At 40.2% G+C, this 144179-nt stretch overlaps 2 protein-coding genes and 1 pseudogene across 10 annotated transcripts; all 3 read right to left on the reverse strand.

Moving 5' to 3' along the window:
- Nucleotides 1–814: 814 nt before the first annotated feature.
- NEK3 (NIMA related kinase 3) lies at nt 815–63809 on the reverse strand. Of its 9 annotated transcripts, none has more exons than XM_063714920.1 (24): nt 63223–63808; nt 59458–59733; nt 56516–56656; nt 50398–50470; nt 45468–45608; nt 41343–41452; nt 39394–39484; nt 38221–38333; nt 27774–27917; nt 24300–24473; nt 22315–22408; nt 22130–22227; nt 20834–20917; nt 19548–19615; nt 19369–19455; nt 16636–16690; nt 12921–13121; nt 12144–12216; nt 9203–9252; nt 5002–5104; nt 4304–4447; nt 3918–4052; nt 1869–1995; nt 815–1394 (listed from the first exon to the last, which is right to left on the reverse strand). In XM_063714920.1, the coding sequence occupies exons 10-24, from the start codon at nt 24414–24416 to the stop codon at nt 1310–1312; spliced, it is 1521 nt and encodes a 506-aa protein (XP_063570990.1). In that variant the 5' UTR covers nt 24417–24473; nt 27774–27917; nt 38221–38333; nt 39394–39484; nt 41343–41452; nt 45468–45608; nt 50398–50470; nt 56516–56656; nt 59458–59733; nt 63223–63808; the 3' UTR covers nt 815–1309. The 9 variants fall into 9 exon arrangements, with proteins under 9 accessions (XP_063570990.1, XP_063570989.1, XP_063570988.1 ...); XM_063714919.1 differs by having other exon boundaries at nt 41338–41452; XM_063714918.1 differs by lacking the exon at nt 41343–41452 and having other exon boundaries at nt 63279–63808.
- Nucleotides 63810–90960: 27151 nt separating this feature from the next.
- Nucleotides 90961–125996, reverse strand: LOC134759867 (phosphatidylinositol 3,4,5-trisphosphate 3-phosphatase TPTE2-like). Its single transcript, XM_063714829.1, has 12 exons — nt 125722–125996; nt 125305–125439; nt 121862–121915; nt 120896–120949; nt 110365–110427; nt 104101–104151; nt 102283–102444; nt 95677–95796; nt 93599–93698; nt 93389–93452; nt 92578–92642; nt 90961–92476 (listed from the first exon to the last, which is right to left on the reverse strand). The coding sequence occupies exons 1-12, from the start codon at nt 125994–125996 to the stop codon at nt 92450–92452; spliced, it is 1170 nt and encodes a 389-aa protein (XP_063570899.1). The 3' UTR covers nt 90961–92449.
- On the reverse strand, nt 95241–95360 carry LOC129049713 (U2 spliceosomal RNA; annotated as a pseudogene).
- Nucleotides 125997–144179: the final 18183 nt, after the last annotated feature.

Genomic DNA, 144179 nt, shown 5'->3' on the forward strand with positions numbered 1-144179 from the left:
GAAGAAGTCATGCTGATGCTGTCTACTCCCTGAAATGATGTGATGAGAAGGGCACTTCACCTTTGTGGTTTTCCCCAAAATCCCTAAGCTTAGTCCTGTGAGACAAACCCAAATTGAGCAACAGTCTACAAAATACCTAAGCAGTAATAAAAAATGTCAAGGTCCCGAAAAACCAAGAAAGATTTAGAGACTGCCAGAGACCACTGGAGATGAAAGATATCTAAATGTAAATACAGCGTATGTGTGAGGTGGGGGGGGGGTTGGTTCTATACCACAGGTTTTCCATGTTAAGATTTAAAAACTGTTAAATCTTTAAAAGATGTATATATTCCAGATTTCAGCAACTGCTTGTTAATGACCCTAAATGTATTTTCCCCCTACTCTTCACTTTAGCACTGTTCCCTGTATTTGTCTGGCTCATGTCTCTTTGAGAGGTGTTGAGCGAAGCCTGTTTCTTTAGTGAAATATTCTCATCTCACTAAAGTGCACACCATTAGATGAGGTTAACACACGACAGGACCCAGCACATGTGTGCCATGCCTCCTCCTATTTCTTCCACATCACTCTCTAGTTTCTGATACTTACCATTAACTGCCCCTCACCTCTGGCCTCTCCCTTCCTCATCTACAGGACTGCCATCTTCTGACAAGATCTGCAGACCACCCCAAGCTTCCCAGGGCTGACCCTCCAACCCAGGCTCTTTTGTGCATCCTATGAGGGACTGTATTTAAGGACAGCTGGTAGTTGGTGAAGATCATTGGAATGATCTTCAAACTACTCAGAATCAGGTCATATTGAAAAATTGCACACATTATTATATCATAATTAAATATATTCTCAAACCTTTAGGAAATGTAAAAAGAGTCACATAATAATAAACACAAACCATAATGTGAATAATAACATACGGGCTGCTATAAAGGTCTGTGGTCAGCATCCCTCTGAGGTAGGCATTATTATCTTCATTTTATGGTAGAGGAAATTGGGACTTGAAGAGGTTAAGTAATTTCCCACAATCACACAAGTAGGTAGTGGCAGGCTAGCATCCCATTTCTGTTCTATGGGACTGCAAAGCCTGATGCTCACACTCATTCCACTATACCTTCTCCCTTGAGTTCAAAAACTTACAGGAGTTCTAGACTTTTCAAACTCATGATATTAATCAAGAACAATTTTAAGTATTAAGAGTTTCCTCTGCTTCATTCTGTTTCCAAAGGAAAATATACGTCGCATGAACTCATGATCATCTCAACATGAACTCCTGAGTGAAGCCTCTCCTCAGCGTGACTCAGGAACATTTCCTCAGGCATTATCCGTCGCACAGGCCTTGCCATCCAGCTCGCTTCTTCAGCTCTGACACCCAGTCGGGGTTGTCATCTTCCTCCTCAAAGTCCCTGTGAAAAAACAATTTGGACCATAAACCTCTACATTAGGGGCACAGTATCTGTTGATGAGTTCAAAGCAGAATACCACCACAACAATACTTAAGCTTTTGAAAATTGAGTTCCATAAGGCAACTGAAGGGAAAAAATGGCCAGTTCTTCCAAAAGATCACTTCTTTGACTGTTTCTAAAACTTTTAAAAATATAAAACCTAATATATTAAAAAATAACAAGTCGAAGCTGAAAGGCTATAGGTGTAGGGCTCAATCAGGAATTTTATAATCATATTGTAAGGCATTACCCATCCCAGACAAAAGATCAGGATATAAATATCCATTTATGATGAAAAGTAATATAAGAGGTCCCTACTAAACCTGAAATTATCATGGTCTAATTTAAATCACATACACACACACACACACACAGACACATACACACCCCCACACCCCACCCCAGCTAAAGCTTTCTACACTTATCACAACGTACGTGTCCTCCTCATCTAGCTCAGGCTCAAGTCGCTGTGGATCCAAAACGACAGAATCGTGACCTCCATCAACACTGTCCGATGCTTCTGTTTCTTCAGACAGGGGGCCTTTCAAGAACCCTTCTGAACCTTCAGGAGATATTAACAGAAAATATACCAATTTAAACAGTATTTACTTATTTCATGCAGTTTGACTAAAATCCTCCATAAGCTTGCTGGCTGAGGACAATGCCATGTCCCATAACTCTTTTGTAGTGTCTCCCCACATTACCCAACATGACTGTGGGCATAAAACAGGCCCCTGAAGCAGAAGCACCAGGATGTGGATTAAATTTATAAACAGTACTTTCTTTATTCTTTTTTTTTTTGAGTCAGGGTCTCACTCTGTCACCCAGGCTGGAGTGCAGTGGCATGATCATAGCTCAATGCAGCCTCGAACTCCCAGGCTCAAGAGCTCCTCCTACCTCAGTCTCCCAAGTTGCTGGGACTAGAGGCGTCCAGAACCATGCCTGGCTAATTTTTTTAGTAGCGGCGAGATCTCGCTATGTTGTCCAGGCTTGTCTTGAACTCCTGAGCTCAAGCAATCCTCCTGCTTCAGCCTCCCAGAGTGCTGGGATTACAGGCGTGAGCCACCACACCTAGCCTACAAACAGGATTTTCTTTAAGAGAAAAAAAAAAAAACTCGGAAAATTACCATAAAACCCTCCCAATATAAGAATGTATATTAAGGCATTAAAAGTTACCTTTGGAAGTTGGGTTATAGTAATTTCTTTTTTCCTTTCAACTTTCTTCTCCCAAGTTTTCACAATGGGGAGGAAGAAAAGTAGGGAACTGAAGGAAGACCACATGCATGCTTAAAAAAATTTTCCAGGTGTAATTACTTTTAGATTTTTCACAAACAGCATGAAAACCTAACCTAAAAACATGGGCCGAATCTTCTAAAAGGCATTTCAAAATAGAACAATGACATATTTTTTAAACAGGGACTTCCCTAAAATGACAAAGACTTCATCACTGGACCAGACACAAAATCCAGGACCTAAAATTGCAAAATTGAAATTCATAACTATTAACCTTCCTTAACATTTTCCTCCCATGCGTTAGCCTCTCCTTAGGGCTTCCATGATCTTTTGTGCACAGCTCTATCTGAATGCATGTATCACAGGGCACTATAATTCTTTATCAGTGTGCTGACCTCCCACGTAAAGAACTCCTTCATCCTTAGGGCAGGAATTGTGTTTTACTCCTTTTTTAATCTTAACCTATGTTAGGCATTCGATAAATATTGACCAGATAAACAAATACAACTAAATCGTTGCAATAAATATGGTCAGACTTGCCATACCATTACGTGCTCCACTTGGTATAATTTATCTTAGATCTTAACCTAGCAAGGTGGCTTAGTAATTAAATTATCATAATTATAATATACATACACATATACATATCTAATACAGACCACTGTCCTAGATTCCTAAGGAGAGCATTATAAAAAAATTATTTTATACAATGTTAGTAAAAATACCTGTAAAAAAATTTAAAAATCAAATCATAATTGTTCATCCTTTTTGAGCTCTATTCAATGTAACAGAGTTCAGGTATACAGCAAAAGAAATCTTGAGTTGTTGCTAAAGCAATGGCATATTTGCATGATAAAAATGGGCTCCTCTTCAAAGAAAGTAGTAGCAGGATTATGAAAATAAGGAAACAAATGAGCAAACAGAAGTAATGTAGCTCCATGAAAAATTTTAATTGTAGCTTAAGACTGGCTAGAAAAGATTAAAAAACACCTAAAAATACAGTGCTATGAATTATTTTATAACTTTGAAATCAAAGCGTTTCTGGGAGGAGGGAAATCCTTTGAATTGAGTTTTAGAAGATGAGAACATTTCTGTGGATGGATACTGGTGATGGCTGTACAACGTGACGTACTTAGTGCCACTGAACTGTACACTTTAAAATGGTTCAAATGTAAATTTTATGTTATATATATTTGCCAAAATTTTCAAAAAGTCAAAGGGTTTCCAAGGTCACATACAGACATGAATTACCTGGTCTATATATTGTGTATGTTTGAAAGGCCAAGCTGAGATCAGCATTCTTAAGGATGTTCAACAAAGTGTCAGGGGTCTCTTTGAGCCACTGCTTACGAGCAGTATTTTTGCTGTACTTTATTACAGAACCACCTAGTTGCAAAAAGACAAAAATTAGTGCCGAATAAAAAAAGATTTTTCAGCATGTACTTTCCGGATCATATTTTCAAGCAAAGTTAATTATATTTGACTGTTAACTAAAATCTGCTTCATTCACCTGTATGAGCAATGCTCTGATGTGTGACGCCAAATACCCTTCACTGACATTAAAAGCCTCTAGTGCACTGAGTAACTATTAGAAAAAGTTCTCTAATAAAATAATAGTATTCAATCTGACTACTAACCTCTATCGTCCTCTGCCGTTAAACTGGAGGTGAGCATGGATGCATTTTCCAAAGCTGTAAGAGCTGTATTGGGTACATTTTTCTCCCACTGTCGTCTGTGAAGATTTGGTGAACTGGCTTTCCTCAGATGGACTGACTTATTACCTGATTTTAAAGTGTGAAAAAGGAATGCCAAGCCTGTTATTTTATGTATCCATCTCTGTCCACACATAGACTCTAACAACAAATATGGAAGTGTTTCTTTTCTCTTTCAAACTCAGATCTATGTTTGAAGGATCAATGTTCTTTCAAATCTCAGTAGCATAGGAAATTTTCTTAAAAATCCAAAATGAAAAGTTAAAATGAATCATTACAGTGATTGAGTTAAAAAAATAATATGTATATAGTTACATATTATACATTGTACAAGAATGAAGCCCTGGGAGGACTTATATACACACAGTATGCTATGCTTTTTATGGTGAATAGCACAATAAATACTACTCTTTCTAATAGCTCTTACTGATAAGTGCTATTCTCTCTTTTGTTGTAGGTAAATAAAATATTCCTAAAACATTAACTAAGTTACTAGATAAGCAAACAAATATCAGCTTGTACTCTTGTTTATGATACCTGAGACCTAGTAACATAAAAATTGGTATTCCCTCTGTGTTCCCCAACTCCTCACCTAAGAAATGATTAGAATTTGAATAACTTACCTTTTTCTTCTCTGTTTACTCTTCTCAATGCTCTTTCAACTAAATTTTCATTAATGCTTTCCAAATCAGTATGGCTACCCTTTCTATCTTGTTCTTCCTCTTGCTTTAAAAGAGATTAACAACACAGATTAAATAATGCTTGAATTGCTACAAAAAGGTAAACAAATATGCAAAGTCAGTCATTTTAATTTCAAATAAAAACTAATGGATTAAAATACATGAATAATCATAGAACCCCAAGGACATGTATATTAATAGCCATATATATCTATATGTATTTAATAACATATATGTACATTAACCATAAACCTACATACATGTATATATTAATAGACATACACATTAATAGCCATTAATATCAATTATTATAAATATGAAGAGGATATATTAAAATGACACCTATTTGATAGGTCTTTACTAAGGAAAAGAGTAATGAAAAATTTCAATATGGTTTGCTGTACTGGGCTTTACAAACTATAATATCAAAATGAGATATTTTATAAAGTTGCCATATAGAATCAAAATGTTCCCACTTAATTCAGTATCTTTCCAAATTATCGAAGCCCTTGATTTATTTCATGAAATATAGTAATACACTATCTAGTTTACTAAATCTGCATATATTTTGAGAAGAAGTACATACTGAGTGCCTCAACAGTCCCAGGCAAACAAGTTCTCAATTATTTATTGAATGAATAAATAAAGAGTAGGCTTGGGTGGCATGGTGGGTTTCCTTATTTCTAAGCAGTGGTTCTGAAACTTCTCTTCCCACACATGTAGGGAACATAAAAATCTGTCACTTAACAGTGGTGGCTCACTTACAGCAGAGATTTCAAAGCCTCCTACACTCAAGAATGACATCAGAATCTTGGAGGAGTAGTGGTGAGGGGCAGCTGTGAAAAGCCCCCCAGGGGATTCCAGGCTTTCCTTCCCATTGAGGATCACTGCTTTCTATGTCTGCAGCAGCCTCCCACATTCCTCTGGGCGCTATTCAACTCTGCCTTCATTGCCATCATCCTTTGCTGGCCTGCACACAAGTTTTCCTACCTCAAGTCCTCCATTCCCTGACTTTTTGGCCTTTTCTCCATTTTGTTTACATGTTTACATGTCGCACCCTTTTCATTTTGTGAACACATATTGCTGTGTTCACTACAGGTGGTATCAAACTATAGCGTGTGGGCACAGATCATCTGCAAAGGGCACAAGGAAACATTTTAGGGGATGGAAATTCTTTTCTTTTTGAGACAGAGTCTTGCTGTGTTGCCCAGGCTGGAGTGCAGAGGTGTGATCATAGCTCACTGCAGCCTCAACTTCCCAGGCGATCCTCCCGCCTCAGCTTCCCAGTAGCTGGGACTACAGGCATGTGCCACCATGCCCACCTAAAATTTTTAATTTTTTGTAGAGATGGGGTCTCACTGTGTTGCCCAGGATGGACTCAAACTCCTGGCCTCAATCAATGCTCCTGCCTCTGCCTCGAGTGTTGGTATTACAGGCGTAAGCCACTCTGCCCCACCTGGAAGTTCTATATGATGACTGTGGCAGGGGTTATATGGATGTTTAAATACCATCACCAAATTTATCAAATTGTGCATAAAAACGGGTAAATTTTGTAGCATGTAAATTATACCTCAAAAAGCTGGAAAAAAACAGACATTACAATGAAAAGAAAAAAATATAGAGGTCTGTATTCCATTTGTAGCAACATAATGGTGGGGTGTTGTTATTTATTTAGAACCTATGGTTCATTCAGAAAATTTACAAGTTTAATTACTAGTACATTCCATGAAGACAGCAATTTATTGTCATACAACATCTTTTCCTTTTTGAATTGAAAGGTTAGCCCAGGCGAAGTGGCTCACACCTATAAATCCCAGCACTTTAGGAGGCCAAGGTGGGAGGATCACTTAAGCCCGAGTTCAACACCAGCCTGGGTAACATAGTGAGACCTCATCTCTATAAAAAAGTTAAAAAATTATCCGGGCATGGTGGCAGGCACCTGTAGTTCTAGCTACTCAAGAGACTGAGGTGGGAAGATCCCTTGAGCCCAGGAGGTTGAGTCTGCAGTGAGTGGTGTTTACGCCACTGCACTCCAGCCTGGGCAACAGAGAGAGAGAGAGAGAGAAGGAGAGAAGGAAAGAAAGAAAGGTTAACTGAAATACTGAGGAAAAAATCAATAGTACACAATTTGCTAAGGGGGGTGTGACAACACTGAAACATGGATCGGCTGTTAATATCCACAGCTTTAGGGAAGCTTCAGTGTAAAAGAATGTCACAGTTGCCCAGGGCTAGAAGAACAGGACTCCGAATGCCAACCTGAAAATTGATTCTTGGGATAACAAGGAGGCACTACAAGGCATTGAACAGAAAAATGTTAAGATCTAAATAGTAATCTAAATGTTATTCAGCACAGCAATAAAAAGGAATGAAATTTTGACACACAGAAGAACTTAAAAACATTATGTAAGTGAAAGAGGCCAGACATAAAAGGATGAATATTGTATGATTCTACTTATATGAAATACTTAGAATAGGCAATTTCACACAAAGATTTGAGCAGCTACCAGGGGCTACCAGATTTGAGATTAGAGGCTGCCAGGGGCTGCAGTGGTGGAAGTGGGAGTTACTGTTTAACAGGTACAGAGTTTCTGTTTGGGATTACAAAAAGTTTTGGAAATAGACAGTAGTGATGGTTGCACAATATTATGAATGTAATTAACACCACTCAGTTGCACACTTAGAATTGGCTAAAATGGCATATTTTATGTTATGTATATTCTACCACCATAAAAAAACAGAAAGCAGGCCAGGCGTGGTGGCTCATGCCTGTAATCCTAGTACTTTGGGAGGCCAAGACAGGCAGATCACATGAGGTCAGGAGTTCAAGACCAGCCTGGCCAACATAGCAAAACCCCATCTCTACAAAAAGACAAAAAATTAGCTGGGCACGGTGGCTCATGCCTGTGGTCTCAGCTAACCAGGAGGCTGAGGCATGAGAATCGCTTGAACCCAGGAGGCAGAGGTTGCAGTGAGCCATGATCACGCCACTGCACTCCAGCCTGGGTGGCAGAGGGAGATGCTGTTTCAAAATAAACGAACCAAAAAGCAGCCAGGCCCAATGGCTCACACCTATAATCCCAGCACTTTAAGAGGCCGAGGCGGGAGGATCACTTGAACACAGGGGTTTGAGACCAGCCCAGGTAACATAGCAAAACCTCATCTCTTAAAAAAAAAAATGCCAAAAAAAAAAAAAAAAGTTAGCTAGGCATGGTGGCACATGCCTGTAGTCCCAGCTACTTGGGAGGCTGAGGTGGGAGGATCACTTGAGCCCAGGAATTCGAAGATGCAGTGAGCCATGTTCACATCATTGCACTCCAGCTTGGATGCCAAAGTAAGACCCTATCTCAAAAAAAAAAAAAAAAAAGTCAGGATAACACAAGATTTTCATGACTGAAAGCAAGACAAAATTCTTTCACATCTGTATTGAAACCACTATCATCAATAATCAAAAATGGAGGCCGGGCGTGGTGGCTCACGCCTGTAATCCCAGCACTTTGGGAGGCTGAGGCGGGTGGATCACGAGGTCAGGAGATCGAGACCATCCTGGCTAAAACAGTGAAACCCCATCTCTACTAAAAACACAAAAAATTAGCCCGGCATGGTAGCGGGTGCCTGCAGTCCCAGCTACTCAGGAGACTGAGGCAGAAGAATGGCATGAACCCAAGAGGCGGGTCTTGCAGTGAGCCAAGATGGTGCCACTGCCCTCCAGTCTGGGTGACAGAGCAAGACTCCATCTCAAATAATAATAAATGGAAAAATAAACAATAAATGGCGACTTAAAGTGGCTCAGCTGACAGTGCAGATGAACAGCTACCAGTTATTTCACATGTCAAAAGATGAAGGAAGAAGTACTTAACTAGAGGGACCAGGTCACAGTCTTCCAAATATCTTACAGCACTTAAGGGTAACCCGGTATCCAGGAGGTAGATATTTCATAACTGTATTTTTTTTTTTTTTGAGATGGAGTCTCGCTCTTGTCGCCCAGGCTGGAGTGCAATGGCGCAATCTCAGCTCACTGCAACCTCCGTCTCCAGGTTCACTTGATTCTCCTGCCTCAACCTCCCGAGTAGCTGGGATTACAGGCGAGTACCACCATGCCCAGCCACCGCGCCTGGCCTCATAAAAGTAATTTTAAAGCACTTACCACTGTGCTTGCTTCATTTCCCAAAGCTATCCTGATTCTGCTGGGATTTGCTTTTAAAAGAGAGAGAGAAGGTAGAAAGATAAAACACATAAAGGATCATCCTATTAAGTTCCTAATATGATCTTCATACAGCTGGAGAAGTGAGTGAGGTTATTAAAGTCAAAGAGCCAAAGCTCTCCGATATCCTGAATGGGAATAACAAGCTTTAATCACCTAATAATACATCTCAGTTGTTGAAAGAGGCTATTTCCACTGTTTCATTCCTAAAGTTAAAATCTAAAAGTTAAAAGACATCTCTATTCACTTATGCCAACCCATTTAAGCACTAAGAGGTAACATACTCTGCATACTTAAGGTTATTATCCCCTTTGGTGCATGCTAGCTAGTGGAGTCCGTGCTTTTCCTGTCAGCTATCACAGCTGGTGGAATAGGTATCCCTAAAAAGAAGTGAGCTGTTTATTAACTCAGAAGAGACCAGCAGGAGGAGTCAGGAGAGAACCCTGGCAATTGATCCCTTTGGTAGGAATGGCTATGCCTCATAGTGGTTCATGTCCCTTATTCATCCAACGTTTTAAAAAATTGCTATTGAACATGGATGATGATGCACTGAGAATACAAGAGTGAGCAAATCAGAAGCGGTCCCTGCCCTGTTCCATTTCATTATTCTGGTCTGTCTACAGATTAAACTGGAGATGCCATCAGACATATGGTCCCAGTCTGGTGGCATTTCTCTAACTACTTTATTCCTCTTTTTAGAAACTGTAACACTATACTTTTTCGGCCGGGTACAGTGGCTCATCCCTGTAATCCCAGCACTTTGGGAGGCCAAGGCAGGTGGATCACCTGAGGTCAGGAGTTTGAGAACAGCCTGCTCAACATGGTGAAACCCTGTCTCTACCAAAAAAAAAAAAAAAGAAAAGAAAAAATTAGCCAGGTATGGTGGCGCATGCCTGTAATCCCAGCCACTCTGGAGGCTGAGGCATGAGAATTGCTTGAACCTGGGAGGCAGAGGTTGCAGTGAGTTGAGACTGCACCACTGCACTCCAGCCTGGGAGACAGAGTGAGACTCTGTCTCAAAAATAAAATAAAATAAAGTTAATTTTTTAAAAACCCTACATTTTTCCAAACTACCTTGAAATTTTTCTTAGTCTCTTTTTTTCTTGCCCAGCATTTTAAAACTAATTTCCCATTACCTTGAGATGTGAACAAAAGCCACAGAATAACACCTATGCTAAAGCAAACTGGTGAAACAAAGGTAACTGGCTCTCTTTTTTTTTTTTTTTTGGAGACGGAGTCTCGCTCTGTCACCCAGGCTGGAGTGCAGTGGCGCAATCTCGGCTCACTGCAACCTCCGCCTTCCGGGTTCATGCCATTCTCCTGCCTCAGCCTCCTGAGTAGCTGGGACTACAGGCACCTGCCACCACGCTCAGCTAATTTTTTGTATTTTTAGTAGAGACGGGGTTTCACCATGTTAGCCAGGATGGTTTCGATCTCCTGACCTCATGATCTACCCGCCTCGGCCTCCCAAAGTGCTGAGATTACAGGCGTGAGCCACCACGCCCAGCTGCTATCTCTTAACTAATGGAGAAAAGGTTGAGTTATAAGACTGAAGGTTTTGCATCCTTCCAAAAACAACACTTAAAAGTTAAGTTTAAGAAAACAATACAGTTCTCAAAATGTTTCTTTTGTAGTATCTGCATATAACATTATGATAAAGAGCACCAGGCAATGGAGGTTTTGCAACATGTCCCAGCAGTGAATGATCTCCTACACTTCTTAATTCTTCTCCTGTATTCCATTCATAGCTATTATCTCTGTTGGATTTCTTCAGAAGGAAATCACTGATGAGAAATGAAAAGGAATAAAAATAGCTTTGAAAAAATTCAGAGATGACAACTTCCAAAGAGACAATAAATCAAATTTGGTATTTTCTCAGGATAGAAATTTCATATGAAATTTCATGTAGCTGTTATGTGGATGATTCACAACTTTGGAAAAGGCTCTGGTTTTTGTTTTTAATTAGGATATTTTACTGTTTAAGAGCAGTTTTAGGCCAGGCACAGTGGCTCAGGCCTGTAATCCCAGCACTTTGGGAGGCCGAGGTGGGTGGATCACCTGAGGTCAGGAGTTCGAGGCCAGCCTGACCAACATGGTGAAACCCCGTCTCTACTAAATTCAAAACATTAGCCAGGCATGGTGGCACTTGCCTGTAATCCTAGCTACTCGGGAGGCTGAGGCAAGAGAATCGCTTGAACCTAGGGGGCAGAGGTTGCAGTGAGCCAAGATTGTGCCATTGCACTCCAGCCTGGGCAACAAGAGTGAAGCTCCATTCCAAAAAAAAAAAAAAAACAAGCAGTTTTAAGTTCACAGCAAAACTGAGTGGTGAATACGGAGAGTCCCATATACCACCTGTCCCCACACACATACCACCTCCCCAATACTAACATGCCGCACCATTACAGTCGATAAACCTACTCTGACACATCACTACCACCCATCACCCAGAGTCCACAGTTTACATTAGAAAAGCTTCTCTTTTTAAAAAGTCTGTTTACACGATGGTTCTTCAGAAATTTAGGATACATTTTCCTACAAGATTAGTGCTATATTTTCATGGGTAGATTCTTAGGTCAGCCCACAGAAGAAGCCTTCTACCTGACCTACACAACAAGCCAGAGAAAATATGTAACTAATAATGACAGCATAATCTTTCCATCACTAAAATATCCAAAACTAGGCTTTTTTAAATCCCAATTTTTTCAGGGATCAAAAAGTAGAATATTCAGTACAGAATTACATCTAAAGTAACAAAAAGAAAATGTTCATTTGAGGAGTATCTCTGATAATCATTTCTAATAACTTAAAAATTATAATTTCTTTTCTGTTATAGTATATTTTTAAAAGAGCACTTAACAAAAAATACTCTGTCCAAAATTCTTACTTTTTTTTCTTGGTGTATTATGCTTCGAATTTTTTATTTCTTCTAATACCTCCTCACCATATTCCATGATGATCTGAAATTTAAAGTTGAGAATTTAGAGATGTGAAAACATACTTTTCTATAGATACTGCCGTGATGTCATTTCATCATCAGCATTCTTTAGCACAATAATATTTCAAGTTGAAAAACAAAAGTACCATTTAAAAAAGTACATACAGGCCGGGCATGGTAGCTCACGCCTGTAATCCCAGCACTTTGGAAAGCCGAGACGGGCAGATTGCCTGAGGTCAGGAGTTTGAGACCAGCCTGGCCAACATGGTGAAACCCCGTCTCTACTAAAAATACAAAAAAATTAGCTGGACGTGGTGGCGTGTGCCTGTAATCCCAGCCACTTGGGAGGCTGAGGCAGGGGAATTGCTTGAACCAGGGAGGTGGAGGTTGCAGTGAGCCAAGATCGTGCCACCGCACTCCAGCCTAGGCAACAGAGCAAGACTCCGTCTCAAGAAAAAAAAGTACATATAATTTAGATAGACAAATGCAGACATTTATATATGTCTACAAAAGGTCTGGAAGGATATACAAACTGTGATTATACTTGGGGAATAGCATTATGGGGGGGAAAGAGAAAGGAAAGGAAGTTTTAACTTTTTATTTTTTAATATACTTCTGTATCATTTGGATTTTGATGAGCACATGTAATGTATAATGTTAAAAGATAACAAACCATTTTACCATACACTTGAAAACTGTTCACAACCAATCCAACACAGATCATACCTCGGGGGGTAAGCACTTCTGGACAAGCCGAGCTACGATGCCTCGAGAGAGAAGCGTTGTAGCCGAGGGGCGATGTGAAGGATTCCTTTTAAACATCTGCTTGACTAGGAACTGAAGTTCACAGGAGTAATGAGACGGCAGTGGACTGATGCACCCTTGACATACTTTGAGGATAAGATTTTTCCAACTATTTGCCTGAAACTGAAAAGGAAAATTGAACTTTACAAGCAGATACAGGGGAAGAAATGGAAATAAGAAACTACCAGTTATGTAAATTATTCTAATTTTATAAACATATCTGCTATCTGGTCATTTTTCTTTCTAGAGGTGTCCTTAAGATACCACTATATAATCTTAAGGTGGCTTAGGAGAAAGTTAAACATGAATGGTAAAAAGCTTCCCCATCTAGAAAAAGTATTTCCATCAATGCCTGCTGTGACTACCTTATTAGTCCTAATGTTTTTGCAGATATACATTATTAATATATATTGAAAATCAAAGTAATATATACACATGGCCTTTCAAAACATCAAATGATACTGAAGGTTTATAATAAGTGTAATATCCCTTTGCTCCAACCCTCCCCAGAAACTGCCAGGCCTGCTCCATAGCAACATGCACTTCAGGCTTCTCCAGTTTTCTACAGGTGGTTTTTTGGCTTGAGTGTGATGGTGCAATCACAGCTCACTGCATCCTTGATCTCCTGGGCTCAAGCGATCCTTCCACCTCAGCCTCCCAAATAGCTGGGACTATAGGCACGTGCCACTGCGCCTGGCTAATTTTTTAATTTTTGTTCTTTTTTTAGATGCAGGGTCTCGCTATGTTGCCCAGGCTGGTCTTGAACTCCTGGGCTCAAACGATCCTCCCAGTTTGGCTTCCCAAAGTGCTGAGATTACACGCATGAGGCACTGCACCTGGCCAGACTTTTCCAATTTTAAACTTCTACCGCAAAATCCTTTTTAACCATTCCTGTCATTAAAGCAGCTATTAAAATTTGATGAGTAACACCGTGGGATATACAATGACAGACTGGAGTAACAAAGTTTTCAATGTATAATAAATATATCGGAACTAACATTAGATGTCAGCCTTGGTAATGCTTATGAAATAATGTGTTAGCATTCTACCTTCAAAGTGTATTGCCATAATACCTACATGAGGGGTTGATAGGTACAGCAAATCACCATGGCACATGTTTACCTATGTAACAAAGCTGCATACTCTGAACATGTACCCCAGAACTTAAAATAAAAATTAAAAAAGATATTTTATTAAATAATTGCTAGTTATGTTTGAAAATGTTTTCTGCTATCTGTATGTTTTTATTTATGGTATCTTTTACTATGCAAAATTTAAAATTTAGTATAGTCAAATTTATTCATCATTTTTCCTTAATAATTTCTGCTTGTTGAACCTTGCTTAAGAAATGATTCTACACCTCAAGGCTATGATAGATGCTAATTACAGTGTGGGGTACATGGAAGGTTTTGTACTATCTTTGTAATTTTTCTGTAAATCTAAAACTGTTTTAAAATTTAAAAGAAGTTTATTTTTTAAAAAGTGTATTGTCCTATGAATAAAAAATGCAAGTGAATATATGAAAAAGAAAAATCAATACATAACAAAGGACAAATTGTGATAATGACAAATATTACTGAATCTGCTTTGCCTCTGGCTTTTTAACCATTACACCAACTATCTGCATTTCCTAAAGGTTTGAGAACAACTTTTGTCTTCGAGCAGACAAGGGATGACAGATCTCATGCCAAATATTCAGGGCACTATAGTCCTTAATACTCATTCTTGCTAGAAAAAAGAAGAATGTGTACATGTAAATTATGAAAAAGATACAATCAGGAAGTAAAGAATTATAAGATGTTGGAATTTTAAAAATAATTTTATTTGTAGACTATGGTGGTTCTCAACTTGGGCTGTACATTGTAATCACCTGTTTTAAAAACATTAATCCCCAGGACATTTTCAGAGATTTTAATTCAATCACTGTGCTGTGGGCCTAGGCATCAGTATTTTAAAGGTTCCCCAAGTTGTTCTAACTGTGTAGCTATCATTATAAACCACTTATATTCAAGGAAGATAACCTCTCATTAATACCAGGTGTCTTCAGTTTGAGTTACTTTCATCTGGTAGTGGTGAAGATTGTTTCTCAACCATTCACCCTCTCCTGAGCTCTATGTGCCCTCAAGTACATCTGTAAAAAAGCTAACTTTCAACCTGTGCCCAAAGAACAGAATTTATTTCTATGCAAAGCTAAGAACTACTAGGAATTAGCCCTGCAGTTGTTGTTCTATGTAATAAACAATGGCTGAACAAGCGGGACAAGTTATTTAACCTTTTTTTGGTTCATATTTTTAAAAATATCTTGAAAAAACATATAATAGGGCAAAGTCTATGTTTTCATGATATTTCAGTTAGAGAGGAAACTCATATGATAAGTGAAATCCAACTACAAAAAGCTGAGGAAAAAAATGATGTGGCCACTCTTGCAAAGTTTGGTGCTTCCTCAAAAAGCTAAATACAATTACCATATGACCCAGCAGTTCCACTGCTAAATGTATACCTCAAAATTTGCAATCAAGGACTCTAACAGATACTTGTACACCATTTGTTCATAACAGCATTATTTACAATAGCCAAAAGACAGAAACGACCCAAGTGTCCCTCAACAGATGAATGGATAAACATGTCTATACACACAACGGAATACTATGCAGCCATAAAAAGGAATGGAATCCTGATAGATGCTACAACATGGATGAACTTTGAAAACACTGTGCTAGTGAAATAAACCAGACACAAAAGGGCAAATGTTCTAAAATTCCAGTTGTATGAAATATCTAGAATATGCAAATTCATGAGGCAGAAATTAGATTGGGGGGCTGCGGAAAGGGAAGAAATGGCGAGTAACTGTTTAATGGATACAGAGTTTCTGGTTGGGGTGATGACAAAAGTTTTACAAAGAGATAGTAGTGGCCGGGTGTAGTGGCTCATGCCTGTAATCCCAGCACTTTGGGAGGCCGAGGTAAGTGGATCACCTGAGGTCAGGAGTTCGAGACCAGCCTGCTCATCATGTGAGAAAATACAAAAAAATGCAAAAATGTCTCTAGTAAAAATACAAAAAAAATTTAGCTGGGCATGGTGGTATGCACCTGTAGTCCCAGCTACTTGGGAGGCTGAGGCAGGAGAATCACTTGAACCCAGGAGGCGGAGGTTGCAGTGAGCTGAGATCGCACCACTGCATTCCAGACTGGGCAACAGAGCAAGATTCCATCTCAAAAACGAAACAAAACAAAACAAAACAAAAAACCCCCAAAGAGATAATAGTGGTGGTTGCACAATATTGTGAATGTAATTAATGACAATGAATTATATACTTAAAAATGGATAAAATGGCAAATTTTATATTTATTTTATCAAAATAAAAAATTAAGAATAGCAAAAAGAAAGAAAAGAGGAAAAGAGAAGGAAAAAGAGAGAGAGAAAGGTTATATATTGCACAGCCAAACTAAATAATGGAAAATTCCTATTAGTATATGCTACAAAACTAACTCAGGGCAGATGACTGCACTGGAAACATATACAAACTTTTATAATGACTTCATCCTAGGGAAGCAAACTGCCAACTAGAATCTGTCACATTATTAGGACTCAGCTAGATATGACAAGCTGCCTTTTCCATTTTGCACGCCATACTTACTGGATGCTTAAGGGTACAGAGTTCATACAGGATGCAACCCAAGGACCAGATGTCACTGAAAGCATAAAGCAATGTAATCACAAGTGGGTTACGTATTTTCTAGTACAAAAAATAATTTCTTACCTTTAATAAGAATAGATATCACAAGTAATTCCTAGGTATTAAAACATATAATTTTGGTCTAACACCTAGATACTTCCTAAGACTAATGTTCACAATAAAACTCTCTGCTCTTCAATCCCCACCCCTTCAAATCGGGGCGGTTGAGATATCACTTCAGTAGCATTTGGGAATTCAGTAGCAAGAGGGAATATTTGCGGACTCAGATGATCACAGCTGGAAGAAGGACTCTGGAACGCATCCAGTGTAGCTTCTACTCCGACCACCCTGGACACAGCACCCAGCCTTTGATTACATCTCCTGCTGGGCAGCTCTCTACTTCCCACACGGTCTGCTGGATGGCTCTAAGGGATAGGGTTCTTCCTTTTCTTTGAGATGGAGTCTCGCTCTGTTGCCCAGGCTGTAGCGCAGTGGCACGATCTCGGCTCACTGCAAGCTCCGCCTCCCGGGTTCACACCATTCTCCTGCCTCAGCCTCTCGAGTATCTGGGACTACAGGCACCCGCCACCACGCCCAGCTAATTTTTTTTTTGTATTTGCTTTAGTAGAGACAGGGTTTCACCGTGTTAGCCAGGATGGTCTCAATCTCCTGACCTCGTGATCCACCCGCCTCGGCCTCCCAAAGTGCTGGGATTACAGGCGTGAGCCACCGCACCTGGCCCACCTTTTCTTTTTTTTTAAGGGATGGGGTCTCACTGTGCTGCCCAGGCTGGAGTGCAGTGGCTATTCACAGGCATGATGTCACCGTACTGCTGCCTTGAACTCCTGGTTCAAGCAATCCTCCTGCCTCAGCCTCCCAGGTAGTTGGGACTATAAGCACGCACCACCAGGCCCAGCTCCTCCGGACTTTTCTAAATGATATTCTTTTTTATTTTAATTAATGGTTTTTACCAACTATTTCCCCGTTTAGTTTTTTTAAATTTCAAATCTACAGAAAAGTTGCAATGTCCACATGCCCTTATCTAGGTCCCCCAATCATTCTCATTGGCCATGTTTGCGTGCTAATCTCCCTCCTCTATATCTATCTGAATCTCTTGAAAAAAGGTTGCCCGCCGGGCGTGGTGGTTCACACCTGTAATCCCAGCACTTTGGGAGGCCGAGGCGGGCGGATCACAAGGTCAGGAGTTCAAGACCAGCCTGGCCAATATGGTGAAACCCCATCTCTACTAAAAAATACAAAAATTAGCTGGGTGTGGCGGCGGGCGCCTGCAGTCCCAGCTGCTCAGGAAGCTGAGGCAGGAGAATCACTTGAACCCATGAGGCGGAGATTGCAGTGAGCCAAGATTGTGCCACTGCACTCAAGCCTGAGCAACAGAGTGAGACTCCGTCTCAAAAAAAAAAAAAAAAAGGTTGCAGATATTGAACACTTCATCCCTACATACATCAGCATGTATCTCCTAAGAACAAAGACCTACACTTTCCCTCATAAACACAATACTGTTATCACATCCAAGGAATTTAATCTCAATTAAGTAACATTATTTAATATTTACTGCATACCCAAATTTCCCCAATTGTCTCAATAAGTCCCTGTAGAGCTGTTTTGTCCCCATTCAGTCAATTCTACTCTTAAAAAAACCTATTTAGTATAGATTATCATACCCTTTTCAGAAAGCAAATCAGCAAAAAGTAACAACAGCCTTTAGGTGTTTCTCCTTCTAGGAATCCATGCCAAGAATGTCATATAAAACAAGGACAAATTTATACAAAAGGTATGTTAATTACAGCACTGTTTATGAGACTGAAATCTAGAAATATAAGGCCAACAACAGAGGAATTACTAAGTAAATTTTGGAAGCGCCATATAGTAAAATATATGTAGCCATTAGAAAATTTATGAAGACTTTAAGTATGTGGGGAAATGACTATAATATAAAACGACAAAAGCAAATTATATATAAAATATATCAACCAGTTTTAGGGGGAAAAGTAGATGAAGAAAAAAACATCAAAATGTTATTGGCAGTTAGGAAAAGCGGGTGATTTCCATGTCCTTTCTTGCAGGTCTATTTCCAATCTTCCCTGCACATCCATCCCCACAATGGGCACATATAACTTATATTCAGAAAAAATACTGCATTTTAAATCATTAAGATCTTCATATTAATCTCCGGCAATCAACTTACCTATCACAAGTGCTTATAATCTAGCCCTGTAAATACCAACTCAATGACACAATCTATTCATTCTCAAATGTTGCTGTACGTTAGAATCACCCAGTGATCTTGAAAAATTACTGATGCCTGCTTCTCACCCTTTGCCATTTTGATTTAATTAGTGTAGACGCAGCCTGGGATTTGGGATTTTTACAAGTGGGAGCAGCAGTTTGGGAACCACTGATATAACTCATACCGTCCCTAGAAATGACTAGCCTTTCTTTCAGCATTTGCTCCTCTCAGCTATAATTAATAGCAATTGGAAAACTATTACTTTTCTCTAGCAGCCTAGCAATATAGATTAGCAATATGGATTCCAGACTGCTTTCAGATATATTTTTTAGAAACCAATACGATCCATGCATCTGTTTTGAAGTGACGTCAGACTCTAGCATCATTTGCAGGCTAAAATGCCTGTCACCAAATGGGCACCCTGGCATCAAATATGCAGCACTCACCTTTTATTGTTATAAGGCAGGTTTTCCCAAATTTCTGGAGGCACATAATAAGGTGTTCCCACATAGGTACAAGCAAATGCCATCGGACTAAAACCATAAAAAGGCAACAAATGATTACAGAACATTCCTGAAAATGGATGTTTTGATTACTGTCACTACCGTAGAACAGACATACATACTTGGAGAGAACACGGGCAGATCCAAAGTCTCCCAATTTCACTTTTCCATTCTGAGTGAGGAAGATATTCTGCATTTAAAAAGAAGAGCTCAGATTATGTCTTCTGTCATTAAACATGAGGCAGATAAGCTGTCTTCCAAAGCCTGCTGATGATGGAGATTAAGGCTAGAAATGCTGACAGCTGAGTCTCAGAGTGGAACACAAAACACCAAGATCCCCTCTTGACCGCCAGACATTCTCCTGCATGGAAACTCAGGATGAGTGCTTCAAAATCTAACAAGCAAGTTTTAGGTTGTATCAGCAGACCCAATCGATCTGGTGAGAACCTGTGTCAGGGTGATGCCACATGGCAGGCCCAGGTGTCAACCGTTTTCCATCTGAGAACACATGGACTTAGTAAGTGGTCACTAAAAGAGAGCTAGGACACAGTAACATATACAGTCACATGCTGCATAACCACATTTCAGTCAACAGCGGATGGCATATATGACAATGGTCCCAGAAGACTATAATACCATATTTTTACTGTACTTTTTCTATGTTTAAATACACAAATACTTACCATTGTATTCCAATTGCCTAAGAAATTCAGTACAGTAACACACTGTACAGGTTTGTAGCCTAGAAGCAATAGGCTACACTATATAGCCTAGGTGTGTAATAGGCTATACCATCTAGTTTTGTGTAAGCACACTCTACGATGCTCACACAACAAAATCACCTTATGATGCATTTCTGAGTACTTATCCCCCTGTCGTTAAGCGATGCATGACTGTACTACTACAGAGATTTCAATAACTTTTTCTCAGGTATTACCTTATTTGGTTAGTATAAATATTAAGTCAAAGGGTACAAAGTTTCAGTTATGACAAGTAAGTTCCAGTGATCTGTTGTACAACATGGTAACTATAGTTAATAATAATGCATAGAATACTTAATAATGCATAGAATACTTAAAAAGTGCTGAGAGTAGATCTTAAATGTCCTCACCACAAAGAAATAATAAGTACGTGAGGTGACAGATATGTTAATTACCTTGATTTAATCATTTTACAATGTGTGTGTATATATATAAAACATGTTGTACGTCATAAATATACATAATTTTTGTCAATTATATTTTAAGAAAGGTGGGGGAATTTAAATTTGAAAAGTAAATAACAAATATTAGGCTGACAAATATTTCTAAACTAAACAAAACTGTCCCAAAATGCATGGGATAATACAGTAAAATGACTGAATTAAGTACTTTTTTTTTTTTTAAATCCAAAAATGTACTCCACTCACCTTGGACTTGATATCTCTGTGTAGTACACGTTTCTTGTGAATGTGATTTACTCCAAGGCACATTTGGGTAAACCAATTAAGAATCTGTAAGAAAAAGGTATGCAAAATCTTCAAGAATGCAGTAACCGGCTCATGTTAACCTACAATTCCAAAGAATCATCTCTAGGCCTTAGTCAACCAGGATTTTACATAATATGAGTACAGAACTCCTATAAATTACATCGTCCAACTAAGATTCAGTGTTACTTGGAGAAATTGAGAAAAGCTCTGACTCCCATATTCCATCATCTTATGCATGATCCAAATAGCAATTTATTTTAGTAAAACTTCCACTTATATTATTCTTATATTCAACCAAATAAAAGTATTCCTTAAATGCTTATATAAAGGGAGTTCACCAATAAGAAATACACTACAGCTTTTCTAGTGTAATCATTATGTTGGATTTTCATTTACTTTTGTAGAATAGCCATACGGTATCATCAAAAGATTCCATTATATTATAAATAATCCTTTGAGGTCAATAGTTCCTGCTTATAAGTCCAAGGTCAACAGTACCCAGAATTTCTAGGTGTCTTGGGGGCCTACAATTAAATGTCAAACTAATTTTTTTTTTCCTTCTTGCTACGGAGATTCTTCCAGTTGAAGCCAAGGTTGACTTCCTTCTACGGAACCCATATTTTTAACAATATAGTTTCTAAATGAATAATATTTATTTACATTTATTTACATACTTTCATAACATGCTATAACCTAAATCAAACTAAGCCTCATTGGAGCAATTTAAATATTTCCCATAGCCAATTCATTAAAAAATATTTAGTATGCAATTTTCCACTAAAAAGGCAGCAAGTCTTAGACTGAAGGGACCACTTCAAGCTTTAGGAGGAAAAAGATTGAGAATAGGTACTCCCAAGAAACAGAAACGGCAAGCTTCATTCTTCTGATGTTTTAGTAATACAAAATAAAATAGACCTCTCTTCTAAAATTTCAGTACGATACAAACCAAGATTTCAAAGATCTAGTACAAAATTTGGGGATACAATCTTGAAATTATTCTAAACATGAAAGTTTTATTTCATAATAATTTATAACCTATAGATTTTACTTCCTAAAACCATTTCAGGCAGCCATATCCTGAGGACACTAAGTGGTAACACCAATACAGAAATCAATCATTTCTATCTACCTTCTCGGGTAATTACAGACATCAATGCTTTTGTTTTAACTTATACAAAGTTTATGAGAAAAGTGGCTTCTAAACCTTGAGAGAAACTATGTAAGTCAATCTCTTACCATGTCTTCAGGAAATAACTTTCCTTTTTGCTGTTTAATCTTTTGCATTAGATCACCTCCATCACAGTATTCCATCACAATATACAAGTGTCCTTCAGCTAAAACAGATATAAGTTCTTTAGAAAAGCTGTAGTGGCTATAAATCAAATTCAGAAATGCACATATCTGGGGGAATTTGTATTTACCTTCAAATGATTCTTTGAAGGCAACAATATTAGGGTGTTTCATTTTGGCTAAAAGAACAGCCTCCTTCCTAGAATTCTGTGTATTAGAGAAAGACTAGAAAAACATTTTAAATAAGCATAAATTTAATACTGCATTTTAAAATACATAACTTTACAATAACATAGTTTATATGACACTTTACTGCTAGATGAAGTTTTATAACACACTTTGGCTCAACTTAAGTTTGTCAAATGACAAGAGAAAATGCATGGTGATTTTTCAACTCTGGCTATATTTTCATGCTTGAGCTGACCCCTTCATTGTATTTTTATTTTCTTTTTTCATTCCTTACACATACAGAATGTAAATAGTTTTAATATCAGCCTAAGTATCACCTGACTTAGCCAGTATACCATCAAAAATAGTGTATCTTTTGCTTGATGACTTGTGATATAGAAAAAAAGAAAAAGAAATGTTTTATCCTAAAAGAAAAAAAAAGGGGTGAGGGATTTCATGTTTTGACTGTCTGCATCACTTAGAGGAGTCCACTGGTCCAGATAAAAAAAGAGTATGCTGGTGTATTACTGCATCAAGGATGAACAAAGATGGCAAGCAAAGTAAGTTTCCAAAACCATTTATCCCTAACTTACTCTATGAGGATGAAATTCTGAATGATTTATCTTACAATCAAGAAATTACCATTGTTAGTTGGGTGTGGTGGCTACCCTCCCCAGTGGCTGGGACTATAGATGTAGTATAGTCCCAGCCACTGGGGAGGGTGAGGTGGGAAGATCGCTTGAGCCCAGGAGTTTGAGCTGCAGTGAGCTACGATCGTGCCACTACACTCCAGCCTGGGCAATAGAGCAAGACCCCATCTATAAATTTTAAAAGAGAAAGAAAAGAAATTGCCATTGATTGTGTAGTAACACAAGGGTTCTCAGACCAGCAACATCAGCACCAAATGGGAACTTGTTAAAAATGCGAATTCACAAGCCCACCTAGACCTACTCAATCAGAAGCCTGGGGGTGGAGCATAGCAATTCATGTTTTAACAAGCCCTCCAGATGATTATGATGCTCACTCAAGTTTGAAAATCACTAAACGAAGTCAAGAATACAGTGGGGAAAAAAATACCTAGCACTCTGAGAACTTTATTAGAATGTATTTTTTAAAAATTGATCCAAAATATTATGACATAGTCTTCATGTAATGAATTCTTTCATAGGACAACTATGACACACAGTAATGGTCTACAAGGAAATAAAACCTATAAACTGATCCACAGAGTAGGTTTACTGGTACCAAAGGTTAGCATTCATTCTTCACTGTATTTTTATGATCCTTTTTCATTAATATTTCACTTGAGTTGCTTTGGCAAAGATTTACTGCACCATTAGGTATACAAAAGTGGAAGTTATTACCAATTATTTGCCGAAATAAAATTAGCAGTAATCATCACCAAAACTTTTACTGTTTTTCTCCCATTGTTAATTACAATATCCTAAGAACCACATATAACGTATCGAGCCCTTGTAAAGCTAATGAATAAACCAATTACATCTTTTGCATGAAGGAGAAATTCCATGTTAAAACTCAAAACCTTATTATTTATTTATTTATTTTTTTGAGACAGAGTCTTATTTTGTCACCAAGGCTGGAGTGCAGCGGCACAATCTCAGCTTACTGCAACCTCTGCCTCCCAGGTTAGGGTGATTCTCCTGCCTCTGCCTCCTGAATAGCTGGGACTACAGGTGCATGCCACCACACTTGTCTAATTTTTTTTTATTATTTTTACTAGAAACGGGTTTTCCCCATGTTGGCCAGGCTGGCCTCAGACTCCTGACCTCAGGCTGGTCTCAAATTCCTGACCTCAGGTGATCTACCCGCCTCCGCCTCCCAAAGTGCTGGGATTACAGGTGTGAGCCACCATGCCCGGCCAAAAACTTATTATTTTATATAAATCGCATGTATACTTTCAAAGTGAGCTAATTTCTTTAGTAGTGACCTTGGGAAGCCTTATTTCTTTCATGGCAAACATCTGATTACTGCTTTCATGCTGAACCAAAAGAGCTCTGCCGAAGGAGCCCTCCCCAATCATTCTCAGGACCATGTAGTCATCCATGCTGGGGCATCCACACAGCTGGGCTCCACTCACGTAGTCACCATGGGCTCTCCCAAACTGCATTCAAAAGCAGAAACATTTGAGAATTAAATGTACCTTCAAAAAGCAAAAATTAATTCAAAGTAGCTCTCATAACCATGATAAGAGAAAAGCAACTTTTTCCTTTTGAACAGGATCAGTGTATGCTACCCCAAAATATGCCACTTTCATGTAAGAATTGTTTTGAGCTGAAACCAATTTGCTCTTTGCCCTCCCTTTTTCGTATAAATGCAGGGCATAAATTTTCCTATGTACAGGTAATAAATATCCATTTGTAAATGTGTCTTCCTTTTCAGTACCAGGAAGAGGAGAGCAACTCTTACCAATGGGGAAGGCACCAACTTGAGTCCACATAACAAACCTTACTGTATAATCCTTATCTTCTGTTAGCTTCCGCCATATATTTACCTTCCTACAATTTACCCAGGAAGCATGCCCCTACTTTTGTCTAGTTACTTCTCCTCAATTTACCACTCTTTGTTAAAATGGCATATGAGCCCCCTGGTCTAACCACTTCTTTACATTTATGCATAAATCTTTCTTCCTGTTAATCTATGTTTCACCAGTTTATTTTGCAGGGCCCAGCTACTGAACCTAAGAGGGTAGACAAAAAATGTTTTTCCTCCCCTATACTACATTACTACATTCAACAGGTAGACACTGAGCACCAACTCTGAGTCAGATGTTATAATCTGAAAAATCTCTCATAGTCCCTGCCAAGGTGGACATCCCATGCAGAGATAACCATAAACCTCAACAAATGTAGGCTATTTAAGCTGAAGCCTGAAGGATGAATGAAACTTGGCTAGACAAAGAGGAGGAAAAGAGTAATCGAGGAAGAGGAAATTGCATATTTAAGAGCTAAAGAAATCACATTCAGTTCAAGAAACTGAAAGAAGAATGTAACAGGCTGCTGAAGCATTTTAACCAAGAAGGCAATATAATCATATTTGCATATTAGAAAAAAACATTCACTCAGATTGCAGATTAAATGGACCAGTGGAAGACGGGCAGGAAGGCCAGCTCAGAGACACAGGCCAGTTAGGAGGCTCCAACAATAGAAAAGGCAGGAAAATAATGAAATGGAATAGAGTGGAGGCAACGGGGTCAGAAAAAAATGGGAAGGAAAGATGTAAGAACGTTGACAGGATTTGTAGTGGCAGATTTATGGGGGGCAAGCAGAGAAGGGGGCAAGGTTGACTCCCAAGTTTCTGGCATGAACCAGATGGTTTCTGGCACTCCCTGAGAGAGGAAAGGCACAATGGTTGTGTGTGCGGTTTTTTGTTTGTGTGATTTTTCTGGAAGTGGGAGTGTTGCAGGGGTTGGGCAAAACATATTGATAGAAGACAGACAGACATGTGTTTCATTTTGGACATGCCGAACTGGAGGTTCCTGGGAGTCAAGAGAGATGTTAAACACACAGTTGGAGTCCTTGACTTCAGTCTCCCATCTGTATTTCCAGGATGAAGCAGCTAGTGGGACTGCTTAGCACATAAGAGGAAATGGATAAAACGTTCCTAACACTGCCTGGTACATACAAGGTCCTGAATAACTGGCAGCTATTATGATTATTAAAACCTTAGAAAAGTGATGCATTCTTTTTCACTGCAGGAAAAACACTGTAATGAATTTACTTGATTTTTCAAAAAGCTTATAGTGTTTGTTTTTTGTTTTTTATTTTGAGACGGAGTTTCACTCCTGTTGCCCAGGCTGGAGTGCAATGGTGCGATCTTGGCTCACCGCAACCTCCACCTCCCAGGTTCAAGCGATTCTCCTGCCTCAGCCTCCCAAGTAGCTGGGATTACAGGCATGCACCACCACGCCCGGCTAATTTTGTATTTTTGGTAGAGACGGGGTTTCTCCATGTTGGTCAGGCTGGTCTCGAACTCCCGACCTCAGATGATCCGCCCGCCTCGGCCTCCCAAAGTGCTGGGATTACAGGCGTGAGCCACCGCGTCTGGCCCTAGTGTTTGTTTTTTAATTACACCACAAAGAATTATAAGGCAGAGAGAGCATGACAGACAAAGCAAAAATCAAACTAAAACCTCTACTATAGTGACCTGTAAAACTTCCAGTTTGTATTCCTGCTTATCACAGAATTAACAGGAAATCCTAGAAATAATTTCTTCATATAACCAAATCAGTCATACACATTGTTTTCGAAACAATGTTTTTCCAAGATCGATGAGGTCTTTGAGTGTATATAGATGTGAAAGAAACAAGTCCTTTACCACTATTCTAACACCCGGTATTACACGGTTTAACATGGAGTTTCCCCATGATCTTATTCTTCGTTTCTTCGGGGCTTTATTCTATGCAATGGAGAGTAACTGAAAATTAAGAGCAACCAGACTTCTTGGCTCAAAACCACATTTGATATTTTCTGCCCACATTTGCCTATTACTCAATATTACACCCATATGGTCATTACAAGACCTGAATACACTCTGGACACGGCAAAAGTATATTGGCCCCTTCGCATGCCTGCAACAATACTTTTAAAAACCTAATAAAGTCATTTGCAAATACCCAGAAGGGGGATCACCAGTGAGATACGGGCTAAGTTCAGAAAGTGCCCTGAGACCACCTTTACAGATGTATAAATAATGAGAGAAATCTAACATGACTGACTCCATCTTGCTTCTAACCTCACGGGCTAAGTTTTCGTGTTGTCGTTTTCTTGTTCTAGCACAGAGGCTAGGATGACTAGGAGAGGGATTTCGTGTAAACTTCAAGACAAGGGAAACTGACCCCACTCCCTTCCTGGGAACCAACGAAGCCGCTCCGAGTTTCAGACGCTCTTGTGATTTCATCCCCAGCCGGTCAATTGTTTCAGTTCTCCAGCCCCCTGCCGCCAAAATACCCTTTAAAACCCACGCCCCCGAATTCTCGGGGAGACAGGTCTGAGACCCTGTTCTGGTTTGGCCAGCCCTGCGCTTATTAACTTCTTTTTTGCTGCAACAGCGGTTCTCACTGGTTCTTTCCGGGCAGCGAGCGAGAAGAATCCGTTCAGCCGGGGCCGGCGCCCGCGCGGCAACTGCACCGCGGGGGAGCCCAGTCGCCCCGCTCACCCATGAGGGCCCTTTCTCCTGGAAAAGCCGCTCCGCCCTGTTGGCCCCCACGGCGCCGCGCGCCCAGACCCCAAGGCGGCGAGGGGCTTGCGGGTTTGCGGCGAGCGGTCCAGCCCGCGGGGCGGAAGTGAGGGGCGCGGCCGCGCGCCGGACCGCGTCTAGCCCTCGCTCCCACTCGGCTCCGCGCCGCGACCACGCGCCGCGCTCCTTGTTCCAGGGGCAGCCCGCCAGGGCAGGGACCACTCACCCGCTTCCCCGGCGAGCCTAGTCCACTCCTTGGCCTGGCAACCGGCGGCTTCCGCGGGGCGGGCCCGGCGGTTCGTCTCTCGGGTTGCGAGTGAAGGAAGCCGCCTGGGTCTGGCGGGAGGCACTGTTCTCGGAGTAGCCGGGCCTACGAAGAGCACGTTTTAAAGCTGTTGTTCCACGTTGCAGTGGAACAGTGCTAATAACATTGAGGGAAAGTGTCCCCCACTAACTGAGTTCTGTCTGCAGGTTAAGTGAAAGCCTATGTAGATAAATTTCACGGGCACAGCACTCAGTGCTAGCTAGAACTTATTAGCTGTGTGACCTTGGGCAATTGTGGAAGGCAGGATAATGCCCCGCCTCAGGATGTCCACATCCTACTCCCTGGAACCTGTGCGTTCGTTCTCTTGCTTGGCAGAGGGGTTAAGATTGCAGATGGAATTAAGGTTGCTAATCAGCGGACTTTAAAATAAGGAGATGATCTTGGAGTATGTGGTTGGGTAATTACAAAGTAATTACAAGGGTTCTCTAAAGTGGAAGGGGCCCGAAAAGAAGGTCAGAATCAGAAAGCTATTTGAAGGTGGAGGAAGGGGCAACAGCCAAGGAATGCAGCTGGCCTCAAGAAGCTGGAAGAGGAGCAGGCACAGTGTCTCATGTTTGCAATCCCAGTGCTTTGGAAGGCAGAGGCAGGAGAGGAACACTCTAGCCCAGGAGTTCGAGATCAGCCTGGGCAACATAGTGAGACCCTCGTCTCGACGAAAAATTAGCTAGACGTAGCGACGGGCATTGTGGTCCCAGCTGCTCGGGGGACTGGGGCAGGAGGATCACTAGAGCTGGAGAGGGCTCATGATCCCACCACTGCAGTCCAGCTTTGGTGACAGAGCAAGAACCTGTCTCAAAAAAAAAAAAGGAGGAGGTGGAAAAGGAGGAGAAGCTAGAAAAGGAGGAAAAAAAAAAATTGTTCTCCAGAGCTTCCAGAAGTAACAGTCCAGCTGACACCTTGATTGTTTTTTTGTTTGTTTTTTGTTTTTTGAAACACGGTCTTGTTATGTTGCCGGGACTGGTTTTGAGCTCCTGGGCTCAAGCGATCCGCCCACCTCAGCCTCCTGAGTGGCTGGGACTACAGGAAAGCACCACCACGCACGCTGACGCCTTGATTTTAACCCAGTGAGCTGTATTTCTGAACTTCAGAACTGTAAGGTAATAAATTCGTGTCGTTTTAGCCACTTAGGTTGTCACAGTTTGTTACAGAAGTCTTAGGAAACTAATACAGCAGAGTAACTGAATCCCTCTGTATAAAAGTATAGAACCTACCTCATAGGATTATTGTGAACAATATCTGGTTACACTTTACTTGTAAGCGCTGAACATGTTCATTATAACATGTGTCAACCAGAGTCAGAGACACCGAAATCCAAGTAAAGAAGTTTATTGGCAGTCTGAGAACTGCAGTTCAAGGAACACAGATTCCGGAAGCATTTAAATTGTGTCCTGACCAGCTATTTTTGGGTAGGGTTTTTAAAGGAAATAAGAAGTCACTTCTCACTAGTTCATCCATAACCTTCGTAACCCACTGTTTTGATTGAAGATAATGCGTTATCATGACAGTTCATTGGTTTCTAGGCAAAAGTCCTTGATTCAGGGGTTTGAGAAAAGTTCAGTCCTCAGCATAAAGTCCTTTTCATAATGGCAGCAATTTTGTCTGCAACACCAGCAAGTACCTTCTGCAGTCAGGCAGTTGTAAAATGGCATTCGGGAACAAAATGGCTTTGATCTGGCCAGCTCCAATTGCCTTCCTTCCACAATGTCAAAGTTAATGTACAACTATTCTGTAGTGTGGTGATGAGAAGGGAAATGCTACAAATCAACATTTACAACATCTGCACTGCTTTCTTTGTACTCTATACAAAGACTAGTTTCAATTAAAAACAAACAAGGCCAGGTACGGTGGCTCAGGCCTGTAATCCCAGCACTTTGGGAGGCGAGGTAGGCGGATCACCTGACGTCAGGAGTTCGTGACCAGCCTGGCCTACATGGTGAAACCCTGTCTCTACTAAAAATACAAAAATTAGCTGGGCGCGGTGGCTGGCGCCTGTAACCCCAACTACTCGGGAGGCTGAGGCATGAGAAGCATTTGAACCTGGGAGGCGGATGTTGCAGTGAACCAAGATCGTGCCACTGCACTCCAGCCTGGGGACAGAGCGAAACTCCGTCTAAAACAAAAACAAAAACAAAAACAAAAAAACAGTACTACCCATGCCTGTACTCAGAATGCTGCTCTTGAGAACTGAGCAAAAGACAGATTTCTATAAGATTAAATTTGTGACAGCTTCAGGGGAGATGACAAAGGTGCTTAATGCTTTTCTTTCCCACCCAATGTTGGCAGTCATGAAAGGGACTCTTTTCCTTGTTCCATCAGTGTATTAGTTTGCCAGGGCTGCTGTAACAAAGTCCCACAAGCTGAATGAATGGTTTAATCAAATTTATTATCTCATACTTCTGGAGGCTAGAGGTCCAAAATAAAGGTGTTGACAGTGTTGGTTTCTTCTGAGGGCTAGAAGGAAAAGATCTGTTCCAGGCTTCTGTACTTAACTTGTAGATGGCCTTCTTCTCCCTCACATTGCCTTTCCTTTATGTGTGCTGTCTCTGAGTCTAAATTTCCCCTTGTATAAGGACGCCAGTCATATCAGATTGAGGGACCACCCTACCCCAGTGTGGCCTCATCTTAACTAATTACATCTGCAACAACCCTATTTCCAAATAAGATCACATTCTGAGGTACTGCACATTAGGACTCCAGCGTATATTTTGTGGGGGATGCAATTCAACCCGTAACTCAGTAAGAATAGACTGGTGAGGGTGAGGGAGAGGGGATGGTGAGAGAAGGTCTGGCCCCCTTTTTACGCAGCTGTTGCCAAGCTGTGGATACCCAGCCAGGAGAGCTTCTGGATATATCGAAATATTTCTGGCAGCAACCAGAAATAATAAACCACCACTTCTCCTGAGATGACTGGGAGTTTTCATTCTGTATTAACTGCTTTGTAGTCTACAGTTACATAGACTTTCTAACTTTGGTTTAAGAGCCACAAGATGACTCACCGAATATATTTCCAGGCATTAAAATAGATGATCTCTGACCCTCACCAGGATTGTTATGTTTGGTTTTTGTTTTGTCAAAGGGAAAAAAAAAAGTTGAGTAGAGGAAGACCTAGAACAAAAAGCAATTGTTCCTTGCTTTTTATCTCCCCAGCCTCAGTCCCACTTCCAAAGGGCAACCACTTTGACCTTTGTGGTTTTAAATTCTCCTGATGATCTTCAACTGTATGAATAGGATTAAGCTGCTATTTTGTGACATTATTGACTCTTGCAAGGACTGATAAAAAGTCAGCTTAATTCACCCCCCTAAGGTGCACATGACAGTTAACATCACCATTTTTAGTCCTATTGTTCACTCTAGTAACTTTGATATCCTTAAACTTTTGTTTTTAGTTCTATTAAATACAGACAGCGCCTCTTGGTTCTCCATTTCATGATAGGAAGAACTCTTACTTCCCTTGAACTCCCCACCTCTGCTTCTACCTCCAAATTTCTTTTTTAGAAATGAGGCCTCCCTCTGTTGCCCAGGCTGGAGTACCTCTGGTGCAATCATAGCTCATTGCAGCCTCGAACCTCTGTACCTCCAAACTTTTCAAAGCTGTACTCTCTTAGATTTCCACGACTGATAACATTTATATTCCCTTCTGTAACTAAGTCTTCTTTTTTTGTGAGATGGAGTCTCGCTTTGTCGCCAGGCTGGAGTGCAGTGGCGCCATCTTGGCTCACTGCAACCTCTGCCTCCGGGGTGCAACCGATTCTCCTGCCTCAGCCTCCCACATAGCTGGGACTGCAGGCGCGCACCACCACGCCCAGATAATTTTTGTATTTTTAATAGAGACGGGGTTTCACCATGTTGGCCAGGATGGTCTCGATCTCCGCCTGCCTCAGCCTCCCAAAGTGCTGGGATTACAGGCGTAAGCCACCACGCTCGGCCTAAGTCTTCTATAAGTTGGTTCTAATAGACAATAACAAATAAGCAGCATTAACATTATGAAAATGTTGGTCCACAGCAGAGCTAAGTAGTATGCTGGGCCTGATTTTCCTCTGTGTAATCACAATGTCTCAACCCTGTGCTGCTCAGTTTCTCAAAATCATGGTTACTTTGTTGTTGTTGCTTTGCCTAGTACTTTTTTGTTGTTGAAAGAAATCTGTGCCATCTTACCCATTCTATTTTCTTGGAATATTTTTTTGAAAGCCCATTGATGACTCAGTTTAATTCATATTTGTATTATGATTTTCTTGTAGAGTCTTTTAGGAAATATAATTTCTAGGTGCTTTTCTTATTTTCATTTTCTTTGCCTTAAGTATATCTTCAAGTTCTTCCAACTGTATGTTCCATGAAATACCTTTGTTTCCTGGATCCCCCACTGTTGCTCAAATATGAACTGGTGGCTTAGTCACCCACAAAACTGACATTCTGGGTCACATCTGCAGCTGCCTGAATCCCACGGCTTCCTCAGGATACTCTGCTCTTTTACTGATGGAGTACATGCTCTAATAACTCCTCAAGAAAAGGTGCCTGGCTGGTAAGCTTTCTGAGTCTTTGCATGTGTAACAATGTCTTTATATTGCCCTCGCAAGTATATTGCCCTCGCAAGTAATTTGACTGGGTAGAGGCGTCTCAAGTTGAAAATCATTTTCCCCCTGAACTTTCAAGCTATTATTCCACCATTTTTAGTGCAGCTGATGCTCAATCTAATGCCAGCATGCCTTTCGTTTCTTGTAGAAGTTTGTGTTCCCCTGTTTCTGGAAAGCTTTTGAATGGCTGGTCATTTATTGAACAAATTTTATTGAGCTCCTACTCTATGGCAGCCACAAGGGCTAGGACCTAGGAACACAATGGTGAAGATTAAATTATTTCTAATGAAGTTTCCCACATATCCACCAAAGACAATGCTTGAGCCATCTTCCTTTTTCTCAGAGGCAGAGACCAAATTAGCTTAACTTTGAAATACAGAGATTTTATTTTTTTAACTTATTTTTTGAGACAGTCTTGCTGTGTCACCCAGGCTGGAGTGCAGTAGCACAATCTTGGCTCACTGCAACCTCCGCCTCCCAGGTTCAAGCAATTCTCCTGCCTCAACCTCCGAAGTAACTGGGATTACAGGCACCAGCCACCAAGCCTGGCTGGTTTTTGTATTCTTAGTAGAGGCCGGGTTTCACCATGTTGGCCAGGCTGGTCTCGAACTCCTGACCTCCCATGATCCACCTGCTTCGGCCTCCCAAAGTGCCAGGATTACAGGCGTGAGCCACCGCGCCTAGCCCAGAGATTTTATTCTTAGAGCTCCAGAAAAGTGGGCTAGGTAGATAAGAGAAAATGTTAGATGCTGGTGTTGGCTCACTGAGATATTAATTTAGATGTGTGATTATAATAGAGAAGAACACAATTTAACAGAAAATCTTTCTGTTCATAGTGTTTTCCTCTACTTTCCACCTTTCCCATATCTGTTTTGGTCTGACACTGTAGGGTACATCATTGTGAAATCAAAAACAAGCAAGCATGCACCCTTTGTCCTCAAAGGTTGGCATGCAGGCCTGTGAACTTGGAAAGAGAACAAAGCTTTCTAGTATGATAAACAAAGAAAATGAAGATTAAAAAGTCTGGTTTCCTCTTCCTGGCATCAGCAAATACCAGCTGTCAGAGAGCTCTGAGTAATCTACCCCTCCTATTCCTAAAAGGTAATTAATATTAAAACATTGCCAAAAGGAGGTATATTTAGATTTTCAATTAAAATGACACAAATGAAGTGGCAATGCAACAAATATGAGAGAAAAATTTTAAATTGTAGTATTTATATTTGTGATGTTTTTCCCATCCAATTCCACTCTCTCCAGTGGTCCCTGAAACATCACCTGCAGGCTGACATCCTGATAAACTCTAAAAGGAAGGAAAACATAATCTAAAAGGCAGGGTGCGTGTGGCAGTTAGAGGTCACCACGAAAAAGAAGGAAAGTGCAGCTGCTCAAGGGATACAGATAAGTCATTAGGGTCAAGGGTTGAAGGGAAGTACATGAGATTGCAGACTGCCCATATGATAACTAATGACAGACTTCTAGTAAAGGAATAAAACCTTTAGGTTCTTTTGTTTAGCCCTTACTGCCAAACAAAGCAAGTTGCAAGACCAGTCCTAACATTTCATCAAGCAGCAGGAAGCTTCCTTCCATTGGGAAAAGCTAATAGAGGTGTCTCTTCATACCTTCTTATTACAAAAAAAAAAAGGGCCAGCTTTCTCCTGATGTTTCTGCTATTAGAGAAGATTTGTAGGCCGGGCGTGGTGGCTCACACCTGTAATCCCAGCACTTTGGGAGGCCAAGGCAGGCAGATCACTTGGGGTCAGGAGTTCAAGACCAGCCTGGCCAACATGGTGAAACTCCATCTCTACTAAAAATACAAAAATTAGTCAGATGTGGTGGCGGGTGCCTACAATTCCAGCTACTCAGGAGGCTGAGGCACGAGAATTGCTTGAACCCGGAAGGCAGAGGTTACAATGAGCCAAGATTGTGCCACTGCACTCCAGCTTGAGTGACAGTGTGAGACCCTGTCTCAAAAAAAAAAAAAAAAAGACTTGTAAAGTTTGTGATGGCAGAGTGGAAAAAGCATATTTAGAATAATGTATCCATGCATGTCCTAGCAAATCCTGTTACTCTCCCTGAACCTCAAATGTCTTGTCTGTGGCCAGGCACGGTGGGTCACGCTTGTAATCCCAGTATTTTGGGAGGCCGAGGTGGGCGGATCACAAGGTCAGGATTTCGAGACCAGCCTGGCCAACACAGTGAAACCCTGTCTCTTCTAAAAATACAAAAATTAGCAGGGCATGATGGTGGGCGCATGTAATCCCAGCTACTTGGGAGGCTGAGGCAGGAGAATCACTTGAACCCGGGAGGCAGAGGTTGCAGTGAGCCAAGATCATGCCACCACACTCCAGCATGGATGACAGAGCTAGACTCCCTTGCATGGGAAAGGAAAAAAAAAAAAAAAAAAGTCTGTCAAGTGTAGAAGACCGAAAACACAAACAAAAGCGATTCTAAATTTCTACAAAGGCTTATTTCCTCTATTTCCTTCTTTAACTCATGCTTTTAATTTAAAAAGCTTCGCCAGGCACTGTAACTAACGCCTGTAATCCCTACACTTTGGGAGGCCAAGGTGGGTGGATCACGAGGTCAGGAGCTCGAGACCATCCTGGCCAATATGGTGAAACCCCATTTCTACTAAAAATACAAAAATTAGCCAGGCATGGTGGGCATGCGCCTGTAGTCCCAGCTACTCGGGAGGCTGAGGCAGAAGAATCTCTTGAACCCAGCAGGTGGAGGTTGCAGTGAGCTGAGATCGTGCCACTGCACTCCAGCCTGGCGACAGAGCGAGACACAGTCTCAAAAAAAAAAAAAAAAGCTTAAACTGTAAAATTGTAAACTGTTCTGTTTTATATATACCTAAAGTTAATTAATGCATTTTCTGAACAACATAATAAAATTATGTTTAAGAACAACATACATGCACCAGTTCCCCCGCTGAGGTCTCTGCTGCCAGTTTGGTCCAGGAACACGTAATCAGCATCCTGGTCCCAGGTAGTGGCATGGTCAGTATCTACTGCCCATTTCCTCAGAAGACAATACTGTCCTTTCCAAAATGTTTACTATTTATTTGCTCAGAACAGATAGGTCTTCATTTGACTCACTACCTAAACCACCAGCTTCTTACATTATCTCTTTAAAGCAGAATTCTTATAATTTTGTCAAGTCACCTGGACTCAACTCTCATCTGAAAGTTCTTCTTGAATATCTGTGGTATCACCATTTCTAAGTAGCTCAGCAGCCTAATGGTCATAGTTAACTTAATCAGCCAAATATGAAACCTGTTTGATGCTGCCATTGTAGGAGTCAAATTCTTAATGTATTTATAACTTAATAAATTGCAATTCAGAATTATGACACCAAGTTAACTTTGCTCCATCCCTTTTTAGTTGAGGTTCCAGATTTCTGCTTCAGGTTGGAAACTGCCAATGCAATGTTCAGAGCATGTCCTACTCAAAAGTCACATCTTAACTTTCATAGCCACATGACAGACCAAGCCCCATTTGCTCTTATTTACATTTTATTATCATTATTAGTAATAAACCAATAAAAATTGAATAACAAAGGAAAAAGCTCAAGATAAATAATTTCTTCCTTGTGAATTCAAGCACATGCATACACACACATCCTCCTCTGTGTGTGTTACTTCCTCCTCACATTCTGTCCTACGGTATAAATAGTTACACAAAAGTCTACAAAACACAAGTAGCAGACCCTAGCTGTGTAAAGCTCAGGCTGATTCTCAAGTCTAGATCACCAGCTTCTCCACGCTAAGTGTACTTGTGGTTTCATCCTCTTCATTTGACCCAAAATATCCTGGGAGGTCCAGCATCCTCTGCTCAGCCTCAGTGAGGCCAAATGACATATTGTCATAGAAGGCAAACTCAGGGTGAGTGGGGAAGCTTTGACACTTGTCTTTTCTACACTGAGAAGGGCTCAGAGGACTGACCCTCTGGTAGCTATCTTTGGGGGATGTGGGAGAAGACTACTTCCTTGAGATACTCTTGTGACTGGGGGACGGTCCCTGATGAGCTCAGTGGTGCTCTGTTCTCTCAATTCCTGCCACTAATCCTGCCTGGTGATCCCCAAGGTCTGGTTTCCTCAAGGGCTGCCCCATGGGCCTTAATAAAAATTTTAAATATACTCTCACACACACACTATATTCTAGAGAAGAACTATTGTATCAAAATCCTAGATTTGAATAACTTATTACTTTAAATAATCAGTAACTAAAACCAAGCAATCCATCACACAAAGAGGGGAAAAGGTAATATTCTGAGTTATAAATTTTTTACCCTGTCTGATAAAAATAGAAGCCTAAAAGTTTAAATTTTTCGTGGATTTAAAGATAAATTTGTTTTTCAGTGAAATATCCTCAATAGCAATTTTACCAAAGAGGCCTTCTTCTGAAGGCCACCTCTGAAATAATTAGAGGATAAATGTCAATGGCATGATATTAAGATATTACTTGGCCAGGCGCGGTGGCTCACGCCTGTAATCCCAACACTTTGGGAGGCCAAGGCGGGTGGATCACGAGGTCAAGAGTTCGAGACAAGCATGGCCAACATGGTGAAACCCCATCTCTACTAAAGATACAAAAAATTAGCCAGGCGTGGTAGCGCACGCCTGTAATCCTAGCTACTCAGGAGGCTGAGGCAGGAGAATCACTTGAACCCGGGAGGTGGAAGGTGCAGTGAGCCGAGATCACGCCATTGCACTCCAGCCTGGGCAACAGGGTGAGACTCCACCTCAAAAAAATAAAAAAAAAGAAAAGAAAGATATTATTCAAGAAAAGAACTTAGGAGTCAGGTGCAGTGGCTCATGTCTGTTATGCCAGTACTTTGGGAGGCCAAGGCAGTAGGATCACTTGAGGCCGGGAGTTCAGAGACCAGTCTGGGCAATGTAGCAAGACTTCATCTCTACAAAAAAAGTGTTTAACAAATTAGCTCAGTATGGTGGCACATGCCTGTAGTCCCACCTACTCAGGAGGCAGAGGCAGAAGGATGGCTTGAGCCCTGGAATTCAAGGCTGCAGTGAACTAAGATGGTGCCATTGCACTCAAGGATGGGTGACAGAGCAAGGCTCCGTGCCGCCAGCCGCCAAAAAAAGAAAAAAAAGAAAGGCATTTAGGCAGTTCTAAATAAAAACATCTTAGTATTTTCTATTGTTGAAAGAAAAAATTTATTTTAAGTATATGTTAGTAAGCCAAGAGACTTTCTAAAAATACTGTTAACATCTAGTACAATTTCCAGTAAAATTCAATTTTAGAACTTGCTTCAGAAGGAATTTCACTTTAATTGTACATACTTGCTTATTCCAAAATATAATTATACAAAGGAATTAAAGAAGTTTCTTACTTAAAGAATAAAGTTACACTTAGAAACAAGATGGGATATAAAGCACACAGATATAGAGCTTTCATAGCATTAAATGCGGCCTATTCAGCTTGGTTGAAGAATAGGATGTTCTCTAGTCAGTTAAATACAGTAAATTCCAAATGATAAACAAAAAAGGAATGTGAAATCCTTCAGTTTCATCTATACCTTGCAGTTATTTCAATCATCACTATTTTAAAATATGTTAAGTAGAGATCTCCTATCACATACTATGGCTAACAAAATAATAGAACTATAACTTTGTATTTAAAATTGAATCATATCTCTGCTATGAAATGTATAAATATAGAATTTTACTACTTATAAAACTTACAATGAATTCATTCAACAAATTAAACATCTACTATTTACAGTCCAAGCTCAACAAAAAGAGTAGCTATTGAATACCCTTTTCTCAGCATAGCAGTGGAATTATTTGGATTGAGTTCGCAAGACTTCTTTGTGTCGGCAACAGCAACTACGTAGAAACAGATGGGTTTTTCGTCAGTTATTTACAGATCCTAGTAAATACAAAAAGAATATGAATCAGTTTTAGATTTCTAAGTTTTCGAGCTGGTAGAAACACCAAATGGTTTTAAATTAGGAAAAGCTAATCCAAGACAGAATTCAAATAAGTAATACTCTTATACCTTCCTTTTGGCTTAACATTTAGCTTCATTCTTAAAGCTCTTCAGTCAATGAATAAAGCTGTGTCACAAAATTCATCTCCTTTTCTCATTAGCATAATCTATGTAATTTGGCCGGGTGCAGTGGCTCACGCCTGTAATCCCAGCATTTTGAGAGGCTGAAGAGGGTGGATCACCTGTGGTCAGGAGTTTGAGACCAGCCTGGCCAACATGGTGAAACCCCGTCTCTGCTAAAAATACAAAATTAGCCAGGCATGGTGGCATGTGCCTGTGGTCCCAGCTACCTGGGAGGCTGAGGCAAGAGAATCTCTTGAACGTGGGAGGTGAAGGCTGCAGTGAGCTGAGATCAAGCCACTACACTCCAGCCTAGGCAACAAGAGCGAAACTCCGTCTAAAAAAAAAAAAGATATTCAGTTTTTCCCTATCCAGATTCTTCATCAGAATAACTTTTTAAAGTTACACAATACAGAAATACATTATTTTTTAATATAGATAGGGTCTTGCTAAGTTGTCCAGGCTGAACTCGAACTCTTGGGCTCATGTGATCCTCTAGCTTTGGTCTCCCAAAGTGCTGGGATTACAGGCATGAGCCACCATGCCTGGCCACATTCATTTTTATAAAAAATACAAAGAAGAGCATTTCATTTTAATACTCTGTCAATAGTAAATATGATACTATTCTCTATCAGCCTACCCAATAACTATGAATGAAATCTATATACATTCTCCACCCACTGAAGGAAAATGAGACATCCATAAATTTTAAATAGGTGTTGCTCAACATGTCTGTCACACTTGAGATACTTTACCTTGTATGAAAGACCAATTTAAAAATCCTCAAAGACAACCTTTATTTTATTTGACTAATTTGTCATGGGTAAAATGTATAAGTAACTTATTAAAAAGGGACAATATACTTCGGAAGAAAAATTACCACAGTAACTCCCAAGAAGAATGTGACAATAAGCTCTTTGACAATAATATTGTGCATCATCTGGTTTCTGTTCCAAAGCCTTAGTCAGCTCCTACAAAAACAAACATGTTGAGTGTCAGTAAAAGTTTGTAAAAAGCCATCAAATTCTAATTAAAACATAATTTTTAATCAAATAACTTATTATCAGAAACTATTTGGAGGAAAGATAACAGGGATGTAATCTTGGAGTTTTTCCTCATAAGAAAATCTCCCCTTCTCCTGTCCCTCCTCCCAAAAGTAGACAATCTAATCTAACATAGTATCTAACATATCTAACAGAATCTAACATAGTATCTAACACATCTAACAGAATCTAACGTAGTATCTAACACATCTAACAGAATCTAACGTAGTACCTAACACATCTAACAGAATCTAACGTAGTACCTAACACATCTAACAGAATCTAACGTAGTACCTAACACATCTAACAGAATCTAACGTAGTACCTAACACATCTAACAGAATCTAACGTAGTACCTAACACATCTAACAGAATCTAACGTAGTACCTAACACATCTAACAGAATCTAACGTAGTATCTAACACATCTAACAGAATCTAACGTAGTATCTAACACATCTAACAGGATCTAACGTAGTATCTAACACATCTAACAGGATCTAACGTAGTATCTAACACATCTAACAGGATCTAACGTAGTATCTAACATATCTAACAGGATCTAACGTAGTATCTAACATATCTAACACGATCTAACGTAGTATCTAACATATCTAACACGATCTAACGTAGTATCTAACATATCTAACACGATCTAACGTAGTATCTAACATATCTAACACGATCTAACGTAGTATCTAACATATCTAACACGATCTAACGTAGTATCTAACATATCTAACACGATCTAACGTAGTATCTAACATATCTAACACGATCTAACGTAGTATCTAACATATCTAACACGATCTAACGTAGTATCTAACATATCTAACACGATCTAACGTAGTATCTAACATATCTAACACGATCTAACGTAGTATCTAACATATCTAACACGATCTAACGTAGTATCTAACATATCTAACACGATCTAACGTAGTATCTAACATATCTAACACGATCTAACGTAGTATCTAACATATCTAACACGATCTAACGTAGTATCTAACATGTCTAACACGATCTAACGTAGTATCTAACATGTCTAACACGATCTAACGTAGTATCTAACATGTCTAACAGGATCTAACGTAGTATCTAACATGTCTAACAGGATCTAACGTAGTATCTAACATGTCTAACAGGATCTAACGTAGTATCTAACATGTCTAACAGGATCTAACGTAGTATCTAACATGTCTAACAGGATCTAACGTAGTATCTAACATGTCTAACAGGATCTAACGTAGTATCTAACATGTCTAACAGGATCTAACGTAGTATCTAACATGTCTAACATCTAACGTAGTATCTAACATGTCTAACACAATCTAACGTAGTATCTAACATGTCTAACACAATCTAACGTAGTATCTAACATGTCTAACACAATCTAACGTAGTATCTAACATGTCTAACACAATCTAACGTAGTATCTAACATGTCTAACACAATCTAACGTAGTATCTAACATGTCTAACACAATCTAACGTAGTATCTAACATGTCTAACACAATCTAACGTAGTATCTAACATGTCTAACACAATCTCACGTAGTATCTAACATGTCTAACATAATCTCACGTAGTATCTAACATGTCTAACATAATCTCACGTAGTATCTAACATGTCTAACATAATCTCACGTAGTATCTAACATGTCTAACATAATCTCACATAGTATCTAACATATCTAACATAATCTAACATAGTATATATATATCTCTGTACCGTAAAGTTCCTGGCCTATAGAGCTCAATAAATGGTCATTATTATCACCTTACATATTCTGAAGAGTTTAACTGATGTACATTGACCATTACAGATTTCCTCCTTCTAATTTGGAGAAGATTCAAACTCCATGTAGAATTTGAGATTCCTAGAAAATGTGAAGCTGTTCAATAAAAAAAGACTAAAAGTTAAATCTAGAGCTCAGGGAGCTTAAGACAATCAATACATACACCATCAAGCTTACCTGGCCCTCTCTTATCCTCTATCAATAGCACACAACTCTAATAAAATGCAATTAAACATTCTGTTCAAAGCCCAGATACAATCTCATAGATGGCTATAGCAACTGATCAAGAGTTAACATTAGAGAGATTAAGACTTTTTTACCCTGTGCAGTCACAACATATAGGTGTGGTAGCTGGAAAAATAATGAGGTAAGAGATTACACAATTAGGGAGATCAAGGGCAAGTACAGGAACACTTTTATTTTCTGCCAACTGCCTACAAACTCTAGGGATCTGGTAGTTTTCTTAAATGGTAAAATTATTTCAGTAACCGCATGTGTCACTGACTTAGCTTTAACCTAGTTTAATTCTCACAAAGCAATGAATACAGATGCCCCTCAACTCACATGGGGTTACAGTCAATCAACAGAAAGTATGGCTCAAACTAAGAGAGCAAAGAAGCTGTAAGATGCTACTTCAAGGACCTCACTTTGTACCTTGCAGGCTGTTACAAGGAATTTGGACCTTAGGTGTGATGGAAAGCCATGGAAAGTTCATTGTTAGTAGGAGACAGACATGGTGCAATTTACTTTTTAAAAATGTCATTCTGGATGCTGTACGGTGAATACATTATAACAAATCAGCACTGGAAACACAGACTTCTTAGGAAACGACTACATTAAATCTAGGCTAGAAAAGGCTGTTAGCCACAGAGGTGATGAAGAGAAATACAATGAGCTGGAATATATTAGAACCAGCAAGACTTGCTAATGGGTGAACATGTGGGATAAGAGAAAGTGAAGATCACTCCATGGTTTGGGGCTTACTTAGATCTCTACCTGGCATGCAGTAAGCAGTCAATGGATGATTTTTCTCCTTGCAGACTTTTTTCAACCTTTTCCCCAATCTCTACTTTGACTGCATCTCCTTTGCCACAAAATATAAAAATATTTGCCTCTCTAGTCTTAATCTTCTCAAAGCCACTAGTAACCCCTTATCAAATCCAACTGATTCCTATCTGACTCGATCTCTCTGTGGCCCCTGACAATAATAACCAGGACTTTCAGCTTACCATTCTGTTGCCTCTTAAAAACTAATGTTTTCTGGGCTGGGCGCAGTGGCTCACGCCTATAATCCCAGCATTTTGGGAGGCCGAGGCAGGTGGATCACCTGAGGTCAGGAGTTCGAGACTAGCCTGGCCAACATGGTGAAACTCTGTCTCTACTAAAAATACAAAAATTAATCGGACATGGTGGTGGGGTGGAACCAAAGAATTTACATCAGCTGGATGCAATGGCTCACACCTGTAATCCCAGAACTTTGGGAGGCCAAGAAGGGGTGGATCCCTTGAGCCCAGGAGTTGGAGACCAGACTGGGCAACATGGCAAAAACCTACAAAAAAATACATAAACCAATTAGCCAGGCATGGTGCAGGCCTGTGGTCCCAGCAACTCGGGAGGGTGAGGTGAGAGGACCGCTTGGGCCCTGGGAGGTGGTAGTTGCAGTGAGCCATGATTGTGCTACTGCACTCCAGACTGGGTGACAGAGCAAGACACTATCCCAAAAAAAAGAGTAACATTAACTCTGAAATAGCTGGCCTAGGAACCCAGTTTGATGGAGGAATCTGAATGCTAAGCTAAGGATTTTGGAGTTTACCCTACAAGTAGCAAGAAAGGCATGAGGGTTTCCATATACGAACATTACATATTCCCAAGGGATATTTTTACTTGATTTTTTTTTGAGACAGAGTCAAAAAGAGAGAGAAGAGAACAGAAAAAACGAGAGAAAAATACAGGAAGGCCACTATAGAACTGTTAACAATTCAGGAGCTGGCAAGCAAAGACACACTCAGAGCACTTCTCTTTGCTTCCTTGCCCTCTGAACTGTTCAATAAATAGTGAAGAACACAAAGCTAACTGCAGTATTTGTTTCAGACCTGCTGCTGCTCTCCGATTTAAAAGCAATACAGGAACATTAAATTTGTCACAGCTGAAATTGGTAAAGGCAGACCTCTACAGGTGCTTCTTCACTTACAATGGGTTTATTGGGAGGGGAAAATATCGTAAGTCAAAATGTCTTTAATACACCTAACCTACTGAGCATCAGAGCTTAGAAACATACTCAGAACACTTACATTAACCTACATTTGGGCAAAATCATCTAACACAAATCCTGTTTTATTATAAAGGGTTGAATAGCTCATGTAATTTATGGGAACAATGTTGCGAACGTGAAAAACAGGATAGGTGTATGGGGACTCAAAGTTCGGTTTCTACTGAATGTGCGTCGTCTATGGAACCATCATAAAGTCAAAAAATTCTGAGTCAAACCTTCCTAAGCCCCAGACCGTCTGTATGTGAAGTGCTCCCTAAGGGGCACTATGCCAGATACTATGCCTAAGTGTTTTCCAACTTTCTGTACCACATTCAAAAGTAGCATCTTCATAAAGATGTTACCGACATCGTGGAAAATATTAGTCCTTCCTTTCCTTTGCAGCTGACAGGATTTTTAAAAGAAGCTCTAAACCACAAGCATATTCCAGCAGCTGTTTGTTCCTCCTAGTATGAGTTACTTCCTCCCTCTGCCACCGTCGCTTGTATTCTAGTTTGAGGAAATATTAAGCAGCACAGTAAATCAGTCTGTTTTCAGAAATTGCTTAGTCCTGGAATTAACATATTTTATAAAACAGGTTTGCTTTAGCTCCTTAAGATTTGGTTACTTAGAATAAAATCTTCCCAGTTTAATAGCCAATTTGCATACATGTATAAATGCATGAACTTTAAAAGCACCTTTAGGATTAAGAGGGTTTTGTTATCTGTATTTACAGAATTTAAAGCTGATTACCTCAGCAAGTTTTACAGCAATTTTAAGAATAGTAATAAGACAAGAATCTTAAGATAATACATTCTTTAGAACCAAGAACTTTAGAACCAAATGTGTAAATGGTTAAATGAAGGATGTTTTAACAACATGGTCTCAACTGTGGAGGTATCATCATCTTTCAAAGCTACCTGCAAAAAAGGGACAATGTCCTCACTGGCTAGTGAAAATTAGAAAAATTTAAGGAATTCTCAGCAAATTTCTTATCTTTTAAAATACCCATGGTCTTCCCTTAAGAGGGTAAATGCACCTGTCATTAATAAGTAAGTGAGTTCATAAGCAATACTACCTCCAGGATTTTTAATTTCTTGGCAGGGATAATAGTGACATTAAAAGCAAGCTTATACGTTCCTATTAGTAAGGAGAAGTAGATTTATTCAAAACCAATTTCTGCTTCAAAACACTTCCAAGCATATAAAAAATGCCATCCTTAAAAGGATTCCCTATTTGACTGTCTCAGTTTATTAGAATATGGATGGTCTTTGCATTCTAGACAACATGCCCTTTGTTTGCTTGTTTTTGTATAGGAATTATCTTGGAATCTGATAATGCTGGGACTCTACTGATGGCTAGGCACTGCATATCTTCGTTATGTGCCCATTTCCATTAATTCCTTAAAATATTATGAAACACTGTTACAAACAAAATACAATGTATAATTATAATATAGCTAACATATAGCATAATATAATATATACAACATATAATAACATAAAAGCATGATGAAATGACCACCTGTGAACCTGCCGTCCAACTTGAGGAACAGAATGATAGTACTGTCAAAGCCCCTGGGTGTCCCTACTCAATTACCCTGCCTTCCTGAAATGTCAATCATTTTCTTTATAGTTTTATCACCTTTAGAGCTAAGAAAGTATATTCAAAATTTGGTTTTTGAATTTTATAAAATTCTATTATATTGCATGCATTCTGCTGCAACTTACTGTCTTTAGGACACCGTGAAGATATCTACACAGTGTTTTGAAATTCATCTAAGTATCTACACTCTAAAAGTGAATATCTGGCAGAAATAATCTCAATCAATGAATTTTATAAACCCCTGAAATTAACACTTACCTGCTTCATTGTTAATTGGGAACTCCCAGTTTCCCCTCTTTCGTCCACTGGATCAGCTCTTCAAACCCATTCTGAAGGGGTGTTCACTTTCTGTGGCTAACTACTTAGCACATTCCACATCCCAAAGTGAAGGTGATGTGTCTGTATAAGGCATTTTAAATAAGAACAAGTCAGTGTAAATATCTTTTTAAAAAATGTTATAACCAATTCTGAATTGTGTATTTTTCATACCTTGACACTCATAATTACAGTATATAATACAAAGTTATATCACTGAGATTTAACTGCAACAAAAATTATGTTAAAGACTATAACTAGACTCACGCCTGTAATCCCAGCACTTTGGGAGGCCAAGGAGGGGAGATCACCTAAGGTCAGGAGTTCAATACCAGCCTGACCAACATGGTGAAACCCCATCTCTACTAAAAATACAAAAAATTAGCTGGGTATGGTGGTGCATGCCTGTAATCATAGCTACTTGGGAGGCTGAGGCAGGAGAATTGCTTGAACCCGGGAGGCGGAGGTTGCAGTGAATGAAGATTAGGCCACTGCACTCCAGCCTGGGTGAAAGAGCGAGACTCCATCTCAAAAAAAAATAAATAAAAATAAATAAATAAAGACTATAACTACAATAATGGCAAGCTTAACTTTGGTTTTACAACAAGGTAATCACTGCCCCTTCTACTGGAAAAAAAAATTAAATTTGTATTTTGTTTAAAGGTATTTTTATGAATACGAATTTTTTTTACAATATGTGACTTTGATTTTTAAAATATAGGCTGTTTATTTTTACTCTATCAAAATTACTCACTAATGTACTACTGTTAACAACCAAAGAAGTTAGATCAACAGATTAACAATAAAACTGCTAATGAACACTGAGTACTTCCTCTGTGCTTAAATGTTTTTTATGCATTAGTACATTTAATCCTCACAACCAACCCTATGAGTTGGCTAATTACCACCATCATATTACATGTTTCAATAACTTTTTTACTTTTGAAATTTCAGATCATCTTTTGAGAATGAGCCATATTCCCACCAGTTACTGCTGCTGGGAACGTAAAATGGTACAAACATCTTGGAAAACAGCTTGATGGCTTCTTAAAAAGTTAAAAATACATCTATTATTCATCATAGCTATTTCATTCCTGGATATTTACCCAAGAGATAATACATGTCCACACAAAGACTTGTACACGAAAGTTCATGGCAGCTTTCTTTGTAATAGCCAAATGTGGGTTGTAATTTGGGAAACAATCCAAATGTCCACTAACAGGTGAATAGGTACAAAAATGTAATACATCAGCCAGGCGTGGTGGCTCGCAGCTGTAATCCCAGCACTTTGGGAGGCCAAAGCAGGCGGATCACGAGGTCAGGAGTTCAAGAACAGCCTGGCCAACATGGTGAAACCCCGTCTTTACTAAAAATACAAAAATTAGATGGGCATGGTGGTGTATGCCTGTAAGCCCAGCTATTCGGGAGGCTGAGGTAGGAAAAATGCTTCAACCAGGACCCAGGAGGTGGAGCTTGCAGTGAGCCGAGATCGCGCCACTGCACTCCAGCCTGAGCTACAGAGCGAGACTCCGTCTCAAAAAAAAAAAAAAAAAAGTAATACAGCCATACAACTGTATACTATTCAGTAATAAAAATGCATTACTAGTACATGGAACAACATGGATGAATCTCAAATCATTAGCTGAGTGAAAGAAGCCAGATGCAAAAGAGTACATACTGTGTGATTTCATTTATGTACAATTCTGAGAGATGCAACTTAATCTATTTTAACAGAAAGCAGATAAAAGGCTGCCTGCATTGTGTGTGTGTGTGTGTGTGTGTGTTGCAAAAGGACATGAAAATGTTCAGATTTGTAAGTGGCAGTTTCATGGGTGTATCTATCTGTCAAAACTAGTCGAGTTATATATTCTAAATGTGTGCAGTTCCTTGCACACAAATTATACCTTAATAAAGTTGTAAAAAGAAAATGAATATCACGATCTATCCCTTGGCTACTTTTTTCCCTAATTTTTGGTCCTTAATTATTGTTTCAAACATTTTTTATCTTTCTGGGCTAGAGGTGTACATTGCATATGATTTATCCTCCACCCTACCTGTTTACACACTTTTGTCAAGCCCCCTAAAGCATGTCAACAAATAGCTCATTTACTCTTCTACCTGGGTAAGCCTTATTTTATCTATTTGCTTTTTCTGAATCGGTTTCTGTGAGCCTTTATGTGCAGAAATGTGTCTAATCACACACTGACTGGCAGATATTAAGTATTTTCACCTAGATCATCTGATACTGGGTAACTATCACAGTTGTTAGGCTTAACTAGCCACATTTACAGAGCAATCACACCAATAAAATAACAACTATCTCAGTTATCTTTTATTTGGCGGACACTGACCAACCTATGTCTTTTCCATCATCATTAGGATCATCATATTTTATATTTGCTAATAGTTGCAAACATTTATTAAATGTGTACTACGTTCCAGGCACTGTGCCTCACACTTTTCTCAGATGACCTCATTTAATCCTGAAGAGTATGTACTAACCCCCATTTTATAGGTGGGGAAAGGTTAGTGCAGCAGAATCGGAATTTGAATCCAGTTCTACACAACACCAACACTCTTTCTGTTGAGCTATACTGCCTGTCGACTCTAGGATAACCAGTAGAGCCTATGACAGTATCCTTTGTAGCAGTGGTAAGAACTTAGTGGGGAACAAGATGTGGGAATCATGGAACAGAATAACTCATTCAATTGGTCAATAAAAAAATTACTGAATGCCAACTATATTTCCAGCATTGTTTGGGATGTAAGATAACAACAATGAACAACTGCTAAATTTAAGTTTCCACATTTTGTTATTCTTGTACTTAACTGGAAACAAAAAACATTCTTTAGACTCATGCAAGTACAGCAGATTCAAACGGTAACTTCATTAAATTATTACATAAATTTGTATGCTACTTTCCTCACTAGAATATAATCATTTGATACTGTTTTATAAAATACATAAAATGTAAATGCCTCCTTGCCAACTAATTTCAGTTTTAGAAATAAGATTTTTTTATTTTAAAAAGTAAGCTGGCTTCTTCCAGAATCTAAGTGTCTCTTTTGGCTGGACAACAGCAGCTGCCCCGACAAAAAATTCCTTTCTGATGCACACTTAATGGATACCATTTGAGCAGGGGAGAGGTGATTCATTGTCCCTATGCATTTTGCATTTTCTTTTTATCATACACAGCAGAATGCAGTTTTTGTAATACAGAGGGTTGTTCTTTTAGCTTCACCTTCAGTTCTAACGAACAAACGTTAATTGAATTCACTACTTTCCTTTATAGATGTATATTTTATACTACAGTTTCTTCAAAAAAAGAATTTAAGATTTAAGATAACTAGTTCCTATGATCTGTAAGCCACATGAGTAGATGCTACGGGGTATACAGACATGAATGAGATCTAGCCTCTAATATAGTTTATTAAATAGGGGGAAAATCAGAAGTTTACATAAGTAACTGGTAGAAAGATTAAATGAGCCATTGAAGGCTGGCCTAGGAACTTATCTATCACTTACATTTTTTTTTTTCCCCTTTGAGAGGGGGTCTCTGTTGCTTAGGCTGGAGTGTTATGGCACAATTGTAGCTCATTGCAGCATCGAATTCTGGGCTCCAGTGATCCTCCCACCTCAACCTCCCAGGCTGCTAGGACTATAGGCATGCACCACTATACCTAGATAATTTTTTTCTATTTTTTTAGATAAAGGATCTCACTATGTTGCCCAGGCTGGTCTTGAACTCCTAATCCCAAGCCATCCTGTCATCTCAGCCTCCTAAGTGCATATACAACATTATTTCTATCAAAATCCAAAAAACTAACTTCTATTCGCTAGAAATGCTCATCACTTACACTCTGGAGACCATCTGTATTGAGTTTCTTCATTTATTTTACTAGTAAGCCAAATTTAATGCCAAGCAAGAGGACACTCATTTCTCCTTTAGACTTAAAATGGTAAATTTCTTACCCAAAGAAAAGGGGAAGAATAGAGAACAAAGACCAACCATGTGTTAAGAAAAAAACACTACAAGTCTCTTAAATATATTCCTTGAATGTTCTTCCCATCTCCTGAACAATCACTAAATCACTTAAATAAGTTATTTTATAAATGCTATCTCCTCTTCTAGACAGCAAGCTGCCTAGGGACAGGAACCAGTATGTCTTTATGTAATAGCATAGAGATACACTGCAAATGGTAGGTGATTAATAATGTTCTAACCCAAATTAGTGGCTAATCTGGACCTCTGGATTCATGTAATCGGTAGTACTTACCTCCCATTATCTCACAGAATGCAACATTTCAAGGGGGAAACTGAACCACAACTAGCAATGTCAACAACTGTAGTGTGGTATGTCCCCCACCAGATTACTTAAGGATATATTTGTGTTGCTTGAACCATGAAGGCTGGGCAGGGAGCCAAGGCCACAGTGCCTAGCTGAGGAGCAGGTGTCCCTGAGAACCCAAACATCCCAGGGCATACCTCAAAACATATCAAGGAAAACAGTCTCATCGTGCATACACAGTAGGCAAACAGCCAGCATATAAGCTTAAAAGCAGCTTAGAGATAAGAGGCAGGGTGACTCTAGAGCTGCCCAGAAATGTCCAGTAGGTAAGTCCTAGTAAACTCATCTATTCATCAAGCTGGACTTGCCCAAATTATTCTTTGGTCACTCGATGCCTTCCCAATTTGGGGGGACGTTATAGTCCTGAGTTTTCCTTCTAACAACCGCCACATTCATCATTCAGATCCAGGCCAATGACAGGAGGGAATATTAAAATATCCAACTATTACACCATCAAAACCTTCAGGACATCTTGAAAAGATGGAATATTTCTCCACCTGAGAAATAGTTATTCTTAACAAACCTGTTCAGGTGCTTCTTTAGTAACTGCCGTAACGTCAAAACTATTACGTCTCTTCCCCATGAATATATTTTTCCTAAGACAAAAAAAAAAAAATTTTAATGAATATATTTTAAACTGTCAACAAAAATTATGAGAAAAAAATTTGTGAAATATTCTATGTAAAAATTCAAAATAATTCCACTGACGTACATCAAACATCTTAGCTAAATTGCCACATTTTTAGGACTGATAGACTAAAAACAGAAATGTGCACTTGAAGTTTTGCTTCATAATACAACAAATCAGTTACAGCAACTTAATTTCCAAAATATCTAATTGAAAAGATTAGCTCAATTAGCATTAATTTTTATTTGTTCCCTTTTATATTAAGTTTTAAAAACTCTATGTTGTGAAAAACTATAAAACTACACTAAAAAGAAGCTGTTAAAGTCAACATTTGTTTTTAAGGGCAGAAAACACTGCAATGATTAATTACAAATTATAATTACAAAGGAATGCATAGGTAAATCACAACATTCCCTTTCATAAAGCATTCTGTAAAATAACTTTCTTTACATGACGATTTTTAATTAACTATTGAAATTAATACCAGAGTTAATAAGTAACATTTTCTTGCAAACTTGATAATCAAGTGCTTTATGCATCAATTTACATATTTACTTGAATAAACTTACTGGCAGATTAAAATCCAGTTTATAAACTGGAGGGTTAATTTTAATAATAATTTCAAATTCTTTTTTTATGGACTAAGTTACTTTTCTCTACTAAATAGAACTGGAAAAAATGCAAATACCATATGAACGTTAAATAATGTGATCTCAAGTCATACAAGTTTTCCTCTAGCAGGTTCCTAAGTTATTTGTAAACAAAGGCTTTTCTGCTCCAGAACTTTCCTCAGTGCCTTGCATTCTTCTCCCTCAACCGAACGTCCGGTGAACAGGATGGTGGATTAAAGCAAGTCACGGCAGAGAGGAAATGCCTTGGTAAAGCACTGAACTTCAAAAGAGGAATGCACAACAAAGAAAGGGAATGGACATTTGCTGAGCACCTACTATGTACCAGAGAGTTTATACGTGTTGCTTTTCTATTCCTCAAGAAAGCCATTTAAGCTAGATTTCACTTTCAGCATTTTATAGCTGGGGAAACAGGCTGATGGAGGCTATAAAAGGTGCCCAGTCACAGAATTAGTCAATGGCAATGCCAACATTCTGAGGCAGGCCAGTGTGAACTGTCAATTTCCAAAAGAAGCAATAAGACCAGGCCTGGGTTGTCTGGGGTTGATACCCCAGACCCTGCCCGAGTCATAGCAGGGTGAACAACTTGGCATCTCACCATTGCTTCCCCTTACTCCCCTTTAGCTGGATTTTTAACACACTGAAGGCACAGGAACCCCTTTCCTACTTGTTTAGCTTCTCCTTTGCCACCTAATTTTTAAAATATTAAATATCATATCTAATATTAAAAATCAAACATGCCATCCCAATGTAGTTGCACAGTATTATATGCAAGCTGAATGATTCAGTTAAATTTTCTCAAGTATTAACTGACTCAGTTAAATATTCTTAAGTAAAACTCCAAGAACACTTTCTACTTTATTCAATAATATGTAACAGATAAGAAATCACTTTAAATTAGTAATTCAAATAATATTCCAAAGTCACCATAAACTCTTGAACTTCGTGTGTTAACTGCTAACCACCTTTTCCAACTTTCCTGTATAAATCAGTAATTTAACACCCAGGAGTTAACTCAAGTGCCTGATTTTACTTAAAACAAATCCACAGAGGCCGGGTGTGGTGGCTCACGCCTGTAATCCCAGCACTTTGGGAGGCTGAGGCAGGCAGATCACGAGGTCAGGAGATCGAGACCATCCTGGCTAACACAGTGAAACCCCATCTCTACTAAAAATACAAAAAATTAGCCGGGCGTGGTGGCGGGCACCTGTAGTCCCAGCTACTCAGGAGGCTGAGGCAGGAGAATGGCGTGAACCTGGGAGGTGGAGCTTGCAGTGAGCCGAGATCCCACCACTGCACTCCAGCCTGGGCGACAGAGCGAGACTCCATCTCAAAAACAAACAAACAAACAACAACAAAAAAAACAAATCCACGGAATACACAATGTATTGAAAACACTCCAATTGTGAGCATATCCTGCTATAAAGACAGGTTAGGCCGGGTGCGGTGGCTCACGCCTGTAATCCCAACACTTTAGGAGGCCGAGGTGGGTGGATCACTTGAGCTCAGGAGTTACCAGCTCGGCCAACATGATGAAACCCCGTCTCTACTAAAAATACAAAAATTAGCTGGGCGTAGTGGTGCACCCCTATAATCCCAGCTACTGGGGTGGCTCTCAGGGGAATCACTAGAACCCAGGAGGCAGAGGTTGCAGTGAGCTGAGATGGCACCACTGCAGTCCAGCCTGGGCGACAGAGTGAGACTCCATGTCAAAAAAAAAAAAAAAAAAAAAGACAAGTTAATTTTTGTCAGGCCATGCCAAATATCTGGCTCCTCCTTCCCAACTACCACTTTCAGGATTTAAAGGAGAGAAACAATAGAAACTTTATGCAAATACAGAACAACTTTAGATTCTAAAATAACTATGTAAGACATGGCTCAGCATCTTTAAGAACTTCAAATGGCCACAAATAATCTACCATTTTAAGGTATAGGGTGCAATGGCACGATCTTGGCTCACTGCAACCTCCACCTCCCAGATTCAAGCAATTCTCTTGCCTCAGTCTCCTGAGTAGCTGGGATTGCAGGCGCCCGTAACCACATCCAGCTAATTTTTATATTTTTAGTAGAGATGGGGTTTCACCATGTTAGCCACGCTGGTCTCAAACTCCTGACCTCGTGATCCGCCTGCCTCGGCCCTTCAAATTGCTGGGATTACAGGTGTGAGCCAACGCGCCCGGCCTACGCCTTTCTTTCTTTTTGTTGATGGTGGGTCATGTCTCTAACGTATAACAAAAGATAAGCATGTATAGAGATATAAAGGGTAAATGAATACACAGTATTAGGCATTTTTATTTATTTATTTATTTATTTATTTATTTATTATTATTATTTTGAGATGGAGTCGCACTCTGTCGCCCAGGCTGGAGTGCAATGGGGCAATCTCGGCTCACTGCAACCTCCACCTCATGGGTTCATGCCATTCTCTTGCCTCAGCCTCCCTAGTATCTGGTACTACAGGCGCCCGCCACCACACCCGGCTAATTTTTTTTTGTATTTTTAGTAGAGACAGGGTTTCACCATGTTAGCCAGGATGGTCTCAATCTCCTGACCTCGTGATCCGCCCACCTTGGCCTCCCAAAGTGCTGGGATTACAGGCATGAGCCACTGCGCCCGGCCGGCATTTATATTTAAAATGAAAAATAATGTTTCTCACAAAATACTCACTTGTTCAGAATTCAGTCAGCTCTATTTATTCTTAATCAAAGGACCCCTATTCATCATGGGTAGATGTGAAGCATGGCCCATTTTGATTTAAGGTATAGAAAAATGCAGGACTGGCTAAATCCAGCACATGGTTCCCTCTCTAGGAAGTGGTATACAGAGAGTAAGAACACAGATGTAAATGCATTCATAATGCTCACATATCCAACAGCAATAATACACACATGCAATAAGGTAAATCTACAGTCAAGGTAAAACCAAACTACACAAACAAAACCCAGCAGACTACAAAGCCTGATATCTGTTTCTAAGATCAGCGGTCTTCTCCTAGCCAGGATAATTGTCATAGCCTTGGTCAAATTGAATCTGATGCTCTGGTCTTATATTAACTCTAGCTGTAGCACATTTGGCAATTTTCATATCTCATATTTTGTTACTGAAACTGAAATAATAAAAAGGTAAAGTGCATTAGAAATCTTAGCTACACCCGGGCACAGTGGCTCACGCCTGTAATCCCAGCACTGTGGGAGGCCAAGGCGGGTGGATCACCTGAGGTAGGGAGTTCGAGATCAGCCTGGCCAAAATGGAGAAACCCCGTCTCTACTAAAAGTACAAAATTAGCCGGGCATTATGGCAGGCACCTGTAATCCCAGCTACTCAAGAGGCTGAGGCCAGAGAATCGCTTGAACACAGGAGGTGGAAGTTGCAGTGAGCCGACATCGTGCCACTGCACTCCAGCCTGGGCAACAAGAGCAAAACGTTGTCTCGAAAAAAAAAAGAACAAAAAAAAAAAACCTTAGCTACAGAACAGTAATAAACTTTCTTAAACAGGAGAGTGATATCACTTAATTCTTATTTCATTGCTATGCACTAATTATACAGCATACAAAGTTATGTTTAAATAAAAAAATCATCTATTAACATTCACAAAACACAGAACATTACGATTTATGTTTACTTCCATCTTTTTTTCTTTTTGAGACAGAGTCTTGCCCATCTTTTAAAGATGTTCTTCAGAAATCTTCACTTCAAACATAAAAGGGTCACATGAAAAATTATTTCAAAAAGGGCTGGGCGCGGTGGCTCACGCCTGTAATCGCAGCACTTTTGGAGGCCGAGACAGGCGGATTGCAAGGTCAGGAGATAAGAGACCATCCTGGCTAACACAGTGAAACCCTGTCCCTACTAAAAATACAAAAAAATTAGCCGGGTGTGGTGGTGGGCGTCTGTAGTCCCAGCTACTGGGGAGGCTGAGGCAGGAGAATGGCGTGAACCCAGGAGGCGGAGCTTGCAGTGAGCCGAGATCATGACACTGCACTCCAGCCTGGGCAACAGAGCGAGACTCCGTTTCAAAAACATAAAAGAAAAATTATTCCGAAAAAAATGAAAGTACAATCAGTATCTGTATACTTATCATCTACATTCAATAACTAAATTAAAACCAAGAGGCAGACATATTTATTTATTGCCTTGTATTTGTTCAAACACAAACAAAATGAGTCACTGAACTGACAGTCCAGATAGCTGTGTTTTCCTTTTTTTTTTTTGAGGTGGAGTCTCGCTCTGTCACCCAGGCTAGAGTGCAGTGGCGCAATCTCAGCTCACTGCAAGCTGCGCCTCCTGGGTTCATGCCATTCTCCTGCCTCAGCCTCCCGAGTAGCTGAGACTACAGGCACCTGCCACCACGCCTGGCTAATTTTTTTGTATTTTTAGTAGAGAAGGGGTTTCACCATGTTAGGATGGTCTCAATCTCCTGACCTCGTGATCCACCCGCCTTGGCCTGCCAAAGTGCTGGGATTACAAGCGTGAGCCACTGCGCCCGGCCTTATCTTTTTCTTTTTTTAAAAATACAATTTCCTTCAGAGATAGGGTCTCTGTCGCTCAGGCTGGAGTGCAGTGGTGCCATCATAACTCAATGCCACCTCAAACTCTGGACTTAAGCCATCCTCCAGCCTCAGCCCTCAAAGTAGCTAGAACTGCCGGCACACGCCACCATGCCCAGCTAATTTTTTTATGGTTTGTAAAAATGGGGTCTTGTTTTGCTGCCCAGACTGGTCTCAAATTCCTGGCCTCAAGTGATCCTCTCACCTAAGCCTCACAAAGTGCTGGGATTACGGGCGTGAGCCATCACACATGACCATTTCTTTTAACTTCCTGAAATACATCTGGTACACATGCTCACTGGGAACAACAGATTTAGATCACTCTCCAAAATGAAGCGGTGTTACCACTTACTACAATGTAGGCCGCAAGGAGTCTAACGTAGCACAAATAATGAGAGATGAAGAGAGTAAGTGGAAAGATATCAGCTTAAACATAAGAATAGGAGGAAAAAGAGAAGGAAACAGACCTGAAGATTGCTACACTGTGCATAAAACCAGCAAGCTATTTAACTGAAAAAAAAATTACTTTTCTCAGAAAAGACTATCTTATTCTGTTATTTTTAATAACATTACTGAATTTATCATTTCTTGTTTCATGGACAAGAAACTGTAACTTCCTAAAAGGAAAGTAACTATTCAATTGGTCTCTTAAAACTATATCTTACTTAAGACATATGTTTTTTAAAAACTTGAATTGCTAAAATTCCACTTATATGGTATATTCTATATGTAAATTCCACTTACGTGGTCTATATTATGTATATTACTTACTAGCCACATGAAAATGGCCTATTTTGAGATATAAACATTACTAACCTAATGGTTTGATTCACTTACCTAATTAGGTCTCTCTCCATGTCTCTGTGCCCCTGACTCTTCCTCATGCTACGGAGCTGCCTGAGCAGTTCTGGCTTGCCTGCTTGTCAAAACAGAGCAGCAGATGTAGCTGCTACCAACTGAGGACTCAGGGGCTCATTTCTGAAAAAGAAAATGAAAACCAAATGAGAAAGAAAAAAGAGAGATTGCTTATTATGCCAGTAGTTTAGTGAAAAGTAAAATGATTTTTTGGGGAAAACTTTCTATTGTTCAAAAAAGTATCATTCAATTCAATTTCTGACAAAAGCAAGAATTCTCAACTATTAGGTATCAGTTTTATATAAACTTTGAAATGTTAACTCAGGACAATATATTAACATGGAGGGATGAGGGATCAGCATCAAACATTATAAATTAGTGGAATGTTCAACTAGATGCTATCGCATTTCAAAAACAATACATGTTGCAAGCAAATATTGAGGCAGCTTAACCTGTTCACAGAAGCTTTACGCATAATAGCCCCAAACTGGAACCAACCTAAGGCCTGTTGTTAGAATGAAAAAACAAATTGTGAGATATCCAAACAATGGAAGAGTACTCAGCTCATGCCAACATGACTGACTCTCACAGACATTCGATCAAGTGAAAGAAGTTGGACACAGAATATATTCTGTATGATTCCATTGCTGTCAAGTGCCAGAACAGGCAAAACTAATCTGAGGTGAAAAAACAAAACAGCAATTGCCTCAGGACAGAAGGTTACTGACTGGGAAGGTGAAAATGGGAAACACAGTGTCTTGGTTAAGTGTGTGGGTTACATGGGCTTATCTATTTATCAAAATCCTCCAGCCACCATGTGGTGAGAAAGCCCAGGCCACAAAGAAAACCACATGTAGGTGTTTCTGCTAACACCCTCAGCTAAGGTCTCAGCTGACAGCCAGCATCAACTGCCAGACCTATGAGTGAGCAAACTGCAGATGATTCCAGCCTCAGATTTCTAAGTCTTCCATCTGAGGCCCCAGACATCAGAGAGCACAGACTGGCCTTCTCCACTGTGTTCCAGCCAAATTGCTAACCCACAGAATCTGTGAGCATAATGAGTGAATGTTTTATGCCACTAAGTTTGGGAGGTAGTGTAACCATATCATTGGGGATTTAATATATAATACAAAGAAAAGCAGGCTATGCATGAAGCTATGAAGACAGTGCCTCATGAAGCAAAGATCATGACTCATCTAATCCCATGCATCCTGGAAGTCCTTGAAAAGCAGGGAGGGGAGGCAAAAATCATTAAAAGACACCTTTTAAAAACTCAAAAAAGATGCACCTCATTCACCAGTCTTTTGATGTAGGACCAAAACCTCTTTTTTAAACACAGGACCACTGATAAAAGGTTCTAAGACATATATTGTATATATATCACACCCATCCTGCAATATTTTCAATTTTGGTTTAAGTGGAAAAGTGGACCAAGAATGTGAGACAGCTTATAAAGCAATCTAAGGGTACGATGCTCCTGCGTATGTATATTTGTCTCACTCATGCCTAATTGGAAAGAAATTGTTTATGTGACCTTTACTGACTCTTTCCAAAGCATTGAACTCACCTTACCATTTCTGCAATAGTCAATTAAATTATAATAAAGGGCATGAGGGGTCATAGACAGGTCTGGTAGCCTTAAAAATGCCATTCTTGATAAGTATTTATATATGTTTGTGTGTGTTATTTACTTCCATATACTTATATAACTGTTTTCTTTCTAAAGGAAGAGGAGGAGGAAGTACCTATTATGGGTACTGATTGTCTGAATTAGCTTACTCTACTACCCAATTATACTTTCCAGAGTTATTTTTGATACCACGTAGAAACCAAGAAGTTCCATTAAAATGTTAAACCATTCTGGGAAACAGAAGCCTATATTATCTGTTTGTTCTGATAAGGGAAGTCAGTGATGGGTATCCTAAGCCACACACCTTACTACTTGAATTAATGACATCACTGAAATACATCATTATGTATCACTAAAAAAAAAAAAAAAACTGCCACTTAACCTACAACACAATGCCAAGATATCACTGATTGCACTTAGAATTAAATATAACACCCTTTTAACAAGCACAAGTAATTATAATGCTCTGAAGAAGCCAAGAAAGCTGAAAGCACGGATAGTTATTGGTCAAAGGAAGTTATATACAGCAGTTGTAATCAACATGCTAAAACTTTATTCCAGAAAAAAAATCTTTAAAATGGAAAATTTCAAATAAACGAGTCCTTTACAGACATGACGCTACCTTCAAATCAAAATGTAAATGATATTGTTAATTAACAGCTTAAAGAGGCAGTTAAGTGTCAGTTAATAACACCGATAAATATGTAAGAGTGTGGAATTTTCAATGAGATCACTTCTCTTTTCCTTTCACTGGATTGTGTGCAGATATCCTCTTGTTATTTAAATATAATACAATAACAGCATTTCTCAAGTAATTATTAGAGTCCCTGTGTTTACAAGCTGATATTTACTCTTCATTAATTCAACATCTCCCAAGTACTTGTATTAAAAATATTTTTGCCAAAAGAAAAAGCTTACTGGAGTTTCAAAAATTAGTTTCAAACGGCCGAGTACAGTGGCTCACGCCTGTAATCCCAGCACTTTGGGAGGCCAAAGCAGGTGGATCACAAGTTCAAAAGATCGAGACCATCTTGGCTAACACGGTGAAACCCCGTCTCTACTAAAAATACAAAAAATTAGCCTGGCGTGGCGGCATGCGCCTGTGGTCCCAGCTACTCAGGAGGCTGAGGGAGGAGAATGGTGTGAACCCGGGAGGCGGAGCTTGCAGTGAGCCGAGACTGCGCCACTGCACTCCAGCTTGGGTGACACAGCGAAACTCTGTCTCAAAAAACAAAAACAAAACAAAACAAAACAAATTAGTTTCAAACAACATTCAAATTACAATTAAATTTACCTCTTCTTTGGAGCATGCTCTGTAGCTCTTTGAGGCCCACCAGTTGTAGCTTTTAAGTGGACTTCTGTTGGGTGGCTTTGTTGTTTGTATATTTACTGTGCTCAATTCAACTTTCGTGCCCTTAATAATGTCTAACAAGTCTTTTTCCCTGTTTTCCTTTACACTGTCTTAGTTCTCTGAAGTCTTCTTGGAAGTCTCAACAGTTCACACTGCTCAACTTTCTTGCTACGGATCATGCTGTTAATGCCAAAATATCTTTGGATATTATTTTTTGTCCTGGAAAGACGCATTAAAAAAATGAAAAATACAATGCAGGCTAATAAAGAAAAAAACTATATGTCTAAATTTTTTTCAATTCAAGCCCTTTCTATTTGCTTTTTATAATTATTGTTAACAACCATAGCAGCAGCAACTTACCATTTATTAGCATACACTACATGCCTCACCTTGTGCAATATGTTTTATGTATGTTTCTCATACCCACATTAACTCCCTAAGGTCTCCATTTTGCAGATAAGGAAACTGAAAATCAGAGAACTTACCTAAGGTCATGCACCTCACAGCTCACTAAGGCCTAAGACACACTGGGGTGCCACAAATAAGTAGAGGTATGCTGAGATATTGATCACCTGCTCCTTGGGGTGGCCAGGAGATGCCTGGGGGTGCTGGTGCTCCCAAATCTGTTCCTTCCCACCATTTACCCCAGAGTTCGGTAGAAAAACTCTGACATGGTTAATAAATGACAATTTATTATTCTCAAACCCGGATCTGACTGACTGCAAGTCCTTGATCTTAACATGATATAACACATCTTTAAAAAGTTATAATTAGGCCGGGCGCGGTGGCTCACTCCTGTGATCCCAACATTCCAGGAGGCTGAGGCGGGTGGATCACGAGGTCAGGAGTTTGAGACCAGCCTGGCCAACATAGTGAAACCCCATCTCTATTCAAAATACAAAAACTGAGCCGAGCGTGGTGGCATGCGCCTGGAATTCCCAGCTACTTGGGAGGCTCAGGCAGGAGAATCGCTTGAATCCGGAAGTCGGAGGTTGCAGTAAGCCTAGATCACACCACTGCACTCCAGCCCAGGCGACAGTGCAAAATTCGTCTCAATTAAAAAAAAAAAGTTATAATTAAATATGAAAATAAATTTCTATCAATCAAAAAGATTACTTTCAAAAACTGAGTGGGTGTTATTTTAATCTGATCATCATTTTCATCGAGCTACATGCCACTTAACCCATAACCACTTGTAAGCTAAGATAAAATGGAACAGAAAAGAGAATAATCAATGGCTAGAAATGTCATTTTTGCTTTCTTCATTAGACACATTTATGAAAGAGAACACCACAAATGATTACATCTATATTAGACTCATGCAAAAGATGTCCTAATTCTAAGTAACCCAAATACCCAATTTTATTCTGTGGGGTTAAAAATCTCTTTTTGTATTTGATTACTGAAGAACTTTAAAAACTCTGAATGTGTTGGTTTCAGTAAGAGGGTATGTTTAAAAAATCATTCATTAAATATAGTGAATATCTACTCTGTGCTGGGCACTATACTAGGTGCCGACAATATATTAGTAAATATGAACTTCATGTTCCCTACCTTTATGAAGCTGATGTGCTACAGCACTGCTTCTCAAACTTTAATATGCATAGAAATCATTATTTTTTTTTGAGACAGGATCTCAGTCTGTCACACAGGCTGGAGTGCAGTGGCGTGATCTTGGCTCACTGCAGCCTCAACCTCCCCGGGCTCCAGTGATCCTCCCACCTCAGCCTCCTGAGTAGTTGGGACTAATTTTCTATAGACACAGGTTTCCCCATGTCACGCAGGAACTCCTGGAATCTGGCCACGTAGAACTCCTATCGCCCACCTAGGCCTCCCTAAGTGCTGGGATTACAGGCCTGGGCCACTGTGCCTGGCCCATAGAAATTATCTATGCTGCTTGCTAAAATACAGATTCTTTGGTCCCACCAAACTACTCTGATTCAGTAGCTTTTTCTAGGAGACACTTGAGAATTTGCATTTCTAACAAACTCCCAGGTGTTGCCAATGCTGCTGGTCAGGGGACCACATTACAGTAGCTATGTTACCTATGTTACTTAATCCTTACAATCTTAAAGGACAGATTTTATTATTTTCGTTTTACAGAACTGCTGCCCACAGACGTTAAGTTCGTGGTTACAAATCTCTAGAGGTTATACAAATCTCATAGGCAGCTGACTTAAAACACAGGATTTCTGAGATTCTTAGTTTGTAAGTTTGAAATGGGGTTCAGGGATCTGCATTTTAAATAAGGCCCAGATGCTTCTGATGCAGGTGAGCTCAAGAGCCATATCAGACCTTAGGCTAAATACTATATCAAGTTCTCAAAGCCAGAAAATGGTAGCCACAGGCTAAGGATAGTTGCATTAAAGAGAAAATGCAATTTCAAAAAATGCTGAAACAAACTATTTGATCTGCTTATGAAAACGTCAGAGGCTGTCAAATCAGGCACTTTTAAATTAGAATGAAAAAACAATTGCAAACGAGTATCCTCATACTAAGTACACAACACACTCTCATAATATTCAATATATGGTACAATCTAGGAAAATAATCTATTATTTTACATTTAAAGTTAATATTGGCTGGGTGCAGTGGCTCACACCTGTAATCCCAACACTTTGGGAGGCTGAGGCGGGTGGAACACCTGAGGTCAGGAGTTCAAGACCAGCCAGGCCAACATAATGAAACCCTGTTTCCACTAAAAATTACAAAATGAGCCCAGCGTGGTGGCATGTGCCTGTCCTTTAAAATTGTAAGGATTAAGTAACATAGGTAACATAGCTACTGTACTCGGGAGGATGAGGTACAAGAACCGCTTGAACCCAGGAGACAGAGGTTGCAGCGAGCCGAGATCATGCCACTGCACTCCAGCCTGGGACACACAGCAAGACTCTGTCTCAAAAATAATTATTAATAATAATAATAATAAATAAAGTTGGCCAGGAGCAGTGGCTTACACCTGTAATCCAAGCACTTTGGGAGGCTGAGGAGGCAGATCACCTGAGGTCGAGAGTTCGAGACCAGTGTGACCAACATGGAGAAACCCCATCTCCACTAAAAATACAAAATTAGCCAGGTGTGGTGGTGCGTGCCTGTAGTCCCATCTATTTGGGAGGCTGACGCAGGAGAATCTCTTGAACATGGGAGGCAGAGGTTGCGGTGAGTCGAGATCAGTCTGGGCAGTAAGAGCGAAACTCCGGCTCTAAATAAATAAATAAAGTTAATATTAAAGGTATTTTAACAGAAAGGTGGTAATCAGGGGAATGAATCTCACATATAATCTTTACTACAATGTTTTCTTTCAAGACTGCTTTCATACCACAGAAAGCAATCTACATTACAGGAAAATCATGTATAAGTAGCTCCATAAAACTAACATAATAAAATTCTAAACCTAACCTCCCGAGTTTGTTTCCACTGACAGCATCGCATCAGTACTTCAAATGCAACACCTTCAAAACGACATTCAAGATGTCCCCTTTCAGACTGACTTTCCATTTTTCACACTTCTATATTAAAATGCCCCTGACATAAACAGATTTTTTTTGTTTTCTAAAAACTATAACATATGTAAAAACCTTTCTCAACCCCGAATCTGCATTCTTCTGCTAACATTAAGGATACCAACTCCAAAGCAGCCAGTTGAAATCTTTGCTCTCTCTGACCACCCTACCATTATCCCATGATGTCACATCCCCTTAATTCTACCTGTGCAATTTTTCTCCTCCATTCAGCTGGTCCTTCCCATCTTCACTGCTACTAACCTGCTTCAGCGCTGTACTTAACCAAACTGGCTTCTGAGTGTTATGCATGGAAGTTACACAGTGGAATTAGGCTTTCATAACAATAAAGTACTCGGAGGATAAACAGCAAAACCAAGTATGCTGCAACATCTTTTCTTTCCTGGCTAACTTCAACCAGTGGTCCTTCAGATTTCATCAGACTTTTCTTCCAGAAAGGATATCCCGAGTCGCCCCTGCAATAGTTAGGTGTCCCTATTTGCTCCTCCGACAATTATTTGTTGGATGAATAGTGTACACTACCTCAGCAATTACTTCACTACACAGCACTTGAATTGTCTACTTGCTGGAACTACACGCTCCGTGATGACAAGACTGTCTTACTTGGGGTTTATGACCAGTACTGGCACGCTGTAAAGTTTTCCAATAATGAACTAAAGAATAAATGAAGGAAAGAGAAATGAGACTATCAAATAAATCTTGGGAAGCAAAAGATAAAACAACTTCGCTTTTGGAGCTTGGATAAACTGACAGGAGTTGATGACAAGACGAATGAGGCACAGAGACCAGCTTGTAATCGCAGCACTGTTTTCCACGCACGTTATGACCTTGGGCAAGTCATCTTATCTTTCTGGGATTTTTCTTTTCTCAGATGTAAAGCAATAGCTTCTAAAACCCAGCAGGTAATAACTTCGACCCCAGGAAGTCGGAGGATAACTGAATGTACAGCACGGGGCACGGGGATGCCCGAGGACCTGCGGGGCCAAGAGCGCTGAACTGCAGTACCTGACCGTTCCATGCCGAGCAGCGAGTAGCAAAACTGCAGTCGCTGATGTCTCCGGGCTTCCAGGGGACAAACGGTGGCAGGAAAGGGTGCTAAGAGGTAGAAACGCCGAGACTCTAGGAAACACCGCGGAGACACAAAGCCAACCAGGAGCGCAACTGTAACAGTGCGTCCCCATGCCAAACACATCCCCCGCGCTCTCTTCCGTTTCCGGTCTGGCTTGTTCCCCTCCCTTTGCTTTCCGGTGTACAACAGCGGTGGGTAACTGTGTTCCGGACTCGCCCGCGGGCCGGGCGGAGCCAGCTACCTCCAGGCGACCCCACCCACCCCGCGATTCTATTCCTAGAGACTGAATCCTCGACAGTGTTCAGCAAGGTTCGCTGGCCTAGGAGGATCGTAGACCGCCGAGACCGCCGAACAAGATAGTGGAGGGCATGATCAGTTGTGCAAAAACTACAGACCCAGTCTATTTTTATGTTGTTGTTTTTTTTCTGAGACGGAGTCTCCCTCTGTCGCCCAGGCTGGAGCGCAGTGGTGCGATCTCAGCTCACTGCAACCTCCGCCTCCCGGGTTCAAGCAATTCTCCTGCCTCAGCCTCCTGAGTAGCTAGGATTACTGGCGTGCGCCACCACGCCCGGCTAATTTTTTTTTTTTTTTTTAATTTTTTTGTACTTTTAGTAGAGACGGGGTTTCACCATGTTGGCCAGGCTGGTCTCGAACTTGTGACTTCGTGATCCGCCTGCCTAAGCCTCCCAAAGTGCTGGTATTACAGGCGTGAGCCACCGCGTCCAGCCGATCAGTCTGTTCTTTAACAGACACTACTGTACGTTGTTTGGAGGGAAAGGGTCTACAGCGTTCATCACATTCTCAAACTAAAGAGGTTTAAAAAAATTACCATAGGACCTGGTGCCCGATGAAATAGGGTTTCTTTTCAGTCTTTATTCTTGATGTAGAGTCAAAATAACACTTAAGTTTCATTTTTCACAAGTGATTTTAGGCCGGGCGCGGTGGCTCACGCCTGTAATTTCAGCACTTTGGAAGGCCGAGACGAGTGGATTACCTGAGGTCGAGTTCCAGACCAGCCTGGTCAACACGAGGAAACCCCGTCTCTACTAAAAATGCAAAAATTAGCCGGGCGTGGTGGCGCACGCCTGTAAATCCAGCTACTCGGATTCTCCGCGGGCGCGCGGGAGGCTGCGAGCCCAGACCCGGGGAGTTCGGCTGTCAGAGGCAGGTGCAGGGAACCGGCTCGGCGGGAGCATGGGAAAAAGCTGACACGCTCTCGCGAGTTCCCACTTAGGGAACTTAAAGGAGAGTTTTAATTTGTCCTCCCTGCCGTTCGGGGGCGCGTGCGCGTGTGCTGCCCGACTAGCCCGCGCTGTGGTGAGCCCCGCGGCTGCCGCTGCCCCCTTAGACCCAATCAGAGGGTGGGTGGGAGGTGACACCGGTCAGCCTTTCGCGCCCCTCTGTCTCCTGCTGCCATCGTGAAGGCAGAAGCCGCGAGGCAGGCCAGTGGTACATGGTGCTCCCGGCTTAACTGCACCCTGCAGGGCTCCAAGGGCTGGCCAGGCTTTCGTGTCGCTAAGTGCAGGATTCAGATCTTACCATGGTTCTTTTTAATAGTGAGGAGTTGTGGCCGCGCGCGGTGGCTCACGCCTGTAATCCCAGCACTTTGAGAGGCCGAGGCGGGCGGATCACGAAGTCAGGAGATTGAGACAGTCCTGGCTAACACGGTGAAACCTCGTCTCTACTAAAAATAAAAAAATTAGCCGGGCGTGGTGGCGGGCGCCTGTAGTCCCAGCTACTAGGGAGGCTGAGGCAGGAGAATGGCGTGAACTCGGGAGGCGGAGCTGGCAGTGAGCCGAGATCGCGCCATTGCACTCCAGCCTGGGGTACAGAGGAAGAAGATTCCGTCTCAAAAAAAAAAAAAAAAAAAAAAAAATAGTGAGGAGTAGCCTCCGTGCTATGTGGAGATTAGGGTGTTGTATTACTCTTATTAATGGAGCTTGTGCTTTCGACCTGTGAGGACTCAAAAGTTACGTTTTAATTTGATCATGAACATACACAAAGTAAAGTCTTATGGATATTAAAGGATTACTTATATATTCTAATTTTCATCATAGTTTAAAAATAGTCATAGAGAGGGCCGGGCACGGTGGCTCACGCCTGTAATCCCAGCACTTTGGGAGGCCGAGGTGGGCGGATCACGAGGTCAGGAGATCGAGACCATCCTGGCTAACACGGTGAAACCCCATCGCTACTAAAAATACCAAAAAAAAAATTAGCCGGGCGTGGTGGCGGGCGCTTGTAGTCCCAGCTACTTGGGAGGCTGAGGCAGGAGAATAGCGTGAACCCGGGAGGCGGAGCTTGCAGTGAGCCGAGATCTTGCCACTGCACTCCAGCCTGGGCGACAGACGGAGACTCAGTCTCAAAAAAAAAAAAAACTGTTATAGAATCTGTTATCAGTGAGGGACTTTAACGAGGAATTTGAAAAGGGAACCAATAAAATCATTGAATTTGGGTGCAGTCTATAAAAATAAATTTGCAAAAAATTCATTCTACACCTATTTTTATGAAAATATTTTTCCCCTAAGGTCAATGGACTCCTATTTGGAAATAGAATTTTTATTAAATGCCTGTGCAGGCCAGGTGTGGTGGCTCAGGCTTTTAGTCACAGCACTTTACAAGGCCAAGGTGGGCAGTTCACTTGAGGCCAGGAGTTGGAGACCAGCCTGGGCAACATGGTGAAACCTCGTCTCTGCTAAAAATACAAAAATTAGCCGGGCGTGGTGGTGCACACCCTTACTCCCAGCTACTCAGGAGGCTGAGGCAGGAGAATCACTTGAACCTGGGAGGCAGAGGTTGCAGTGAGCCAAGATCGTGCCACTGTACTCCAGCCTGGGCAACAGAGCAAGATAACGTCTCAAAGAAAAAAAAAGATAAAAAGATGCAAGAGAGAGACTTGGTTTTTACCTGTCCTTCATGAAAAAAGGAACCGTGACCCAGAAGAGATGTAGAGATGTGGGGTTCCCAAACTTGGAAGGACATGAGAATAAACCCGGCAGGAAACGTTGGCTAATGGGGCACATGGAAACCACTAGCCTGAATTTCCATAAAGGCATTCCAAAGTTTACATCAACATTTTCTCTGTCCTCGCAAAAATTATCAAGGTGGGGAGGTGAGCTTTTGTGATGCTGAAAACACAGCTTACATTGAGCAGATCTTCCTGAGATCCACTCACGCTAACAGAACCTTTGTGACTGAATACTATACACAGTACACTTGGGGATGCTTACTTTATTTGTAAAAAACAAACTTTTTTTAAAAAAATTGAAGTATACCTTTGTCAAAAGACAAAATTATGGTAATTTTAGTTTAATTGGTTTTAATTTGTGATTATAGAATAGGGCAACATCTCCTTCTATAAAGTAGAATGAGTGTTCCAGTGAGTTGAGCAGAGGGGTTTGGCTTTATAGGCACAAAAGGGCTGAAGAAAATAGAAACAGGGAACAAAAATCAGATTGGTCATTTCAAAGTTACCTTCCTTATAGGGTTAAAACAGAGGAGATTTCCTTGTCATGCAGGCTTAGGTAAACTAGGCCCCCTCTGAATGGTGCTGCGAGTCTCCCGCTTTTGGAAAACTGTCCCTGATTTCAAAGTTCAGTTTGATTACTTGGCACTTCTGGTTTGATTACTTCTGGTTTGGTCTGGTGTACTGGGAGCTAGTACAGAAAGCTTGTCCAAAACTATGGCCTCCTATAAACTTTAGCATCTTCCATATGGAAAAGTGCATGAATCATAAATATGTTGATGAAAATTTTTTTGTTTCTTTGTTTTTTTTGAGATGGTGTCTCGCTCTGTCACCCAGGCTGGAGTGCAGTGGTGTGATCTCAGTTCACTACAAGCAATCTCCACATCCTGGGTTCAAGCGATCCTCCTCCCTCAGCCTCCCAAGTAGCTGGGACTGCAGGCATGCACCACTGCACCAGGCTCATTTTTGTATTTTTAGTAGAGACGAGGTTTTGCCATGTTGGCCAGGCTGGTCTCGAACTCCTGACCTCAGGTGATCTGCCCGCCTTGGCCCCCCAAAGTGCTGGTATTACAGGCATGAGCCATCGCGCCCGGCCAAAAATGTGTTTAAGGAATGACCACAGGGTTAATTCACCCAGGTAAACCTCCACCTGGATCAAGAAATAGACTATTAGCAGTAGGGCATACTTTTCTTGATATCATTTGATACCCAGTGGAAAATCCATTCTTGAGTATAATAAGCAGTCCATCCAAATCACATTTAATAGTTACTTCATCTTTTTTCAATTTCTTATAATATCCTTCAAATGGGTTTTTTAAAACCCAAAAAACTCTTGACAAAGGAGATGGAAATTTCCATCTCAATTTCACAGTTTCTCTAGGGGAAGATCTTGTCCCAGTTATCCTGTTCTTAATCTACTCTAAGGCAGTGCAGACACAGTAAATTACCTCCCTGCTGCATGAGGGCAGATAGGCTGTGACTATGTGAAAGTGCTTGGCTGAGAGTCACAAGCAGGAATTGAAATTTTGCCTTCTCTACCAATTGGTTCCTTCAATTATTACTTTCTTACAAAAGAGGCTTTCTTTGATTACCCTGGTTAGTCTCCCGCCCCATCTAGTCGCACTCTCTGGCAGGGATTGCTGTTGTTCACTTACATCCATTCTCTTCTGGAGTTTTAGTCAAACACACGGCCGCAGAAGTAGAGACTACATTGCCCAGCATCCCTTGCAGAAAAATGTGTCATGGACCGGGAGTTCTAATCAATAGAATGTGAACAGAAGCGATGTGCCCTTAAAAAAATGGGCACATATTCCCCACAAACTTTTTCTCCTTTCTGCTAGCTGGAATACAGACCAGATGATAGGAGTTGAAGCAACTAGACAACCAAAAGATGAAAGTTTGCAGAGATGAGGGTGGCAAAGGCATTCTACGTGTGTCTTTCACCACCTCCTCCAGAGAGTTACAGAGGAAAGAGGAGGAATCCACTTCCATCTTGTTTAAATGTATTTGTGAGTCTCTTTGTTACAAGTAACCTAGGCTGTACCTTAACTAGTATATCCTCTATGTCAAAACATTGTTTCATTATACAGAGTATTTTCAATGATCTGAAATTATTTATATGCTAAAATGCTTATTGTCTATCTTGCCATGATAGAGTATGTCCTTCATGAAGGCATGGGCTTTGTCTTATTAGCTGCTGCAATCGTAGTTCTTAGAACTGTAGCTAGATTTAAAAATGGTGCTCAAAAAATATTTGGTGAATAAACTGTTTCCAAGTCAAAAGGAAGAAACAGGTGCAGAGAGGTCTTAAGTAATTTGCCCAACTTCATAAAGCTAGTAAGTGGCAGAACCACATTCAAACTCAAGGCCATCTGACTCTGATATTCTTGTTAATTCTGGAATAGCTGAGGGTCTCTTACTTTAGTCATGTGTAAAAGTCACATGGGGGTGTTTGTTAACATACATTACTGAGTAGTAGCTCAGACATACTGACTCAGTAGATCTTGATCTGAGAATCTAACAAGAATTCCAGGTGATTCTGCAAGAGTTCCTCTGACAGAGCTTTGAGAAACATTGTCATGACCCTACGGCTTATTTAGCTATTCAAAACTGCATGTCCTTAGAATACACATAAAGAGGAAGTTGATAGATTGGTACAGTACTAAAGGTAAAAATCTGAAACAACATGGATGGATCTCAAAGGCATTATGCTAAGTGAAAGAAGCCTGATATAAGAAGACCAATCCTGTGTGATTCCACTTACATGACATTGCAAAGACAAAGCTACAAGGACACAAATCTGCTCACTGGTTACCAGGGGATAGAGATGGAAGGACAGAATTGATGACAAAGAGGCAGGAGGAAACTTTTGGGGGATATTGAAACACTCTATTAAGAGATTGCTAAGACTCTGGTGGGCTTATATGACCGTTTACATTTGCCAAAACTCATAGATATGTACACCTAAAAATTGTGAATTTTACTACATGTAAGTAATAACCCAATAAACTTGACTTTTAGGCTGATCACGGTGGCTCATGCCTGTAATTCCATCACTTTGGGAGGCCAAGACAGAAAGATCTCTTGAGCCCAGGAGTTTGAGACTAGCCTGGGCAATGTAGGGAGGCTCTGTCTCTATAAAAAATAAAAAAATTAGCCAGGCATGGTGCACTTGTGGTCCTAGCTACTTGGGAGGCTAAGGTGGGAGGATTGCTTGAGCCCAGGAGGTCGAGGCTACAATGAGCAGTGATCGAGCCACTGCACTCCAGCCTAGGTGACAGGGTGAAACACTATCTCTAAATAAGTAAATAAATAATTTTCAATTTAATTTAAAAAAATTAATAGGATAGATCTAGTTGGCCATAAATTAAACCATAAAAAGAATTTCAATAAACTCCCCCCAAATTTTAAAAGTCTGTCCTTTGAAAAACTATAATTTGTCCAATGTTTGTCCAGAGCAATCATTTATGAGAGTGACAAAAATAAAGCCAGAAAGTAGAAAATGTTTTTCCTTCTCTAACTTTCTATTATGATATACGATTCACCAGTCATTTCTTCCAGGAACCCCTGGAAATGCACTTTTTAGAAGCAAGTCACCTTTGGCAAGAAATAGAGAATCAGCTGAGATTGGTCCTGATACATTAGAGATCAGTACTTTGCCCTAGATATCTCATGAAATTCTATACTAATTAACTCAACAAACCTTACAGGAAAATGAAGAAACAAAATCATCTTATATTCCAGTTATCCATTGCTGTGCAACAAACCATCCTAACACTTAGTATCTTAAAACAACAATTTATTATCTCTCCTGGCTCTGTGTTAGATGGGCCTCAGCTGGGTGGTCCCTCGTTTGATCCCTCATGTGGTTGCCATCAGATAAGACTGGATGTCCAGGATGGTTTCTTCACCCACACATCTGATGCCTCAGCTGGAGTAACTGGAAGAAACAGGGGTTAGCTGATCTTCTCTTCTCTCCATACCTTTGCCCTGTGACCTTTTTTATTTTTTCTTTTTGAGATGGAGTCTCACTCTGTTGCCCAGGCTGGAGCACAGTGGTGTGATCTCGACTCACTGCAACATCCGCCTCTCAGATTCAAGCTATCCTCCTGCCTCAGCCTCCAGAGTAGCTGGAACTACAGGCATACGCCACCACACCTGGCTAATTTTTGTACTTTTTTAGTAGAAAACGGGTTTCACCATGTTGGCCAAGCTGGTATCAAACTCCTGACCTCAGGTGATCCGCCTGCCTCGGCCTCCCAAAGTGCTGGGATTACAGGCGTGAGACACTGTGCCCAGCTTGCCCCATGACTTTTCTAACTGGCTGGGTTGGGCTTCCTCACAGCATGGCATCTCAGCATATTTGGACTTCTCCGTGTGTGTGTGTGTGTGTGTGTGTGTGTGTGTGTGTGTGTGTGTGTGTGTGTGTGTGTGTGTGTGTGTGTGTGTGTGTGTGTGTGTGTGTGTGTGTGTGTGTGTGTGTGTGTGTGTGTGTGTGTGTGTGTATGTGTCTCACTCTCTCTCCAGGCTGGAGTGCAGTGGTGCAATCTCAGCTCACTGTAACCTCCGCCTCCCAAGTTCAAGCGATTCTCCTGCCCCAGCTTCCCGAGTAGCCGGAACTACGGGTGTGCACCACCATGCCCAGCTAATTTTTGTATTTTTAGTAGAGATGGGGTTTCACCACGTTGGCCAGGATGGTCTTGATCTCTTGACCTTGTGATCGGCCCGCCTCGGCCTCCCAAAGTGCTGGAATTACAGGTGTGAGCCACCGAGCCTGGCCTATATTTGGACTTCTTGCAGAGCAGCTGGCTTGCCTTAGAGTGAATATTCACACCAGACTAAAGCTGCACAGCATTGAAAGTCACATAGCATCACTTTCATCTCATTCTATTGGTGCAAAATGAGTCACAGGGCCAGTCCAGATTCAAAGTGAAGGAACCACACTTCCCTGCGAGTACCAGCAGCAGTGGTCACTGGGGAACCATTTTCAGAGAGTTGCTACCACATCCTAGAAAACTTTTAATTAGTTAATTCCATTCATTTCATCAGTATATTCTTTAAAAAACAGTTTTAAATTATTTTTAAATTTTTTGTGGGTACATAGTAGGTGTATATAGTTATGGAATACATGAGATGTTTTGATATAGGCATGCAATGTGTATTAATCACATCATGGAGAATGGAGTACTCAAGCATTTATCCTTTGAATTACAAACAATTCAATTACATTCTTTAAGTTATTTAAAAATATACAATTAAGTTATTATTGACTACAGTCAACCTATTGTACAATTAAAATAGTATTCATTCTTTCTATATTTTTTGTACCCACTAACCATCTCCACCTCCCCTCCAACTCCCCACTGCCCTTCTCAGCCTCTGGTAACTATCCTTCTACTCTCTATGACCATGAGTTCAATAGTTTTGATTTTTAGATGCCACAAATAAGTGAGAACATGAGATGTTTGTCTTTCTGTTCCTAGCTTATTTCATTTAACATAATGACCTCCAGTTCCATCCATGTTGTTGCAAATGCCTGGATCTCATTCTTTTTCATGGCTGAATAGTACTCCATTGTGTATATAGACCACATTTTCTTTATCCATTCCTTTGTTCATGGGCACTGAGGTTGCTTCCAAATCTTAGCCATTGTAAACAGTGCTGCAACAAACATAGGAGTGCGGATATCTTTTCTATATTCTGATTTCCTTTCTTTTGTGTATATACCTAGGAGTGGGATTGTTGGATGATATGGTAGCTCAATTTTTAGTTTTTTGAGGAACCTCCAAACTGTTCTCCGTAGTGGTTGTACTAATATACATTCCACCAACAGTGTACAAGGGTTCCCTTTTCTCCACATCCTTGCCAGCATTTGTTATTACCTGGCTTTGGATATAAGCCATTTTAACTGGGGTGAAATGATATCTCATTGCAGTTTTGATTTGCATTTCTCTGATGATAATGATGAGCAGCTTTTCATATGTCTGTTTGCCATTTGTTTTCTTTTGAGAAATGCCTATTCAAATCTTTTGCTCATTTTTTGATCACATTATTAGTTTTTTTCCTATAGAGTTGTTTGAACTCCCTATACATTCTAGTTATTAATCTCTTGTCAGATGGGTGGTTTGCAAATATTTTCTTCTATTCTGTGGGTTGTCTCTTCACTTTGTTGATTGTATCCTTTTCTGTGCAGAAGCTTTTTAAACCTGACATGATCCCATATGTTCATTTTTGCTTTGGTTGCCTGTGTTTGCGGAGTATTACTCAAGAAATTTTTGCCCAGGCCAATGTCTACGAGATTTTTCCCAGTATTTTCTTGTAGTAGCTTTATAGTTTGAGGTCTTAAGTCTTTCATCCATTTCGATTTGATTTTTCTATATGGCAAGAGATAGTGGTCTAGTTTCATTCTTTTGCATGTGGATATCCGGTTTTCCCAGCACCATTTATTGAAGAGACTGTCTTTTCCCCAGTGTATGTCTTGGCACCTTTGTTGAAAGTGAGTTCACTGTAGAGTGTGGATTTGTTTTGGGGTTCTCTATTCTGTTTCATTGGTCTATGTTTCTGTTTTTATGCCAGTACCATGCTGTTTTGGTTACTATAGCTCTCTAGTATAATTTGAAGTCAGGTAATGTGATTCCTCCAGTTTTGTGCTTTTTGCTTAAGATCCCTTTGGCTATTCTGGGTCTTTTGTGGTTTCAGATAAATTTTAGGATTTTTTTTTTCTATTTCTGTGAAGAATGTCATTGGTATTTTGATAGGAATTGCATTGAATCTGTAGATTGCTTTGGGCAGAATGGACATTTTAACAATATCAATTCTTCCAATCTATGAACATGGAATGTCTTTCCATTTTTTGGTGTCCTCTTCAATGCCTTCATTGGTGTTTTATCGTTTTCATTATAGAGACTTTTCACATCATTGGTTAATTCTTGAGTATTTAATTTTATGTGTGGCTATTGTAACTGGGAGTACTTTTGAAATTTCTTTTTCACATTGTTCACTGTTGGCATATAGAAATGTTACTGATTTTTTTTTTTTTTTTTTTTTTTGAGATGGTGTCTCACTCTGTCTCCCAGGCTGGCGTGCAGTGGGTGATCTCCGCTCACTACAACCTCCTTCTCCCAGGTTCAAGCCATTCTCCTGCCACAGCCTCCAGAGTAGCTGGGAATACAGGCATGCACCACCACGCCCAGCTAATTTTTGTATTTTAGTAGAGACGGGGTTTCACCATGTTGGCCAGGCTGGTCTCGATCTCCTGACCTTGCAATGCACTCTCCTCGGCCTCCCAAAGTGTTGGGATTACAGGTGTGAGCCACCGCCCGGCCTCCTTAACTCTTTCATCCATGGAGACACTTCTCAGGTAAAGAAGCAAGGCAAGGGCCTGGTACAATTTGTGGATTAAGCTATTGGAAAGATGCCACGTTGCATAGACTGTTCACAAAACGCTCATCACTAGAAGAAGAAAATTGTAATATATCTTCTTAAATGACTTGAAATTTTCTCCCAAGAAATAAAAAGCAGGAGAGGGGCCGGGCACGGCGGCTGAAGCCTGTAATCCCAACACTTTGGGAGGCCAAGGTGGGCGGATCACGAGGTCAGGAGATTGAGACCATCCTGGCTAACACGGTCAAATCCTGTCTCTACTAAAAATACAAAAAAATTAGCCGGGCGTGGTGGCGGGCGCCTGTAGTCCCAGCTACTCAGGAGGCTGTGGCAGGAGAATGGCGTGAACCAGGGAGGCGGAGCTTGCAGTGAGCTGAGATTGCGCCACTGCACTCCAGCCTGGGCAACAGAGCGAGACTCTGTCTCAAAAAAAGAAAAGAAAAGAAAAGAAAAGAAATAAAAAGCAGGAGCATAAAGCAGTCACACTAAGCCTCCACTGCTCAGGTGTTGAGTAGACACAGCAGAGCACCGCTGTGCTGCAGGATGGGCGCAACCAGGCAGCCAGGCTCCGCCCCTTTCTGTGGCACTATGGACAAGTTTTCGCACCCTCTGTGGGTCTCAGTTGCCTTATCTGTGGAAAAGGCAATCGTGTTAGCACCTACCTTGCAGGCATACTCTGAGGATTAAATGGGTTAAATATGGAATAGTGTTTACAGCAGAGTGTAGCACAGTAAATACTATAGAAGTGTTTGTAGCTGTTACAGTCAAAATGGAAATGTGGAATGGAATTTCAAAGTCTATTTCAGGGAAGCTATGCAAAAAAAAAACAATTTTGGGTGAGGTTGCTAAATTATCTAGAAGGTTAGTAAACGCTGTTATTGATTGATTGATTGATTGATTTTTATTTTTATTTATTTATTTTTTTTTGAGACGGAGTCTTGCTCTGTCAGCCTCCCGAATAGCTGGGATTACAGGCGCCCGCAACCGCGTCTGGCTAATTTTCGTACTTTCAGTAGAGACGAGGTTTCACCATCTTGGCCAGGGTGGTCTCGGACTCCTAACCTCGTGATCCACCCGCCTCGATCTCCCAAAGTGCTGGGATTACAGGCGTGAGCCACCGTGCTCGGCGAACAACACCGTTCTTTATAAGGATAGCTTCTGATTTCTAATGTAGCCACTTCTAGAGAACACCAAAGCCATTTTTTTTTTCAGCAATGACTACTTCTGGACCTGAGTGAATTTTCATTAGTCAACCTTATCAAACAGTCCAGGAGAATATATTGTTGTTGTTTATAGAGCGTTAATATATTGCTACATTCAGGAGCTCAAGAAAATGAAAGAATGTTAAGAAATCAGAATATTAAGGCCGGGCGCTGTGGCTAAGTCCTATAATCTCAGCATTTTGGGAGGCCGAGGCAGGCAGATCACCTGAGGTCGGGAGTTCCCAACCAGCCTGACCAACATGGAGAAACCCCGTCTCTGCTAAAAATACAAAATTAGCCGGGCGTGGTGGCGCATGCCTGTAATCCCAGCTACTCCAGAGGCTGAGGCAGGAGAAGCGCTTGAACCCGGGAGGCAGAGGTTGCGGTGAGCCGAGATCGCGTCATTGCACTCCAGCCTGGGCAACAAGAGCAAAACTCTGTCTCAAAAAAAAAAAAGAAAAAGAAATCAGAATATTGTTTCCAGCTATTAATAATTCATGGTGCTGCAGACCTCTTGAATCATCATTAAGTCAGAAATCTAAGCGAAAATAGTGTTGCTCTTGCATTCGGTTGTATTATAAAGCACTTAGCACTGGATATTATGAAAAGTTTTCTGTGTTCCAAAGTATAGCATATCTTTGGAGGAGTCCAGCATGAGAGCTTAGGATCAGTCCTATCCTGAGACACAGATAGGCATTCTTTGTTTTCTGCAGTGGGATGAGCAGATAGGAAGGACCAGCACCAAGAATCTGACTTGCTCTGGGGGTTGCAATGGATGCAGAAGAACCACAGGGAAGGGGTTGGTCCAGTTGCCCGAAAGAAATCTTTGAAGCCCATGCTGACTAGTATCTAGAGTCCAGTACAACAGTTCTATTTATTGCCATATAACACAATAATGCTCACCCAACTTTTATAATCACCACCCTGATTCCAAAACAGTCTATGAATAAATGATCATTTGAAAGTTGATAGCCAACGATTAGAAGTGGGAGTCAATGACTAGTGAAAAGCTGAAAAACTATGTTATGCATGGTATTCATAATAGCATATAAATACTAAGAACAGGTTAACTCTTATAAAGTTACAAAATCACAGCAAAGATATTAAAATAGCACGTTACCTTAATGGTACAAGCAATGTCAATTCACCTTAATGAACTTCTTTCTCATGATATTCAATGTACCCCAGATTCATTTCTAACATTATTTAATTACTACATGAATTCTAAGAAACACTTAGATCTAGTAAATAATACATCTTGGAAAGATCTAAGTGAATAAATAATACATCTACAAAGATTCAGAAAAAATTAGAATATTCTGTCGATCTGCATGAAGTAATCACTTTCACGCTAGTGGATCACACACAAAAAGGTAAACCACGAAGCCACTTCTCCCAAGTGGCAGGATGGCAGAACACAAATGTCATGGCCCAGGTGAGGCTTACAGGCTCTGTCGCTACTTTGCTTGTGCAGCAAAATGTATCCTATTCTGCTGTTTGTTTTATGCCATTTTCCATCATACCCACTTTGTCCTTGTACTTCACAGGCAATCAAATGTAATTTATTTTACTAATTGCTTTTTAGTCACGAGAATTGCCCGTATATGTGACTTCATTTCCCAATAAATATGTCTATAAATCTGTGTCTTTTATGTTCAAAGTAATCCTTTCCCCTAAAATCAACTCTGAATTAACTTTCAATGCCTCTGTGTAAAAAAAGTACATAAGACTGTTTCCAACAAAATCAGGGGGCAGCATAAATAGCTGCGATGTGGTAATGAGATAATAACACCACTGACTGCCCACTGCACACTAAACAATTTACATCCTCATCTCATTTAATTTCCTCAATGACATCAGGATTATCCAACAAGGGCAGTCATGTGTCTCGGCAGGTGTATGAAAACCTGTAACAAGGAGTCCAGGAATGGTCAATATTTGGAAATCCAACTAGCCAGGCCAGCAACGGCCTCAGTTTCCTGAGGTTTGCTCTTTGTGAATAAGCCTGCAGAAAAAACCCAGTTGTCCAGCAGTTTCAGCTACCTACTTCAATTCACTTGTGGCTCTACTAGCAAATGTATTAAGGATTATGGACATCTTTCCAAAGGCAATATACCAGCTAAAGGCACACAAAGAAGGAGAGAATGAGGCTGGATGGGCTCACTGGGGGCATAACTCATCGTGAGGTTTCCTGATCTGGGTGAGGGATTGATGTGTGTGGTATATACTGGATGTGGTATTTCCTTTCTTTTTTCTTAGGTGGATTAAGAGCTGTTTTGTCAGGCTGGACATGATGAAACAGGGATCACGCCTGTAATCCCAGCACTTTGGGAGGCCAAGGCGGGCAGATCACAAGGTCAGAAGATTGAAACCAACCTGGCTAACATGGTGAAACCCCGTCTCTACTAAAAATACAAAAAATTAGCCCTGCGTGGTGGCAGGCGCCTGTAGTCCCAGCTACTCCGGAGGCTGAGGCAGGAGAATGGCGTGAACCCAGGAGGCAGAGCTTGCAGTGAGCCAAGATCACGCCACTGCGCTCCAGCCTGGGTGACAGAGCGAGACTCCGTCTCAAAAAAAAAAAAAGAGCTGTTTTGTCTCTGCATCTTCCAAGTTGGGAAATTTTTATCTTTCTTTCTGGATCTATCTGTCTGTCTATCTATCTATCTATCTATCTATCATCTATCTATCTATCTATCTGGATAGATAGATCTCCAGCTGGCCTATCTTATAAACCAGATCAAACTACAGTATCAAACACAGCCTAAAACAGCACTTTAGGGGGCCAAGGTAGGTGATTACTGGAGCCCAAAAGCTGGAGACCAGCCAGGGCAACATGGCAAAACCTCACCTCCACAAAAAATATAAATAAATAAATAAATTATGTGGGCATGGCGGTGTGTGCTTGCAGTCCCACCTACTCTGGAGGCTGAGGTGGGAGGATTGCTTGAGCCCAGGAGGCAGAGGCTGCAGTGCCACTGCACTTCAGCCTGGGTGACAGAGCAAGAGCCTGTCTCAAAAAAAACAACAACAGCAAAAGATGAACATACGTGCATGTTTATATAATATATAGGTAGATGATATTAGTGTAACTGTATAACACTATGTGAAAAATGAAGCTTTAGTCCCCTCGGAATACATAGGTGAGTATGACTTGTTCCCTGCTTCAAGGGGCTGGTGATCTAGCAGAGATCACAGATGTGGAGCAGGTAAACTAACAAGATAGGCAATGCAACAGGTGCCAGGCCTGTGGAGGCCCAGAGAGGTTGCACCCAGATGGACGAGTCTCCTAGATTTCATTAGCTTCTTCACAAGCGCTTTAGTGCCCAAAACCAAAGGACAAAGTAAGAGGGAGGGGCACGGAGAGCCCCACAGCAGGAGGACTTACAGGAGATGGGATGGAAGACGAAGTGGTTTCGTGCCCTTCAAATTAGATTGTCTAGGTACTTGTCTTTCCCCTCCACGTAAGATGACTCATTCTTTGTATATTCATGTGTAAAACTACTTTGGATTTTAAGTGCGTGGAAGACCAGGATTATGTCACACTAGTGTGTATTGCACAGCATATGACATAGAACTATGTTGAAACAGTGCTTAGCACATGACTTTTGGAGACGACAGAGATATGACCAGGCAGAACTGTCCTCAGGTCAATTTCTAAAGTACAGGAGAGTACTCTGGCTCCCCCAGCCCTTCCTCTTGCCTTCTTGTACTCATTCTCCCCTGTCCCTTGGCCCCTCTCTATGTTGCCTTTTAGCTTCTCAGAGCCTCCTTGCTTTGGGTCTCACCCAGGCCTGACACCCTTGCTGAGACCTCTCTAAATTAGCCTTTCATCCCCTCTCCTACCTGTCAAACTCCTCTCTCATCTATCCACCAAGGGGAGGGCTATATTGTTAAACTAACACTAATGTATGAAAGCCCACATTGCTAGCTTACACTTGTACTATCTCATAAAAGTTAATTTTTAAAAGAGGTGCTTTCAAATTTCAATAAGCAAAGGCTTCAGCTGAGATTATTTTCTTTTTGCTTTCCTGACCTCCGAAGTTATGCTTTCAGGAAACTGCTTCTCTGTCTAAGTGTTAACCCAAGCTGGCCCTTAGATGCATTTGTTATGTTCAAGTGCCCTCTGGAGGCAAAAATAGTCTCCTGTTAGATAAAAGACATGCCTGCCAACGACCCACAAATGACTGGCCCCTGTGCTGTGGGGTCCATTCATTCCTGTCTTTGTGCATTCCCAGCACAGCCCTGCCTCAGTGCTTCAGCTTAGGCATGGAAAATTCTTTGGCCTGGAATAGCTGTCCCAAAGATTGTCCCATGACTGATTCCTTCACACCATCCACTTCAGCTCAGCAGTGCTTTCTCAGCTGTGCACCGCATCTAGCCAAGTCGACCTTCCCACTCTGTCATGTCGCGCTGTTTCCTTGTCTTCCGGCACTCAGCACTATCTGAAATAATCTTCCATTCACTCAACATGTTCATCGAGTGCCTGACCTAGGCTCTGTCGCATGCACTTGGGATAGATCAAGGTACAAATGCAACACGTTCCCTGCCCTGGCGGAATGTACAGGTCTTGGAAATCACATTGTTTCCTTTTTCATCATCAGCCTCCCCACTGGAACGTAAGCTCAGTGAGAGAAGGGACCCCTCATCGAGGGGCAGCCTCATTTACTACCTTATCCCAAGAGCCTAGAACTGTGCCTGGTACATCCTTCATGGTCAATCAACATTTGTGGAATGAATAAACAAATGTTTATATTAGCCAGGCAGAATGGCTGAGGCGAGAGGTTAGCTTGAGGCCAGGAGTTCGAGACCAGCCTAAGCAACATAGTGAGACCTCTGTCTCATGAAGAAATTTTTTTAAGTTTATATTTTCTATCAGGATACACAACTAACCTTTTAAACTTATTTTGCTGTGACAAAGTTCATTCATTCCATTATCACAAGTCTATAAAATGAGACAAACTGTATACCTCATTATTATTCAAATGATCAATAACAATAGTTAGCATTTATTGACCACTAAGTATCAGACACTATAATAGTGCTTTATATGTATTGTCTCATCTTCACAAAATTTCCTGAGGCAAGTAACACCATTTTTCACTTTTAAGATGAGAAATTTGAGGCTTACAGGAGCTTCTCACCATCACAAAGTCATCAGCTGGGAGAACCAGCTTTTGAGGACCAGACAGGACCCAGAGTCCATGCTGTCAGCCTCCTCCACACAGCCACGTTCACATCAGGAAGTCTGTATTACTCAGCGGCTTCCTCTACCATCCTCTAAAGAAACCCCGCACTCTCTTAGCAGGGCCTGTGAGACCCCTCAAGATCAGCCCTGCCTCCTTCGCTAGTCTCCTTCCCATTACCTCTCCTCCTACCCTGACGGGAGCCCCTGCAGCTCCCAGACATGGCCATGCCTTCCCCCACCTCCTTGCAATCTAATGCTGTGTTCCCTTCCTCTTCCCTGCCTAACTCCTACTCCTACTTCAAGGCTCAGCTCTTGCTCCAAGCTCCAGAACCTTTCCTGGTCCTCTGGGCTGGGTTCTGTGCCCATGCTCTACTGCTCCCAGCCCCCTGTGCCTGGCTTTGTGATTCTCAGTGAACGAAATAAGGTGCGGCTTTTCATCTCCAAATTTCTGGTGCTTAATTGGAACAGAGAGATTGACTAAATACTTTGAATGACGGAGCATTTAAGAATTGGCCATGTTTTACAAATTTAGGCACAGTGAGGAAAACAATCCCATTGTAAATAAGGCGGTTAGGGCTGGGCACAGTGGCTCACACCTGTAATCCCAGCACTTTGGGAGGCTTAGATGGGAGGATTCTTTGAGGCCACGAGTTTGAGAACAGCCTGGTCAATACAGTGAGACCTGCTTCTCTACAAACAAACACACAAACAAAATAATTAAAAATTAGCCAGGCATGGTGGCACAGGCCTGTAGTCTCAGCTACTTAGGAGGCTGAGGTGGGAGGATCATTTGAGTGTGGGAGCTCAAGGCTGCAGTGAGCTATGGTCACGCCACAGCACTCCAGCCTGGGTGACAGAGCAAGACCTTGCGTCTTAAAAAAAATTAAAAAAGGTTAGAATGTGGCCCATGGAAGTCCTCAAAGGTACAATCGCATGAAGCTGAGAAGCAGCAGCATGGAGCAGGGGGTACTCAGAGCATCAACTGGTAGAACCAGATCTTTCCTCTCATTCCCACCCCAAGAGACTTTTCCCACTCATCCAGCTGGAAGCAGAGAGGCTAGGATTTCCCCCTCAGGTGTCTGACCCAGAGCCTGCATGCTAATCTCTAAGGCAATGGCATCTCAACTCTGCTGGGCCTTTATTTGTGTGTCCTTTCAATGGTTATATCTGCCTGTGTTTGCCCAGAATAACTAATTTAATGAAAGCATTTTAAAAAGATGTTTATAAATGGCTAAATATCTAGTGATAGGTGCCATACAAATATTTAGATACCAAGGGTCTAAATCCAGATTATTTTTACAAGGGGAACCATTATTAATGTAATTATAAAATAGTACATTGTGGAAATGTACACACAAGAGAGAAGGAGAGAGAGAAGAGAAAGAGAGAGAAGCTGCATACACTTGCTATTTCACAGCAATGATGCAATCCAACAGTTTACAAAGATAATTCCTTCAGACAGATAATGATTAAAACTCACCAGCGGCAGGGCCCTGGGCCCGGCAAGGAGTTAGTCACAGCTCCTGGGCCTCAGCAGGGAACACTGAGTAAGATACAAGTACTTGCCCTTGCTGGGCTTGATAGCTCACAACTGTAATCCCAGTGCTTTGGGAGGCCAAAGCAAGAGGATTGCTTGAGACCAGGAGTTCAAGAGCAGCCTGGGCAACATGGCAAAAACCAATCTCTACAGAAAAATACAAAAATTAGCTGGGGGTGGTGGCGCACACCTGTAGTCCCAGCCATTCAGGACACAAAGATGAGCCTGGGCCCAGGAGTTCGAGGCTGCAGTGAGATGTGATCGTGCCACTGCACTCGGGCCTGGGTAGCACAGCAAGACTCTGTCTCAAAAAAAAAAAAAAAGTATTTTCCCTTGAGGTTGGAGCCACAAGGACCACGAGTTTAGCAGGGGCTCCTGCCGGCTGCACCAAGCATCTCTCCCAGTACTCATTGCTCTCTTCTGCAGAAACAAACTGCTTCCAGTTCCCCAAACGTGCTCTGCCGGTTCACACCTCTGTGCCTTTGCATGTTTCCTCTGACTGGGATGCTCGGTCCGTGCAGAGTGGACATGTGTCATGTTTTTTGGCTGCCTAGCATTGTTTGAAAACCCTGGCTATGTTCTGGGAATTTCCTAACACATGAGTGAGTCCTGCCTCTCCAAGGCAGTTGCCGGAGATCCCACTCGGCCAGGCTTCTATGCAGAGCAGGTTACAGCACATGACCCAGCCTCCCTCCATCAGCTGCATCTACATGAGATACCAACTTAGAGATGAACAATCCAAGGCAGCGGACGCAGTGTGTAAGTGATGTACTGCGCAAAGCTAGTAACGCAGGCACACAGCTTAGGAGGAGCAAACGATCCGGGCTGTGGCCTTGGTATGAGAAGGGGCAGCATCACAAACCATCACATCCAGAGCTCTAGGGGGGCAGCAACAGTGGTTTCCACTGCAGGCCAGGTCTGCGGTGAGCATAGGGCCTTTTTGCAGGAAGTTATTCACGGCATTCCACCTCCCCATCCAGCAAGCAGAAGAGTCACTCTACAACCTTTTAATCCTTTTAATCAATCTCTTTTGTGCTTCTGTTGATTACAACTAAGAGCCTGGCTTAGTTGCAACTCTCCTGGCCCCTGGAGTAGATGACACACCAACTACATTCATCCTCTTAACAAAGGGCCAGATGCCATTTATGTTGGCATGGAGGTCTCCTGTGGGCCTCCCCTGAAACTTCTATTCCATCCCTCATCCATTCCCTCTGGGGATGCCCCCCCACCCACACGCCTCTTGCCGCATACCCCCCTGAATTATAGTTCCTTGTTTCTTCCTCCTCTGCTTGGACAATGATTTCTTTTCTTTTCTTTTCTTTTTTTTTTTTTTTTTTTTTTTTTGAGATGGAGTCTCACTCTGTCACCCAGGCTAGAGTGCAGTGGCACGATCTTGGCTCACTGCAAGCTCTGCCTCCCGGGTTCACGCCATTCTCCTGACTCAGCCTCCCGAGTAGCTGGGACTACAGGTGCCCGCCACCACACCTGGCTAATTTTTTTTGTACTTTTAGTAGAGACAGGGTTTCACTGTGTTAGCCAGGATGGTCTCGATCTCCTGACCTCATGATCCACCTGCCTCGGCCTCCCAAAGTGCTGGGATTACAGTCGTGAGCCACCTTGCCCGGTGACAATCATTTCTTTGAGGCTAGCCATTAGCTATTAAAATAAAACTGCTTTTTTATGCTTTAAAAAAAATTTTAACTGACACATAATACTTGTTCATATTTACAAGGTAGAGAGTGATATCTCAATACCTGTGTACAATGTGTAATGATCAAATCATTACAATGTGTAATCAAATCATTACAATGTGTAATGATCAAATCAGGATAATCAGCATGTCCATCACCTCAAATATTTATCATTCTTTGTGGTGGGAACACTCAAGAGCCTTTCTTTTTAAAAATATACAATAAATTATTGTTAACTGTAGTCACCCTCCACTGCTATAGAATACTAAAACTTATTCCTCTCTGTAAGCTGAAATCTGACATTTCTTTGTTGATTTTCTGACTAGATGATCTGTCCAGTGCTATGAGTGGGGTGTTATGGGGTGTTAAAGACCCCAACTGTTACTAGATTGGAGTCTGTCTTTCCCTTTAGATCTAATCTTTGCCTTGTTTATCTGAGTGCTCTAGCGTTGGGTACATATATATTTGCAATTATTATATCCTGTTGCTAAATTGATCCTTTCATCATTATAAAATGTCTGTCTTTGTCCCCTCATACAGTTTGACTTAAAGTCTGTTCTATCTGATATACGTATGGCTACTCCTGCCCACTTTTGGTTTCTGTTTGCCTGGAATATCTTTTTCTATCCCTTCACTTTCAGTCTGCGTGTACCTTTACAGGTGAAGTTAGTTTCTTCTAGGCAGTATGTAGTTGGGTTTTTTGTTTGTTTGTTTGTTTTATCTTGGCAACCAACTCCATCTCTTTTAATTGGGAATTTGATCTGTTTACATTCAAGGTTACTATTAATAGATGAGGATTTATTCTGTCATTTTATTCATTTTTTTTGGTTGTTTTGTATATCCTTTGTTTTTTTCTTCCTCTTTTTTTTGTTTTTTGTTTTTTTTAATCTTTGTGGTTTGGTGGTTTTCTGTAGAGATAAAGTTTGATTTCTCTCTCTTTCTTATGTATCTGCTCTACCAGTGAGTTTTACAGTTTGGTGTTTTTCATGACGGTAGTCATCCTCTTGCTTTCATTTGTAGAATCCCCCTTAAGCATTCCTTGTAAGGCCAGTCTAGTGGTGATGAATTCCCTAAGGTTTTGCTTGTCTGGGAAATACTTTATTTCTCCCTCATTTCTAGAGGATAGTTCTGCTGGGTATAGTATTCTTAGTTTATAGTTTTTTTGTATTTTTTTCCTTTCAGTACTTTGACTATATCATCCCATTGTCTACTGACCTGTAAAGTTTCCACTGGGAAATCCACTGTTAAACTAAAGGAGTTTCCCTTACATGTGATTTGATGCTTTTTTCTTGCTGTTTTTAATATTTCCTTTTTTTTTTCTTTCCAGACAGTCCCACTCTGTTACCCAGGTTGAAGTGCAATGGTGTGATCTCAGCTCACTGCAACCTCCACCTCCTGGGTTTAAGCATTTCTCATGATTCAGCCTCCCAAGTAGCCAGAACTACAGGTGCACGCCACCACACCTAGCTAAGTTTTTTTTTCTATTATTAGTAGAGATGGGGTTTCTTCATGTTGGCCAGGCTGGTCTTGAACTCCTGGCCTTGTGATCCACCCACCTCAGCCTCCCAAAGTCCTGGGATTACAGGTGTGAGCCACTGCACCTGACCAATATTCCCTCTTTTTGACTTTTGAAAGTTTGACTATTATGCACCTCAGAGAAGACCATCTTGGGTTGATTCTATTTGAGAACCTTTGAGCTTCCTAGATTTCAGCCATATCTCTCCCATGTCTGTTTTTAAAGCTCTTGATTATATATATAATTTTTTTGGAAACAGGGTCCCTCCCTGCCAACCAGGTTGGAGTGCAGTGGCATGATCTCAGCTCACTGCAACCTCCATCTCCTGGGTTCATGCTATTCTCGTGCCTCAGCCTCCCGAGTAGCTGGGATTGCAGGCATGCACCACCACACCTGACTAAATTTTGTGTTTTTTTTAGATATGGGATTTTGCCATGTTAATCACTCTTGTCTTGAACTCCTGGCCTCAAGTGATCCACCTGCCTTGGCCTCCCAAAGTGCTGGGATAACAGGAGTGACCTACTGCATCTGGTCTCTTGATTATTTTTTATTTTATTCCTTAAATTCTTCAGCTCCAAGATCTCTGTTTGGTTTTTAATGACATCTATATCTTTGTTGAATTTCTCATAAGATGATAAATTGTTTTTCTAATTTCATTGATTTGTCTATATGTATTCTCTTGTATCTCATAGAGTTTCCTCAAGATCATTATTTCAAATTCCTTCTTAGCCATTTGATATACTCTTAAAATTTAGGGTCTGTTAATGGGGAATTATTGTGTTTCTTTGGGGATGTGATGTTTCCTTGCTTTTTATGTTTCTTGTGGCCCTAAATTGATTTTTGCACATCTGGTGGAACAGGTGCCTCTTCCAATGTTATGGAGCTTTCACAGAGAAATATTTTTTCCAATACTTGTCTCCTAGTGTTCACTGAGTAGGGCGATTTGACTTTGGTTCTAGATGGGTGCGGTAATATAGTCTTCATGTGACTTCTTTGGCTGTAATCAGCATTTAGAGGTGTCTCTGAGTGCCTCAGTGGCCTAGATGGTGAGTGTTTGTGGAGACAGTGGTATGGCTTTTCTTGGGGTGGGAGCCATCAGTTGGATTCATTCCAAGGCCCTAGAGGTATGCATGCTAGGTGCAGTGGCTTTGCTAGTGGTGGGGTGGTGCCACCAGCAGGGTGGGCACCAGGCAGGCCAGTCCTCAGGCTCTTAGAAGTGCATGCAGCATGTGGCAGCTCTGCTGGTCAAGGGGGTGGGGCTGTTGGCAGCAGTGGGTGCCAGATGGGATGGGCCTTGAGGGGTGCGTGGAGCATGCAGTGGCTCTGTCAGCTGAGGGCAGCCAAGTCATTTTAGACTAGCCAGTCCTCAGATGACTCAGTAGCTGCCCACAGATGCATGAATGAACTCAGCTGAGAGAGGCTATGCTCTCTGTGAGCACAGAATTGAACAGTTAAGCCCATCTCAAATTCACAAACCATAGTATCATGAGCCAAATAAATAGTTGCTGTCATAAGCCAGTAAGTTTGGGGGTGGTTTGTAACCACTGGGACAACTGTAACTGGTATCAATCCATTATGATTGTTTTTTTTTTTTTTTGGTCTTTATTTTTTTATTTTTTATTTTTTATTTTATTATTATTATTATTATTATTATACTTTAGGTTTTATGGTACATGTGCACAATGTGCAGGTAAGTTACATATGTATACATGTGCCATGCTGGTGCGCTGCACCCACCAACTCGTCATCTAGCATTAGGTATATCTCCCAATGCTATCCCTCCCCCCTCCCCCCACCCCACAACAGTCCCCAGAGTGTGATGTTCCCCTTCCTCTGTCCATGTGTTCTCATTGTTCAATTCCCACCTATGAGTGAGAATATGCGGTGTTTGGTTTTTTGTTCTTGCGATAGTTTACTGAGAATGATGATTTCCAATTTCATCCATGTCCCTACAAAGGACGTGAACTCATCATTTTTTATGGCTGCATAGTATTCCATGGTGTATATGTGCCACATTTTCTTAATCCAGTCTATCATTGTTGGACATTTGGGTTGGTTCCAAGTCTTTGCTATTGTGAATAATGCCGCAATAAACATACGTGTGCATGTGTCTTTATAGCAGCATGATTTATAGTCCTTTGGGTATATACCCAGTAATGGGATGGCTGGGTCGAATGGAATTTCTAGTTCTAGATCCCTGAGGAATCGCCACACTGACTTCCACAAGGGTTGAACTAGTTTACAGTCCCACCAACAGTGTAAAAGTGTTCCTATTTCTCCACATCCTCTCCAGCACCTGTTGTTTCCTGACTTTTTAATGATTGCCATCCTAACTGGTGTGAGATGGTATCTCATTGTGGTTTTGATTTGCATTTCTCTGATGGCCAGTGATGGTGAGCATTTTTTCATGTGTTTTTTGGCTGCATAAATGTCTTCTTTTGAGAAGTGTCTGTTCATGTCCTTCACCCACTTTTTGATGGGGTTGTTTGTTTTTTTCTTGTAAATTTGTTGGAGTTCATTGTAGATTCTGGATATTAGCCCTTTGTCAGATGAGTAGGTTGCGAAAATTTTCTCCCATTTTGTAGGTTGCCTGTTCACTCTGATGGTAGTTTCTTTTGCTGTGCAGAAGCTCTTTAGTTTAATTAGATCCCATTTGTCAATTTTGGCTTTTGTTGCCATTGCTTTTGGTGTTTTAGACATGAAATCCTTGCCCATGCCTATGTCCTGAATGGTAATGCCTAGGTTTTCTTCTAGGGTTTTTATGGTTTTAGGTCTAACATTTAAGTCTTTAATCCATCTTGAATTGATTTTTGTATAAGGTGTAAGGAAGGGATCCAGTTTCAGCTTTCTACGTATGGCTAGCCAGTTTTCCCAGCACCATTTCCCAGCACCATTTATTAAATAGGGAATCCTTTCCCCATTTCTTGTTTTTATCAGATTTGTCAAAGATCAGATGGTTGCAGATGTGTGGTATTATTTCTGAGGGCTCTGTTCTGTTCCATATCTCTATGTCTATATCCCTGTTTTGGTACCAGTACCATGCTGTTTTGGTTACTGTAGCTTTGTAGTATAGTTTGAAGTCAGGTAGTGTGATGCCTCCAGCTTTGTTCTTTTGGCTTAGGATTGACTTGGCGATGCGGGCTCTTTTTTGGTTCCATATGAACTTTAAAGTAGTTTTTTCCAATTCTGTGAAGAAAGTCATTGGTAGCTTGATGGGGATGGCATTGAATCTGTAAATTACCTTGGGAAGGATGGCCATTTTCATGATATTGATTCTTCCTACCCATGAGCATGGAATGTTCTTCCATTTGTTTGTATCCTCTTTTATTTCCTTGAGCAGTGGTTTGTAGTTCTCCTTGAAGAGGTCTTTCACATCCCTTGTAAGTTGGATTCCTAGGTATTTTATTCTCTTTCAAGCAATTGTGAATGGGAATTCACTCATGATTTGGCTCTCTGTTTGTCTGTTATTGATGTATAAGAATGCTTGTGATTTTTGCACATTGATTTTGTATCCTGAGACTTTGCTGAAGTTGCTTATCAGCTTAAGGAGATTTTGGGCTGAGACAATGGGGTTTTCTAGATATACTATCATGTCATCTGCAAACAGGGACAATTTGACTTCCTCTTTTCCTAATTGAATACCCTTGATTTCCTTCTCCTGCCTAATTGCCCTGGCCAGAACTTCCAACACTATGTTGAATAGAAGTGGTGAGAGAGGGCATCCCTGTCTTGTGCCAGTTTTCAAAGGGAATGCTTCCAGTTTTTGCCCATTCAGTATGATATTGGCTGTGGGTTTGTCATAAATAGCTCTTATTATTTTGAGATACGTCCCATCAATTCCTAATTTATTGAGAGTTTTTAGCATGAAGGGTTGTTGAATTTTGTCAAAGGCCTTTTCTGCATCTATTGAGATAATCACGTGGTTTTTGTCTTTCATTCTGTTTATATGCTGGATTACATTTATTGATTTGCGTATATTGAACCAGCCTTGCATCTTTCCCTCTACACACTGCTTTGAATGCATCCCAGAGATTCTGGTATGTTGTGTCTTGGTTCTCGTTGGTTTCAAAGAACATCTTTATTTCTGCCTTCATTTCGTTATGTACCCAGTAGTCATTCAGGAGCAGGTTGTTCAGTTTCCACGTAGTTGAGCGGTTTTGAGTGAGATTCTTAATCCTGAGTTCTAGCTTGATTGCACTGTGATCTGAGAGACAGTTTGTTACAATTTCTGTTCTTTTACATTTATTGAGGAGAGCTTTACTTCCAAGGATATGGTCAATTTTGGAATAGGTGTGGTGTGGTGCTGAAAAAAATGTATATTCTGTTGATTTGGGGTGGAGAGTTCTGTAGATGTCTATTAGGTCCGCTTGGTGCAGAGCTGAGTTCAATTCCTGGGTATCCTTGTTGACTTTCTGTCTCGTTGATCTGTCTAATGTTGATAGTGGGGTGTTAAAGTCTCCCATTATTAATGTGTGGGAGTCTAAGTCTCTTTGTAGGTCACTCAGGACTTGCTTTATGAATCTGGGTGCTCCTGTATTGGGTGCATATATATTTAGGATAGTTAGCTCTTCTTGTTGAATTAATCCCTTTACCATTACGTAATGGCCTTCTTTGTCTCTTTTGATCTTTGTTAGTTTAAAGTCTGTTTTATCTGCTTTAGGAATAGTGATCCCTGCCTTTTTTTGTTTTCCATTTGCTTGGTAGATCTTCCTCCATCCTTTTATTTTGAGCCTATGTGTGTCTCTGCACGTGAGATGGGTTTCCTGAATACAGCACACTGATGGGTCTTGAGTCTTTATCCAGTTTTCCAGTCTGTGTCTTTTAATTGGAGCATTTAGTCCATTTACATTTAAAGTTAATATTGTTATGTGTGAATCTGATCCTGTCATTATGATGTTAGCTGGATATTTTGCTCGTTAGTTGATGCAGTCTCTTCCTAGTCTTGATGGTCTTTACATTTCGGTATGATTTTGCAGTGGCTGGTACCGGTTGTGCCTTTCCATGTTTAGCGCTTCCTTCAGGAGCTCTTGTAGGGCAGGCCTGGTGGTGACAAAATCTCTCAGCATTTGCTTGTCTGTAAAGTATTTTATTTCTCCTTCACTTATGAAGCTTAGTTTGGCAGGATATGAAATTCTGGGTTGAAAATTCTTTTCTTTAAGAATGTTGAATATTGGCCCCCACTCTCTTCTGGCTTGTAGGGTTTCTGCCGAGAGATCCGCTGTTAGTCTGATGCGCTTCCCTTTGATGGTAACCCGACCTTTCTCTCTGGCTGCCCTTAACATTTTTTCCTTCATTTCAACTTTGGTGAATCTGCCAATTATGTGTCTTGGAGTTGCTCTTCTCGAGGAGTATCTTTGTGGCGTTCTCTGTATTTCCTGAATCTGAATGTTGGCCTGCCTTGCTAGATTGGGGAAGTTCTCCTGGATAATATCCTGCAGAGTGTTTTCCAACTTGTTTCCATTCTCCCCGTCACTTTCAGGTACACCAATCAGACGTAGATTTGGTCTTTTCACATAGTCCCACATTTCTTGGAGGCTTTGCTCGTTTCTTTTTATTCTTTTTTCTCTAAACTTCCCTTCTCGCTTCATTTCATTCATTTCATCTTCCAGGGCTGATACCCTTTCTTCCATTTGATCGCATCGGCTCCTGAGGCTTCTGCATTCTTCACGTAGTTCTCGAGCCTTGGTTTTCAGCTCCATCAGCTCCTTTAAGCACTTCTCTGTATTGGTTATTCTAGTTATACATTCTTCTAAATTTTTTTCAAAGTTTTCAACTTCTTTGCCTTTGGTTTGAATATCCTCCCGTAGCTCGGAGTAATTTGATCGTCTGAAGCCTTCTTCTCTCAGCTCGTCAAAGTCATTCTCCGTCCAGCTTTGTTCCGTTGCTGGTGAGGAACTGCGTTCCTTTGGAGGAGAAGAGGTACTCTGGTTTTTAGAGTTTCCAGTTTTTCTGCTCTGTTTTTTCCCCATCTTTGTGGTTTTATCTACTTTTGGTCTTTGATGATGGTGATGTACAGATGGGTTTTTGGTGTGGATGTCCTTTCTGTTAGTTTTCCTTCTAACAGACAGAACCCTCAGCTGCAGGTCTGTTGGAGTACCTGGCCGGCCGTGTGAGGTGTCAGTCTGCCCCTGCTGGGGGGTGCCTCCCAGTTAGGCTGCTCGGGGGTCAGGGGTCAGGGACCCACTTGAGGAGGCAGTCAGCTCGTTCTCAGATCTCCAGCTGCGTGCTGGGAGAACCACTGCTCTCCTCACAGCTGTCAGACAGGGACATTTAAGTCTGCAGAGGTTACTGCTGTCTTTTTGTTTGTCTGTGTCCTGCCCCCAGAGGTGGAGCCTACAGAGGCAGGCAGGCCTCTTTGAGCTGTGGTGGGCTCCACCCAGTTCAAGCTTCCAGGCTGCTTTGTTTACCTAAGCGAGCCTGGGCAATGGCGGGCGCCCCTCCCCCAGCCTCGCTGCCGACTTGCTGTTTGATCTCAGACTGCTGTGCTAGCAATCAGCGAGACTCCGTGGGCGTAGGACCCTCTGAGCCAGGTGCGGGCTATACTCTCCTGGGGCACCGTTTCCTAAGCCCGTCGGAAAAGCACAGTATTCGGATGGGAGTGGCCCGATTTTCCAGGTGCCGTCTGTCACCCCTGGAAGGGGAACTCCCTGACCCCTTGCGCTTCCCGAGTGAGGCAATGCCTCGCCCCTGCTTCGGCTGGCGCACAGTGCGCTCACCCACTGACCTGCGCCCACTGTCTGGCACTCCCTAGTGAGATGAACACGGTACCTCAGATGGAAATGCAGAAATCACCCGTCTTCTGCGTCGCTCGCGCTGGGAGCTGTAGACCGGAGCTGTTCCTATTCGGCCATCTTGGCTCCTCCCCATTATGATTGTTTTACTTGAAAGAGTACCTTTTGGAAAGAACATTGACATTTCTGGGTCAATATTAAACTTATGACTACACAGACTACATTCACTGAGAAATGAGTATTTTTAAGATAAACACCCTTACCTTAATTGGATTCTGATAGAAAGACTGGCCTTCAGAAGATGGAAATGACATAGCGATAATACGTTCTGGAAGTCAAAATCATTCCTATTACAAACATTATTATAGATTTAAAATAACATACAAAAATTAATTTTATATGATCAGACTCCATTTTCACAGAAAAATACCTTTTAAGATTGAGGTTGACAGAAAAGAGCTAATACTCAGGATAATCAAGATAACATATTAAATTATCCAACGTAATGACCATTAAGCTGGCATGGTGTTCTTAACATTCCACTGGTTCAAACCATATGCCATGTACTTATGTTGGCCTCAGTCTGAAGTTCTCCCTGTTCTTGGAATTTATTTCTTATCTTAAATAACAAAGAAATTCCAAGAGTTCTGGGCACCAGTGATGGTGGGAACTCCCAACGTGCTTTGTGGCCCTCTGACTCAGAAAACCTGGGATGAACAAAGCTGTGACCTCATTCTCCGGGGTTCTACGAAGAGAAGCGGTCTCTCTGGGATCCTTGGGATTCAGGATAACTACTAGAACTTAATAAATTGAAACTCAAATGGAGTCAGCTGAAAATCCATTCAAGTTCTTGTGCTGCAACCGAGTAGTCCTGAATTGAGATGACGTGGAAATCTTCCCTGCCAGGACTAAACCACAAATATGTCACACTATCACAGTGGCATAGCATATAGCCTCACGAATAAAGAATACTTTGAATGAATGTGGCTTAGACGAGGCAAAAACAAAATAAAAATATAATTACAAGAAAAGGTGAAGTTAATATAAGTAAATCAACAGTTAAGTGTCACAAACCTGTAATATAAGTGAGGTCTAGGTCAACTCCATCCCTTTTGTATCGCCTTTTGTTTCCTGAAACCTGAGAGTTTAAAACCATGATTAGTTGGTGAAACATAAATCAACATAAAAATAAAGAACATTATACAGTATAGATATCAACCCTTGCCAATGGGTCCCAAAACACAAAATATTTTTCTGAATCGTAAGCATGTTTTGCCCACTTACCAGCCTTCTTATCAGCTTTCCAAGTTGTCTTTTTAGATGAGCCAGATGAAAAACTCTTATCAGAATGATAAGTCGTAGAAGTCGAAATAAACGTGTCCATCTAAAAATAAATTTAAAAGATCAATTTTTGCTTCAGAAACAGACAATTTTATGAATATAAATGAAGTTTAGAGCAGCAGTTGTTAACCAGGGACAATTTTCCCTCCTCTCCTCAATCACCTACATGGGGGATATTTGGCAGTGTCTGGAGGCATTTCTGGTTTTCACAACTGGTGTGTGTGTGTGTGTGTGCACGCGCGCGTGCGCTACTTCCATCTAATGGATAGAAGCCAGGAATTCCGCTAAACATCCTGCAATGAATATAACTGCTCACCACCCTCCTATGACAATAATGATCTGCCCCAAAATGTTAGTAATGCTGAGGTTGAAAAATTCTGGTCTAGAGAAATAGTGAAACAATAGAGTCTTAGAATTTGTAAATTTAATTTTGGGATTTGAGACCAGCATTTTCAATTTTTCCACATCAAAACAAATTGAGGATTCTTGTTCACCTTTGTTACTCCCATCTCTAACAGAGGTTCACTACAGCTGCTAATGCACATTAGGCAGGCAACAGATTGAGATACTTCCCAAGTGTGCTAGCTGGTATCTCTCCTACCGTCAGAAACATCAAAGCAGATAACAGATGGTCTGGACTAGTGCTTATCTGGTTTGAGCATGCATAAAGAAGAGTCATCTGGAAAAGCGTGTTAAGCTACAGACTGTTGGGTCCCAGAGATATTGATTCAGTGGGTCCAGGGTGGAGCCTAAGGTATTTTTCTTGTATTTCTAGCAAGCTCTCAAGTGATGCTGAGGTTTCTAGTCAGAGGACCACATTGGCTGAGGTGATTTTCAAACAACTCCAAAAGCCTATCACTTAACATGCTTAGTTGGTGCCTGAGTTGTAGTCCAGGGAAGCTAGAGTACAGAAAGAAACCAGGTATTTGACCCATGAACAAGCTTAGGAAGTCACAAACATCTACATCCCAGTATACATTTGCTCTTCCATTTTCCTCATTGTCACAGTAGAAAAGAAGAAAAAAGAGAGAGTCACCAGGTCCTCATACACCCTTTAGTTTCCTAATCCCTAACAGTTCTAACTTTGCCTTAGCTTTCTTTGTTTCTACCACAACTATATGTGTTGCTATATGTGTCATCTCCCAGTTTTCTGTTCTGTCTTCTATTTTTTAGAACATCATGATTGAGGCTGGGCACAGTAGCTCATGCTTGTAATACAAGTACTTTGGGAGGCCGAGGTGGGCAGATCACTTGAGGTCAGGAGTTCGAGACCAGCCTGACCAACATGGTGAAACTTGTCTCTACTAAAAATACAAAAATTAGCCAGGTATGGTGGTGCGTGCCTGTAATCCCAGCTACTCGGGGGGCTGAGGCAGGAGAATCGCTTTAACTGGCGGGGCAGAAGTTGCAGTGAGGCCGAGATCATGCCACTGAACTCCAGCCTGGGCGACAGAGTGCGACTCCATCTCAAAAGAAAAAAAAAAAAAAGGAAAAGAAAATCGTGATTGAAGTCACTCAAATTTTGCATATGCTCAAATAAATTCCCTCTTGGCTGTGGGAAAAACCCAGACAGAACATGATGTGTAAGGGATTTGTAGTTGAAGCACAGAGGGGAATCGTTTTTAATATCGAATTTTTTTATGTATCAGATATGAAACTAATAAGAATGTCACACTTGATCTTAGCCAAAAGGCCAAAAAATGATACAAATGGGAATTTGATGAGAACTTCAAAATGTAGCGAAGTTAAAGTTAGTACAAGAAGTAAAGTCCTTCTTTGGCTACTCCATCTTTTTAATTCAATTAATGGTACTTGGTGTGTATACTCTTCGCTGGTCCCTAAATATCACAGTCTTTTACTTTCAACCTATGTGGGAATTTACCTACACATTTCATTTTAAAGCAACATATTTGGTATAAAATGAGCCATTTGAAGTTGAAAAGATTATATAGAATAAAAGCCACAGAAAATGCAAAAAGTAAATGAAAAACTTTAAGAGAAGTGAGTCTTATATTTCATACCTAGGAATATCCTTAAGAAACTTAACGTCAAAACAAATGTAAACGACATCAACCAGCAGAATAATCACAGTAATGGCAGTATCTAAAATGTTAAGTAAATCAGAAAAATAATGCTGTCTCCTGTAATATAAAACAGAAAAATATGAGTTCATCTACCCTGCAAGAAGAGATAGGAATATTTAAAGACCACAAACTATTGACTGATCCCCACTAAGAATTCTAGTTTCATAAATTATTTAAAATGCATTTTCTAGAGTAGACTAAGGGAAAAATATAACATTCACGGGAAGTTTTCAAACAATAAATTTATGTTCATCATTTGACACATATATATGACTAAAACACCAATATGGCAATTTAAGTATAGTCAGACATATAACTAAATGCATATTAACCACCATTATCATAGATGATGAGGTATCTATCCCCTCAAGCATTTATCACTGTGTTACAAACAATCCAATTACACTCTTTCAGTCATTTTAAAATGTACAATTATTATTGACTATAGTCACCCTGTTGTGCTAGCAAATAGTAGGTGTCATTCATTTTTTTCTATTTTTTTGTACCTATTAACCATCCCCACCTCCCCACCCCCAACCTCCTACTACCATTCCCAGCCTGTGATGACCATCCTTCTACTCATGTCTATGAGTTCAACTGTTATCCTTTTTAGAGCCCACAAATAAGTGAGAACATGTGGTGTTTGTCTTTCTGTGCCTGGCTTATTTCAGTTAACATAGTGATCTCCAGTTCCATCCATGTTGTTGCAAAAGGCAGGATCTCATTCATTTTTATAGCTAAATAATACTCTCTTGTGTATATGTACTATATTTTCTTTATCTGTTCATCTCTTGATGAACACAGGTTGCTTCCAAACCTTGGCTCTCAGGAACAGTGCTGCAACAAACATGGGAATGCAGGTATATCTCCTCTATGTACTGATTTCCTTTCTTGTGGGTATACACCCAGCAGTGGGATTGCTGGATCATATGGTGGCTTTATTTTTAGATTTTTTGAGGAACCTCCAAACTGTTCCCCATAGTGGTTCTACTAATTTACAGTCGCACAAACAGTGTATGAGGGTTCTCTTATCTCCACGTGTTTGCCTGCATTTGTTATTGCCTTTTGGATATAAGCCATTTTAGCTGGGATGAGATGGTATCTCACTGTAGTTTTCTCTAATGATCAATGTTAAGCACCTCTTCACATGCCTGTTTACCATCTGTATGTTTCCTTTTGAGAAATGTCTATTCAAATCTTATGCTCATTTAAAATAATCATAGTATTAGATTTTTTTCCTATAGAGTTGTTGGAGCTCCTTATATATTCTGGTTATTTATCCCTTGTCAGATGGGTATTTTGCAAATATTTTGTCCCATTCTGTGGGCTGTCTCTTCACTTTGTTAATTGTTTCCTTTGCTATGAAGAACATTTGTAACTTGATGTGATCCCATTTGTCCATTTTTGCTTTGGTTACCTGTGCTTGTGGGGTATTGCTCAAGAAATTTTTGCTCAGACCAATGTCCTGAAGATTCTTCCCAATGTTCTCTTGTTATAGTTTCATAGTTTGAGGTCTTATCTTTAAGTATTTAATCCATTTTGATTTGATTTTTAGATAAGGTGAGAGGTAGAGGTCTAGCTGCATTTTTCTGCATGTGGATATCCAGTTTTCCCAGAACCATTTGTTGAAGGGACTGCCTTTTCCTCAACGTATGTTCTTGGCACATTTGTTGAAAATGAGTTCACTGTAGGTGTGTGGATTTGTTTCTGGGTTCTCTATGCTTTTCCATTGGTCTATGTGTCTGTTTATGCCAGTGCCATGCTGTTTTGGTTACTATAGTTCTGTAGTATAATTTAAAGTCAGGTAATGTGATTCTTCCAGCTTTGTTCTTTGTGCTTAGATTAGCTGCTATTCTGGGTCTTTTATGGCTCCGTATAAATTTTAGGATTGTTGTTTCCATTTCTGTGAAGAATGTCATTGGTATTTTGATAGGGAGTGCATTGAATCTGTAAATTGCTTTGGATAGTATGGTCTTTTGAACAATATTGATTCTTCCAATCTATGAACATGGCATCTCTTTCCATTTTGTGGTGTCCTTTTCAATTTCTTTCATCAGTGTTTTACCGTTTTCATTATAAAGATCTTTCACTTCTTTGGTTAACTCTTAGATTTTTAATTTTATTTCTGGCTATTGTAAATAGGATCACTTTTTAAAACTCTTTTTCAGATGGTTCACTGTTGGCATATAAAAATGCTACTGATTTTTGTATGTTGATTTTGTATCCTGCAACTTTACTGAATTTATCAATTCTAATATTTTTTTGTGGACTCTTTAGTTTTTTCCAAATAAAATATATCATCTGCAAACACAAGGATAATTTTACTTCTTCCTTCCCAATTTGGATTTCTGTTTTTATTCCTTTTATTTCTTTATCTTCTATGATTGCTCTAGCTAGGACTTCCGGTATTATGTTGAATAACACTGGTGAAAGTGGGCATCCTACTTGTGTTCTAGATCTCAGAGGAAAGCTTTTCCATTTTTCCCCACTCAGTATGATACTGACTGGGGGGTCTGTCATACATGGTTTTTATTATATTGAGGTGTGTTATTCTTTACCCAGTTTTTTTAGAGTGCTTATCATGAAGAAATGTTGAATTTTATCCAGCACTTTTTCAGCATTAACTGAAACGATCTTATGGCTTTTATCCTTTATTGTGTTGATATGATGTATCACTTTGGTTGATTTGCATATTTTGAACCATCCTTGCATCCCAGGGATAAATCCCATTTGTCATGATGAATGATCCTTCCAATGTATTGTTACATTCAGTTTTCCTGTATCTTGTTGAGGATTTCTGCATCAATATTCATCAGCTACATTGGCCTGTTGTCTTTTTTTTTTTTGAGACAGAGTTTCACTCTGTCACCCAGGCTGGAGTGCAGTGGCGTGATCTGGGCTCACTGCAACTTTCACCTCCCAGGTTCAAGTGATTCTCATGCCCCAGCCTACAGAGTAGGTGGGATGACAGGCACCTGCTACCATGCCCAGCTAATTTTTGTATTTTTAGTAGAGACAGGGTTTCACCATATTGGCCAGGCTGCTCTTGAACTCCTGACTTCAGGTAATCCACCTGCCTCGGCCTCCCAAAGTGCTGCGATTACAGGTGCGAGCCACTGCTCCCGGCCCGTTTCTTTTTTTTGACGCATCTTTGTCTGCTTTTGATATCAGGGTAATACTGGCCTTGTGGAATGAGTTTGGAAGTATTCCTTCATCTTCTGCTTTTTGGAATAGTTTAAGCAGGAGTGGTATTCGTTCTTCTTTAAATGTTTGGTAGAATTCAGCAGGGAAGCCATCGGGTCTCAGTATATATATTGGCTATATATGTTGGATGAATATATACTTAAAATTGTTATAGCCTCTTGATGAATTGATCCCTTTATCATTATATAGTGACACTCTTTGTCTCTTCTTATCATTTTTGTCTTGCAATCTATTTTATCTGATAGAGGGATAGCTGCTCCTGCTCTTTTTTGATTTCTGGAATCGAATATATTTTTCCATTCCTTTATTTTCAGACTAACGGGAGAAGAGTGTTTCTTGTAGGCAACAGATCAACGGGTCTTTTGTTTTTTGTTTTGTTTTGTTTTTATTTTTATTTTTTTGAGGTGGAGTCTCACTCTGTTACCAGCCTGGAGTGCAGTGGCATGATCTCGGCTCACTGAAACCTCCAACTCCTGGGATCAAGAGATTTCTCTGCCTCAGCCTCCTGAGTAGCTGCGGCTACAGGTGTGCACCACTACGCCCACCTAATTTTTGTATTTTTAGTAGAGACAGGGTTTCACTATGTTGGCCAGGATTGTCTCCATCTCTTGACCCTGTGATCCACCCGCCTCAGCCCTGCAAACTACTGGGATTACAGGTGTCAGCCACTGTGCCTGGCCAGGTCTTGTTTTTTCATCCATTCAGCCATTCTGTCTTTTGATTGAAAAGTTTAGTTTGATGACATTCAATGTTATTATTGATAAGCAAGGACTTACTCCGGCCATTTTGTTAATTGTTTTCTGGTTGTTTTGTAGTCTTCTCTTCCTTCTTTCCTTCCTGTCTTCCATTAATGAAGGTAATTTTCTCTGGTGATATAATTTAGTTTCATGTTTCTTATTTTTTGTGTATCCCTTGTATTTTTTTGGTTTGAAGTTACCATGAGGCTTGCAAATACTATCTTATGACCCATTATTTTAAGCTTATAAAATAACACTGTTTGCATAAACAAGTAATAAGAAAACTAATACAAACTCTACAACTTAGTCTCACTACTTTTTAACTATCTGTTATTTCTATTTATATCTTATTATACCATTTATGTCTTCAAAAGTTGTTGTAGTCAATGTTTTTGATTGGCTCATAGTTGTCTCTCTACTTAGAATGAGTAGTTTATACACCATAGTTACAGTGTCATAACATTCTGTATTTTTCTGGGTATTTACTATTACCAGTGAGGTTTCTACCTTCAGGTAGTTACTTATTGCTCACCAATGTCCTTGTCTTTCTGATTGAAGTACTCCCTTTAGCATTTCTTCTAGGACAGGTCTGGTGTTGATGAAATCCCTCAGTTTTTGTTTGTGTGGAAAAGTCTTTCTTTCTCCTTCACTTTGAAGGATATTTTCACTGAATATATTGTTCTAGGGTAAATGTTTTGTTTCCTTCAGCATTTTCAATATGGCATGTCACTCTCTCCTGGCCTGAAACATTTCCATTAAAAAGTCTGTTGCCAGCTGTATTTTAACTCCATTGTATATTATTGGTTTCTTTTCTCTTGCTGCTTTTAAGATCCTTTCTTGATCCTTGATCTTTGGGAGTGTGATTATTAAATGCCTTGAGGTAGTCTTCTTTGAGTTAAATCTGCTTGGTGTTTTATAACTTTCTTGCACTTGGATATTGATATCTTTCTATAGGTTTGGGAAGTTCTGTTACTATCCCTTTGAATAAACTTTCTAACCCCTCTCTCTCTACACCTCCTCTTTAAGGCCAGTAGTGCTTAGATTTGCCCTTTTGATGCTATTTTCTAGATCATGTAGGCATGCTTCATTGTTTTTTATTCTTTCCTTTGTCTCCTCTATGTATTTTGAAATAGCCTGCCTTCAAGCTCATTAATTCTTTCTTCTGCTTGACCAATTCTGCTATTAAAAGACTCTAATACATTCTTCAGTATGCCAATTACATTTTTTGGCTCCAGAATTTCTGCTTGATTCTTTTTAATTATTTCAATCTCTTTGTTAAACTTCTCTAATAGAATTAGGATTGTTTTTCTCTGTGTTATCTTAAATTTCTTTGCGTTTCCTCAACACAGCTATTTTGATTTCTTTGTCTGAAAGGTCACATATCTCTGCTTCCCCAGGATTGGCCTCTGGTGTCTTACTGAGTTCATTTGGTGAGATCATGTTTTCCTGGATAGTGTTGATGCTAGCAGATGTTCTTTAGTGTCTAGGCGTTGAAGAATTAGGTATTTACTGTAGTTTTCACTGTCAGGGCTTGTTTGTACCTATCTTTCTCGGGAGGGCTTTCCAGATATTGGAAAGAACTTGGAGATTGTGATCGAAGTTGTATCTGCTTTAGGGGGCACCCCAAGCCTCCTAAACTCTGTGGTTCTTGCAGACTCATAGTGGTACTGCCTTAATGGTCTTGGACAACATGCAGGATAATTCTCTGGGTTACCAAAAAGAGAGTCTTGTTCTCTTCCCTTAATTTCTCCCAAACAAACAGAGTCTCTCTCTCTGTTCTGAGCCACCCTGACACAAACACCCCTGTGGCCACTGCTACTATGACGGCATTGGGTCAGATGTGAAGCCAGCACAGCACTGGGTCTTGCCCAAAACCTGCTGTAACCACTCCCTAGCTATTGCATAAGTTTGCTGAAGGCCCTGGGGCTCTACGATCATCACATGGTAAAAGCAGCCAGGCCTGTGTCCTTCCCTTCAGGATGGCAAGTTCTCCCAGGCTCCGGATGGGTCCAAAGATGCTGGGAATCAGGGCCTAGATCAAAAACTTATAATTCTACCTGGTGTTTTATGTGCTATGGCTGAGCTGGTTGAGCTGTCACTCAAACCACAAGATGCAGTCTTTCCCACTCTTTCAACCCCTCTCCAAAAGCAGAGGAGCATCAATCCGTGGCCACCTCACTCAAACACAGACCATGGGGGGTACTGCCAGACTACCACCAAGGTTCTCCTAAGGCCCAAACGCTTTTAAGTCAGCTTGAGTTGAATGCTCCTGTTAATTATTTTAATATGCCTCTCTTTTTTTGGGACGGAGTCTCACCTTGTCACCCAGGCTGGAGTGCAATGGCACAATCTCGGCTCACTGCAACCTCCGCCTCCTGGGTTCAAGCAATTCTCCTGCCTCAGCCTCCCAAGTAGCTGGGATTATAGGCTCCCGCCACCACACCCAGCTAATTTTTGTATTTTTAGTAGAGACAGGGTTTCACCATCTTGGCCAGGCTGGTCTCGAACTCCTGGCCTCGTGATCCACCTGCCTCGGCCTCCCAAAGTGCTTCTTAGAAAAGTACAAAATAGCTTTATGCATTATAAAAATAATCAAACTTACCCTTCTACAAATACTCGAAGAAGAACATCCATGAGAAAAAATAAGGCAATAGCTAGAGAAATAGAACGATACTCCAAAGGAATATAAACTTTGCTATCAGTGAAAATTAGGTCGGCAAAGATCAGAGCCACATCCAACAAGATCAGGAAAACTCCAAATATTCTACAACAAATAAATAAATAAATAAATAAGTAAGTAACAGCAAAGATAAAGGGGCTTTTGTCCCTATAGTTATACCATATTTAGGCCAATGATCGGGTACCAAAATGTTATTATTTAGTATTAAACTGCCCAGTGGCAGGAAAAACTGTAATATCATAGAATCTCAGAAAAATCACTGTTTTCACCCAATAGAAGCAGTTCTTAATAAATAAAATTCCCACCAAACCACTTCACAAGATGTTATCATGCCCTTTTACAGCGGATAGACTAACACCTCAAGAGAGAAAAGTGAAACTGAATTAAAATGACCTGTGTCTGTTTGTAAACTCTTCTTAAAATTTGAGAATTTCATAAGAAGTTTACACCCATTTCTTATAAAAAACAAAATCTTATTAATCTGGATAATTCTTAAGAATTTATTAATAAAAACCAAATGAAAGCATGAGTAACATAAGCTCTTAAAAGACCAAGATTTTTTGTCAGTGACATTTTTAGCAAGTACATGATTACATATTTACGGGCGATTCTAGTACAGTGATGGGTACATGAGAAAGAATTCAATTCCATAAATATTTAATTATTGAACTCTAAAGTACCTCCTGAAACTTGCTGTTACATATTCTAAATACATTCCCCATAAATTGATTATACTGTTTGCTTAATCTATGAAGATGAGTTCATCTTCAAAGTACTTTTCAAAAAGTTGCAGCTCAAGTTAAAATATCATTAATTCAAAAGGAAACAATTATATTGTTCAAATCTATATCATATTGTGTAAATCTATATCATAGTATGAAATCTTACTCTTATGTAGAGAAGAGTCTAAGTAAATTGTTTCCAGAATTAAAGAGTAATTCTAGATGTATAAGGTACTTAATAAAACACTTTACTTATAATTATAGAATTATAACATTCGATTTTCATTAACTTTACTTGTGCAGATGGAAGAAAAATAATATTAATATGTTACTATTAATCTTATACAAAAGCCGTTTCTTTGCAAGTCTTAAAGTCCAGCTTAAACCAAACTTCCAGGATAAATTAGATTACATTAGATGGGGCACATGGCTACTTAGAAACCGGTGGACAGGAAATGCTTTTTGGTTTTGTTTTTTATTTCAGTCTTTCTCATTGAAATATTAAGTCAGATATATATATATTTATATATATATTTATAAATATACATGTATATTTATATATATATAAATATACATGTATATTTATAAATATATATATAAATATATATAAATATATATATATCTATAAATATATATCTATAAATATATATATATATATCTCGCTCTGTCACCCAGGCTGCAGTGCAATAGTGTGATCTCAGCTCACTGCAATCTCCGCCTCCCAGGTTCAGGCGATTCTTCCATCTAGGCCTCCCAAGCAGCTGGGATTGCAGGCACCCGCCATCATGCCCAGCTAATTTTTTTATTTTTAATAGAGACGGGGTTTCACCATGTTAGCCAGGCTGGTCTTGAACTCCTGACCTCAGGTGATCCACCCGCCTTGGCCTCCTAGAGTGCTGTGATTACAGGCGTGAGCTACCGCACCTGGCCAAGTCTCAGATATATTTAATACGTGGTGTTTTTTATGCATTAAGTCTCAGGTATATTTAATACATGGTGTTTTCTATGTCTCACATACCCAACTGCAAAGGATGACACAATTGAATGAACAATTTTCTTAATCTTGCTGCTGCAAAAAGAAGCAAAAATAAAATTAATGAGATTTCTTCTAACTTATAAATTTAACCAAAAAACAAAGGCCTTTATAAATACAATTTTAAAAGAAAATTATTCAGAAGTTGTATAACAAAATGCTTTTTACTAATAACTAAAATTTTATCTTTTCCGCTCCATGAGTATTTTACTTTCCTATCCAGAATATATGTGAATAAGACAGTAAACTTTGGATGTTTAGTAATATTTCCATTGCATGCAAAGCCCCAACTCCAACTTTATGGCAATACTAAGCTTAAACTTCTGGTCATCAACTCAAGGAATATAGCATGAAAAAAGAAAAGAGGGGTAGAAGAGAACTGTATTTTAATGCCAGCCTGGGCAAGTCATCAAACTTTGGCCAGATCTCAGTTTCCACAGCAATAAAATAAGGTATTTCAGGGATGAGCATATGGAGTAAATAATGCTCTTGTCATCTCTTTCAAACTAGACACCTAGTGAACAGATACACATTAGTGACAGTTACATTTGAGGTGGCATATGAACTGCAGAGATAAGACATTTTAGTAAGATACACTTGAAAGGAGAAACACCTGAAAGACTGGGCTCCTTCCATTAATCCAAGAAAGGAGAATCTGTTTGATGGAACCTCCAGTAATGCCTCATTTTACCTTATGGCTGAAGACAAGGTAGCTGATGAGGAACAATTTTTTGTCCTACTGAAGCCTTCAGGAAGTTTCTGTCATACTGAAGCCTCCAACACAGGACTCAAATTTCACCCCGAGAGGCATGAATCCTAAGACAATGCTCACATCACAGCCTGTGCCTAAGATTGGAGAAAAAAGAGGACAGATACTGAGGAGAACTGGGGCACTGCCAAAATTGGCCTTTGACATGAACAGACATTTCTCAAAAGAAGACATACATGTGGCCAAGAAGCATACGAAAAAAAGCTCAATATCACAGATTAGAGGAATGCCAATCAAAACCACAATGAGATGCCATTTCACAACAGACAATAGTCAGAATGGCTATTATTAAAGTGTCAAAAAACAACAGGTGCTGGCAAGGTTGCAGAGAAAAGGGAACACTTACACACTGTTGATGGGAGTGTGAATTAGTTCAACCATTGTAAAAAGCAGTATGGAGACACCTCAAAGAGCTAAAAGTAGAACTACTATTTGACTGAGGAATCCCATTACCTAGTATATACCCAGAGGAATATAAATCATTCTACTGTAAAGACACATGCATGTGAATGTTCACTGCAGCACTATTTACAATAGCAAAGACATGGAATCAACACAAGTACCCATCAATGGCAGATTGGATAAAGAAAATGTGGTACATATACACCATGGAATACTATGCAGCCATAAAAAAGAATGAGATCGGCCGTGCATGGTGGCTCAGGCCTGTAATCCCAGCACTTTCAGAGGCTGAGGCAGGCAGATCATAAGGTCAGGAGATCGAGACCACACTGGCTAACATGATGAAACCTCATCTCCACTAAAAATACAAAAAAAATTTGCTGGGCGTGGTGGCGGGCGCCTGTAGTCCCAGCTCCTCGGGAGGCTGAGGCAGGAGAATGGCGTGAACCCGGGAGGAAGAACTTGCAGTGAACCGAGATTGCACCACTGCACTCCAGCCTGGGCAACAGAGAGAGACTCCGTCTCAAAAAAAAAAAAAAAATGAGATCCTGTCTTTTGTGGGAACGTGGATGGAGCTGGAGGCTATTATCCTTAGCAAACTAGTGCAGAAAGCGAAAATCAAATACTGAATGTTCTCATCTGTAAGTGGTAGCTAAGTGATAAGGACGTAAGAACGCAAAGAGGGAAGCAAACACTGGGGTCTACCTAAGCGGGGAGGGTAGGAGGAAAGAGACAAGCAAAAAGGATCACTATTTGGCTACTGAGCTTAATACCTGGGTGATGAAATAATATGTAAAACAAACCACCTGACACACGTTTACCTATGTAACAAACCTTCACATGTACATCCAAACCTAAAATAAAAGTTAAAAAAAACAAAATTGGCCTTTGATGAATGAGGTTAGGTTAACCTGAGATAAAGGAAATCCCCAATCCTTCTAATCTTCCCCTCATCCACCTGGACCCACCACCTCTACCCAGGCTTAGAAAGTTAAGGCTGATGTAGAAAGAGGATCAGTTGGCCAAAAGAGGCGAATTCTCTCCAGAAGTTGCCATTCTCTTTTTACAAGAACCTCTGATCCCACACAGTCTACTGGACCTCTGGGTATCAAGGAAATGTCATCAATCTGAATTCACTTGACAATATCACCATATAGAACCAAGCCTGACAGATCATGAAGGCATGAAGGAGTGGCTTGGGTGGCTTTAGCCCCTTCAATCTGTTTCAGTGTCCCCTGAAACTGTACCAAGTAAATACACAATTGAGACTTTTTTGGTTAAAAAAGTGTACTATGTAAATGCAGCTTCAAGCAGTTACATGCAGAGTTTGCAGGGAAATAACTATGACTCAGTATATCCATATCCAGGAAAAGTACTGTTCACATTTGAGAGCAACAGACAGACACTCCAACATGCAGCAACTCAAAGCATAGCCTCTATGTTCCTTTCCTAAAAATAATTACTCAAAGTGCTTGAGTCAGCTGAGCGATGAATCAAAATGAAGAACATAGCAATAAGGAACATGACTTATAGAGAAAAGATGGTAAATAATATAAACTCAGAAGTAAGTCTAAATAACAACTGTTAATGTAGCATAAAAATGTAGTAGGTGAAAATGTAAATAAGTGATTCTAAAAGTAAAGATAATATAAAATTATCAATAATAGTATTGATTTAAATTTTAGGCATTCTTACACTAGGATTCAAGATTTGGAAGAAGATAGAAGTAAAGGCAGATTGCATTTCTTATCTTCTGCAGATACAAGTCCAGTTTTATTCTCGATATTGATGGAGAAAAATGGTATAATTATGTTTTCTAAATATTTAAATATAAACTGATGGACTAGAAATGGGCTTCTGACTTGCATATCAGTAAAAAATGAAAGGGATAAAAACAAATCAATTACTAGCAAAATATAGACAAATTTAAAAAGAAAATATCAAAGTATTTTTCATAAAGAAAAAGACAATAAAGCCAAGCATACCAGAAATCATAAATACAAACATATTCCTCTCATATTCCATACTGAGAAATACACTCAGATAACTTTAAAATCAAACGCATTACATGCTATACACAAGAGACAAAAACTAAATTTAAATGACAGTTTAAAAATAAAGAGATAGAGGCCGGGTGCGGTGGCTCACACCTGTAATCCCAGCACTTTGGGAGGCTTAGGCGGGCGGATTACGAGGTCAAGAGACCAAGACCATCCGAGCCGACCTCCCATCTCTACTAAAAATACCAAAAATTAGCTGGGCGTGGTGGTGTACACCTGTAGTCCCAGCTACTCGGGAGGCTGAGTCAGAAGAATGGCTTGAACCCGGGAGGTGGAGGTTGCAGTGAGCCAAGATCATGCCGGCGCACTCCAGCCTGGCCACAGAGTGAGACGCCGTCTCAGAAAAAAAAAAGAGAAAAGAAAAGAGAAAAAGACATCAGATACTAAACCTTAAAACACTAAAAGTTCCAATATTAATATCAAAGTGGAATTCAAAGCACAAATATTAACCATGACCATGACTTATTTTTTATCAATAGAAGGTGGAAGCTACATGACACTAACAAGACCATTTTTAATGAAATGGGATTCGTATCGAGGGCAGGTGCTGTCTCTCCCACTGGACACATTTTTCTCTGGTACAGACTCTGGCGGTAGGGAGATGGTCATGATGCAAAGCAATGAAAACACTGTACTGACTCTCTGGTCTTCCTGCTCTCACTCTAGATCACTAAAACAGGGTAAGGACAATACAGGGGGATGATATTTTGATGCTGTGAAAACTATTAGTCACACAGGAGAAAAGTAAATTTCTACACTTTATGCCTTAAGACAAAGTAAATTCAGGGCAGCGATTTTATTTAAATGAAGAAAATAAGTTCAAAACAGAAATCTTGGTGAATATATTTCAAATCTTGGGGTAGAGAAGGACTTTCTGAGAATAACATTAAAGGCATAAATCACAAAGAAAAGTATAGGTACATTTGATTATACGAAGATTCAACACTTTTATATAGTGAAAAGCAAGACAACCTGGGAGAAATTACTTATATTACATAAAATAGAAAAAGGATCAATAGATTTAACTTTTCAGTCCGAAGACAGAAAAACACCCCAATTTTAATTGGGCAAAGGTAGTTTGGAAATGATGAAATATTAACTGAAAAAAGCATAAATGAAGGTATGTTACTGAATGCGCATTAGAACAAATAGATTTACTAATATCAAAGAAATCAATGACGGCTAGTGTTAAGTATGGGAGAGGAGAAAGGTACACTTTTGCATCTTGATGTTCAAGCACATATCAATATCAACAGCATCACAATCATTCCCTTTGACACAGGATTTCCACTTCTGAGAATTTATAATAAGCAAATAACCAACAATATGCAAAGATTTAGCCTCAAATATATTCATTTTTTATAACAGTAAAAACTTGTAAAAAACTTAATTGTTCAGCAATATCAGACTATTAAATGAATTATGGCACATCTACACCATGCAGTATTACAAAACTATTACAAATAATGTTGTAAGTGCACATGAATATACATTAACAAGAAAATACAGACATGATGTCATTAAGTAATAAGGTTATTTACAAAAGAATATAAGTATGGTCTCGTATCTGTAAACAAAAAATGTATATGCTTAAAGAACTTAGAAGTGCATGTATCAAAGTTTAAGAATGACTACATGTGGGTACATTTGTTGATTGGATTTTCTGATTTTCCTTTAATAAACTTATGTTATTTTCAGTTTTTCGCACAAAATCTATTCACAGAGCTACAGAGTTTTCAAAGTGTTTTTGCATGTTATTTTAGTTTTATTACTAATTTTCTACAATACAATATCCACTACATAGATAGCATTATAACCAGTTCACATTTGAATAATCTAAAACTAAAAGAGGTTTAGTGACTTCCTGAGTATCAGATGAATGAATATATGATGTCAAAGCCAAGCACTGATGCCAGCTTTTACTATAAATCCAAGATCATCCCCCTGGTATGAAACACCAGTGTTTCTCGCAGGGACTACTGCCAATTCCTCCTATATTTATGCAATGAGACTCTGTAACTTAAAAATAAAACAAAACAAAAACATGCTTTCTTTTGTTTGGAGTGGGGAAAGAAAAAGGAAATGTTTGCCTTGCTCAATCAGTCTAATTTTGCCTCAGCCCTGGGCAGCTCCATTACAGAAAATGTATAGCTAGTATGCAGACACACAGTTTAATTAAGTGGTGCCATTAATTCTTCATTGATGGCCCATGATAAAAATTTCTAGAAAGTGAAAACTCAGGGTAATTTGAAGAACTATTTGTATTTGCCCTCTGTTTCCCATGTAATCTTTGTTTAGACACCAACAGCTTATAACCATGATGAGTTAACTTCCTCTATGGCAGTACTTCCTCTCCAACACTGACATAAGCTGGTGAATGGTTATACAACTGGGCAAGAAAGAAGCAGAAGAAAAATCTCCTGAATATGTCTGCAGTTCAGACACAAGCCAGTTTAAGAATGTATTGTTTCGTTACAGTGAGTACATGGTAAAATGCCTTCAGGTCAGTGCAATAGGAAGTACTCAGTACTCTAGTGAGATTAGAAACAAATAATAACAAAATCCCAATGAGCATAAAGAGGTCTTTAGTCAGCAAAACATGTTTGCTTTTGCTATCAATACCACTTGCTCACAGGTGAAATCTACAAAACTGGGAATCACACAATATCCAGTAAAAAGGAGAAAGGTTCACTATTGATGAGTAAGTAGCATTCTGCATTCCTGTTTTCTTTTTAAAAAAACACTTCTAATGAAGTTAATTTCTTCTAAGGATACTTTTTACATTTTCAAGCTAGAAGAACATTTATTCCTGAATGGATGGAATTTTTTTTTCAAAATAATACTTGTCTAAGAATTCAGTTGGAGGAAATATGGTGTACTCTCCCACCCACACACCCATACATTTTGATATCCTCCCGTAGTTTCCCTTTTTCCTTTGTGCCTCAGCGTAAGCCCTGTTCAACTAAAGAAAAGAGATCCATCAATGGCTCCCTCCTTTCAAACTTCAAACTGACTTACTCATATGAAGCGACATATTCAGCATTTTCATAATCTTCAAACCTGGAAAGTCGTTCTGACACACTTTAGCCACCAAAAAAATGCAAAAATATATCATTAGATATTTGCTACACAAAACAGTGATGAAGAATTTATTTGAATAACAAGAATTCCATGAATCTAAAGGATATAGTAAACATGACTTAGCTCACTGGAAGACCTAACATTTAAGAAAGAAAATTACAGTCATTAACCAGAAACTATTCTCACGGATACTCCCAACACTGAATTTTGCATATTTTTCTCTTCTTTTCTCTCTGTCTCTTTCTATATATGTATATAAAGGTAATTAAAAGAATATGTATACAGTTATAGAATACATAAATGTGTATAGACATATCACAAAGACATTGTGGGTTTCATTCCAGACCGCTGCAATAAAGCAAAAACTGCATTAAGTGACTCACACAAATGTTTTGGTTTCCCTGTGCATATAAACGTTATGTTTATACTACACTGTAGTCTGTTAAGTGTGCAACGACATTATGTCAAAAAAAATTATGTACATACCTTAAAGTAAAACTACTTTATTGGTTAAAAAAATGCTAATGATCACTTGAGCCTTTAGCAAGTCATAATCTTTTTGCTGGTGGAGGGCGCTGCCTCCATGTTGATGGCTGCTGACTGATCAGAGCTGTGGTTGCCAACGGTTGGGGTGGCTGAGGCAATTTCTTAAAAGAAGACAACAACGAACTTCACTGTATCAAATGACTCTTCCTTTCACAAGTGATTTCTCTGTAACATGTGATCCCATTTGATAGCATCTTACCCACAGTAGAACTGTTTTCAAAATTGGAGTGAATCCTCTCAAATCCTACCACTACTTTATCAACTATAGTTTACTTATGTAGAATGAGTTAGGAAGACTTTCCTCTGCTTTAATTTTTTGAAATAGTGTAAGAATTGACATTAGTTCATTTTTAAAAGCAGGTAGAGTTAAGTGGTGAAGTCATCAGATCCTGGACTTTGTTGAAGGCCTTTTTGTTACTGATTCAATCTCATTACTTCTTTTTGGTCTGTTCAGGTTTTCTACTTCTTCTTGGTTTAGTCTTGGCAGGTTGTATGGGTCGAGGATTTTATCCACTTCCTCTAGGTTTTCAAATTTATTGTAGAGTTGTTCATAATAGTCTCTAATAATCCTTTTTATTTCTGTCATATCTGTTGTGAGGTCTCATTTTTCTTTCTGATTTTATTTATATGGGTCTTCTCTTCTTCTTAATTAGTCTAGCTAATGGTTTGTTGATATTTTTAAACCTGCTTTTTGTTGTTAACCTTTTGTAAATTTTGCCTCAATTTTGTTTATTTCTGTTTGGTCTTTATTATTCATTTCCTTTTAATAATTTGGGATTCGGTTTGTTCTTACCATACCAGTTTCTTGGGGTAGAATTGTTAGGTGGTTTATTGGAAATTTTTCTAGTTTTTTGATCCAGGCATTTATTGCTATGAACATGCTTCCTAATACTGCTTTTGCTGTGTCCCTTATGTTTTGGTAGGTTGTGTTTCTAGTTACAGTTGTTTCACGGAATTTTTAAATTTCATTCTTAATTCCTTTCTTCACTCCTTGTCACTCAAGAGCATGTTGTTTTATTTCCATATATCTATATAGTTTTGAATGTTCCTCTTGTTATGGATGACTAGTTTTATTCCATTGTGGTAAGATAAGATACCTGATATAATTTCAGTTTTTAAAAATTTGTTGAGACTTGGTTTGTGGCCTAACGTATGGTCTATCTTGGATAATGTTCCATGTGCTGATGAAAAGAATGTATATTCTGCAGCTGTTAGGTGAAACGTTCTGTAAATGTTTGTTATGTCCATTTGGTCTATGGTGCAGTTTAAGTCTGATGTTTCTCTGTTGATTCTCCATCTAGATGATTTGTCCAGTGCTGAGAGTGGGATAATGAAGTGCCCAACTCTTATTGCAATGGGGTCTAGCTCCCTCTTTAGATCTAGTAATATTTGCTATATATATCTGGGTGCTCTAGTGTTGAGTGCATACATATTTACAATTATATTATACACATATTACAATTATGTTCTATTTCTTGCTGAATTGAACCCTTATTACATAATAATCTTGTTTGTCACTTTTTATGGTTTTTAACTTAAAGTCTGTTTTGACTGATGTAAGTATAGCTATTCCTGCTCACTTTTGGCTTCCATTTGCATGGAATATCTTTTTCCATCCCTTCATTATCAGTCTATATGCTTCTTTACAGGTAAGGTGAGTTTCTTTTAGATAAAATACAGTTGGGTCTTATTTTTATTATTATTATTTTTTGAGACAGAGTCTCGCTCTGTCACCCAGGCTGGAGTGCAGTGGCACGATCTCAGCTCACTGCAAGCTCTGCCTCCCGGGTTCATGCCATTCTCTCGCCTCACCCTTCCAAGTAGCTGGGACTACAGGTGCCCACCACCACACCCGGCTAATTTTTTGTATTTTTAGTAGAGATGGGGTTTCACCATATTGGCCCGGCTGGTCTCGAACTCCTGACCTCGTGATCCACCCGCCTCGGCCTCCCAAAGTGCTGGGATTACAGGCGTGAGCCACTGTGCCCGGTCGGGTCTTATTTTTTAATCCACTCAGCAAGTCTATATCCTTCTTGGGGTATTTAATCTATTAACATTCAAAGTTATTATTGGTAGGTGAGGAGTTACTTGTGACATTTTATTGTTTTCTGGTTGGTTTGTATATGTTTTGTTCCTTTCTGCCTCTCTGTTTACTTTTGTAGTTGGGTAGTTTTCTGTAGTGATAAGGTTTCATCCCTTTCTCTTTCTCTTTTATGTATCGACTCTACCAGTGACGTTTAAAGTTTTACATGTTTTTATGATGGTGGTTATCATCTTTTTACTTCCAGAAGTCAGACTGCCTTGGGCATTTCTGGTAAGGCTGATCTAGTGGTGATGAATTATCTTGGTTTTTGTTTATCTGTCACAGATTTTATGTCTTCTTCATTTGTAAAAGATAGCTGCCCTGGGTATAATATTCTTGGTTGAAAGATTTTTTTTTTTTCTTTCAGAACTTTGCATATATCATCCCATTCTTTTCCAGCCTAAGGTTTCTGCCAGGAAATCAGCTGTTCGTCAATTGGGAATTCCATTATAAGCGTTTTCATGCTTGTCTCTTGTTATCTTAAAAAATCTTTGTCTTTGTGTCTCGGTTGAATGTATTTGGGGTTCTTTGATCTTCCTAGAACTAGATGTCTAGCTCTCTCTCTCGAGTTGGGAAGTTTTATGCTATCATTTTATTAAATATGTTTTCCTCACATTTCTCTTCACTTTTCCTTCTGGAATGCTCATACTAGGAATATTTGTTCAAATTAATGGTGTCCAATAAATCCTGTAGGCTTTTTTCATTATTTTTTATTCTTTTTTGTCTGCCTGTGTTATTTCAAAAGACTTCTCTTCAAGTTCAGAAATGACTTCTTCTGCTTGTTCTTGTCTGTAGTCATTGATTGTATTTTTCATTCCTTCTGTTGAACTGTTTAGCTCTTAGGGCTTGTTTGGTTCTTTTTATGATATCTCTATCTTTACTGAATTTCTCATTCAAATCATGTTTTCCTGATTTCATTGACTTGTCTATCTGTATCACCTCTATCTCACTGAGTTTCCTTAAGATTATTCTTTTGAATTCTTTTTCTGGCATTTCATATGTTTATGATTGTGGTCCATTACTAGATAATTATTATTTCCCTTTGTAGGTGACCTGTTTTCTTGCATTTTCATGGTTGATGTGTTTCTATGTTGATTTCTATGCATCTGGTGAAAAAGTCACCTTTTCCAATTTTATGGAGTAGGTTTACTTGTATGAATTTATTTGTATGAATGGGTCTTGGGTGTCAGTTCATCGGGGTATATCGGCCTTGGTTCTACATGGATGCAGTAAAGTGTAGTCTCCATATAGTTTATTCAGCTGTGATCCACACTAGTAACATTTGCAAGTTTCTCAGTGGCCTAGGCTAAGGAAGTTTGTGATGATGGTGGTGCAGCTTTCCCAGGGGTGGGCTCACTGGACCGTTTCTCAGGGTAGGGGTGTGTGTAGGCATACAGTGGGTCAGAAAACTTGGAGTATGGCTTTGTGGGGCTGGCCATGGTGCTGTTACTCTGGCCAGGAGCATGGGGATGCAGTTGCTCAACCAGGGCATGCCGCCAGATGTGGCTTACAGGGCAGTTGCTCAAGCCCAGGATGCAGGCACACAGCTGTTTGCCTGGCCTGAAAGCACACACTCCAGGAGTGGCCTGAAGGGCTGTTTCCCATGCCTGGTATGTGGGTACACAGCTGCTCATCTGGCCCGAGGCCAGTCTGCTGGGGGAAACTCATGGGCCAAATACAGAGCTGCACGGCTGCTAAGCTGGACCAAAGGCATCTTTGCCAGGGCTGGCCAAGAGGGGGTGTTTCTCAGGCCTGGGATACAGTCAAATAACTTCTCAGCTGTCCTGGATGTGTGTCTGCTGGGGGTAGTCCATAGGGCTATTCTAGCTCAGGATGTGGGCACACTGCTGCTCAGCTGGCCTGGGTAGTGCCTGCCAGGGGAAGCCCAGGGGGCTGCTTCTATGACCCAGGATGTGGGCACAAGGCTGCTCAGCTGGCCTAGGGGCATGTCTTCTGGGAGTAGCCCATGGGGCTCTTTCTCAGGTCCAGGACATGGGCATTCATGGCTGACTGGCTGGTCTGGAGGTGCATCTGCTGGGAACGGGTACAGGAATGTTTCTCAGGCTCATGAAAGGTTGCACAGCTGCTTAGCTGGCCTGGGAGTGTTTCTGAGGGGGTGGCCTACAGGGCTGTTCCTCAAGCTGGGACATAGGTATGTGGCTGCTTAGTTGGCTTCAGGGTATGCTGGCCAGAGTAAGCTCCCAGGGTTGTTTCTCAGCCCTGAGACTCAGGCACACACAGCTGCTTGTTTCTCAGGTCTGAGACACAGGTTCGAGGCCCACTCAGTGCTGTGCCTGCTCGCGGCAGCCTGTGGGACTGCTTCTCAGGCCCTTATTAAGGGCAGAGGGCGGCTGGGCAGGTCAGGAGCATGTCTGTGGTGGATGAGGCCTGCAGGGCTGTTTCTCAGGTCCTGAGCATGGACTCATAGTCTGTTGACCTTGGGGTATATCAGCTGCTTAGAGGCTTAGGGGATGTTCCCACTTGAGAGAGGGCATGTAGTGGTTTGGCTAGCTCAAGGGTGAGTTCACCCTGGATGGGGCTGCAGATTATTCCTCTGTCTGGAAGTGTAGTGGTGGGGGTTGATCTCCCTGATCTTCAGGACTTGAGTTACTGTCAATCCTAGGACCAACCTCCACACACCTGGGGTTGTGGCTTTAACCCACCCATGTGGGCTTAGTATACTGAAGGTAAAGCTCCAGTGCTGGAGAGGCACAATGGCTACTGGCCCCCAGAGGAGGGCACACTCAAGAGATGACTCTAGTCTCAAGATGGTGCTGTGTTGCTGCAGCTTAGGTCTCTGGGGGTGGGAAGCCTTCACCTTGTACTCCTAGTCCAGGACATGCAGCTGTGTAAATTCTTGGCAGTACTCCACACTGGCCTCAGGGCTTGCAAATACTGAGAGATTTTCCTTAAGACTCTGTGTTTGTGATGGCAGTGGGGTTGGTGGGGATCTTCTGCTTACCTTCACCCTGCAATGAGAAGTCCTTCCTGTCTCTGGGCCAATTCAACCCAGGTCAGGGAGAAGGGGCTGCAGAGGCTGAGTGCTTCCATGCTGTGGGGCCTTCCAGTCACCACAGGTGTGTCTTCACTCCTTTGCACTCCAGGACTATCCCTTTGATACTCTAATCAGACCTTAGATGTGTATTTGTTGCCTAGGTTTTCTTGTAGGGGAGATGAGCACAAGGCATCTCTAGCTACCCATCTTGCTTGATTTAGCATAACTCGTAAGGGCCCTAGGATTTTCAGAACAGTCAATGATCATTGGCCTCAACGTAAAGTCACCAGCTTCATTAGCCCCTAAAAGAGAATCGGCCTGTGCTTTGAAGCTTTGAAACCATGCATTGACTTCTCTTTAAATATAAAAGTCCTAGATGGCATCTTCTTCCAATAAAAGGCTATCTTGTCTACAGTGAAAATCTGTTGTTTTGTGTGGCCACCTTCATCAACTGTCTCAGCTACATCTTCTGGATAACTTGCTGCTGCTGGATAACAACACTTGCTGTTTCACCTTGTACTTTTATGTTACGGAGATGGCTTCTTTCCTTAAACTTCATGAACCAACCTGTTAGCTTCAAGCTTTTCTTCTGCAACTTACTTACCTCTCTCAGCCATCACTGAATTGTAGAGAGAGGGGGCCTTGTCCTGGATTAGGCTTTGGCTTAAGGAAATGCTATGGCTGCTTTGATCTTCTATCCAGACTGCTAAAACCTTCTCCATATTAGCAATCAGATTGTTTTGCTTCCTCATCATTTGTATGTTCACTGGAGTAGCAGTCTTAATTTTCTTCGAGAATATATACATGTATTTTGCATTCACAACTTCTCTGACTGGTGCAAGAAGTCTAGCCTTCCTCACAATCATTTTTAGCTCTTAGTTTAAAGTGAGAGGCTTGTGACTCTTCCTTTCACTAGGACACTTAGAAACCCTCATAGACTTATTAAATGGCCTACTTTCAATATTGTTGTGTCTTAGGAAATAGGGAGGCCCAAGAAGAGGGAGACAGATGGGGAATGGCTACTCGGTGGAGCAGTCAAAAAACACACGGCATCGATTAAGGTAGTTGTCCTTAATCAGCATGGTTCATGTTCATGTTGCCCCCAAACAATTACAATAGTAACATCAAAGATCACTGATCACAGATCATAAGAGATAGGATAACAACAAAAAAGTTTAAAATAGGCTGGGCTCGGTGGCTCACGCCTGTAATCCCAGCACTTTGGGAGGCCGAGGCGGACGGATCACGAGGTCAGGAGTTTGAGACCAGCCTGACGAACATGGTGAAACCCCGCCTCTACTAAGAATATAAAAATTAGCCGGGCGTGGTGGTAGGTGCCTGTAATCCCAGCTACTCAGGAGGCTGTGGCAGGAGAATCGCTTGAACCCGGGAGGCTGAGGTTGCAGTGAGCTGAGATCGTGCCACTGCATTCCAGCTTGGGTGTCAGAGCGAGAGTCTGTCTCAAAAAAAGAGTTTAAGATATTGCAAGAATTACCAAAATGTGACACAGAGACACAAAGTGAGCACATGCTGTTGGAAAAATGAAACCAAGAGACTTGCTCAATGCAAGGTTGCTACAAACCTTCAGTTTATAAAAAAGTAGTATCTGAGGGGCAATAAAGTAAAGCACAATAAAATAAGGTATACATGTATACACACACACGTGTACATATATACTGTATATGTATACATACATGCTAAAAAATATATCTACATATACGTATCTATACATATACATGCATGTCTATATGCTAAAGTATATATATAAAAAAGACTACTGATGTTAGTAATTGGGGTCAGTGCTATAGAATATATCTATATAGATACATCTATGTACATAGATAAAGATATGTATATATCTATATACGTACATAAAGATATGTATATATCTATATATGCACATATAAATATATGTATATAGATATGTTCATACATATACACACATACATGTATGTAGGTATCTATATATACTAAATATATATATAAAGGATATACCTATATATCTACACACATACATATATTCACGTGTGTGTGTATATGTGTGTGTGTGTGTATATAGATATATTCTTTAGCAATGACCCAGATTAATAACATCAGTTGTCTTCAACGACACCACCATTGAAAGGTGAGTTATAGCAGATATATCAAAGTAGTGAAAGACTACTGATGTCATTTTATCTGGGTCAGTGCTAAGGATTAAAAATGTACATGCCAGATCAAGCGACTTCAGAGACTTGCTTTTCTTGTTGAAGTTATGTACAATTGTTCTACTGCATTTATAAACTGGTTGAACTCTGAAAATGTATATGTCAATTAATTATTTGGAATCTAGTACTAATATATCATTTTTTTCCCTAAAAGAAAGCCTTATATAATGTAAAAAAGCTTTGGGGCCTTAACAAACAGCCTAGTGAAGCAAAATTTAAGTACAGTTCTTTATTACTTCATTTGTGAGTGAATCTTACCAATCTCACTATCTCCCTCTTTTCTTTCTCCCCATATATTGATGACTCTACCACAGATTACTCTTTTTAGTTCAATGGGGTAATAGCTAAATGACTAAAAATGAACACAGGAAGACTCCACATGTCTTCCTAGACTTATTTTTCTGATACAAATGAGTAATAATTACTCTACAATTTATAATCTAGTTACCCTAAAAATTGACATGTTAATCAGTTATTTATTTGAAACCTGGTATTTAACTTTTCTCTAGAAATGAGGTTTCAGATGTTTGTAATGAAATTCTTAGGCCTGTGGAAAAAAAACTTAATGAGTCAAGTTTATATACATTTCTTTACTCCTAACCCTAATCCCCAAGTTATCATTTCTGGCAAAATTTACATAAGTTCAACTTCAGTTTGTAAATACCCACCTTGCTTGCACTTGTAATTTTCTGCCTTCTCAAGTTCAAATACCAATAACTCTTCACCAATCATGGATGTCTTTTCTGCCCCTCAGATACGGTTAAGTAACTGCAGACCTAAGGCAGGGGCTCCATCCAATCTGATGGTGGGTTTGCCTTTGGGACAATAACCTCATGTAGTAATAGAGGAAGAGACCAGGGTTCTACTAGCTTTGTTCTTTTCTGTTGAGAGCTCCTCAGCTCCCTGCCCACTGTTCCCTCCTCCATGCTAAAAATAGGACTGTCTCCTCTCTTGGTTCACTCATATTTTCCTAAGGTTTTTGGCTACTGCTAAATAAGAGTGACCAATGCAACAGGAATAAGAAGCATTGCTCTTATGACCTGTTCCTTTTTTATCCAACTAGATCCAAAAAGGATAGAAAGGTAACTGCAGATACTACAGTAATTAGACTTTAGAAAACAATGTCTAAGACACTCTGTATTCTTATGGATGCTCCAGACAATGAACTTGCCAAATCTGAATCTCTCTTCTGTACATGTATGCTTTCGTGTGTGTGTGTCTATGTGCATATTTACATATATATGTTTACATCTAGCTTTTAATTTATTTAGACCTCACTTTTTGTTGAAGGACGCTACATGAGTTATTGTCATTTCACTGAAGGCAGTACTCATGGAGTAAAAAGGTACACAGTCATATAAACACCACATGATTTTCTCTTCTTTTGACACTATTAGCTAAAACAATTTTTGCACCAAAAGTAGTTTTTCCATAAAAATAAAACATCAAATATACACATATCTAATGGGTGAGGGTATGCAAATCCTACCACGTAAGTTCAGTAAGTAAATTCCAACAATTAACAAAGACTCATTTTTCAATGGCCAATTAATTAAACAATTAAATGACTATATAAAAATTAAACCTATCTACATATTAGAAATACATTTTAATTCACCCATGCCTCCACTGTACTGTAAAATGAATAGAGAAAATTTTTATTTACTGGCTTAAAAAATCAATACTACATATTCAATACTGCTTAATGAGCAATTACAGAATTCACATCCTTGATGTTTCCTTGCAAAAGAAGTAGTAATACGTAGCACAAAGAACCTCTTTAAAAATTGGTCACTGATTAAACACAATCTTTTTATAGCTTCTGTAACATCTAATTAATTTTGTAAATTTTCTTGAGCATTACACTATAATTAACTTGCATCAGGTTTTCCCTATAACTTACATTTTTTATGATTTATTTCCAGTAGAAGTCTGAACATGCCTGTGAAAACCATCTATCATGTCCTTTCTTTCACCAATCATGCTAGTCTTTCCTGTCCATGAGACACAGGCAAGTAGCTGTGGGCCTTAGGAAGGGCTGCATCCAATGAGCTGGTGGGTTTGGGGTTGGGTCTGGACACCAACCTCACATGTTGACAGAGGTCTGGACAGTGAGGGACAAGTCCATGTTCCATTAGCTCCATTCCTTTCTGCCCAGGGCTCCACTGCTCCTTGTCTGCTGCTATCTCCTCCATGTTACAAATAGGATTCTCGCCTCCCTTGGGCCACTCTGGTAGGCTCTCGAACTCAGGAACTCTGAGTCCCTTAAAAAACTGCTTACTAAGAACTAAGGGTGATGAATACACTAACAGGAAGAAGCAACCTTCTATGACTTGCTCCTCTTTATATAACTCCATCAAAAAAGGATGCAAAGTTACCTACAAATGCTACAATGAGAAGAATTGGAAACCCTGTTAAAAAACACCGTATGGCCATGCAGGCTCCTGAGAGAAAATTCTACAAATGTCCATCGTCTCCTTGTTTTAAGATTCAATTGTGTGCATGGGTTTGTTTGTGTACGTGTGTTGAGAGAAGTGTGTATAGATGGATGGATAGGTTTGTTTACGTGCCTGTGTGTGTGTATATACTTCTATGCACACTTACGCATACATGTGTCTTTATCTGTTTATAACTCACCTTTCGTAGATACATGCCTCCTTGGTTCCTCCTGTTAGTTCACTTGTGTGGGGACTAGAGGATGATAAAAGAATACAGTCAGACAGGTGACATAATTCGAAATTTACTTTTTGGGAAAAACTAGCTTTCATTACTCTAAACATAAACTGGTTAATTTCTGACTATTCATGTGTATAGCACTATTTGGACCTGAAATATCATTTTTTTATCAGAAATCAGGATTTATATGATGGCTACCACCATCTTAGGATGGAGAAAATAGTAATGCTTCCAGATTTAAGTAAACCTTTTCATTACAACCTCATCCCAACGTGTGACAGCCTTTGTGGTGGCAGTTATTTCAACCTCAACTCCAATTTTTAGGTAATCAGCCCTCTTAATCCATTGAATGTCCTGCTTCAAAAATCCTCCATTACCTCGTTACTTTCACCCAGCATGGGCGTCTCCCCAGCCCCACAAAATGCATCAAGTAACTAGAGGTCTTTCACAGGGGCACAACCCGATATGATGGTGATATAAGGTCTGGAGCCCCAGCCTCCATGGTGGCAGAGTTCTGGAGGCTGGCGAACACCTCCAAGTCTCTTAGCTCTGTTCCTTTCTGCTGAGGACTTCACCATTCCCCAAGTACTCCTACCTCTTCCTTGCTCCAAATGGGATTTTCTCTTCCCTCAGCCCACTCTAGTATGTCTCATACACAGAAAATCTGACTTTTCAAGGCATTTGGCTGCTACTAACAAATGGTGAAAAGACAGTAAGAGCCGGATACTCTGTTCCTCTTTTATCCAAAACAATTGTAAAAATGTGGATGTTTAACTATAGTTGCTACAGTGAGAAGATGAACTGTGTCCAAGACACTCTGTATTGCCATGGACACTCCTGAGAGCAAATCCCACTAATCTCAATATCTTTCTCTGTCACTGTTTTGTTTTTGTCTGTATGTTTGTGTGTACATCCTTTATAACTCACATGTCATCGGTGTCTGCATCAATGATGACTTCCACCAGGTCAACAGGATGGGGACTACAGGACAAATATGATCAGAGTCAGACAGGACACATAATTCTAACGTTTTGCATCAAACAGCTACACTAACTCTACGAGTGATTCCTTGAGTACACTTATTGAACTGGGATGAAATTTTTTCTTATTAGAAATGAGGTTTTATGTGCCAACAGTGAATATCTTAGGCTGTGAACACAGCGATGCATCCAGATTAAGTAACTGCATCTTCACCTCAATGTGTAACAACCTTTTTCGAGGGCAGTTAATTCCAGTTCAATTTTAGTTTTAAGTCCCCTTCTTATAATTTCATCTGAGTACCTCATTCTCTATCACCTCCAATCATCTCCTCAGTTTTCACCCATCCTAGTTATTGGGGGAACCAGCCCCCAATATGTCAACGTAGATTCTTTTCTATTTTCCCTAAGTGTCAGCTGGTCTGAGAAACAAAGAGAAAGAGTACAAAGAGAGAAATTTTACAGCTGGGCCTCCAGGGGTGACATCACATGTCAGTAGGTTCAGTGATACCCTCTGAGCCGCAAAACCAGCAAGTTTTTAATAGGGATTTCAAAAGGGGAGGGGAGTACGAACAGGGAGTAAGTTACAAGATCAGATGCTTGAAAGGTCAATAAAAGATCACAAGGGCAGAGAGGCAGAGCAAGATCACAAGGCCAGGGCGAAATTAGAATTACTGATGAGGTTCCATGTCCCGCTGGGCACACATTGTCATTGATAAACATCTTAACAGGAAACAGGGTTCCAGAGCAGACAACCGGTCCGACTAGAATTCGCCAGGCTGGAATTTCCTAATCCTAGCAAGCCTGAGGGCACTGCAGGAAACCAGGGCGTATTTCATCCCTTATCTTCAACTGCGTAAGACAGACACTCCCAGAGCGGCCATTTATAGACCTGTCCCTGGGAATGCATTCCTTTCCCAGGGTTACTCCTTGCTGGGAAAAGAATTCAGTGATATTTCTCCTACTTGCTTTCTCCAAGAAGAGAAATAAGACTCTGTTCTGCCTGGCCCCGCAGGCAGTCAGACCTTATAGTTACCTCCTCTGTTGCCCGAAAATTGCTGTTATCCTGTTCTTTTCTAGGATGCCCAGATTTCATATTGTTCAAACACACGTGTTTTACAAACAATTTGCACAGATAACGCAATCATCACAGGATCCTGGGGCGACCTACCTTCTCAGCTTACGAAGATGACGGGATTAAGAGACTAAAGTAAATACAGGCATAGGAAATTATAAGAGTATTGACTGGGGAAGTGATAAATGTCCATGAAATCTTCACAATTTATGTTCAGAGATTGCAGTAAAGACAGGCAGGATAAATTATAAAAGTATCAATTTGGGAAACCAATAAATGTCCATGAAACCTTCATAATTTATGTTCTTCTGCCACAGCTTCAGCCAGTCCCTCCGGTCGGGGTCCCTGATTCCCAGCAACAAGTTGTCTTTCCCGCCCAAGAGTTACGGCTAAGTAGCTGCAGGCCTCAAGCAAGGGCTTCATCCCATGTGATGGTGTGTATGGGCCAAGGGAGTCAGCCTCAAATTATGGCAGAGCTCTGGAGGGTGTGAAACACTTCCAGGGTTATTAGCTCTGTTCTTTTTTTTTGCTGGGGTTTCTCTGCTCTTTGTCCACTCCTATCACCTTCTCACTCCAAGGAGGATTCGCTTCTCCCTTGGTCCACACTACTAGAACAGACTCATTCCCACAGAAAGGAAAGGTGACACACACTCACATAATAAGGCTCCCTCTATGAGATATTCCCCATTTTCCTACCTCCATCCAAAAAGCAAAAGAATATTCCGTACAAAGCTCATCCTGAGAGGACTCTGGAAATAGTTTCAAGGGAACTCCTTGTTCCCATGGATGCTCCTGACAGTGAATAGCCCAAATCACAATCTCTCTAGTGTGTATGAATGCATGGATGTGTGTGTTTTATATGCATAGATACAATTGTATTCATGTCACATGTTGCAGTGGACAGCCTACTAGAAGATACTCTCAGTTCACACATGGTGCAGTGCCAAAGAACTTAAAACGTACATAGTAAGACAACATGTAACTTCCACTTAACGTTTTCAGTTCAATGGAGTTCCAATTAATTTTCTTTTTCTTTATTTTTTTTTCTTTTGAGACAGAGTCTCACTCTGTCACCCACACTGGAGTTCAGTGGCGTGATCTCAACTAACTACAAACTCTGCCTCCCAGGTTCAAGTAATTCTACTGCCTCAGCCTCCCGAGTAGCAGGGACAACGGGAGCATGCCCCATGCCTGGCTAATTTTTGTATTGTTAGTAAAGACAGGATTTCACCATGTTGATCAGGTTAGGCTTGAACTCCTGACCTTGTGATCCACTCGACTTACCCGCCCAAAGCACCGGGACCACAGGAGGGAGGCAATGCACCCAGCCTTCCAATTACTTTTCAGCCTGTAAATTGCTCTACCCTACAGAATTCATGTGTGTATTTGGTTCTTTAGAATCACCCATGCCATTTACCCTACATATCATACTTTCTAAGATTACAGCACACATTTTACACCTATCCAAGACTCACTGACTCAAGAGTTAACCAAAACCCTACCACCGGAGCTGACCAATGCATGACAGCCTTTTGTGGGTGAATTTCTTCTAAATTCAACTCCACTGTGTAGGCAGTCATCCCTCTAATCCCATCTATGGCTCCCTTCCTGGATCTCTCCATCACGTCTTTCCTTTCACCCATCATGCTAGTCTTTCCCGTCCATGAGACACAGGCAAGTAGCAGCAGGCCTAAGGAAGAGCAGCATCCAATGAGGTGGTGTGCCTGTGTTTGTGTTTTAGCACCAACCTCATATGTTGACAGAGCTCAGGAGTGTGAGGGACAAGTCCATGTTCCATTAGCTCCATTCTTTGCCCAGGGCTTCACTGCTCCTTGTTGGCTGCTATCTCCTCCATGTTGCAAATAGGATTCTCTCCTCCCTTGTGTCAACCTGGTAGGCTCTGAAACTCAGGAAATCTGAGTCCTTTAAGAAGCTGCTTAGTAGGAACTAAGTGTGACAAATGCACTAACAACAAGCCGCAGCTCTCCTATGACCAGCTCCTTTTTATACAACTCCATTAGAAAAGGATGCAGTGTTACCTACAAAGGCTACCATGAGAAGAATTGCAAACCCTGTTAAAAACCACTCTCCGTGGCCATGCAGGCTTCTAGAAGAAACTCCACATATGTCCATCCGTCTCCGTATTGTATGTTTCCATTGTGTGCATGGGTTTGTTAGTGGACATGTCTTGAGAGAAGTGGGGATGGATGGATGCATGGATGGATTGATGGATATATTTGTTTCTGTGCCTGTGTGTGTGACTACTTCTATGCACAGTTATGCATACGTGTGTCTTTATTTATCGAAATATAACTCACCTTTCATTGTTACATGCCTCTGGGTTTGCTGTTGTCAATTCATTTGTGGGTGGACTAGAGGATGATAAAAGAATACAGTCAGACAGGAGACACAATTTGAAATGGACTTTTATGGAGAAACTAGCTTTCATTACTCTGCACATAAACCAGTGAAGTTCTGACCATGCATGTGTATAGCACTATTTGGTTCTGAAATGTCACATTTTAATTAGAAAGGAGGATTTATATGATGGCAAGCAACATTTTAGGCTGGGGAAAACAGTAATGCTTCCAGATTTAAATAAACTTCTTTATCATGACCTCAGTCCTAATGCGTGTCAGCCTTTGTGGTGGCAGTTATTTCAAACTCAACTTTTGTTTGGAGGTAGTCAGCCCTCTTATTTCATTCAATGTCCTGTTTCAAAGGCCCTCCATTACCTCCTTACTTTCAACCAGCATGGGTGTCTCCCCAGACCCACAAAAAGAGTCAAGTCACTAGAGGTCTGACACAGGGGCACAATCCAATATGATTGTGATAGGAGGTTTGGAGCACCAGCCTCCATGTGCCAGAGTTCTGGAGGCTGGAGAACACCTCCAAGGCTCTTAGCTTTGTTCCTTTCTACTGGGGGCTTCACGGTTCCCCAAGTACTCGTACCTTCTCCTTGTTCCAAATAGGAGTCTCTATTCCCACAGCCCACTCCAGTATGTCTCATATACAGAAAATCTGAGTTTCCAAGGCATTTGACTGTTACTAAGCAAGGGTGAGAAGACAGTAACAGATGGCAGCCTCTCTCTGTAGTGTGTTTCTCTTTCTTTCTAAACAACTATAAAAATATGGAAGTTGCCTATACGTGATACAGTGAGACGATAAAGAAACGGTGTCAAAGATACATTGTGATACCGTCAACACTCCTGAGAGTGAATCCCAGTAATCTCAGCCTCCTTCTCTGTCACTGATTTGTGTGTGTGTTTGTGTGTACATCTTTTTCTTGTTTTTGAGACAGAGTTTCGCTCCTGCTGCCCAGGCTGGAATGCAGTGGCACGGTCTCGGCTCACTGAAACGTCCACCTCCCAGGTACGGGCAATTCTCCTGCCTCAGCCTCCCGAGTAGCTGGGATTAGAGGCACCCGCCACCACGCCTGGCTAATTGTTGTATTTTTAGTAAAGACATCATGTTTGCCACCCTGGACTTGAACTCCTGACCTCAGGGTATCTGCCCGCCTTGGCCTCCCAAAGTGCTCAGATTCCAGGTGTGAACCACTGCTCCTGGCCATGTGTACATCTTTTATAACGCACCTGTCATCGATGGGTTGATCAATAATGACTCCTGCCAGGTCATTCGGATAGGGACTAAAGGACAAATATGGTCAGAGTCAGACACAATGTGTCATTCTAACGTTTTGCAACAAATAGCTACAGTTAGTCTATGAGTTATTGCCCGGTTACACTTTGATTATTCACATGTATGTATATCACTAAATGGACCTGAGATGGCATTTGTTTTTTTTATTAGAAATGAGGTTTTATATGCCAACAGTGAGTATCTTAGGCTGTGAACATATCGATCCATCCAGACTAAGTAACTGTATCTACACCTCAATGTATAACAGCATTTTTGGAGGGCATTTAATTCCAGTTCCACTTTAGTTTGTAGGTCCCCCTTCTTAAAATCCCATCTGAGTTTCTCCTTCTCTATCACCTCCAATCACCTCCTCAATTTGCACCCATCCTGGTGGTCTTTCCTGCCCAAGAGTTACAGCTAAGTAGCTGCAGGCCTCAAGCCAGGGCTTCATCCCATGTGATGGTGGGTATGGGCCAAGGGAGTCAGCCTCGCATTATGGCAGAGCTCTGGAGGGTGTGAAACACTTCCAGGGTTGTTAGCTCTGTTCTTTTCTTTGCTGGGGTTTCTCTGCTCATTGTACCCTCCTATCTCCTTCTCGCTCCAAGCAGGATTCCCTTCTCCCTTGGTCTCATTCCCACAGAAAGGAAAGGTGACAATCACTCACATAATAAGCCTCCCTCTATGAGTTCTTCCCCATTTTCCTACCTCCATCCAAAAAGCAAAAGAATATTCCGTACAAAGCTCATCCTGAGAAGACTCTAGAAATAGTTTCAAGGAAACTCCTTGTTCCCATGGATGCTCCTGACAGTGAATAGTACAAATCTCTTTCTCTCGTGTGTGTATGCATGCATGGATGTGTTTGTATATTCATATATACATGTATAATCGTATTACTTTATATCACATGTTGCAATGGACAGCCTACTGGAAGATACTTTCAGTTCACACACAGCGCAGTGCCAAAGAACTTAAAATGTACACAGTAAGACAACATGTAACTTCCTAGACTTAATGTTTTCCATTCAAACTAGTTCCAATTACTTTTCTTTCGCTTGCTTTTTTTTTTTTTTTTTCTTTGAGACAGAGTCTCGCTCTGTCGCCCAGGCTGGAGTGCAGTGGCGCGATCTCGGCTCACTGCAACCTCGGCCTCCCAAGTTCAAGTAATTCTCCTGCCTCAGCCTCACAGATAGCAGGGGCTACAGGCACGCACCACCATGCTTGGCTAATTTTTGTATTTTTCATAGAGATGGGGTTTCACCATGTTGGCCAGGCTGGTCTTGAATTACTGACCTCGTGATACACCCGCCCTGGCCTCCCAAAGTGCTGGGACTACAGGCGTCAGCCACCATGCCCAGCCAGGAAAGTCTTTTGACATACACACCAGCATTTCCTTTTGTAGCATCCTTGGGCCATGTTAAAGGCATTGTTAAGCTGGCAATGCATGAAGTGTATAGAATATAACACTAATCTGGGGAGACGTTAATAGTAACAACAGCAGCACTTGTTTTATTTGAAAGTAGAAAATTAATTCAAATACAAAAAAATATTTTTGTGAATATATTTGTAATCTTAGGATAGGAAAGAAGTTTCTGAGTATAACAGAAACAGCATTAGTTATAAAAGTACCAATGATATCTGAACACATGAAGCTTATTATAAAGTTCTACATAAGGGTGCTGTATTTTACTCTAAACACCAAATGTAAAAACATATTACAGATTTGCCACACGGAGTGGAGATATGACCAATGTATTTGAACATCAAAATTCCTTGAATCTGAAAGATATGGTAAATATGACTTAGCTCACTTAAGACCTAACTTTTTAGAAAGAATTTTAGAATCAGTGTCCAGAACACTATTTTCCCATGAATAATTCTGAGACTGATTTTCGCGAACCTGAATTCCTCCCATCTCCAATATATATTATCAATCACTTTTCATTGTTAGCTCCAGCACAGATTTCTGATGTCAGTTCATTGGGATCAGTGCAAAGGATTAAAAGCAAACAGGAAGAAACAACGTAAATTCATACACTACGTGTTTTTTTGTTTTTTTGGGTTTTTTTTGGCTCAAATTGGCTATGACTGTGCTACAAATTGCAATGTGTTGTCTCTAAAAAATTCTCATGTAAATCTGTTACTTGGCACCTGGTACTTCATTTTTCTCCAGAAAGAAGTCTCTATGTGTTAGTAATATAAATTGTTTAGGACTCTCCAGAAAGTTAAATGAATCAAGATTTAAGTACAATTCTTTATTACTGAACCTGATCATCATGTGTGACAGCAAATTGAACTGAAATTTGCTTCAAATTCATGTTCCATTGGAAGGCACACATCGTTCTTGCCCATTTTGATTTCCTAATTCTCAAGTCCCTCCACCATGTGACTCATGTTCTTCATGAGTCACAGATATCTTTGCTTCCCCTCAAATAGCATCAAGTGACTAAACCTGAGGCAGGGGCTCCATCCAATGTGATGATGGCTTTGGGTTTGGGCACCAGCTCTGAAGGGTGAGGGACAGATACAGGGTCTCTTAGCTCTGTTCTTTCTGCTAAGGGCTATTCTGCTGCCTGTCCAATGCTACCACCTTCTTTCTCCAAGTAGGATTCTCTCCTCTCTTGAATTGCTCTTGATAGAGTCTCATACACAGGCATTCTGATAGTCTCCTAAGGCTTTTGGCTGCCAGTTATTAAGAGTCACAAACAACCTTTGAGTACCAAATGTCCCTCTTCTGACCTGATCTTATTTTTTTCACATAGCTTCAAAAACAACGCTACCTAAAGATGCTTATACTCTCTTATGAAAAGCTGTTTTTGCCATTGATGCTGCCAGCATTTTTCACCACTTAGATCAGTCAACTCACCCATTGTGGTCATAGCTGTCAGAGCATATGGTAGACGCTGTTAATGAATCCAGAATTCTACCAAAGAGTAAAAAGCACATACAAAAAATAAAGTCAGATATTTTGGAAGGCAATCAGGATGTTAATCTCGACAGCATTTCAGGACACGAAAAATAAAATCAGAGGAATTTTGACAGGAACTAAACAAACAATTTCAGGGCACAACACTAGTACTTCTGAGACTGTCTGTGTGTGTGTGTGTGTGTGTGTGAAAAGACACAGAAAAAAGAAAGAAAGTGTAAGAATAATGAATGTTTCTCTATCAATGGCTAGTTCCTGGTCATCCTTGGTAGGAAATAAACAAGTAGGTAAGTCAAGGATAGCCTAAATTATGTTTAAAACCTTTTGTGAACTTAAAGTAGATTATACGTTTAGAATGATTTTGTTTTCTTTTTGTCTGGATTCTTGGTTTTTTTTTTAATTATATGGCTATATTTTACAAAATCAAGACTTCCTAGCACCCAAACCACTGGCTTAGCTAATTTAATCTCTCTACAACTTCATTTCCTCATCTGTAAGTTAAGACACATGCAGAATACACTCCACATCTGTCAACTTCATAAAATCATGCTGAATATTCAGCATTTTGCAAATATTGGTTTTTAGACCACCTGTTCTCTATACCATATATTATGCCATAAAAATCAGTATGTGGCAATATAAGCTGATACATATTTTTAGTTTCAAATACACAAACATGCTCATCAAACTAATACACTCCCAAGACTCAAGAATTAATGCTCTTTGCCACAATTTGCTAATTTTTCAAATGTTTAAATAAGTTTAAGAAACTGATTGCACACATTTTTCTTTTTTTTTTTTTGCTGCTGATAAAAACTGGGATTCCCTAAAGTGTGCTGAGGTTTCTGGACTTATTTGACCACAGAACCTTGTTCTCACAGTGGAAATGTGTGAGAAACACATTTTAGAAGCAATATATTAAATGGTATCTTTTTATGTCTTTAAGTAAAAGTTATCCTACACAAACTAATTTTGGACTGTGATCGATAGCTCAAACCTTTAAGCACAGATAGACATTAATATTGTGCTATTCTTTCAGCCTGTGAGGAAAGGAGTGCTGGAGTTCAAATGATCAAATCTCGTTAGCCTGGTCTGAGGGCCATGAAGGGAACCTTTCAAGTTCTAAGTGGGTGTTCTCATGCCCTTGAATGGCTCATGGAAATTCATCCAGGTCTCAGGAAAAACAATATCTTTTACAAAAAGAAAGGCATCTAGAGGTATCCGCTGCTTTTCCGCAGGAAGGACAACTGGGTTGTCTATACAGAATACACTAATAAGTCATAACAGGGGAAAATGTTCAAAACACCAAAAACATAAGAATTTGAGTTTCTGACATAAGCAGCCTTATTGAATGATTACTGGATTTTTCAGATATCTTCTACTGAGGAAGAGAACTGGAAGACACTCAAATTACTCTTCAGATCCAGGTGACAAGCCAGGATTGCTAAGCAAGTTCCTTGGGAAACTAATCTACAAAAAGGACACAAGACATCCATACATGTTACCTGAACTCCTTTCAGGGAGAGTATTGCATGAAGTCTGAAATCATACTTTGATAAGCTGCTTGGGAGCACAGAATGACTTCCCTCATGGGACATGAATAAGTAGCTAGCTAAATTGCCTTCTAAGGAGGGTGAGAATGGCAAACTATCCTAAAATAACGTGATCACATAGAATTCTTAAATGCTTTTTGGTAGATAGGAGAAACCACAGAAGTTTGAGTTAGGTGAAGGTTAGCTACACCTTTATAATCATGCTACCAAGTTATAATAAAAAGTAGGTCTCCAATCAAATCTGCCACACATACAGATATTCATTTAGCAAATGAATTCAGTAGCAAGCAGGCACAGTACATAAGCTTCTGCAAGCTTTCTGTACTTTAGGTGCTCCAAGCATGAAAGGTTCATTCTCAACAGAATCCTAATATTCCAGAGGCCAAAATCTTCCTAAACCTTCCTGGAGACAGGACCATATGAGGATCAAGCCTGGGGTGTCATCTCTAAGTATACACTACAGGCCACACTCATATCCCTTTATCCTGTTTATGCAAGGGTGGGCTGTCTCCAAAACACTTTAGCTGATTCACAGATCTTAAAATGTCATATAATTGTAACATCCTTCATGCTGCTTTGTAAGTCACCAATCTCACTAATAAAAGCCCATTTGTGACCTTCACTGTAATAATTAACAATGTTTCAGGTGTTGAGATGGCACCACTGAAGCCATTTCGGTGGCCATCTCTGTGGAGTGGCTTCCAGAGCTGAGCACTAGGTCACCATCCTGAACAGAGCATCACCATTATGGCAAGCAGCCGCCCCTATAGGAAAGATGAAAGCGACCAGTATATGCATGTTATCACACTGCCTAAAATGTCCTATTTTTAAGGACCTTAACAGGCATAGAATGAGGCTTGTTTTATTTTTAAAATGTTTTTTCTATTTCCATTATTTTTCTATCTAATTGCTTTTCTATTTCTATTTGCTGGGTCACAGACAGCAGCAAATTCCATACCTTTGGGGTTATACCAGCTCATGTGCAATAGAAGTAGAAATATCAAAGCTCTCAGTCTACCACTTTCTGCTCCAGAGATGTGGCCCAAGCACACCCTTGGACGTGAACCAGGGCAACCCAAGGCAGAGCTGGATACCTGGGAGTTTCTCCCTGTAAGCCCCGGACCTGCTTACCTGAAAGCCAGACTGCTTCTGGCGTCACTGCCACTCAGAAGAAGTTGGGGTCGGTTCAACCGCTAAAATGACACAAGTCTCAGTCTTGTGTCTTCAGTACAACTTTCTCTAAGAGGGAGAAATTTATTCAAGATCCTGTTAGCAGTTTTCTCTCCTGTTGCCTTTCAGGATTATAGCTTTTCCTTTTTTCATTTTTTAATTCCCAAAACCAAGCTTGTTAGATCAAATCTTTACCCCATTCCTGGAAAATAACAAGGTTACTACTATTTGGCCCTATACCCACTAGTTGTCCCCCAGTACCCTGAGGATAAGGGGACTCTGTAAGGTCCCTGGGAGGGGAAAGGAATATCAATTAGTGGTCCCCCCAACTGCGTATAAGCAAACTTTCCTGTCTTTGGGCCCCAGAGACCACCACCTAGTTCCCCCACCAAAACTTTACATGATTTTAATTCTCCTGATGAGGATGAGAGGACATTAGCCAACTGAGAGGGCAGAGGATGGGATGGGACTACCTTGGCTCAGAGACCCTCACCTCTAGGTCTTTACCTCGTATCGAGAATAAGCCAGTACTGGATTAAGAACTCTGTGTCCACGGCAACCCCAAACAGAATCCTGGTGCTCTTGAGATTCTCGTAGAGTAGGGAATAAAACGAGCTTGGTCCAAGACTGCAGAGACTTAAAAACGCGCTGTTCTGCCACACATACAGATACTCATTAAAGATGAGGGAAAAGGGCATGGGGTGGGGGAGAATGTACCAAAACCAAAGACCACAGGATAATAACCTTAGAGCAGAGACTATCTCTCTCCAGTTATTTTTTCTTTTGTATGTAATGGAGGGGATTCTTCTTATTTACGCTGATGAACTTTTTATCAAGTGTTCGGCTTCCTTTGTGGGTTAGAGAGAATAACCAGAGGGCTCAGTGTTTTCTAGACCATATTAAATTTCACTAAAGTAAGCAAGGTTGATAAGACTTGCAGGGGAAACTTCATTGACTCAAGCTATCATTTTCTAGGATTGTGATAAAACAAATAGGTGTACATTTAAAATATACCCATATTCTAGCTACAAGAGAGGATTTTGAATGTTCTTACAGCAAAGAAATGGTAAATGTTTAAGGCAATGGATATGCTAATTGCCATGATTTGATCATTATACCATGTAAAATGTACTGAAACATCACATTGTACCTCATAAATATGTACAATTTATTATGTGTCCATTAAAATTTTGATTATAACAAAAAATAAACTTCAAATGTAAGAAAACAACCCAACTTAGGAAGAATCAATATCATGAAAATGGCCATCCTTCCAAGGTAATTTACAGATTCAATGCCATCCCCATCAAGCTACCAATGACTTTCTTCACAGAATTGGAAAAAACTACTTTAAAGTTCATATGGAACCAAAAAAGAGCCCGCATCACCAAGTCAATCCTAAGCCAAAAGAACAAAGCTGGAGGCATCACACTACCTGACTTCAAACTATACTACAAGGCTACAGTAACCAAAACAGCATGGTACTGGTACCAAAACAGAGATATAGATCAATGGAACAGAACAGAGCCGTCAGAAATAATGCCACATATCTACAAGTATCTGATCTTTGACAAACCTGACAAAAACAAGAAATGGGGAAAGGATTCCCTATTTAACAAATGGTGCTGGGAAAACTGGCTAGCCATATGTAGAAAGCTGAAACTGGATCCCTTCCTTACACCTTATACAAAAATCAATTCAAGATGGATTAAAGACTTAAATGTTAGACCTAAAACCATAAAAACCCTAGAAGAAAACCTAGGCATTACCATTCAGGACATAGGCATGGGCGAGGACTTCATGTCTAAAACACCAAAAGCAATGGCAACAAAAGCCAAAATTGACAAATGGGATCTAATTAAACTCAAGAGCTTCTGCACAGCAAAAGAAACTACCATCAGAGTGAACAGGCAACCTACAAAATGGGAGAAAATTTTCGCAACCTACTCATCTGACAAAGGGCTAATATCCAGAATCTACAATGAACTCCAACAAATTTACAAGAAAAAAACAAACAACGCCCATCAAAAAGTGGGCGAAGGACATGAACAGACACTTCTCAAAAGAAGACATTTATGCAGCCAAAAAACACATGAAAAAATGCTCACCATCACTGGCCATCAGAGAAATGCAAATCAAAACCACAATGAGATACCATCTCACACCAGTTAGAATGGCAATCATTAAAAAGTCAGGAAACAACAGGTGCTGGAGAGGATGTGGAGAAATAGGAACACTTTTACACTGTTGGTGGGACTGTAAACTAGTTCAACCCTTGTGGAAGTCAGTGTGGCGATTCCTCAGGGATCTAGAACTAGAAATTCCATTCGACCCAGCCATCCCATTACTGGGTATATACCCAAAGGACTATAAATCATGCTGCTATAAAGACACATGCACACGTATGTTTATTGCGGCATTATTCACAATAGCAAAGACTTGGAACCAACCCAAGTGTCCAACAATGATAGACTGGATTAAGAAAATGTGGCACATATACACCATGGAATACTATGCAGCCATAAAAAATGATGAGTTCACGTCCTTTGTAGGGACATGGATGAAATTGGAAATCATCATTCTCAGTAAACTATCGCAAGAACAAAAAACCAAACACCGCATATTCTCACTCATAGGTGGGAACTGAACAATGAGAACACATGGACACAGGAAGGGGAACATCACACTCTGGGGACTGTTGTGGGGTGGGGGGAGGGGGGAGGGATAGCATTGGGAGATATACCTAATGCTAGATGACGAGTTGGTGGGTGCAGCGCACCAGCATGGCACATGTATACATATGTAACTTACCTGCACATTGCGCACATGTACCATAAAACCTAAAGTATAATAATAATAATAATAATAAAAGAAAAAAAAAAAAAAAGAAATATTTGGTAATGTGCCCAAGGTGTGAGTTTTATTAATGTATGGCTCATATTCCTTGTTATGGAATGATACTAAATCTTCTTTAAATCAGATCCAGATGGATTCTAGTTTTTCATCTGATTGAATGTGGTCTACAAACTCTCCATTGGGATTATCCACAGTAATGTTGATACAGCTGAACATACATCAGGAAGATATGAATAAAGCAGTGTTTCATAAAAAAAAAAAAAAACAAAAAAAACAAAAAAACAACAACAACAAAAAAAAAAACAAAAAAAAAGAAAACAACCCAACTTTTAAAAAATGGGCAAAATATGTGAACAGATACTTCACCAATAAAGATTTGCAACTGACAAGCAAATGAAAAGATGGCCATCATAACTAGCTATTAGAGAAATGCAGATTCAAACTACAATAAGAAACCACTAGATACCTATTAGAATATCTAAAATTAGAAAGATGGCGTGTTGACAAAGATAGAGAGAAACTGAAACTCTCATACAATGCCAGGAAGGTAAAGTGCTAGATCCACTTTGGAAAACAGTTTGGCAGTTTCTTAAGAAGTTAATTAGGTCTTCCGGTTCCCACTCCAACATGCAGAGAACTTGGAAGTCATCACTCCCATCTTCACAACAGGAAAAAAGATAATCAAACTGAAAATCAACAACTTTTCTTAGATCTGTCAGAGAATAGAGGTCACAGGGCAAACCACCTCCTCAAAAACTAGAGAGACAGGTGACTACAGAACATCACAGTTTACCTGAGAGCAGAAGCCACAGGAGCCAGTAATTGGTAGGAACACTTAAATGCGAATCAATAAATTACCGGTGGCTGAGTGTGGACTAGCTTGAGAGTTAAAAACTTGTTGAAGTCCCACCTTGGGAACCCTTTATACTTTCATGAATTTTACTTCCAGAAACCCTACCAGGTTCTCATGATGAAGGCTGAAGAAAATTTCCTCAGGCTCTTTAGGCAAGGAAAAGGGAAAAGCAACCATTTCAAAATATACCCTAGTTGGTGGACAGAGTGAGTGGGTACAGCAACCATTTTGAAATATGCCCAGAGCATTCTATTCTCTGTGTGAAAGCCCTGCCCTAAAGAAAAACTGCTTTATCAGGGCCTTGTCTGACATAGGGGAAAAGCAGTAAGACAACTCTAAACCCCTCTAGTTTTCCTGTCCCACATAAAAGGAGAGGAAAAAAAGAAATCATTACTAAGTCAATATCAGAAAAATTTACACCTATGTTTTTGTCTAAGAGTACAGTTTGGGATCTTACATTTAGATACTTCTTCCATTTGAGGCTGATTTTTTCTGTATGATGTGAGGAAGAGATCTAACTTCATTCATTTGTATGTGGATATCCAGTTGTTCTAGCACCACTTGCTGAAGAGACTGTTCTTTTCCACTGAATGGCCTTGATACCCTTGTGGAAAATCAACCGACCTTAAATGTATGAATTTACTTCTGGACTCTCAATTCTATTCCATTCATCTACATGGCTATCCTTATTCTAGTACCACACAATTTTAACCACTATGGCTTTATAGTAAGTTTTGAAATAATAAAGTGTGGACTCTGCAACTTCATTGTTCTTCTTCAAGATCATTTTGGTTCTTCAGAGTCCCTTGCATTTTCAAATGAACTTTAGGATCAGCAAGTCAATTTCTGCAAAACAGAAGCTAGGATTCTGATAGGAACTGAGTTGAATATGTAGATCAATTTGTGGAGTACTGTCATCTTAACAGTAATGTCTTCCATTCAATAAATCCAGAATGTGAATCCATTTATTTAGATCTTAATCACTTTCAATAAAGTTTTGTAGTCTTACATTTCTTTTGTTTTAGTCTTATTTTTTAATGCTATTGTAAATAAAATTACTTTCTTAATTTCATTTTCAGGTTACTCATTGCTAGTGTTTCTAAATATAACTGATTTTTTGCACATTGATCTTAAATCTTTTGTGAACTCAATTGTTGCTCCAGCAGGTTTGTTGTTGTTGTTGTTGTTGTGGGTTCCTTAGATTTTCTATATACAACATTATTTATCTGCAAAAAATACAGTTTCCCTTTTTCCATTCCAATCTAGATGCTTTTTATCTCTTTTTTGTTGTTGGTTTTGTTTTGGTTTTTTTGGCTAATTATCCTGGCTAGAACCTCCAGTACAATGTTGAATAGAAAAAGCAAGAGCAGCCGTCCTTGGCTTGTTCCTCATCTTAGGAGAAAAGCTTTAAGACATTCACCACTAAGTTTAATGGTAGCTGTTGGTTTTTCATCACCACTCAACCAGGTATATAAGAAATATGTAAGGGAGTCCTACAGCTGGAAGCAAAAGGATGATATCTACCATCACAGAAACACATGAAAGTATAAAACCCACTGGTAGAGCAAGCACACAAATAAGAAAAACAATTCAAAGGTTATCACTAAAGGAAACCACCAATCCACAACGATCAACAAGAAGAGAGAAAGAAAGGGACAAAGGACATATAAAGCAACCAGAAATCAATTAATAAAATGACAGGAATAACCCTCACATATCAAAAATAGTCTTCAATGTAAATGGATTAAAGTTTCCACTGAAAAGACACAGACTGGCTGAATGGATTTAAAAAATAAATATGACCCAAATATATACCACCTACAAGAAACTCACCTCACCTGTGGAGACATACAGACTGAAAGGAAAGGACTGGAAAAAGATATTCTGTGCAAACGGAAACCAAAAGTGATCAGGAATAGCTATACTTATATCAGATAAAACAGACTTTAAGTCAAAAACAGCAAAAAGAGGCCAGGCACAGTGTCTCACGCCTGTAATCCCAACACTTTGGGAGGCTGAGGCGGGTAGATCACAAGGCCAGGAGTTCGAGACCAGCCTGGCCAACATGGTGAAACCCCATCTCTACCAAAAATACAAAAAATTAGCTGGGCGTGGTGGCAGGCACCTGTAATCCCAGTTACTCAGGAGGATGAGGCAGGAAAATCTCTTGAACCCAGGAGGCGGAGGTTGCAGTGAGCCGAGACCACACCACTGCACTCCAGTGTGGGCACCACAACAAGACTCCATCTCAAAAACAAACAAACAAACAAAACAGTAAAAAGAGACAAAGATGGTCATTACAGAATGACATGGAGATACATTAGCAAGAGGATATAACAGTTTTAAACATATATGCACTCAATACTGGGATACCCAGATATATAAAGCAAATGTCATTAGATCTAAAGGGAGACATAGACTGCAATACAATAATAGATGAGGACTTCAACATTCTACTCAGCATTAGACAGATCATCTAAACAGGAAATTAACAAAGAAACACTGATTTTAAACTGTGCTTTAGACCAAATGGTCCTAACAGACATTTATAGAACATTTCATTCAACAGTTACAGAATACACATACTTCTTCAACAGCACATGGAACATTCTCCAAGACAGACCATATGTTAGGACACAGAATAAGTCTCAACAAATTTTCAAAAATCAAAATCATACCAGTATCCTCTCAGACCACAGTGAAATAGGACAGGAAATCAATAACAAAGAAACTTTGGAATCTGTACAAATATGTGGAAATTAAACAACATGCTCCTGAATGACCTTTAGGTCAAGGAAGAAATTAAAGAGGAAATCAAAAAATGTCTTGAAACAGGCTGGGTGTGGTGGCTCATGCCTGTAATCCTAGTACTTTGGGAGGCCAAGGTGGGTGGATTGCTTGAGCCCAGGAGTTTGAGACTGGCCTGGGCAACACAGTGAGATTCTGTCTCTACAAAAAAAAATACAAAAGTTAGCCAGGTATGCTAGTGCGTGCCTGTAATCTCAGCTACTCAGAAGGCTCAGGCAGAAGGATCGCTTGAGCCTAGGAGGTGGAAGTTCCAGTGAGCCAAGATCGCACCATTGCATTCCAGCCTCAGCGATAGAGAGAGAGACCCTGTCTCAAAAAATAAAATGTCTTGAAACAAATGAAAATTGAAAACAACATAACAAAACCTATGGGATACAACAAAAGCAGTGCTAGGAGGGAAGTTTATAGCAATAAACACCTATATTTTAAAAGTAGATTTCAAATAAACAAACTAATGATACACCTTAAAGAACTAGAAAAGCAAGAACAAAGCAAACCTCAAATTAGAAGGACAGACATAATAAAGATCAGAGCAGAACTAAATGAAATAGATTTCAAAAACAATATAAAGAATCAATGAAACAAAAAGTTCCTTTTTCAAAAAGGTAAGCAAAATCGATAAACTGCCAGTTAGACTAAACAAGAATATGAAAAAGATGATCCAAATAAACAAAATCCGAGATGAAAAATAAGACATTGCCAGACACGGTGGCTCATGCCTGTAATCCCAGCATTTCTGAGAGGCTGAGGCAGGTGGATTGCTTGAGCTCAGGAGTATGAGACAAACCTGGGCAACATGGCGAAACTCCGTCTCTAAAAAAAAAATACTAAAATTAGCTGGGCATGGTGGCATATGCTTGTAGTCCCAGCTACTCAGAAGTCTGAGGTGGGAAGATCTCATCGGCCCAGGAGCTTGAGGCTGCAGTGAGTCATGATCACACCACTGCACTCCAGCCTGGGTGACAGAGTGAGACCGTGTGTCAAAAAATAAAGAAATAAATAAATGAATAAACGTAGACATTACAACTGACACCATAGGAATACCAAAAGTCATCAGACACTATTATGAATAACTATATATTAATAAACTAGAAAACTTAGAGGAAATGCATAAATTCCTTGACACATATAACCTACCATGATTGAATCAGGAATAAATAGAAAACCTGAAGAGGCCAATCATGAGTAATTAAATTGAATCCATAATAAAAAAAGAATCCAAACAGTGAAAAGCCCAGGACCCAATGGCTTCACTGCTAATGACTTCACTACCAAATTCTACCAAACTTACAAAGACAAACTAACACCAATTCTCCTCAAACTGGTCCAAAAAACTGAAAAGGACGGAATTCTTCCTCATTCTACTAGGCTAGCAGTACCCTGATACCAAAACCAGATAAGAATGCAACAACAAAAAAAAGACAGTTAAACTCTAATATCCCTGATAAACACAGATGTAAAAATCCTCAACAAAATACTAACCAACTGAATCCAACAGCATATCAACAAGATAACATACCAGGATCAGGTGGGATTTGTCCCAGAAATGCAAAGGTAGTTCAACATACACCAATCAACAAAGATAACACATCACATCAACAGAATGAAGAACAAAACCATATGATCATTTCAAGAGACGTAGAAAAAGGGTTTCATGAAATTCAAAAGATCTTCATGATAAAAACTCTCAACAAGCTAGGCATTGAAGGAGCCTATTAATACGTCGACATAATAAAGGCTACATATGACAAACCCACAGTTAACATCATCCTATCATAGCTTTCAGCTTTTCCTCTAGGAACTGGAACAAGACAAGGATGTCTATTTTTGCCACTCCTATTCAACACAGTACTGGAAGTCTTAGCCAGAGCAATCAGACAAAAGAAACAAATAAAAGACATCCAAATTGGAAAAGAGGAAGTAAAATTGTCCCTCTTTGTAGATGACATGATCTTGTATCTAGAAAAACCTAAAGACCCCACCAAAAACTCTTAGATCTGATAAGTAAGTTCAGTAAAGTTATACGATACAGCCAGGTGCGGTGGCTCATGTCTGTAATCCCAGCACTTTCAGAGACCAAGGCAGGAGACTCCCCCAAGGTCAGGAGTTCAAGACCAGCCTGACCAATATGGTGAAACCCCATCTCTACTAAAAACACAAAAATTAGCCAGGCGTGGTCGCGTGTGCCTGTAGCCCCAGCTACTCAGGAGGCTGAGACAGGAGAATGGCTTGAACCTGGGAGGCGGACATTGCAGTGGGCCAAGATGGCACCACTGCACTCCAGCCTGGACTACAGAGCAAGACTCCATTCAAAAAAAAAAGTTGTAGTATACCAAATCAACATACAAAAATTAGTATCATTTCTATACACCAATAATAAACTAGCTGAGAAAGAAATCAAGAAGGAAATCCCATTTATCATAGCTACAAGGAAATAAAATACCTAGGAAAAAAATTTAACCAAGTAGGTGAAAAACCTCTACAAGGAAAACTACAGAACATTGATGAAAGAAATTGAGAAGGACATAAAGAAATGGAACGACAACCCATGCTCACGGATCAGAAAAAAATCAATATTGTTAAAATGACCATACAACCCAAAGCAATACACAGATTCAATAAAATCCCTATCAACATACCAGTGTCATTCTTCACAGAAGTAGAAAAAATAATCCTAAAATTCATATGGAACCAAAAAAGAGCTTGAATAGAGAAGCAATCCTAAGTAAAAAGAAAGCTGGAGACATTATACTATCTGACTTCAACATATATTACAAGGCTCTAGTGACCAAAACGGCATAGTATTGGTATAAAAACAGGTATAAAATGAAACAGAATAGATAACTCAGAAATAGATCCATACATTTACAGCCAACTGATTTTCAACAAAGGTGTCAAGGACACTCATTGGGGAAAGGACATCCTCTTCAATAAATGGTGCTAGGAAAATTGGATATCCATATGTATGCAAAAGAACGCGACTAACCTCCTACCTTTCGCGATACACAAAAATCAATTCAAGATGGATTAAAGACTTAAACATAAGCCCCGAAACCATAAAACTACTAGAAGAAAACATAGGGGAACCACTTCAGGACACTGGTCTAGGAAAAGATTTTATGGCTGAGACTTCAAAAGCACGGCAACAAAAACAAAAGTAGACAAATTGGACTATACTAAACTAAAAAGCTTCTGCACATCAGAGGAAACAGCGGAGTGAAGAGACAACCTCTTGAATGGGAGAAAATATTTGCAAACTATTCATCCAACAAGGAATTAATATCTACAATACACGAGAAACTCAAACACCTCAACAGTAAAAAATAATAATAATTCCATTTAAAAGTGGGCAAAGGGTCAGGCATGATGGCTCATGCCTGTAATCCTAACACTTTGGGAGGCTGATGCAGGTGGACCGCCTGAGCCCGGGAGTTTAGACCAGCTTGGGTAACATAGTAAAACCCCATCTCTACAAAAACATACAAAAATTAGGCTGGGTTTGGTGGCTCATGCCTGTAATTCCAGCCCTTGGGGAGGCCGAGGCAGTAGGATTGCTTGAGCCCAAGAGTTCAAGCCCAGCCTGGGCAACATAGTGAGACCTCATCTCTACAAAAATCAAAAAATGAGGTGGGAGGATCACTTGAGCCCAGGAGATTGAGGCTAGAATGAGCAGTGATAGCACCACTGCACTCCCATCCCATCTCCAAAACAATAAACAAAACAAAAACAAAAACAAAAACACACACACACATACAAATTAGCTGGGCACAGTGGTACGTGCCTGTGGTCTCAGCTACTCTGGAGGCTGAGGCAGGAGAATCATCTGAGACCAGGAAGTGGAGGCTGCAGTGACTCGTGTTTGCACCACTGCACTCCATCCTGGACGACAGAGCAAAACCCTGACTCCAATAAATGAATGAATGAATGTGGGCAAAGGACATAAATAGATATTTCTCCAAAGAAGACATACAGGTATATGAAAAAATGCTCAACGTCACTAATAATAAGGGAAATGCAAATTAAAACCACAATGAGATATCATCTTCACCCAATGAGAATGGCTATGATTAAAAAAACAAAATAATAATGGATGTGGGCGAGGATGCAGAGAAAGGGGAACTCTTACACACTGTTGTGTGGGAATGTAAATCAGTACAGTCGCTATGGAAAACAGTATGGAGATTTCTCAGGAAACTGAAAATAGAGCTACCATACAATCCAGCAATGCCACTACTGGCTGTTTATCCAAAGGAAAAAAACCAGTATATCAAAGGGATGATACCTGTACTTCCATGTTTACTGCAGCACCATTCACAATAGCAAAAATACAGAATCTGCCTACGTGTCCATCAGTAGACAAATGGATAAAGAAAACGCGATATATAATCAAGTACTATTCAGCCATAAAAAAAGAATGAAATCAAGTCGTTTGCAGCAACCTGGATGGAACTGGAAGTCATTGTTACGTGAAGTAAGCCAGGCACAGAGAGACAAATATTGCATGTTATCACATACGTAGGAGCTAAAAAAGTTGATGGTGGATAGATAGATACCAGAGGCTAGGAAGGGTGTGTGGGTTGGCAGGGAAGAGTGGTTGGTTAATACAGTTAGAAGGAGTTAAGTTCTAATGTTCTATAGCAGAGTAGGGTGACTACAGTTAACAACAATGTATTGTGTATTTCAAAATAGCTATAAGAGAAGACTTGAAATGTTTCCAACATATGGAAATGACAAATACTCAAAGTGATAGATACCTTAAATACCCTGATTGATCATTACATATTCTATGCATGTAACATATCACATGTACATATGTACCACATAAATATGTACAAATATTTGTTGTGTACCAATTAAAAATAAAAACTTTAAAAATACATTATATCTACACAGTGAAATATTATTCAGCATTAAGACACTGCAAGTTGGATGAACCCTGAAAACATGCTACATGAAAGAGTGCATAAAAGATCACAAATTGGGCTGAGCGTGGTGGCTCACACCTGTAATCCCAGCACTTTGGGAGACCAAGACAGGCGCATCGCTTGAGCTCAGGACTTCCAGAGCAGCTTGGGCAACATGACTAAACCCCTCTCTACAAAGAAATTAAGCAGGCATGGTGGTGAGCGCCTGTGGTCCCAACTACTGGCTACTCACCAGGGTGATACAGGAGGATTACTTGAGCCTTTCCTGCTTGCTTCGCTGAAGGCATCAGGCACTTTCACGGCTGGGATCAACTCTTCTGGAAGCAGGTCCTAGCAGGACTGTGGGTGTCCACATCCAGGATAAGGGTCCTGCATAGAGCTTGGAATACTTACCCCTCAATCTGGGGGAAGGAGCAGGGGCTGGCTCCTTAAGGACTTACTGTCATTCTAACCAATCCTGATGTTT

This window comes from Pongo abelii, chromosome 14 (genome assembly GCF_028885655.2).
Source record: "Pongo abelii isolate AG06213 chromosome 14, NHGRI_mPonAbe1-v2.0_pri, whole genome shotgun sequence".
Classification (NCBI taxonomy): domain Eukaryota; kingdom Metazoa; phylum Chordata; class Mammalia; order Primates; family Hominidae; genus Pongo; species Pongo abelii.

What these genes read in the sequence shown, in the direction of transcription:
- NEK3 (XM_024230830.3), bottom strand. Translation starts at nt 24,479, where the DNA reads ATGCAGTTTGGGAGAGCCCATGGTGACTACGTGAGTGGAGCCCAGCTG. An exon ending in AGAAGTGCTTACCCCCCGAG is followed by an intron (nt 12,217 to 12,920) that starts GTATGATCTGTG and finishes TTTAAATTTCAG; the next exon opens with ATCATCATGGAATATGGTGA. An exon ending in ATACACAATATATAGACCAG is followed by an intron (nt 1,996 to 3,917) that starts GTAATTCATGTC and finishes TATCTCCTGAAG; the next exon opens with GTTCAGAAGGGTTCTTGAAA.
- LOC134759867 (XM_063714829.1), bottom strand. Translation starts at nt 125,996, where the DNA reads ATGAGACATACTGGAGTGGGCTGTGGGAATAGAGACTCCTATTTGGAA. An exon ending in GAATATGTCGCTTCATATGA is followed by an intron (nt 104,152 to 110,364) that starts GTAAGTCAGTTT and finishes TTCTTTTTGCAG; the next exon opens with CAGCAAGATTAAGAAAATTG. An exon ending in GTGTCATCCTTTGCAGTTGG is followed by an intron (nt 102,445 to 104,100) that starts GTATGTGAGACA and finishes TATTTGTTGTAG; the next exon opens with AATATTTGGAGTTTTCCTGA.